We start from the raw sequence: 114,608 nt of genomic DNA on the forward strand, positions 1-114,608 counted from the left end.
AACCTGAGAAAAGAAGAGAAAATTACATTGGACTTTTGGCTCCATGTATTTTAGCTGACAGGGAAAGGCATGACATGAACTTGGCATTCAATGAAAAACAGAACCATTTTGTGTTCGGCAATTCTTGTTTCATTGATAGTCCAAACCCGCTGCCTTAAATTCTTGTTCGTATCTCTCATTTACTGTTATTTTGGTTGTGCCCTTCTTTTTTTGGTGGGATGGTTATGCTAAAGAAAATCTCTTTTTTTTTTTTTCATAATGGGAAAAGCCAACTCTAGATTAGTCAAGACTCGATGATTCGTCGGTAATTCTTGAGATATGCTCTCACATAGTATTATTTGCTCCATTTCTTTGGATATGACCGGCGCCCCTGATCGAGAAAGAAGGAAAAAAAAGAAAATAATTAGAAATATTTTTTTCTTTAAAACAATAAAAAGAAAATGAGGTAAAAAAATTGAAGGGATGAAAGATGAGGAAAAATAAATTTCCCGTCCTTTTAAAGAGGGAAATTTTGGTGGTGTTTTTTTATTGACAAAACTTGTTTTTCTTGACTTATTTATTTTTTGTGAGTTGAATGCTGAAAAATTCAAAAAATATTTTTTTGAAAGTTATTTTTCGTAAAATGAACGGAGCCTAAAAAGAGTTTACATTTTCTTGTTGCAAGTATATTTTGCCGTACTAGGAGCAAATGCTAATTAATGACAAATGAACTTTTGGAAACTAAGAGACAATTCCAAAGAAGGGTCCGAAACCTTCTCATTTTTTTAAATAAGGGCTCCAAGTAAACCTTATTTCAAACAAAGACTTGAAGTGCCTTTATTTTCTCAAACAAGGATCTGAAGTGATCGTTGTTTCAAATAAGGGCCTGAAGTGGCCATGAAATCTCAAAAAAGAGCCCGATTTCAAGTTATGTGATTTTTTTTCTTTTTTAGTAGAGTTTTTCTTTTTTCTATTTCTTTAAAAATAAAAATAAAAAAAGACAAACATACAGAGGCGGGAGGCGTGGCTACCGCCTCACCACCGAGGGGGGAAGGGGGCGGCGAAGGTTGGCGGGGTCACTGGTGCCTCTACGACGGCCGGCGACCCCTCCAACCAAAGGCGAGGGCCAGTAGGCCCCCACCAAAACGGGGAGAGGGTCAACCCCTCTCTTGGATCCGGGCAGGGGCCGGACCCTCCCCGCGACCCCGCCCGGATTTGGAGAGGGCCCGACCCTCTCCCGACTTTAGCGAGGGCCAGAGGCCTTCGCCTTTGGTCGGCGGGGTCGCCTGCCTTCACCAAGGAGCCGACGACCAGCTAGCCTTCGTTGCCGTCGCCGACCCCCCACCAGCGGTGGGTCAGTGGCCCTCGCTTGTGTGGTTGTTTTCCATTTTTTTAAGTTCAAAGAAAAATAAAAAAAAAATCAAAATGAAAAATGACGAAAATGCCCTTCAAGTAAGGCCTTTTTTTTGAAATTTTATGATCACTTCAGGTCTTTATTTAAAATATATTATATCACTTTGGGTTTTTATTTAAAATAATGTTCATTTGGGATTTTTATTTGAGAAAATGAAAAGATTTCCAAGAAACTGATGATGTCTTTGTGTGCTCTGTTTTCCCTCGGTTATCAGTCTTGAACGTTTTTACTGTAGAACCGAAGCGGATAAGACGGACCCTTCAGTCGGCCCTCTGGAGTGCGTGGCTACAACATTACCAGGGAAAATAAGCGGCCTCTCTCCCCTCCACCACCATCCGATTAGTTGCAAGTGCCAACAAAGAACCCAGCTAATTTCCAAACAGTGGTTTCCCTTTCTATGTACTTTTCCTTCTCTCTCTTTCTCATCACCCCTTTCAGTTTCCCTCTTGCTGCATTCCATGGTATAGCCACAAGATTCCTGGAATCCAGATGGTATTGAGATAGCATTTTGCTTTGTGGGTGCGCCTCAAGTTCCTTGTTGCTTTCTCAGTGTCTCTGTTGCTTATGTTGGGCCAAGTATGGAATTCCTGATTGTTCTGGCTTAGAGTGTCCCGAGGGAACCCCTTCTGACTGAATTCCTCAAGGCCCCTCGGTGACTTAAAAGGAGCTCTTTTTCCAAGTGTAGTTCTTGGGGGACGTTAAATTTCCTAACTTTCTGAATTTGGAAAAGGGCAAGAAAAAAGAAAAAAAAGGCTGCAATCTTTGTGCCACTGCTATGTCATCGCCCGTTACTTTCCGGGTGTCGCCTTATTTGGCGTTGAATGCGCAGTTTTGGCCTCGGTGTAGAGTGCAAGCGAGCAGTTCAGTTGGTGGTGACTCAAATGTGTCATCATCTCCTGAATTGGTTGTGTTGAATGGAGCTCCTCCTGTTGAGGAGACCGAGAAAGTTGGTCCTTTGACTGGAGGAAATGGATATGCAGTTTCGAAGATTGAGGTGGTAGAGAAGAAGAAGAAGGTGGAGAAAGAAGCAAAGGTAAGCTTGGAGGTGTTGTGGGATGATGCGTATGGAACTAAGAGTGTGAAGGATTATCTTGACTGCTCGAGGGATATGATTAGGCCTGACGGAGGTCCGCCCCGTTGGTTTTGCCCTGTTGAGTGTGGGCAGCCTTTGAATGATTGTCCGGTTCTTTTGTTTTTGCCTGGTAATGCCTATCTTCTCGCGTGAATGGGTGCAAAACTGGAAATTTTCTCCAGATTATGAGGAAATGACTGAAATTCTAGTTTCAACAATATGATTTTAGCTTTTGAGAAGTGATTATAACGTAATTGTGCATCAATTGGTAACCATGGGCTATATGATATAGGAGCCTCGTTTGTGACTCTCAAGTAAAATAAGACTTGTATCGCCAATTATTGATGCATAAGTACTGTTTTCTGCAGGACTTGATGGCACTGGATTGGGCCTCATCTTGCACCATAAAGCACTGGGGAGGTGAGTTTGCATGTTCCATCAATTTGGGGTCTTGAATTGCATTTCAAGGGAAATTAATGATACACAAGAAGCAATGTTTGTTTCTGAATGCTATTTTGTACTTCTGACCAAGCATTTTAATGCACGAAACTTAAAACTGCAGGGCTTTTGAGGTTCGGTGCTTGCATATCCCTGTTTATGATCGGACTCCATTTGAAGGTATTACCCTTTCAAAGATTTTTAATTGCTGTGCATGAGACAACAACTTATGGTTGAGTGGAATGTTTTTGAGCTGTATCGTAAACATGCAAAGGTCTGCAATGTTTCATGTCATTTTACAATTCTTGCTTTTCACTCCATTTATTCTCATATGCTCGGACATTACCTAATCTGTCGCATCAAGCCATAGACAATAGTCTATCCCTGCCATTCCATCTCAAACTTATGATGTTATTGATGATGCACACTTCTAAATGTGGGTTTACAAGCCTTTTAAATGGTGAAGTATTTCTTCTAAATGCTCTAACGTTATGAGAAATGAAATTTGCATGCAATACTAACTGAGAACGTGACAGAGAGTTATTGTGATCTGTTGTATTATACTTGTTAGGTCTGGTGAAATTCATTGAGAAAACCATCAAAGCAGAGCATGCCGCATCTCCACATAAGCCTATTTATCTTGTTGGGGATTCCTTTGGAGGATGCTTGGCACTTGCTGTGGCTGCTCGTAATCCTACCATCGACCTGGTAGTCTTATTAGTGAATCCAGGTGAGTCTTCAGATGGGAAAGTAAGTCATGAACTTTTGGGTCTATTTTTCTGGATTACAAGCCTTCTTTGAGACTCTGAAGAAGTCTGTTGTTTTCTTTGTCATGCTAGCTACGTCATTTGGCCGTTCACAGCTGCAGCCACTGTTACCTTTACTGGAAGCTATGCCCGATGGACTCCATTTCACGGTCCCCTATCTTCTAAGCTTTGTTATGGGTATGATATGCTACTTTCAATTCTACGTGGAAAATGATGATTTGCCCTACTTCTCTCAAAGTCGTGGAAAATAAGATTTGATTTTTCTTTCTGAATCAGGTGACCCAGTGAAGATGGCAACAATCAATATTGATAATATGCTTCCCCTGAGAGTGGCACTTGAACAATTGTCTGTCAACCTCACTTCTTTGCTGCCTCGTCTGTCAGTAAGTAGCATTTTCTCTGCTGGAGATTTGCTTATTTTCTTTTTCGTTTATCTTTGCTACTCTAAAATTTACAATAGATGTATAGCAGGCTTCTAATAGGCTTATATTTTTATCAGTTTTCTTGGTTTATGTCCTTTGTTGGGCTCTTTCTTGATTATCTTGAGACCCAATAAAATTCCCTGTTTCAGGGTTTGGCTGATATTGTACCCAGGGAAACTCTTCTTTGGAAACTGAAGTTGCTTAAATCGGCTGCCTCTTATGCTAATTCTCGTCTTCATGCTGTCAAAGCCGAAGTGCTACTCCTTGTCAGGTTTTTGCTCCTCCACACTTTGTCAAGATGATGACATGATTTTAAGAATGTGTACCAAATGATTTTTTATTCGCTTTCCGCTTTATTTGGTTGCTCCTCTATATGTGCAACCATTGCAATTATCTTCTTTTCTCTACTCTTACTATAGTATGGGTTTTGATGCTATTGTTATTCTAACTCTTGCTCAACAGCTGGACAAAATAAGCTGCCTAATTCTTATCTCATAGTATGTATTCTCACTGTCATGTAAAGTATTTCTAGTTTAGATAAGCAGGTATATGTTCTTTGGCAATTAGTAGTGGAACAGGCATTCATTTTTGCTTTGTATCTCTTCATTGTAGGGGTAATAGCCATTTTCCTGTTTCTGTCTGCTAATAGTTTTGAAGTTTCTATGAGCACATTAGCAGTGTATGATACCATGCACGAGCATCGCAACTGCATGTCTTTAAACACACATAATTGTAGATAGATGCATGCATGCACGGGCATGGATATGCTAGTATATATAGGGAGTTGTTTTTCCACTGCAGAGACAATAGTGAAGCAGATCTAAGCATACTTACAAATTGTTGTATTTTCTCTAAAGTTTCTATTGATTTAGTGGCAAGGATAACATGCTTCCTAGTCATGATGAAGCCCAAAGGCTTACAAACTCATTGAAGAACTGCAGAGTTTGTTACTTCAAAGACAATGGACATACACTTCTACTGGTAGGTGAAATCTATGTTATTTCAATGCTGTAAAGCTTTAAGAGTAACTTGTTCTGAGAGACTTTAAGCTAAGAGAGGTTTTCATGGAGACACCTCATCAAAAATATCGTTAGGCAATTAAATTGAGATATCCTTGTGATAGGCTTTGATAGTGCTTGGATAGTAAAAATTAACACTATGAACTTGTTTGCTGAGATGGAAATCTCATGTTTAATCAAATTAAGTGTGTATTGTGCATCAGCCCCTCTTATTTCATCTACTAATTTCGAGTTTGTCATGTCACTGAATAAAATGATTGTAATAAATTTACTGACTTTCTAGTACTGCTCAAAATATTATGAGACTCTGAGTCATCACAACGAACCAATTTGACTGCGGCACTTATAAGTCCAAAGCAGGCCATGTCATCATCCTTCATTGGTCTACTTAGCAAATAGAATTGGCAAGCAGAACATCATTGTGTAGTTCGAGTGGCCAGTGACAGCTGTTAAGCTTAGCTCCTTTGGAGATTTGGAAAGGAGGAAATACAATGCGATCTTGCAATTTCATGAGATCTATAATCTTTTTCACGGTGTTAGCTTTTTAATTTGGGTAAGGTTGTGCTCTTTTTGAATACGTATCATGATGAAAGTGTATGGCTCTTCAAAATGTCACTCTCCCTGATCATAAACTTAGCATCGAGTTTCAGGAGATTTTATCTATAAAAGACTGCTTTTTTTCTCTGTATAGTGCTGCCTGTTTGTTGACCAGTAATTAGACTGACATTGCAGGAAGATGGTATTAATTTGCTGACCGTCATCAAAGGTACCCACACATATCGTCGAACAAGGAGGCATGATTACATCTTGGATTTCCTGCCTCCTAGTATGTCAGAATACAAACTAGCATTCCATCAAATAGTTGGGTAATTCTGCGATCAAATGCTTCTTCATGTCTCTTATTGCTCTTTCTTGATGGGAGTAGAATGAGTTGTTTCTATATATGACCTCAACCAGATATTTTTTAAGATAGCCGTGATGGCTTAAAGTTTCTGTGCTTTCTGGATTGAAACTAATATTTTCCTGTTTCTTTTAAGCCTGTTTATGAAGATCAAAGTTATTCAGTAAATGTTTCAAACTAGATAATCGGTTGTCATGTTTTTTGTATCTGATTATTTGGTACTTCACTTTCTATTTTTTTTGCGACATCTCTTTGAAATTGATGTGCAGTATTAGTTCATGATTCTATCACCTGCTGATGCCTAAAATATCAGGGTGAGGCCATTCTCGTCCTGTGATATGCCAAAGAAGCACCAGTTGTTGATACCTAAAGTTCTTAAGTTTGAACATCATTTGTTGCTTGTAAAGCACGGTCTATTATTACCAATTCTAATGCTATCAGTGGCCTGATCGAGCCCAGTACAAAATGGATGGGTCATACCTTTCCACGAGCTCTGATTCATTAATTGCAACCAGTCAATGTTAGTCTGATGCTGTGGTTGGATAAATGCAGACTATTTCGCAATGCATCTAGTTCGGTGTTATTCTCAACTTTGGAAGATGGGAAGATAGTGAGAGGTCTTTCAGGGGTTCCTTCTGAAGGACCGGTTTTGTTAGTCGGTTATCACATGTTGATGGGACTTGAGGTGTTTTCACTTGTTGAAGAATTCTTGAGAGAGAAGAACATCATGGTGCGTGGGATGGCTCATCCGATGTTGTTCTCTGAAAAAATAGAAAATCTATCTTCTGAATTTGATCTAATTAATTGGATAAAAGTATTGGGAGCAGTTCCTGTAACCGGAAGCAACCTCTTTAAATTGTTTTCAACCAAATCTCATGTTCTACTTTATCCTGGCGGTGCACGCGAGGCTTCCCATAATAAGGTAAGTACCTTACATTCAGTTCAATTAGTTCTCATGTGCAGTGTAACTACTGGACCAGATCTTGTTTTTACCCAATTGGGCTTATTATTAACCAGACAAATCTTCTGAAACATAATTTTCCAAAAAAAAATTTCTGTGTCGAGGCTATAAGGTAAGAAGGGTCGTCCACAGAATAAGTTTTATGAGTGAAGATGTAAAGCCATGTTGAGAAGGAGAATTCATTCTGGCTGCCGACCAGTGGTTGTGGTCGCGATGTCAGATACAGTAGCCTAAAAGCTCTTATGGTGGGGGTTGGGGTGGCAATTGCCGTTGGTGGCAGCGACATAGCCGATGGTGGTGATGGGGTGGATAAGAAGCTAAGTGAGCTTTAAGAGATAATCATTTTGCGTGAATAGGAACGCATTTTCTGTTGAAGGGGTTAAACACCAGATGAGAATAATATACAAATATTGCCAGGTTTTCTTCAGAGTCAAATTTTGAATCATATTTATATGAAGTATTGAGAAGCACGAGTAATTTGGTCTTGCCATTGCCTCTTAGAGTGTTCGCTTCCGGAGGTTTCATATGTATTTAATTAAAGAGTTACTCGTATTCACTACTAAGCTTTTGCTTGTGCATCTTTGCAATAAAAATATGCCTTGTGAAGTCCGCCTCAGGTCTGTCATGTTCCATTTGAAGGGTGGAGAATACAAGCTGTTATGGCCAGACCAACCAGAATTTGTGAGAATGGCTGCACGGTTTGGCGCCACAATAGTACCATTTGGAACCGTCGGAGAGGATGACATTGCAGAAGTAAGCACTCTCTATATCTGGATTAAAAGTTTGGTATTCAGCTCTTCACTCTGTGTAAAGGTTTTGGAATTTAAAACTTGCATGGCATTTTATATCTACTTTTGGGGGTTTGTCACTAATTCACATAGCCCTCTATTCCTTCTGCTTTACACCATCTTCGGAGTTCTATTTTAATCTTGAAACTATTTTCAATTATTTAGTTAAATACATGCGTGGTTGTATAAATTTGGCTGAATCATATACAGTTTTGTCGCATCTTTCTTGCAAACTTTTGCAGTGACCATTGCTGTCTATTATTTTTAAATTAATAAAGTCATAAAGCAAGTCCAAAAATGAAATGAGCCTCCCTGTTTAGATGATGTACTTCCGAATTCTTTACTGACAATATGTGATTACTGCTTTGAACGGGCAGTTGGTACTTGACTACAATGATCTGATGAAGATTCCATTTGTCAATGACTACCTCAGAGAAGCTAGTCGCGACGCCATACGAGTGAGGTAGCTCCTAACCCATGACCTTTAAGAGATTATGTGTACAGACTTTGTATGGATGGCCTTTGACATCATAAAATCTCTAAGCATTCTGTCAAATTCTTCTGACATTGACATGGATTACGTCCTGTTTCTTAGGGAGGGTATGAGTGGAGAGGGCGCAAATGAAACACTTTTTATGCCAGGGATTTTGCCAAGGATACCTGGCCGCTTCTACTATCTGTTTGGGAAGCCCATAGAGACAAGGGGGAGATATGAAGCACTGAAGGACAGAGAAAACGCAAACGAGCTGTACTTGCAGGTGAAATCCAGAGTCGAAAGCTGCATCGCGTATTTGCTCAAGAAGCGAGAGGAGGACCCGTATCGAAGTATACTTGATAGATCCGTACATAGAGCATTACATTCTCCTTTACACGAAATTCCGGCATTTGAGCCCTAATAATGGGTGGTGGTTGTCCCAATAGTTTTTGGCCTTATGTTTTTCATTTACAGTTGACATAGACATTTGTAAACACGATATTTGACTTCCAATGTTGGAAAATGAAATATCTTCTTTTGTGGGTATTTAGATAGTTAGCTTTCTTTGGAGCAACCCGAAGAAAACAATCTGTATAGGGGTAATCAGTTTCAAAGTGGATGGGTTCTAAACTTGGAACTTTGGACCTACCCGTTAGAGTCGGTTCCCAGTGTTTTTGAAACTGGAGCTTACTTTGTTTGCCCTAGAATGGATTTTAGAATCTATCATGTTTTTTCAGTTCATTTTCAGGGTCTATTCAAGAACCTGAATTTCTTTTGTTCCTTCTTTTGGTTTCATTTATTTTTACAGCAAATGATATGAGCAACAAAATAATTCAATGTAAAAGATAAATGCGGGCGGGCGAGCGAGCAAAGGCAGGTCAGGAATGAGCAAGGATTGCAAGGCTCAAACAAGCAAGGGCGACTCGTGAGCGAGCGAGGATGAGGGTGAGTTGCGAGTGAGAGGTAGAGTCATGTGAACTGTCTGAGTGAGATCGGGGAGAGAGAGATGCTAAGAGAAAACTAAGGTTTTTAGGTTTTATGAAATCAGTTTCAAATTCAGTCTCGTCGGTCCGGTTTCCAGGTGGTTCTTCACTTGGGATTGGGAAATGGAACTGTCAAGGAACAGGACCGGGTTTTAGGGCAGTCCGTTCGGGTTTTCGAGTAGAATCGATCTAGTTACATAGTCCTAATTTCTATACTCCTAGAGCAACAATCGAGAAAAATATGCAAGCATCTTAGTCTGGGTATTTTGTTTCTTAGAATCATGAAATTGTATTCTTTTCATCGGATTTGGAAAAAGAAATATATAAAAACCAGCTTCCACCTTTCTTAGAAAATTTCGAGATAGCCCCGTCGCACATTCTTCCTTGTTCTTGCTAAGAGTTACTTTGCCCACTTCTTTGTCTTGTCTTGCCGATGAAGCCGGTGGGGAATGAAACAATTCTTTTCATGACCAGGTGGACCATCAAATCCCCTTAATAGTCCAACCGACTCCCAATTTAATAAGCTGTACCAGATTACAAAACAACGTGGGACAAGCAATGGTAAACCAATGTTGAACCATTAGTAGAATTACACTTCATATACAGTCCTCCAAATACGGGTACGTGAACGTTTTGAGAGTCGCAATCATAATATGCGAGTGCTTCAAAACCTAATGCGAGGAAAAATTATCTTAACAGATTTGTAAAATAAAGGGGAGAGTCAGAGCACAATAAATGAAATCTCTCAATCTAAGATAAGACATCATCTTACTACTTGACCCCGGTGACAAATACGACGGCAAAAGATTTGTATGCACTAAATGAATGAGCACATGCACTATCTTTTCTATCATGATATACAAATGAAAATAACTGGACAATGTGACATGAAATTAGTCATTTAAATGCACGCAAATGACATTATTTATTATGGGCAAATTGAGTATATCATGTTCCAAGCCTCGAGCAAATGACATTATTTCGTGCCATTGTATATGGAAGGAAGAAAGATCACATTGAGTACTCTAGTCTTTTTCTTCTCTTATACATGCAGGTTGACTTCCAAAAAGGAAGCCATACAATTAATAAAAAGCGGATAAAATATTCAATTCTCTTCTTCTCAAAGGAAATTATAAGAGAAGTCCTAAATTTATTCCACTTGCCGGACCTTTTTGAATATCACTTCTCTTGCTTTTAAAATTTCTTATTTTTTTTGTCCGACCAAATAAAAAATTCACTTTTTTAAATGTTTCTAGACGGGAGAACATGACAATCTTTTGACAAAATCTAAAAGAAGGTATGGTTGTTTCAAGAGTGATATGGTGGCATCTTCAATGTGCGAGAACCTTAGGTGATAGGGAAATGCATAACATGAAATTGGCATTCAATCAAACACAACTGGTTTGCGTTCGGCATTCTTATGTACTAGATCTTGTTCCTATGTTTATGTACTGTTATTTTTGTTCAGACCATCTTTCAGTAACGATGATGAGAATTTTTTTTGGTTAAGATGGAAAAGTCAACTATCGATTAGTCAATAATTGACGACCCTTCGGCAACTCTTGAGATATCCTCCCACCGATTATTGTCCTTGATCTCATTTCATTTCCTTTACTCGAAAAACTTCACGAGTAAAAAATGGAAATAGTGGCTATTTTGCTTCTAAAAGCTTATTTTAAAAAGAAAATGTCAAATCTTAACTTAGACTTTCTTTATTTCGTGAAAAATGAATTATTTGAAAAGTATTTTCCACATGCATGGCTTGAAACAATTAGCTAATGAATAATATCTTTACTATCGATAACACTTTATGTCTAAATAATTTCGTGAGCGATGAAAATATTTTTAGTTCATTCATTTTTACAAGTGATTCAGATGATTTTTTTTGGGAAAATGTCTTTCAAAAAATTTATTTTTTGCGAAATAAACACACCCTTAATTTATCTTCAGATGTTGATCCAAAACTGAGATCGCATGCATGTGTGCAAACTTGTATGGTGTGTCTCAACCGTATAGATACAATCCTCATTCACTAAGCTAATATTAAAATGCGGCCAGGGATCAATTTCTAGCCGCATAGCTTCATAATAATTTTGTAAAGTTTCCATACAATTTTCTTCGAATTGAACTGACATCCGCTACAGTTGTTGTTCGAAAGCCATAAAATAAGGCCATGTTGGAGAAATTTTTTTTGGCTCCTATATTTGTGCAGGAAATGCTATTCGTAATACCAAATCTTTTGGTTAGAAATATATTTTTCGTATTACGGGTATATGTCAATTAATGACCAGCGAACTTAAATAGTGTGAACATGGACTGATAATCCCAATGGAAATCTTTTGGTTAGAACTTAGATATTGGTCTTTGGGTAAACCGGATATGGAAAATAAATTTTCCAAACTTTGTCATTATCGAATTCTACTTTCTTTCCATTTTCATTATCTCTCGATACTTTGAGTTATATCTTTGGAAAAACGACACTTGTAAATGGCATTTACGAGAACAAAATCAGGGGAAAAAAAAAATAAGGCTGTGCTATTTTCACCCCCTTATTAACTCATGAAGTCCCATATCATATTAGATTGACCACATTATTCCTTATGGGTCCCATTCTTGATATGAAATTATTTCTTACATTTTTTTCTTCTTTCTTTTTCAATTTTACTAAAAGAAACACTTAACCCATGTCCCTTCCCAACAACTGTTTTTATTTTCACCCAAGCCGCTTCTTTCACACACATCATATTTCAACGTTTCGTTCATCCTTGTCTTCTTAACTTATTTTCCATTATTATAATCCAAGAAAGCACTAATCATGTACTAGAGTAAAGAAATGTTAGTTTTATTTGCAAGTTATTTACTTGATTTCCTTAGATAGTTCTCATGATCGCGAATTTTTCGACTTTCATTTTTATATCAAATTTACGAGAATCTACTCAAAAATAAAATATTATAATTGATGTATGCATTATTCATTATGTGCTCATAGATTATCGTCTTACTTGTACTTAAATTATTTTTTCAATAATATTTTTCTAGTACAGAAAATAAAGAAATATACAACTCACTAATAGAATAATTATTTTTTTTGGTAAAAAATGCAATAATTAGTTAGCTATCTACCAAATAAACTATTTTTTGAAAACGAGGTACACAGTTTTTGTTCCAAATGGGGAAAGAAAAGGTAAAAAAAAAAGGCGAAAAAAGAAGGTAAGCATTAGTCATAAATCAAGAGCACGCCCTCACATACATTTAACCTTAATAAATGTTATTTGGGAATAGCATAAGTAGTTTCGTCTATAGTAAAATTGAAATAAATGAAAAGAAGAAAAAATGATAAGGATTAATCTTCAATCAAAAGTGTCATCCGCAAGGGGACAATATAATCAATTTAATGTAAAATAGGGGTGTGAGTAGCCAAATAGGGGATGGACATGGCGCGCCAAAAACAATCTCTCCAGAAAGGCGAGCCGTCTTGCAACTTCATATAAAGTAATCTGTTTTGAACTTCTTACAGTACAACCGAAGAGGATGAGACAGACCCTTTTGTCCGTCAGCACTCTGGACTGTGTGGCCACAGCTTTTCCGGAAAAAATGGAAACGCTCCACCCTCTCTCTCTCCCTTCCACGACCACCCGATCAGTCGCAAGTGCCAACAAAGACCCAGACCCAGCTAACTTCAAAAACAATGGGTTTCCTCTCAAAGTACTTCTCTATCTCTTTCTCATCGCCCCTTTCAGTTTTCTCGTTGATGCATTCTATTCCACAGTAATTTCCACTCACTATTTATTTGCTCCATCTCTCATCCTCCGAATAACCACAAGATGTACAGAATTGCATATTCTAGATAGTATCAAGATACCATTTTGCTTTGAGGGTGCACCTCAAGCTTCTATTTTCTGTTTCCCTTTCCTATGCTTTCTCAGTTACAATGTTGTTTATTTTGAGTCAAGAATGGAATGTGTGTTCTTTCGGTTTAGAGTGTTCCGAGGAACCTTCTGACTGAACTCCCCAAGGCCCCTCAGTGACTTAATAGAAGCTCTTTTACAAATGGAGTTTCTTGGTGGAGTTCAAATTTTCTAAGTTGCTGAGTTTGGAAAAGGGTAGAAAAGGGTGCAATTTTTGTGGGACTGCTATGACATCATTGGGTGCTTTCTGGGTGTCGCCTTATTTGGTGTTCAATTCGGAATTTAGGCCTCGGCGTAGAGTGCAAGTGAGTACTTCTGTTGGTGGTGACTCAACAGTGTCATCATCTCCTGAGTTGGTTGTGTCGAATGGAGTTCCTCCTGTGGAGGAGAGAGAGAAAATTGGTCCGTTGACTGGAGGAAATGAATATGCAGTTTCGAAGATTGAGGTGGTGGAGAAGAAGGTGGAGAAAGAAGCAAAAAGTACCGCTGTTTTGGAAAGCTTGGAGATGTTGTGGGATGATGCGTATGGAACTAAGAATGTGAAGGATTATCTTGACTGCTCGAGGGATATGATTAGGCCTGATGGAGGTCCGCCCCGTTGGTTTTGCCCTGTTGAGTGTGGACAGCCTTTGAATAATTCTCCAGTTCTTTTGTTTTTGCCCGGTAATGCCTAGCTTCTCGCTTCAACGCGTGTAAAACTGGAAATTTTTCTGCAGGTGTGTACAGAGATGACTGGAATTGTGGTTTAGACAATTTGCTTATAGCTTTTAAGAAGTGATTATATAGTACTCGTGCATCAACTGGTACCCATGTGCTATATTATGTAGGAGCCTGTTTTTTGTATATTAAGTAAAATAATACTTGTATTCCCAAATTTTTAGTACATAAGTGCTGTTCCTGCAGGACTTGATGGCACTGGATTGGGCCTCATCTTGCACCATAAAGCACTGGGGAGGTGAGTTTGTATGCCCCATCATTTTGGGGCCATGAATTGCATTACAAGGGAAAGCAATGGCGCACGAGAAGCCATGATGACCCAGCATTTTAATGCAGAAACCTTAAAACTGCAGGGCTTTTGAAGTTCGATGCTTACATATCCCTGTTTTTGATCGGACTCCATTTGAAGGTATCTCCCTTTCAAAGCCTTTAATTGCTGTGCGTGATGATAACAAGTTTGGGCAGAGTGGAATGTTTTTGAGCTGTCGTAACATGGAAAGGGCAGAAATGCATTCATGTCATTCTACAATCCTCCCTTTTCACTCCATTTTGTCCCATATACACATAAATTATCATTATCTGTGGCTTCAAGCTATATTCAATACTCAACCCTGTGCCGTTCCTTCTCAAACTTGTGATGTTATTAATGATGCACACTTCTCAATGTGGGTTTACAAGCCTTATAAATGGTGGAGACTTTCTTCTAAATACTCAGCAAATGTTACAAGAAATAAAATAGCATGCAACAATAACTGACAACTTGACAAAGGGCTTTTGTATTCTGTTGTATCTATACATGCTAGATTTGGTGACATTCGTTGCGAAAACTGTTAAAGCTGAGTATGCCTCATCTCCACATAAGCCCATTTACCTTGTTGGGGATTCCTTTGGAGGATGCCTGGCACTTGCTGTGGCTGCTCATAATTCTACCATCGACCTGGTAGTCATATTAGTGAATCCAGGTGAGTTTTCAGATTGCCAAGCAAGTCATGAATTGAGTATATTCTTCTGGATGACATGTCTTCTTTGAGACTCTGAGGAAGTCCGTTGTTTTCTCCGCCATGTTAGCTACGTCATTTGGCCGTTCACAGCTGCAGCCACTGTTACCTTTATTGGAAGCTATGCCCGACGGACTCCATTTCACAGTCCCCTATCTTCTAAGCTTTGTGATGGGTATGATATGCTCCTTTTGATTCCCTATTAAAATGCTCTCAGAGTTGTCCATAAGATTTGATTGTTCTTTCTAAGTCAGGTGACCCAGTGAAGATGGCAGCGGTCGATATTGATAATACCCTCCCACCAAGAGTGGCACTCGAACAATTGTCTGTCAACCTCACTTCTTTGCTGCCTCGCCTCTCAGTAAGAAGCATTTTCTCTGATGGGGATTTGCTCATTCTCTTTCTTCGTTTATCTTTATTCTCAAAATTTTACAATAGATGTATAGCAGGCTGTCTACTAGGCTTATATTCTGAACATATTCTTGGTTCTTGTCCTTTGTTGGGCTCTTTCTTGATTAACTTGAGACCCAATAATCAATTCCTGGTTTCAGGGTTTGGCTGATATAATACCCAAGGAAACTCTTCTTTGGAAACTGAAGTTGCTTAAATCAGCTGCCTCATATACTTATTCTCGTCTTCATGCCGTCAATGCCGAAGTGCTTCTCCTTGCCAGGTTTTCGCTCCTCCAACTTTGTCAAGATAATGACATGAATATCAGATTGTGTAGCAAATTACTTTAGACTAGGTTTCCACTTTATTTTGTAGCTGCTATATCTATGCAATTATTGCCAATTTCTTCTTTTAACTACTCTTTATGAGTCCTATAGAAGGGATTTTGATGATATTGTCATTCTGACTTTTGTTCAACAGCTGGAAAAGATAAGCTGCCTAATTCTCAGCTTATAGATATGAATACACACAGCCTTGTACATTACTTCTAGTTTATATAAGCAGGCAAATGTCCTTTGGCAATATGTAGTGGCAAAGGCATTAGTTTGGCTTGATATTGCTTCATAGTATGGGTAATAGCCATTTCCTGTTTCTGTGTATGAATAGTTTTGAGCTTCTATCAGCACATTAGTATATTTTTCCATGCATGAGCATCGCAACATGCGTTTTTTAACACTAGCATGCACATAATTACAGATACATGCATCATGCATGCATGCACATGAGTATGTGATTATGAATGGGCAGTTCTTTTTCCACTGGAGAGACAACAGCGGATCAGATTCAAGCATAGTTACAAAATGTCTCATTTTCTCAAATGTTTCTATTGATGCAGTGGCAAGGATAACATGCTTCCTAGTCGAGATGAAGCCCAAAGGCTTTCGAACTCCTTGAAGAACTGCAGAGTTCGTTACTTCAAAGACAATGGACATACACTTCTACTGGTAGGTGAAACTTATGTTATTTGAATGTTGTAAAGCTGGAGGAGTCACTTGTTTTGAGAGACATTAAAGAGCTTTTTGTGAAGATGGCTCATTATTAAAATATCGTGTGGCTCTTATATTGAATTACCCTTATGATAGGCTTTGACAATTCTTGGATAGTAAAAATTTACACTACAGTTTGTTTGCTGAGATGGAAATCGCATGTTAATCAAGTTAAGTATGTGTATTGCGCATCAGACCCTCTTATTTAATCAAGTAATCTCGAGTTTGGCATATCACGGGATGAACTTAGTGTAATAAAATCACTTACTATTTCTAGTGCTGCTCAAGATATTTTGAGACTTTGAATCATCACATGAACCAATTTGACTGCGGCATTTACAAGTCCAAAGGCGTGCAGTGTGACCACCTTTTATCGGTCTACTTAACAAATAGAATGGGAAAGCAGAACATTATTGTGTAATTCTAGTGGCTGATGGCAGATTTTCAGCTTATCTTCTTTGGAGATTTGGAATGGAGGAAAATTAAGTCTCCTGTTGATTTTATGCAAAATATAAACGCGATCTTGAAATTTTATGAAATCTACTATCTCTCTCGCGGGGTTATCTATTTATTTGGGTGAGGCAGTGCTTTCTTTTAATACATTTCATGATGAAACTGCATGGTTCTTCAAAATGTCACTTTCCCTGAAACTTATTATTGAGTTTTAGGAGATTTTATCTATAAAAGACTGCTTTATTTGTCTATATTGTGCTGCCAGTTATTTGAACAGTAACTAGACTGAGATTGCAGGAAGGTGGTATTAATTTGCTGACCGTCATCAAAGGTACCCACACATACCGTCGAACAAGGAGGCATGATTACATCTTGGATTTTTTGCCTCCTAGTATGTCAGAATACAAAGTAGCATCGAATCAAGTTATCGGGTAATTCTGCAAACAAATGCTTCTGCATGTCTATTTTTGCTCTTGCCTGATTGGAATAGAACGAGTTGTTTCTAGATTGTCCTCAACCAGATTCTTGTTAAGCTAGCCGTGACGGCTTAATATTTCTCTTCTTTCTGAATTTAAGCTGATATTTTCCTATGTCTTCTAAGTCTGTTTATGAGATCTAAAATATTCGGCAAAATTTGAAACTAGATAATTGGGTTGTCGTGTTTTTCATATCTGATTATTTGCTTCTTCACTTTCTATTTAGCTAGATCTCTTTCAATATTGATCCGCAGCATTAGTGCATGATTTTTTCACCAGCCGCTGCCTGAAATCTCAGGGTGAACCCATTCTCGTCCTGTGATTTGCAAAAAGAAACACCAGTCATTTGATACCTAAAATTCTTAATTTGAATGTCATTTGTTAATGGAAAGATGTGATCTATTATTACCTATTCTAATGCTGTCAGTGGCCTCGTCAAGCCCAGTACATGGGTCATACCTTTCCACAAATGCTCATTTTACATGCTGATCCCTTAATTGCAACCAGTCAATGTTATTCTGATGCTGTGGTCAGATAAATGCAGCCTATTGCGCAATGGAACTAGTCCAGTACTATTCTTAATCTGAATGTCATTTGTTAGTGGAAAGATGTGATCTATTATTACATATTCTAATGCTATCAGTGGCCTCGTTGAGCCCAGCACATGGGTCATACCTTTCCACAAACGCTCATTTTACATGCTGATCCATTAATTGCAACCAGTCAATGTTAGTCTGATGCTGTGGTCTGATAAGTGCAGCCTATTGCGCAATGCATCTAGTCCAGTACTATTCTCAACTTTAGAAGATGGGAAGCTAGTGAGAGGTCTTTCAGGGGTTCCTTCTGAAGGACCGGTGTTGTTGATCGGTTATCACACGTTGATGGGACTTGAGCAGTTTTCACTTGTTGAAGAATTCTTGAGAGAGAAGAACATTATTGTGCGTGGGCTAGCTCATCAGGTGTTGTTCTCTGGCAAAACGGAAAATCCATCATCTCAATTTGGTCTAATGGATTGGCTAAAAGTGTTTGGAGCAATTCCTGTAACGGGAAGGAACCTCTTCAAATTGTTTTCAACCAAATCTCATGTTCTACTTTATCCTGGTGGTGTGCGTGAGGCTTTCCATAATAAGGTGTGTATGTACCTTACTTTGACTTCAATTAGTTCTCTTGTGCAGTGTTACTACGGTATGTGATATTGTTTTCACCCAATTGGTCTTATTAATAATGTAATCATCAAAGAAATCTTGTGAAAGATAATTCTTCAAATAGAATTTTCTTGTGTCAAGGCTATAAAGTAAGAAGGATCTTCCGCAACATAAGTTTTATGACTGATGATTGAAACCTACATTGAGAAGGAGATTTCAAAATGGCCGCTGGGAAGTGGTTGTGGTAGCAATGTCAGATACCGTGGCCAATTAGCTCAGATGGTGGTGGTAGTGGTGGCAACTGCTGGTGGTGGCGGCAGAGAGGGGTGGATAAGAAGCTAAGTGAGTCTTAAGTACTAATTGTAGTTAAATGTGCATTTTCTGTCAAGGGCGTATTACACCAGATGAGAAGGACAGTTTCCTTTCAGAGAGACAAATTTTACTTGGTCATTGGATAAAGTATTTAGGATCGTGAGTAGTTTGGTCTTGCCATTGCCTCTTAGAATGCTCCTTCCCAGACGATTCAAATATACTGATTAAAGAGTTACTTGTAATCACTACTAAGCTTTTGCCTATACAACTTTTCAATAAAATTACGCCTTGTAAAATTCTCCTCAGCACTATCATGTTCCATCTGTAGGGTGAAGAATACAAGTTATTCTGGCCAGACCAACCAGAATTTGTGAGAATGGCTGCACGCTTTGGCGCCACAATAGTGCCATTTGGAACCGTGGGAGAGGATGATATCATGGAAGTAAGCTCTCGCTTTTTCTGCATGGAAGTTTGTATTTAGCATGAGCACCTGCAAAGATTGGGAAGTCAAAACTTGCCTTTTGGCCTTTTAGTTCTACTTCTGGTGGTTTGTCACTATTGCACAAACCGCTCACCCCACTCTACTCCTGCTTTACACCTTCATCAGAGTTCGAGTTTAATCTTTCAACTATTATCAGCTAATTCGGTTACTACTTCACATGGTCGCATAAATTTGGCAGAATCAAATACAGTTTTGATTAATTTTTTCTTGCGGACTATTGCATTGACATAGTGCTGTCTATCACTTTCAAATTGAACGAGTCATAAAGTAAGTCTAAAAATGAAATGAGCCTCCCTGTTTATATGATGTACTTCAGCATTCCATATTGACAATGATGTGACTATTACTTTGAATGGGCAGTTGGTACTTGATCACAATGATCTGATGAAGATTCCATTTGTCAATGACTACATCAGAGAATCTAGTGCTGTACGAGTGAGGTAGCTCCCTATCCATGACCTTCAAAAGATAGGTGAAAGTTTTTTATGGATGATGCTTGAATCATAAAATCGCTCAGCATACTGTGAAATTTTTTGAGATTGCCATGAACTCTATCCTGTTTGTTAGGGAGGGTATAAACGGAGAGGTCGCAAATGAAGCACTTTCTATTCCAGTGATTTCGCCGAAGATACCTGGTCGCTTGTACTATCTATTTGGGAAGCCAATAGAGACAAGGGGGAGATATGAATCACTGAAGGACGGAGAAAACGCAAACGAGTTGTACTTGCAGGTAAAATCCGAAGTCGAAAGCTGCATCGCCTATTTGCTCAAGAAGCGACAGGAGGACCCATATCGAAGTTTGTTTGAAAGAACCGTACACAGAGCGTTACATTCTCCTCTACATGAAATTCCGGCATTTGAGCCCTGATAAGGGATGGTGGTTGTCCAAATAGTTTTGGCCTTATGTATTATATTTAGAGTGAATGGCCTTTGGAAAATGCAATTTCTTCTTTTGTGGAAACTTAGATAGATAGCACTCTTTGGAGTAACCTGAAGAAGACAACCCATATATCCTTAAAGCAACAAGTGAGAAAAATCTGAAAGCATTTTCGTCGGTGGGAATCGTATTCCTTGAAATCATGGAATTAGAATTTTTGAACTTTTCTCACATCTGGATAAGGATTCCTTTATCGTGCAAAGAAATGTGGGTTGGGTATATTTGCATCTCTGAAGCCAAGCATCTGCTTAAGCAATCTTATTCTTACAGATTTCTTTCTGAGTCATTCAACTTTGTGCTACTTTCTATATTCAAGTCATTTTGAAAATTCTTCATTAGGTTCTGTACATTGTCACAGTTAATTGTTAAAATTATCCATCAGCCGAAGCAGCAAGTCTTGGGGCAAAACAAACGGAGCTTTTACATAAGCTTTCCCTGTGGAACGTTTCATGGATGGATGACCAAGACTTCTTCTGAAAATCCGATTTTTTTTCAGAAAAATTCCTATGCAGACTTGTTGATGATAATCTTCTGATCTTCATGTATTCCACCAAAGAAATTTCAGTTCATTTGGCAGAAATTTCAGGTCCAGAGTTATCCTCTCTGATAGGCATAGGCATTAAAGCTAAAGTTTCATCTGCTTTAGCATCCATTCTTCCGTTCCTTGGGGTCGGATGATTGTTAAAAACATGTCTAGAGTTAGAGCACGAAAATGAAACTTTTCCTTAATTTGAGCAGAATCCCAGTTTGAGTGGATTTCCTAATTTTGGGGCTGCTTATTATGAATCAATTTCTTTTCTATATAAGAAACGAGTCTTCTTCGTGAAGAGCATCCACGAGGTTGGTCCTTTGTGAATTATACTTTGAAGTAATTTGAGGGTGTTGAAGTAAGTTTCGTTAATTATTTCACGATATGAGAGATTACTTGGTGAGAAATTGTAAGGGTTAAATATTGTGCGAGTTATTCAGTGTAACAGGGGCCAAGAAACATTGAGAGTATTTGAGTGTCTAGTTTATTTTTTTTTTTTTTTTATTTTATTGTCCGATCGCTTATTTCCGTAACAGTATGATCAGCACTCACGGTTGAGGACAGTATTAGGATTAATAAAAAGTGTGTCCCAACTTGTAGAAAGTGTGGATGGCTGAATCGTTCAAAGGTGAGTTGTCTATTTACATGTTCTTATCTGGTAGATTTGGCAAGACTATCTGGTCAAGGACTCCTATTTGCCTTCATAGAAAGTGTTTGATGACTGTCAAAAGCTGATGGACTTCACCTTTATAGATTTGCTCGAACAAGATTCCTCAATTATTTCGTCTTTTGGTGAAAATAATTCAAAGAACAGATGAGACAGAAGATTCGGAAAAGTAGCAAGTGACAAGATGCATTTTTAACGAACAAACTTGAATGTTATGCTTCTGCTGAATGCTAGCTGAACTTCTATAAAACGAAAGAACAACATCGCTTGTAAGTGAGAGAGCTTCAGTAGTTTTATCCTAAGTAGGAAATCGTCCAAGACTCTCTGTCTTACTTATGGCGGGTTATGGTTATTACAGAAGCCAGAGCCCCTACGGAGGATTTGATCCGTGGAAAGCTGAATGGAGCTGCAACTCCGAGCAGCTTTGCCGTCCCGCCCTTGATGAATCTGAGGGAAGAAGAGTGATTGCTGGTGACCCTTTTCAAAGCCCAGGGACCTATGTCATGAAAGTCGAAACGACTGTTGAACGCGTCCATCCATCCATGTTCTCTGAATACTACAGACAATGCTCTCCCCCGAGGTACGAGCACCGCCCGCGTTATGGAGGAGTCAATAACAGGCCGCACGGGCCTTTGATCCCGAGCAATGACCGGCCGCCTGTGGTCGAGGAGTTCTTCAACAATATCCAAAATGAAGTGAGCCAACGACCATCTGGGTTTGGTGCTCCACGGGCACCACACCAGCTCAGGATCCCCGTCTCCGCAGGTTCTTATGGCACTACCAATGCTGGGGATAGCGAACATGAGACTGAAAGGCGCAAGCTTATTGCCAATACCATTAAGGATGAAGACCGTAAAGCTGATAAAATTCTGAAACCACCGGTGACAACAGAAGGTGGTAATTGGCCTAGGCCTGGTTATCCAGCAGGGTCCGTGCTACCGAGTCGCCCTATCTCATCTGAGAGAGAGCAAACCGTCCCACCGCCATCAATGATCATGACTGGACATCGGGACAGGCGTGGTCCTTCTATGGAACTCAGCAAACCGATAAATGACATAGGCACGGCCATGGAGTACTTGAAGAAAGTTGCGGTTCCATCCTCTGTCAATACCATCAAGGACGAAGATCCCGATCACGGTTACTTAAAAGGTGATAAAATTCCGAAACCACCAGAAGGTGGTCCTGCAGCTAGGTCAGGCAATCCAACACGGTCCATGCTGCCAAATTATTATACCTCGTCGGAGAGAGGAGAGAGGACCGTTCAACCTCCGTCTAGGACCATAACAGGAGGTTGGGAGAGGCGAAGTCATGATGTGGGGCTTGAACCGATGAATGAAACAGGCAAGACAATGGAGTACTCAAAGGAAGCTGTGAAGCCTCCGCCAGTCAACACGGTTCCCAAAAGAGATTCGAACCCTGAAACAATCGACAGCCAGGAAGCCAGAAGACGATATGAGAATCTCAACCCCGCACCAGAGCAGTATGCGACAGGTTACGCCAGCACTATCGACAGTCGAGAGGCTGCAAGGAGGTACAACGGACGGTTTGTGGAATAGCAAGATTTGGATTGATCAGCTCTCAGCCTTTAGCTAGTAACTAGCATATGTGTGCACTTGATAATGTGCTTACTCTATATCAACTCTGTTTCAATAAGCATTGTCGGAAGCAATGCTCCGACAAGTAGTTTGCATAACTCTAGTTTGTAAGCAGAATATGTCGAACTGTGATAGCCAAGGCTGTTTTTGAGTTCTAGCAAAAAGCAATCAAGTTGGAACAATTAACTACAAACTATTGATACGGCTGATCAGATGAACTTGAAACTCCATGGCATTCTTCCAAAAGGTATGCAAATAGCATTCTTAATGATGTGCAAGAAGTGAACAACATTGTGACCGATTGGCTTCATTTGGGAACAAGCTGTTGCAAGTTTGGAGATGTCAAAACTCTAGCCTCATAATTTGTGGCTCCTGTCTGAGATTTATCTCTTCACATAAGGAATGACCATGTACAAATAAGTCCAAGATCCGTAACTCATCTTAAATGCCTTCCATCTCCACCAGCAAGCGACAAACTTACGGAAACAACTGACCATATATGTGATAACAGAAATTCCAATTCAATACTAGTAACTTTTCTTCACAAGTACTTCAGAGTTTTGCAATTGTTGCAATAACCATCACCTTTTTTTTTTAATCCGAGCAATAACCACCACAACCTCATAGAAAATGGACATTCAATTGGGACAAGTGATATCCAAAAGTTGGACTCCGTTTGTTTTGTGGAAAATGTGATGTTCTTGGAAAATATTTTTCGGAAAATCATTTTGATGAAAAATGACAATATTTTTCAATGTTTTATTGAGACCTAAAAATGAATTGGAAATTGTTTTTCCATTGTTTTGTAAGGAAAATCTAATTTGATTTTTTTGTAAGGAAAATCTAATTTGATTTTTTGCATACTCGGTTGGCCGAAAATTGTCGATGTGGACGTTGGCTGTCCTATGTAGTACGACAAGCGCTAGCGTGGACTTTTTCTTATTTTTTAATAAAATTAAATACTTTATTAAATTTTAATAATTTTTATTTTTTCTTTTATTTTATTTTCTTTTTTCTTCTTCCTTCTTCCACCACCGTGATCGGCTGGCGAAAGCCGTAGCCGAGTTTGAGCCTCAAGCTTGCCCGGATCAAGCTCGAGCCTCAAGCTCGACGGCCTGCGTCCGTGGCTAATCGTCGCGACCGGCAGAGGAACAAGGAAAAGAGATAAAAGATAAAAGGAAAAAAGAAAAGAAAAAGAAAATAAAGAATCGACAAATTAATAAAATTAAAAAGTTTAAATTTTTTCATGAAAAATTTGTGCCTCAATGGATCCGAGCATGGGCAATGACGATCCCAGGCTCGACCTTGATATTAGTGGGCCTGGCATCTCGGGCATGGGTACCAATGTCTCGGGACCTACTTCGTTGGACCTTGGAGCGGCGGCTAGGGTCTTAGGTGCGGCCTAGATGGAACCGGGCTAGGGCGCGGGAGTCTCGGGCCCGGGTGCCAAGGACTCGGCCTAGCCGCCAAGTGTCAGAGAACAAGCGTTGGGATTCCTGTGGCCAAGCACGTAGTTTTTGGTCGAAGCTCGAACAATGATTTGCTGAGTTTTCAAAGATAAAATCATTTTCCCGAACCCACCACGAGCATGGCGCGTTTGGTGAGCTTTGAGCTCTTTGGCCCTAAGGCGCAAGCTGGTCAAAGGTTCAAAACCCTCCCAACGCGTTTCTCGGACTTAAGTGGGGGGCCCTTGCTGGTGGGCTGCGGGGCTAGCCTCCCTCCAGGTATAGTCGCCGTCGGAAAAGGTCTTCGCCGCCCTTCGGGTGGTGGTGAGTTGACCCGATTACGACTAGCGGATCCTGGATTACCAAAAAAAAAAATCATTTTCCTGAGCTTAAGTTTTCATAGGAAAATATTTTTCATAGACTCATTTTCCTAACCGATCCAAGCACCGAAAAATGAGAAAAATAATTCTCGAAAAATGTTTTCCGTGAAACAACATGTAATCTTCCGGTTCATGTACCGATAATGTACTTTGTTTTCTCTGCTTCTAGAGTACATTAATTAGAGGGAAATCGAATACTTCTTTACATGTCTACAAGAGCTGTTGCACTGAGTTTCGTTCAACATGATTTATTATGAGCAACAATGACAAAATCAAGATAGCATAGGATTAGGGGTGATCGGTTTCTAGTCTGTTCCCACCCTAAAATCGGGAACCAGGCCGAATTGTCTTGGAACCGGATCACGGTCCGGTTCGGTTCCCAGCCGGTCCAACTATTAGACCAGTCGCATGTGATGTTTTGTAATGTGCGGTCACAATGATCAAATGAGCATTTATAGCTCTAATCGCATAATTTCTCATATTATTCTTCCTGAAACCGATCTTTTATAAAATCTGCCACGGTCATAAATGAAACGAAATAAAATGTGCCGGAACAGGATAGTGACTATGAGTGCGCGTCCAAAATTCGAAAGAATTGTGTTGATCATTAACTAAAAAAAAAAAGAATTGTTTGCTAGAAAAATTGTGTAGCCATTTAACTTTTAAACAAACTTGAATGCAATCGGTGTATAATATTGCTTTGAAACCTACCAAATATGTACGTTTAATGTCTATGGAGATGACCGAATCAACATACATACATACATACATATGTAGATGTATATTTTGCTTTTCTCACGTGGTAACTAGACATATGCTGACATTGTGTCTCCAAATAATGCTGATGCGTAATGATTCTTATTCTTCTTGGTCTTTGTCATCTTCTGATAGGTTGATGCATCATCTTCACTGGGGTCTTCACAGTGATGGGTTTCTCCAGAGTCGCTTTGTGTTCTAAAATGATATGTTCCAGTGCCAAGACAAATTGTTCTGGTGATTGTATTGCTGCAAGTTGGAATGCAGCCAAAGATTTTTTGTTGAAGGAATAAGGCAATTTTTCGATCCATCGGTGATGGAGCATTATTTCGTCTGTTGAGCCGGTTTAAGACTAACTGTTCAAAAACTTGATCGGTTAATTTGAAATTATCACACCATTTGGGTTTTGTATCTTTTGACAAGATGTGGTACATAAGGGTTGTGGGTAGGTATTGATATATATTATACGCACACATGTATGTCAAACATGGCCGAAATTAGTATTTTTGGGGACCATACCACGAGCACGACCCTCTGAAAAAAAAAAAAAAAAAGAAATCGATTTATTTTTTCTTTAGCCATCAATTCTTTCCGTTGAAATAGCTATTTTTTCCATAATTTAATACTAGAAATAGAGAAATTGATATACCAATAAGGCAAGTATGTTTGTTGGATTTTGAATATAACTCGCATATTTAAGTACATATTACTGTCGGTCCGATCGTTTTGGTTCCCCTTGGAACCAGACCCGATCGACCGAAATAGTCTAGTCCTAGTGATTCCCATTTCGGTCAGTCCATTACACTCAGCCCTACATAGGATAGTATATATAATCCATTTTGAAGTACATTAGCCAAAGCAACTAGAAAACGCAACAAGAATGACAAAATCACATACAAATCTGGCGTGTTTCGTCATTTGTTCTCTCATTGCCACCAAACCCTTTGGAACCTGCCGCTTTAGCATCAAATTCTTCTCGATAGACCAATTCGACAAAATGCTGTTTTCTAATAATCTCAACTTATAGAAGAGACATACCAAAGAATGTATGAGATATCTAGAGTTCGCGTGCGCCGACTTGAGTTATCCATGGCTTCTTCAAGTTCAACAGAGCAGAAGGAGTCAATAGAACATGGCCCCAATGTGCTGAAACCTTCAGTCACTAAGCATCCCGCCATTGGGTATTACATAACCCCCATGATGGTCGGCATGCAGTCATATTCTCCCAATTTGGTGGTGGATACAGGCAGTGATGATACATGGATGCAGTGCGAAGGATGCACTACTTGTTGCTCCTTAGGGCAAGGTAACTTTGACAGAAGTGAATCATCAGATTATCTGCCGTTGCCTCGTGAATATCCCCTGTGTTCCTTACATATGTATAAATGGTAGTTGTGCATATGATACTAGTTATCTCGGAGCCACAAGTCATAGCAAGGGGCGGGTTGGATCAGATACATTTATCTTTCATGATAAATGTCAAAGGGTTCCCCAAAACCGTGTTCGGTTGCGGCCTACCCAACTACAACATGCCATGGCGTAGGCTCGAAGAAAATAACACCATAGCCGGAGCATTATTGGGGAAGAGGTCTATCTTTACACAATATGCCAATGAGACTAAAAGATGCGTTTCATATTGCTTCCCCTCGTGGTACGCCGGTCACGGTACCTACACGTTACTCACTTTTGGGGATGACGTGCGAATAAGCCGCCATCCTAGATCAGTTGTTCAGACAGCAGCTCTCATTTCTAATGTGGCCAGGCACATGGTTAACCTTAGGGGCATTAGCATCAACGGAAAGAGCCTAAGAATACAAGCTATCGCTTTCCAACGGTCTTTTATTGACTTGGGAAGTCCTCACAGTGTTCTTGTTCAAACTGCCCATGATGCCGTAAAAGGACAAATAGCCCAATATTTCAGGAAGAAGTATTTTTGGCATCCTAAGACTCCTCAACCAGGCAATTTGGGCCTATGATACATATCCGACGATGACATATCATTTAGCAGGAGCCAATCTTTTCCTTGCTGCGGAAAATGTGTTCCAAATCTCTGATAATGGATTTTGCTTGATGATCATGCCCATCCGTAACGGAGGAGTGAATCTGCTTGGAACATTTCAACAGGTGAATTACCGGTTCTTGTTTGACATCGGAGCATTGAGAGCTTCTTTTGTGCAAGAAGTGTGTGAATTCCAACGAGAAGAAAAGGCAAAGACAAATGACTAGGAAGATGAAACCTTAAAGTCGTGTGTGCAGTTCCCTTGTGTATTAATGAGTGATTTCATAAAATGAAACTTTCAGCAAGTTTGTGTCTTCGTCAATGCCCTTGACTATGGCAATATGTAGCTGAGCTCACCAATTTCGGTTGATTAATTCTGTATTCGAAACTTGTTAGAAAATGAGGGTGCATGGGAAGGACCGTGGTCCCCCTATGAAGGCTATCACAGCCCTTGACTCATTATAGATAAACGGTCAAAAAGGCAGTTATCTTATTCTGAACGTTAGACGTTGTTTAGACGTTCTTCCAATGAAGAATAGAGAATGTAGAAAAGTGACAAATAACGCCGAACTCCCGATCTTCTCTCCCGATCGTCAAACGGACGAACAATCTCTCGTGGAACCGCATTGTGGACATTTAATATGTGAAAATCCGAGGTATGTCCGTTTTGTGATGCATTTCTCCGATCGGTGATCCAAGACGATCCTAAGACTTGTTAATTCCGTGTAATCCGCTGCGTAGAGAAAATAAGAAATTGGACCGGCCAGCCTCTCAATCTGATTTCTGTCCATCGTCTCACTTTTAAGGCAGAGTGCACTAGAGCTTTCCCTAGTTCTCATGATGCCCGTATCTTTCCTCCTCGTTCCAGTTTATGTAAAAAGAGCTCTATATCTGCAACAATTGTTTTGCATCATGTGTTTTTTGGGTGATATCGTCTTTCATACATTAATTATTATGTAAGTGTGATATGGAAAATTATGGAAAAAGAAATGAAACTCTCATCTCACAGGGAATTGTCCCATGAGGAAATTAAAAGGGTTAATACCACGAAAAACTCTATATCGATACACCTATGACGAATTTACCCTAAATTATTTTTTAACCACAACAAACCTCAAACTGGTATGCATGTGATAAATTGCCTTAAATTTTTTTTTTTTACCACAAAAAACCTATAACTTGTATACCTGTGACAAATTTATCCAACCGGTATACTTGCGATAAATTTACCATCCGTTAGTTTTTCGTTAAATTTTACTATCAAATTATTGAGTTGGATGACACGTGACAATTGACGGGTGTACCAATTTAGGTTACATCCTTTGTTTGTCACAAATGCATTAGTTTAATAGAAGCTAACGAATAGTAAATTTGTCACATGTGTACCAGTTTGGGATTTTTTATGGTCAAAAATTTTAGTTTGGCTTAAATTTGTCACACGTAAATCAATTTGAGATTGTTTGCGGTCAAAAAAATAATTTAGAGTAAATTTATCACAGTGGTACCAGTTTGGGATTAATTGTGATAAAAAAAAAATAGTTTGGGGTAAATTTGACACAAATATATCAGTTTAGAATTTTTCGTGGTATTAACCCAAATTAAAATGAAGCTCAGCTTAACTCTATATTATGATGTATATGGCCATAATTTTAAGGCAAAGTACGCAAATTCCATGTTAAGTATCTGTCGTTCGATAAGGCAACGTGGGAAAGACATTATTCCTGTAATCATAAGATTTGATCTCCCTCGGAGCTACGCAATGTAATTAAAGAAACTTGCATTAATAAACAGCTTTCTGTAACTAAGGCTAGACGAGAGAGACTCACCTAGAATCAATTCAATTTGGGACCTACACATGTACTGTTGGACTCAATTTTTTTGATGAGTCAAATTACCTTTGTGTTCACATATTCACAGATAATACAAGGACAGGGGTGTAGAGACTGGGTTACCTAGAGGCCCATGAATACCTCGCAAATCATACAAACCGGTTAAGTTCAGACTTTTAACTTGCGCAGGTGGCCTTAACCTGAAGCAATTTTCGCATGATTTGTGGGATTCGAACAGATGACCTTTGCTTCGCGAGTTGGAATCTCCAAACGCCTCAATCAACCGCGTCAATTCCGAGAGTTATGAATTAACTCTCAGGATTGACGTGGTGGGAGGCTGAGAATTATATGCTTTGACGTTCATATCCCGATGCCGTGTCTCAGGAGTCGACGTCTTCCTGTTCTTCGTCTGCTCTGCTGGATTCTACAGCTAGTGAAGAACAGGAGCAGGTTATTGTTGCTCGTTTCCTTTCAAGTTTACTCCCATACGATCAGAGTCAGAGCCAAAAGAAGTGCAAAGAAGACGAACAAAATCGCTCGAATCCAATGTACGCAGCCCACATTCAAGAAGCTTGCCTCCTTTGCAGTATCAAAACTGGGCATACCTCAGTCCCATCTTTTTGTTTCTTAAACCAAGTGATTCCTGATTCAGTGAGCAGCAGACCCAGAGTGACCATTCAAGAGAGACACAGGAGGAGCAAGCCGAAGAATCATCAAGCTTTCAGACAACCGCTGCTTCGGATTCACTCGTCCTTAGAAGCAGTGGAAGCGAATTAAGAATATCGGGACAGGATCCTAGGGATATCAAAGAGAATGCTTGGTTACAAACTTGGGATGCGTTTGATTCTTCTCCACCACACCACAGACCTCAGTCAGGATCCTCCAACAGCAAGTGTAGTTAGATGCTTGAGTCCGCCTTCTGCCGCGGAACCCACAATGAATCGATCAAGTGGCAGTGTCCCCGATATGCATGCTCCTCCAAGGATGAAAACATTAACTTACTCATATTCAGCTAGGCCAGAACCCAAAGGAAATAACATTGAAGCTTCGAGCCCTCGTTTCATGGCACAACCTGTTCGAATCCATTCCGTTGTACCAGTGTGTTCCGCTCCACCACCAAGAAGAAGTCCAATTTCCAGGCCGGACGATGGGTCGAGTGTACCCGGGAACAGAGCGGCAGAGCCAGAAGAGGTGTTAAGGCCGGAGCTGGCCAAACTCCGATTATGAGAGGGAGATCAGATTCTAGAGCGAAGGTATAGATTATCGCTTCTAATAGCATTACTGCTAGGAGCATTCATGCTTCTCTGTTGAATATTATCTCCTCTTTGGGAATGCAAAAATCCTATAACTGCAAATGTCTCCAGATCACGAATACCTAAACGCTAAACGGAGCAAAGTCAGACAAAAATGGTGAATTCAAGCCATTTAAATTAGAGGACTCATTTAGGTATCGACGGGAATTTGATAATAGTATTACTCAGTTTCTTATGCCCTAAATTCTTGAAGCAAGGCGGATACCAAGTTTCTCATTGGTACATAACATTGCTGCATTTAGGATTTTTACAAATCGCGATTCTTCGCACTTTGTCACAGATCACACAGTAGTCTTTTGAGCTCAATTTGTGACCTTTTTTAAACCAAAATCGGGTCACCGAGGCTACGTGACGACAATTATTAATGCCGATATCATATGTTTTAGACAGTCATTTTGAACAGAAGAGGGAGGGCGTGGAGAGATAATGACAATGACAAATCAGTACGCAGCATATTGACAAATTTCTTTGTTGAGCTAATCCTTTGATGATTATACTTAAGAATTTGGCTATGAGATGCCCTATGTTAGGAAAAATGACAGATTCGAACGTTTGGTTCAAAAAGAAAAATTAAGTACCATGACCATCTATTCTATGGGCGTGGCATAGAATGTACAAAAAGAACATGCTGATCCATGGGCTTGGTTTCGAACAAAAAGAAAAAAGAAATCTATGGGCTTTGCATAATTACTCCTTTCAATTACCTCTGAAATGTCCTTAATTTTTTTTAATCGGCTGAAATGTCCTAAGTTAACCTTTCATTTCTTTTAAATAAATTTATACCTTTTGGAGAGACGACAAAAAATAGGACCAAGTAGAAATTATGCTTATGAATCTAATGGCATTAGAGTTTCGGACATCATAAAAATCTAAAATCTAGCAATATTAACATGAGAAATTAAGCTTTCAACTACAATCGAGAACGAATATGTTGAATTACAATTAATTTTATTTAGGGGTTGATGAAATTGAAGTAGAAAAATTTCAGTGTTTTAATAGAGTAAGAGTAATTCAATAAATCATTTACTGAGTTTACAGATATATTTGTTTCGCAAAAAATAAATAATATAAAAATATATTTTTATAAATCGGTCGCTTGTGCTACTTACAAAAACATTGAAATAAAAAATATTTAGACATAAATTAGGATCCATAATAAGAAATATTTTGTTGACTAAATATTTCAAACAATACAAATAATACTTTTCATTTTTTTAAAATTATTCCTTTTTGGTGGAAAAAAATTGGAGTTTAGGTTTCCAAGTTATTTGTAAAATAAATCTCAAAATTGTTCCAAACTCACATTTCCCAGACCGGCGAAAACGGTGAGTCGTACGTATATAAATATTTTGTTGAACGCCACGCTTAAACCCTAGACCCTTCTCTTCGTCCTCCTCCTCCTCCACCTCCTCTTGGGCTGCTGCTTCTTCTGGACAACGCAGCTCCGGGTACTCTCCAACTTCTCTGTACTCCGTGAAACCCTAAAAGCTCTCTCTCTCTCTTTTCTCTCGGCACGGTGCTCTTGTCCATTTACGTGGTCAAGCTCGACTCCTGGGCAATACTGTTGGTATATGTTAGGATTCTATGTGGGCAAACTTGTAATGTGCTTTATCTGGCTCTTAAGCTGCAAAGGATCGGTTTTGAGCTTTTCTTGTTGACTGGGCTGCTACTTATGAATTGCTAGCTAGTGTACGCATAGCGATGCGCATGCATGTGTCAGTGAGCAAATATGTTTTGTGATTTGTTTGTGGGTCTGTCGAGTGGTTGCTGTTGAGGTGATTTATTTATCCATTCTGTGGAATCTTGTTTTGGACAAGTTGCCTGAGCAGATTGGTGGCTTTGCTTTCAGGTGGGTTTGGCCTGACATTTGGTTTAAAATGCTCGTGCTGTTCGAGACGCCGGCGGGCTTTGCCCTGTTTAAAGTGTTGGATGAAGGGAAACTCTCGAAGGTCGAGGTGATTTGTTTCTTCATGTTGCTCATTTGCTGTTCTCTACTGATTGTAACGCGTGATTTTTCGGCGTGAGCTTGAATCGAGGATTTGGGCTGTGCAATGATTTCGGAAGTCATGCACAACTCGAGGCCTGTTTTTTTTATTGGTTTATCTAATGGAGACGGTGCGAGTTAATGTCCTTCGATCTTGCTAAGGATCCTGTTTTTACTGTTGCCAGGACTTGTGGAAGGAGTTCTCATCTGCTGAATCTGCAAGACAGGTGCCCTCTTTGTCTCTGTTGTCGCTTCTCTAGGAACATAAATGATACACATAGTTCGTGTGCTTTTTTTTTTAAATTAATAGTCCGTAGATTGCAAATGAGTATTTGATCACTAGGGCATTCAGGGTCTGATTAATTTGATTAGTGGTCTCGCCAAAATTGTTGCCTTGCTTCATTGCGGCCTTTCACAATGGACCTGACAATTGTTTGCTCTGTGGATATCAGGTTGTTAAGCTGAAAGCTTTTTCGAAGTTTGAAAATACGGCAGAAGCTCTATCAGCTGCAACCTGTTTGATTGAGAGCAAACCTTACAAAGGTCTCCGTAAATTCTTGCGCGCTCACTGTGATGGGGAAAGTTTGGCTGTGGCTGATTCAAAGCTTGGAAATGCTATTAAAGAGAAGTTGGTATGCAGATGCTTTTATAGTGTGATTTTGTTGCCGTTGTTAGCTTGTTTCCTTTTGTTTTTCCTAAAACCCAAGCGATTATTTCCTTGCAGCAAATCGAATGTGTTCACAATAATGCTGTTATGGAGTTGATGCGAGGCGTGAGGAGTCAGCTGACTGAACTCATTTCGGGTCTAGCTGTCCAGGATCTGGCTCCAATGAGTCTGGGTTTATCTCATAGCCTGTCTAGATACAAGCTGAAGTTTAGTGCTGATAAGGTGTGTCTTTTACTAATTCGTAAAAATGTGTTGGATTAACTATGGTTCTTGTTGTTTCTTGATCCGTGACAAACTCGTCATTTGACTGTCATTGTCGCATGGTCTTGACTTATGAAAAAAATTGTGAAAGGATAATGAAGATTTCAACTTGTTTGGTATGGCTGGTCTTGATTTATGAAAAAATTCTATAAGGATCTTGAAAATTTCAATTGAATTTTGGTCTGAATTGGATGGTCTTTAATGTAATAGGAATTTGCAGTTTAGTTTAGGTGGTTATATATTGTCGCGTGAGGTCCCATAGATTGGCATTGAATGATCTAAGAAGTGCACTTAATCACCATCTTTCTATACTTAATTGTCTATTCTGCTGTTAGGATTGAAGTGAAAACTCTGATCTATCAGTAGTTCCATTTTTGTACATTTAACTAAAATAGATGTTTATGCTGGAGTTCTCTAATTACATATGTTGTCTTGTTTAGGTGGACACTATGATCATTCAGGCCATTGGTTTACTTGATGATCTTGATAAAGAGCTGAATACTTATGCAATGAGGGTCCGAGAGTGGTATGGATGGCATTTTCCGGAGCTTGGTAAGATTATCCAGGATAACATTCTATATGCCAAGACTGTGAAGCTGATGGGCAGCCGCACTAATGCTTCAAAGCTAGACTTTTCTGGGGTATGACTTCCTATGAAATGGTTATGATGATTTTTGTTGGGCATATAAGTCTGAGGACCATATATCCAAGTATATAGATCCACGGGGCTCTCCTTTGATGTTATAGCCTATAGGGAGTTAGCTCATGGAAATTCCTGACCATTAAAAGCTTGTGGTAGTGATAAATTTTTGTCCTTTAAATGTTTAGCGTCAATTGGGACCCATGTTCCATCAGATATATATGTTGTAGACATGACATTGCAAATAGGAATTACAATGGAGGCTATCATATGAATAAGCTGGAACCATGAGTCATAGTCATGATATTTTGACCTGGGAATGTGCTCATCATTTTGCTTGATATTCTGCAGATATTGCCTGAAGAGGTTGAGACAGAGTTAAAGGCGGCATCTGAGATTTCAATGGGTACTGAAGTGAGCGACCTTGATTTGTTAAATATCAAAGAGCTCTGCGATCAAGTTTTGTCTCTGTCCGAGTATAGAGCGCAACTCTACGATTACCTGAAGTCCCGTATGAACACCATTGCACCCAACTTGACTGCTCTTGTTGGAGAGCTTGTGGGGGCCCGCCTAATTGCGCATGGCGGCAGCTTGTTAAACCTCGCAAAGCAGCCAGGGAGCACTGTACAGATACTGGGTGCTGAAAAGGCTCTCTTCAGAGCATTGAAGACAAAACATGCTACTCCTAAATATGGGCTGATTTACCATGCATCATTGATTGGCCAGGCACCGCCAAAATTGAAGGGAAAAATTTCTCGTTCACTTGCTGCCAAAACTGCCTTGGCGATTAGATATGATGCTCTTGGAGACACTGTAGATAACTCCATGGGACTTGAAAATCGGGCCAAGGTACTTTGTTCAATTTCTACTTGCTACTTTTTGTCACCACCCAGAGATGCTTTTTTTGTTCAATTACTCAACCTCCACACAGACGCATGTACACGCGCTCACGAAGAGTGTAGTGTAGAGAATTTGCTGATGTATGGCTGCTTGTAGCTTGAAGCAAGGCTGAGAAATCTTGAGGGCAGAGAATTGGGTCATTCTGCTGGCTCTGCAAAAGGCAAGCCAAAGATAGAAGTCTATGACAAGGACCGAAAGAAGGGCGCTGGGGCTTTGATAACTGCAGCAAAGGTACACTTTCACCTTATGCCATCTCTTATTTTGGATCTTGAGGGTATATTCATTCGACTCTTGAGTGACTGTCGATGGGGTACGCATCTATAATTTCGAACTGAATGTCAATGTCAGCTTGCCATCAAGTGTAGCCTCGGTTTATCGTAAAGTTGTATTTTCTTTCTGCTCTTCCTTTTGTTGCAAATGGAGAATGATACCTGTTTCTTTTTTTTTTCCTGTGTAGACATACAATCCTTCTGCCGATTCTACTCTTGGGCAAACTTTGAATGATGCCGCAGGGAATGGTGAAGAAATGGAGAAAAAGAAGAGAAAGACCGAAAGTGTACCATCTCAGATGGCAGAAGAGACTGAGGAGCCTCCAACTGGGGAAAGGAAGAAAGAGAAAAAGAAGAAGAAGAAGAAGCAAGCTGATGAAGAAGAGACGACCATGCTAGTGGGCGCAAATGGTTCTGCTGAAGCTGATGGCGATGCCCCTGCGAAGAAGGACAAGAAAAAGAAAAAGAAGATGGAGGAGGCAGCCGAGGATGCCGTGTTGCAGTCTGATGAGAATGCCGGAGAAAAAGAAACCAAGAAGAAGAAGAAGAGAAAGCATGCTAAACAAGACGAAGAAGATAGCGAACAACCTAGCAAGAGGAAAGAGAAGAAGAAGAAAAAGCGAAGTGAGGACTGAGGAGGAATCTGTGCCCGTAGTCGCTGCAGCTACCATGAACGAATTTTGAATTTTATTTGTGCGCTGAGAACGTTTGCTTATTGTAAAATGTGGTTTTGTTAGGCCCCCTTTCAATGTGTTCTATTTATTGCAGTAAAGTTCCTTTTGTTGCTGATGAGAAATGGTCCCCCACCTTTTCTCCTTCATCAATGTTTAGTAGTATTCAGGATTGTCAACTCCATGTCTGGCTATCGATCATCAGTCAGGATTCGTTTGGTTTGGGGCACAGATGCTTCGGAAAAATTATCCAAAATATCTTAAATTTATTACATATTTATCAATTCAATAATAATTTTTTTAATTTTTGTAAATTGAGTTTTAAACATTTTGACGATTGAATCTTTGGTCAATTTTTGTCGAAAATCGTTAAAGTAGTAAAATATTATTTAAATATGTCTACGCCAGCGATTAGCGGCACATGTCTCTCATTTGCATATGCAAGTTATGTTGCGCGGGCAAGCCATGCTCAACAAAGTTCGACGTGATCTTTGGTTACAAGTGGCCAATTGCAGTTCAAGTTGAAATTCATTTCTACTTGCGTCCAGATTTTGACGGGGGGGCATGTATAGAATTGGGTGTCTAAATTCTTGGCAACTGGGGTTCCTGAATTTCGATCGCCATCTTGGACGATTCCACTGATAAAGGGCGGAATAATAAAGAAATGAACACATCAAGAAGTGGTTAAGTGGCGTAAAAGGATTTGCCAGCGGTAATTGGCAAAACGTCCAATTCCTTCCACCGTTGGTCTACCTCCACGTGAAACCATTCGAAAAGGACCTCAAAAAGAACGAATATCTCTGCCTTCCCAACGAAATTTCTACCTGTGTCTCCGTGTGCGTTCTAGATAAGTAGATACTATTTTTCAAAGTTCTCGGAAACACATGTTTGGGACAAAAATGTATTTGGTAACGCAATTTCATCTTTCTATTTTCGAAATAAATTTTTAGCCCATAAATAGAAATGGAATGGGAATGAGAAGCGGAAATTTTCTGCTTATCTATTTCTGGAACACAAACAAAAAATTAAAAACTCTTCTTGTCGTCGGTTCCTATATACTGTTCAACGGTCTTCAATCGCCGGCCGCCACAATCATAAAAATTTTATGCGGCTATTAAACGGATTTATGTTTTTAGAACAGAAAATTTGTGTCGTTACCAAATACGTTTCTTTGTTCGGAAATTCGTTCGTGGAGCAAACTCATTCACACCCTTTAAAAAATCTATAAAAGCAACAAAAAAAAAAAAAAACATCATGCGATTCCAAGGGGAATATGCCAGGTGATCACCGAAGACGCAACAGCAATATATCAGAGAAAAATAGAGAAAGGAAAGAGTTAAAAAAAGATAAAAAGGTAGAAGAAAGAGCCTCCCGTTAATTCAGGAAATAGAAATGTCCCACCTTGTCCTCAACAAAAAGAACATCGGTGAGGTTTGACTTGCGATAACTAAAGACAGCATATAATCGAGAACTGAGAGGTACGATCCGCTGTTGCTGTTCCTGTTCCGTGTTTTGTCCTTTTTTTTATTACCTCGTTTGCTTCGATGTCCCAGAAGTACCGAGTAATCGCGTACCCAGAATTCCTTTTCCTTCCCTTCTTTTTTCCCGGACAAGATTGATCAGAGACGCATTTCAGGCTGCACTGAAGGAGCTGTACCCTCCCCAGAACGAAGCTCGGTAGCTTTCTTGCGCAGACCCAGATTCAGTTCGAGTCAGTCTCTCTCTCCTCCTCTGTGTTTCTGACTTAAAGATCGAGTTTTTCTTTGATGGGTGTGCTGAAATCCCAACCCCCACGATCAATTTGTGTCCTTTTGAGGGATCGCTAGCTTAGGGTTCATGTTTTGCAGAGCATCTGGTATCTTGTAGTGCTTAGTTGAGTGGATTGATCTCGATCAGTTCCGGTTGCTGGTCTCTGAGCTCTGGGGTAACTTTCAGGTGGGTAGATTTGACTTTGCTTATGCAGAGATTGAGCTGCTTGTGCTTGAGAGTTGCCTTGTTCTTGGGGTGAGTGATCCATCAGAGGATATTTGATTGGCGGTGGGCTGGTGGGTAGGAGGCCGTGCGTGAGCTGTATGGGATATGTTCAGAGATGAAAATTAGAAGCGAGAAATGGGGTGCGTGCTTGGTCGAGAGGTGTCCTCCGGCATAGTCACAGAGTCTAAAGGACGGGATACTTCCGAAGTCGAGACCAGCAAGAGGGATGATCCAGTCGTGAAGGTAGAGGGAGAGAGTAAAGTCGAGGAGGTTCAGACCGATGAGACCCAGAAGAAAGAGAAGGTCGAAGATGATCAGCGGTCGCGCGAACAAAGGAGACGGTCGAGGCCAAGCACAAAGCTAGGCAACGTGCCTAAGCATACTCGAGGAGAGCAGGTTGCAGCTGGATGGCCCTCATGGCTCTCAGACATATGCGGGGAGGCTCTCAGCGGTTGGATTCCTCGAAAAGCGAACACATTTGAGAAAATTGACAAGGTTGGAAGCAACTTATAATTTTTTTGGCTGAAAGTTCATCATTGATGTTTCGATTATGGCAGCTTTTGATGGCGGTAATAAAGGACTATTCATTGGTCCCTTGGTTTACACTCACAACTTGTAGCTTTCCTTTCCTCTCGTTTTGTTTTGTTTCTTTTTGGATAATTGCTGTTACATTAAATCCATGCTTTTCCTTTTTCCCCTGTTATTTTCTAATTCCTTAGTGTTATTTTTCCGTCAGATTGGACAAGGGACATACAGTAACGTGTACAAAGCCAAGGATTTGTTGACTGGTAAAATTGTTGCACTAAAAAAGGTCCGGTTTGACAACTTAGAACCTGAAAGTGTGAGGTTTATGGCACGAGAAATTCTCATTCTGCGGCATCTGGATCATCCCAATGTTGTGAAGTTGGAGGGTTTAGTTACTTCACGAATGTCCTGCAGCTTGTACCTGGTATTTGAGTACATGGAGCATGATTTGGCTGGATTAGCAGCAAGTCCAGGAATCAAATTCACTGAGCCACAGGTTCTTAGAAGTTTGTCTCTTAAAATAGATGACTGATTGTATGGCTTCCCTGCCCGTTTTTGTTCTGTGGTACTTGTTTTTTCCTTCTTTCAAACGTAATATCTTTTTATATTGTAGGTCAAGTGTTACATGCATCAGCTGCTTTCCGGACTAGAGCACTGTCACAATCGCCGTGTGCTGCACCGCGATATTAAAGGCTCAAATCTACTGATTGACAATGGAGGAGTTCTTAAGATTGGTGACTTTGGACTGGCTTCGTTCTATGATCCTGACCACAAGCATCGGATGACAAGTCGGGTGGTCACTCTGTGGTATCGTCCACCTGAACTTCTCCTTGGGGCCAATGATTATGGTGTGGGTATAGACTTGTGGAGTGCTGGTTGTATACTAGCCGAGTTGTTGGCGGGGAAGCCCATCATGCCTGGTCGAACAGAGGTATGTTTCGACCTTCTCTCGTGATATTATATTTTTAAATGCAAAAGAAATTTTCTTGGTTTTGTAATTGCAGTTTGTGGCTTAAAGCTTGTCTAGTGGGTAATGAAAGGTATATATATGCCGTATGAATCTGTATACTTAAGATGTATGTGATATTAGACAATCTGAGTTGGTTGGGTAGTCAAGTGCTTGATTGAGAATCAACAAGACGGGTATTCAAGTCATAGCGTCTCCCATGATGAAACTCATCCTCGGTATCGGTGATACGTAACTAATTTGGCATTAGTGGATGTATATGCTGGATCATGTTGGCCTAGATCTAGTTTGATATTTCGATGCTTCATTGCTGTTGACTAGCTTTCAGCATTTTGGATTTATCTCATTGATTGTTCCACCCTTGTCTGTGGAACCATCCTTCTTTTTCAGGAAAATTAGAACTGCCTTCCTCTCGTATCTGAAACTCAAATTGCTGTTATATTTGTGTACATAGGTAGAGCAACTCCATAAGATATACAAATTATGCGGCTCACCTTCTGAAGAGTATTGGAAGAAATATAAGTTGCCAAATGCAACATTGTTCAAGCCTCGAGAACCTTATAGAAGATGCATCAGGGAAACATTTAAAGACTTCCCACCATCATCTTTGCCACTTGTTGGAACTCTTCTGGCAATTGATCCAGCGGAACGCGGGACAGCCACTGATGCGTTGCAAAGCGAAGTCAGTTCAACATTAGTGCCTTATATGTGAAATACTTCCATGTGCTTGTTGCTCTTTTTCCCTTGACAGTAAAGTTTTTAACTGTGATGGCTTCTTTTTCCTGTTGATCTCTCTATAGATCTATTGTCTAAAGTTTGTTTCTCAGAGAGTAAAGTACTCTATAACCTAAATGAAGACTGTAATTTGCAATTGCAACGTTGTTCTTCTTGTTTGTCTTTGATAATTGATTTACTTAAAGAGAGACAACTTCCTCTGGCTAGGTTCAAACCACAAATTTTTTCGATCAAACTCAGCAAACTGCATCAACTTAACCTCGGGTTGCTTAAATTTGGTCAGCTCTGATTGTTCTTGTCTGCTCATAATCTTGTTCTATGATATTATGCTTTCTCAGGACGGTTAGGTTTTACTTCCTTGAAAATTTTCGTGCTTATGTTCTGTATAAGTATTTGAAGACACAATCCATATGGGAATTGTCGGGACCTTGGATGGAGATTTCAAAGTCCATTGACTGCCATCCTCAACTCGGATGAAAATTGATGGATCCTTAGCAGCATTATATTATGATGGCTTGCCAGAAACTATTCTAGGACTAACTAGTAAGGGTATATATTGAGTGAGATCTGGCTGTACACATGCTATCTGAAGATCTGCAACTATGCTTCCTTATTTTTCTTTTTCTTTTTCCTTTTCCTGTTAATTTACTGCTTTGCTTCTGCCTTTGCACACAGTTCTTCAGGACGGAGCCATATGCCTGTGAACCATCTAGCCTCCCACAGTATCCCCCCAGTAAGGAAATGGATGCTAAAAGACGTGACGATGAAGCTCGACGGTTGGTCCCAGAAGCTAGATTTTCTTTTTTCTTTTTCCTTTTTTTCTTTCTTTGGGTTCCATCCATTCCTCATGCTTTTTCCCATGGTTTAATTGCAATGGCTAATAAGGATTCTGGCTCATGGTTTCTTGACTGTTCATTACTATTAAAACTGCTACCTGATTTATCATTCCTTTTCTCTGGTTTGTTATCAATATAGAACTGGCACTTCATGTACTTTTATTGCGAATCTAGTCGGACAAATTATACATTTCTTTTGAAAGCATTTGATATAAAAAATTTGGTTACATACCACACATAGTATTACAAGTACTGAAAATGTTACACGTCAGTTCTAAAAGTAGCAACCTTGGATTCTTCAGTTCGAAAAATAGCATCTTTAGTCCCCAAAATGAAGCATATGGCAGTTCTCATGTCAATGTTTGGTGAACTTTTTCATTTAGCATTTTCTCATCTCTGCAGGTTGAGAGCCGCTAGCAAAGCACAAGCAGATGGTGCAAGGAAAGAGCGGACACGCGATCGACGTGTCAGGGCTGTCCCTGCTCCAGAAGCCAATGCGGAGCTTCAACATAACATTGACGTATGTGAAACTATTTCTCTTTCCTGCTTCCAATGTTCGGTTTCATTATTACGTGGTAGCGAAAGGATTCCAGGGTTCTGTTTCTTTCCTTGGTGACATGCTTAAACCTAATTATCGGAAGCATTACCAACTAGTGACAATTAATTGGGCAGGCAGATTAGGCAAACAGGCACATGCATTCCATTACTAGAGACTCAGTTTAATTTTCTTAAGAATGTTTCTGGTTTTTCTGTATATCAGAGAAGACGACTCATTTCCCATGCGAATGCTAAGAGCAAAAGTGAAAAGTTCCCTCCGCCACATCAGGATGGAGCACTCGGCTTCCCATTGGGAGCTTCTCATCGTTTTGATCCATCTGTCGTTCCTCCCGATGTCCCATTCACCTCTTCTTCATTTACTTCTTCAAAAGAGCAGGATCAAACTTGGTCAGGCCCGCTGGTCGACCCTCCTGGTGCTCCAAGGCGAAAGAAGCACAGTGCAGGTGGACCACGAGAGTCTTCGAAATTATCTATAGGAGCCAATAAAGGGAGAAGACCAGATAATCATCTGAGAGCATATGAAAGCAAAAGCATAGCTTAAACCATCAATTTCGAGGGTAAAGTATCACTCAGTTTTTATTATCCATGTCGATGTTTATTTTTTTGTCCCCATGGAGGATTTAGATTTTTGCCGCTACCGGTTTTTGGTTTGTTGGGATGGTCAGTCGATGTTGGTGCTGTAAATTTTTGCTTCACTGGCTTCTTGGTACCAAGTACTCCATATTTTTTACACTATGAAGAAGTGAAATAAGTATTGACAGCCTGAGTGCTCTACTCTTCTCCACGTTAAAGTGCTGTCATCCTCAAGATAATCGGTTTCCATCACATGATTTCCCAAGCCTTGTACATGAGCTGCTGGCGGGTTTCTCTCATTGCGATCGCTCGGCTAGATGACTTGCACTCAATAGATTCGAGTCGATTTGGCGAGAGTGGAAGTCAATCAAGATGGATTTGCAGGGGGCGGAATGAGGGTGACTTTTGATGCTGTTGAGACCTTGCAATGCAAGAACAGAGTTGATATGCAGGCATCGGGTGCCTACGTTTGTTGACATGTTTGACGAGTGTTTCTGGTTGTCCAAGGTAAACGTAGGCAAAAGTTGTGGCAGAACTATAAGGCTGTGCCTTCGTTTTAGACTTTGAAAAATTCGTATCAAATTACTTCATTCGCATGAGTTTGTCCTTTTTTTCAAGGTTGATATTACCAAAATACCTAAATTATGCACACCATGACGAATAATGATCCAAATTTTTACTATTGTGTCATTAGAAATCTTAAATTATACTCACTGCGATACAAAAATTATTAAAAAAAAATTTTTGTTGTGACTAATTCGGAAATTTAATGACATGAGAACAACATTTGAGTATCGAAATTACAAGTGGCCAAAACTTAGATTTTTTTTTTAAGGCAGGGGGAATTTTTGTCCCGCTAATTTAAGTTTGGGGTTTTGACGAAGTAAAAAAATTAGAATTTGATGTCATAATGATAATACACATGATTTAAGATTTTTCGTGTTATTTTTTTATTATTATTATGAGTTCTGTATTTTCAAGATTGAAAAAAAAAAAAAACCTCCTCTGCTTCCAGATGACTTGACTTGACTTCAATTGGACGCCTTGCGCTCCAATTCTCAGCAAAAGCACGACAGGGCTCACGGTCTCTCTCTCTCTCTCTCTCTCTCTCTCTCCGCACACGCTAGATATAAAGCTCCAGACTTTAGCCGGAGCACCGCCAAAGCAAGCTCTTCTACTGACGACGGAGACGGAGCGCAGAGCAAAGCTCGGATTTTTCCATTCGGGCGGAGCGAAGCGAACCGCAAACTCGTTCGTTCTCTCGACTCTGCCGAACCGATTTCTCCAAGAGAGGCTTCGGGGTAAATAGCAGACTCCGCTGAGCCTGATCGAATTGAGGACTCGGAGCTGAAGACAGGAAAAGGGTCGTCCCTTCTCGCGGCTGATTGTCCTCTGCGGGAGGGAGAGCGTGCTTGATCGGGACTGATGGGGGACGCGAACGCCGTGGCTGGCAATCTGGCTCGCGCGATTGTCACTGCCTTGGACTGGAGCTCCACTCCGGACGCTCGCAGAGCTGCCGTCTCTTTCCTTGAATCCGTATGCGCTCCCTCTCTCTCTCTCTCTCTGCATTTTGAGGTGTTTTCTGGCTTGATGATATGTGGGCTTTCGTTCGAGACTCTGTTCGTTAGCAATGTTAAGTGTTATCAGCTCTTGATTGCATGCACTGGGATTTCCCTGCGCTCGTAGTTGATGAATTTGGGTTGAGGAATGGGTTCTTCAGCTAGAATAAGTCTCCGCAGAGGAAACGTTGAGGTTGGAGAATGTTCCATTTTTATCTTAGAAATAATGTCACTGTCGAGTCCTGGATGGTAATACTGGACCGAGGTTTATAATTCTCGGAAATCAATGAGATGACTCCCAAGTGTCTTAAGCTAAAGCTTCCTTCATGTCAATTATATAAGCCATCTAATGCAAGGGTGGCTATTTTGATTACGTGGGAAAGAATGATCAAATTATATGTTGTCCCTAAATTCTTCTGGCCAAAAGTTGGTAGTGGGAAAAATGAAAAATCAGTGGCTTGCCAGATTTGTAGATGTCATCGCTCGGGGTTTGGCTATACATCTTTCATTTTATGTGGACGTAGTAATAGTTTGTTATTTGAGGGTTCTGGAGGTTTAAGGGCATCGGCTAGCTCATACTTGTCGGTGAGTAAGTAAGGTGAGAGAGTATTTAATGCCTAATGGCTTTCGAGCATTTTTTTCCTTGTAGTTTCTTATAGTAAATCACTGCCTTATTTGGTTGGAACTGGGTTCCGATATAATATGGTGTTAATGTCGGGATATGAATCGCATAATTGGGGTATGGTAATCAACCATTCTTTTCCAGTCCAGAGGATAGGGAATTTTCTTGTGGACTTAAATGGGTAACCTGGGAAATGGCACTCCACAAAACATTTCTGGGAACTTTGTCTGGCCATGATTTCTACCATTGAAGTTGTAATCTGAACTTGTTTGGAGTTATTTTTATTTATCAAATTGTTTCGTTATAAATGCTTTCCCCATTAGAGTGATAAGCCATGGTCCGTTACCCATTCGCATGTTTCCTTGGTTTAATCACGCGTACTTAATACGTAATTGGCAGCATTTCCTAGGAGCTAGAACTATCGGTGTCGATCTTGTGTGGTTTACGCATTAGCGATTTTGAGACTTTCGAATTCGCTTCTGTTACCATTATACAGCATGGACCAAGTTAATATATAGCTCTTCGGGATGCTTGCTGCTTTATGTTCTTCATTTTTGGTTTATTAAGGATTATCGGAGGGGCGTATGTGACTTTGAACTTTCTGTGTTGACGGGATTCTTTGGTACTTAAAAGGGAAGTCTGTTACCCTTTGTTTCTTGACGGTCTTCATGTTTAAGAAGTATGGAAATCTGATACCGAAGGAATGCATGGGCGTTAAATCAAGGTGCTCGACCAACAGAATTAATTGCAACTGCAACTGCTATTTTTTGTTTGGCCAAAAAGTCACAAATGCTATAAACTTAACCTCAAAGTGTACTCGTAGTCAATTTCACGTTCCAATTCAATTTCTACGAGACAAATTTGCTAAATTTAGATTTGAAAATTTGGGTCAGCTCTGGCCATATGGGTGGAAAGAATTTGGTGAGACAAGTAGCTATTTCCAGCCAACAATAAATAGGGCCTTCGGTATAAAGTATACTATGAGACTGTTTTCATAAATTTCGTTTGATTCACGAGGGTGCAAATCAGAATGTTTCTGCTAAAAAAGGTGTCAACCTGTGTAATATGCAGGTTGCTAGTGTCCTAGGAAAACAAATGGTTTAGTGTTTCCCAATAAATGTTTCTTAGTCCAGAAATGTGACTTTGGGTTGATGTTTACTGTCCAGGGATTAAAGGTTAATTTGAAAAATACTGTTATGCCAAGAAGAGTATAATCTCTGGTCAGTGTTTTAAAGAAATATGGATTCTCTCTGATATGGTATTTTCTTGCTGTTGTGTGGAGACACTATCACAATATATGGATTGACATAATTCTTAGTTCCACTCGTTACTTATGATACAACTACTTTCAGCGATAAAGGCCATGGTATTTTTCCATCCTTATGAATTTGGTCAGATCCAACATAACATTCCAGCTTGAGAGCTTTTCAATTGGACTCGAGTGTTTCATCATTGATGATTACTTGCGGAACTATCATGCCACATACAAAGGCAAAGTTAGCAAAACAATGATCTAATTGCTGCGGCTACTAGGGAATGGGAAATAAAGGGTGCTTGCTTAATATTTTGCCGGCCGGTTGGTACATGTGTAACTTATTGTTGTAATTTTCCACGGATATGTAGCTTTTAATTTGCTTGGGAGAAGGTTTTCGGGAATGCAGATGTTTGCGGGAGAATTAGTTTGTGAATGGTTTATTTATTGCGAGTGAGCTTCTCTTGGCCCTAGAAAAATGAGTGAGGTTATCCATTGATAGATCCCAAGATTATAGAATAAATGCTATATGATTTTTTTGCTTCTACTCAATAGGTTGTGCCACTTGCTGTTCTGCTAGTGCTTATTTTTTTTTTTTCTGTTTTCTCTACAGATCAAGACTGGAGATGTACGAGTGTTAGCAAGCTCGTCATTCCTATTGGTAAAGAAGGACTGGTCTGCTGAAATTAGATTGCAAGCCTTCAAAATGCTTCAGGTTCATCCCTTTTTTTGTTGTTTCCAGTTTATGTAATTTGTTTGTGTTGGATGTTCCTGTGCCTTAGTGGATAAGATATGTTGATGCTTTCCATCTCCACTGATGTGCTTGTAGAACTTCGATAAGAAAGCAGAGTTGTCTTTTAAGCTTAAATTTGTGACTGACTGTGAAGTACATGGTTCTTTATGTGGCTGCACATTTAACATTGGCATTCTGTGGCAGCATTTGGTTAGATTGCGATGGGAAGAATTGAACCCCACAGAACGTAGGCATTTTGCGAATGTTGCTGTAGAATTGATGTCTGAGAGTGCATATTGCTCTGAAGAATGGGCTTTGAAGAGTCAAACAGCTGCCCTTGTTGCTGAGGTCTTAACCACATTCTTTTTGAGTTTTGAAGCTTAAAGGGATTTTCTGAGAGGCAATACTAATGTAATTTTGTGCAAATTTAGATAGTTAGAAGAGAAGAACTGAGTTTATGGCAGGAGCTACTTCCCTCTCTAGTTTCCTTCTCCAGCAAGGGACCCATACAAGTAAATCTATATATTTCTTCACCTTGGCTATTTCGACTTTTATATTAAACATCTATTGATCACTATGTCCACCCTTGGTAAATAAGGCGGAGCTGGTTGCGATGACACTGAGGTGGCTTCCGGAAGATATTACTGTGCATAATGAAGACTTAGAAGGTTAGTTTATTCATTTACCTTTCATTGGATGTGACTCGTAGTGCCTGTTCCCCCACCCAGCCTGCAGAGTATCGCAACTCTAATAGGGTAGATGCTTGAGAAAATTAGCAGTAGTATTTGGTTGATTTTCTGAAAATTGAAAGCCAGTGCCAGATATCTTCTAGTACTAGAATATTTTCCGGCTTGTTCCATTCAATTAATCAATATTCCAAAATGCTTTGGTTTCATGGACATTGATCTAATCTTTTTCTAATTTTGCCTCAGCTGACTCCAGTTCTTCTTTCTGCTTCTTAATTCAGGTGATAGGCGAAGGCTGTTGTTACGCGGACTTACACAATCATTGCCTGATATTCTACCTTTACTGTACGCGGTATAATTCTGACCATGCCTTGTGTTTTTGTGTTTATCCAGTACCATTATAACAATTCCATTCCCGGTTCAGTTGCTAGAGAAGCATTTTGGAGCTGCCTTGAGCGAAGCTGGTAGGCAACAATTTGACATTGCAAAACAACATGCAGCCACTGTAATTGCTACCTTAAATGCCATCAATGCATATGCTGAGTGGGCTCCAGTGTCAGACCTTGCTAAATTTGGCATTATTCATGGGTACTTGATCTTTTTCCTACGGAACTTGTCTATTCAAAATTTGGCATGTAGTAATTCCTTCCTTCGTCGCTTCATCTCCTTTTCCCCTTCTCTTTTTCTTATGATAGGTGTGGCATTTTACTCTCCTCTCCCGATTTCCGTCTTCATGCTTGTGAATTTTTCAAACTTGTCTCCCCAAGGTACAGGCAGTTGTCAACAATTGATCTGTGAGTGATTCTTCACACATCTAACCATGACCTGCTCATATGTTCAATTGTGAATGCAGAAAGAGACCAGTTGACTCCTCTGCTCCAGAATTTGATGCTGCGATGAGTAGCATCTTTCAGATCTTAATGAATGTTTCTAGAGAATTTCTGTATAAATCTACGTCAAATCCTGGCATCATCGAGGAAAATGAATTTGAGTTTTCTGAGTATATATGTGAGAGCATGGTCTCTTTGGGTTCTTCAAACTTGCCGTGCATTGCTGGTGATAGCACTGTGCTTTCTCTTTTCTTGCAGCAGGTGATTACTTACACAGATTGTCTCTCCAGTTTTTTAACTCTTAATGACACGATTTAGAGGAATTAGAGATCAAACGAATTTGAAGAAACTCTTGATATACTGGATTCAATCTTATGTTCATGCTGCATGGATGCCGGGAAGAGTCTGCTCTCAATTCCTTCATTCCAGCCTTATGCCCACACTATTTTTGCTTGCTGGAGTAAAATTAGGTGGTTATTATTTTCTGGTCAGGAAAACATGGCTGTCGAGTGACTTGTGGTTTTTTTGCTGCTAATGTGGGAAATATTGCTAATTTATTGATATCTAAGACTCTATTCACCTGGTCTGAGCCAAATGAGTCCTTGAATTGAGTGACTTACCTTTCATGGCTCAAATAATAGGATCTACGTGGTGCAAAGTGGCATCAAAGCAGTTGCTTTCTTTATTTGGCATCTTGAACTTTTTTATCTTGACAACCTCTTTAGTTATTTTGGTTTGTCTTCTTTGTGGCAGTTTTTTCCCCCCACTGATGCTGTTGGGAATTGTGATTTATGAGTTATTGTTTATAGTTTTGACATAAAGCTTTGTTAGTCAGTTGAAGCATGGGCATCTGGAGGATAGCTGGTTTAAGCATTAAAATTGTATCTTTTAAGTCGAGAAGCAGGTACCAACCAACAAAAAAAAAGAGTCAAGAAGCAGTTGTATCTTCACTCTCAATTTCTGAGAGTCTAGAACCGTGCCTGTGACTTTGTGAAATGATTTTCCCAGTCCTGATGATTATAAGATCTATGGTAGTGTGATTACTGGGGTCTGTATGCTAACCATTGTCGTGTTAATGCAGATGCTGGGCTTCTTTCAGCATTACAAATTTGCTCTTCATTTCCAATCTCTGCTCTTTTGGTTGGTAAGCAGTTCTTGATTGATCATTTGATGTCGTGGTCAGATTTCAAATTCTTTGTATTTTATTTGGAGTGTACTTGACAGTTTTTTGCGATTATAGGCGCTGATGAGAGATTTAATGTCAAAGGCTAAGGTGCCTCCAAATGTGGGTGGAGAAACCCCAGCCACTGGTAGTCTAGGTTCTAGCTCTGGACAGGTTGATAAGGAGAAGAAAAGGCTCTTGGATTATGTAAATGATGATGCATGCAGTGCCATTCTGGAGACATCTTTCCTAAGGCTGCTCAAGAAAGAAAAAGCTCTTCCTGAGACAATAGTATCTCTGGGAACTGTAGAGTTGTGGAGTGATGATTTCGAGGGCAAGGGTGAATTTAGCCAGTATCGGTCGAGGCTGGTATGCTGACAAGATACTTTATTTTCCCATTTAGATGTTGCTTCAACTGTTAACTATGATGCTACATGACTTTTTCCTCAATTGCTCAAAGCTGATAGATTAGTTTTTGGCAGTTGGAGTTGGTTAGGTTTGTTGCTGCAAACAAGCCCATAATAGCTGGTAGGATTGTATCTGAAAGAATCATCTCAATCATCAAGAATCCATTGCTTCCTCCAATGCCCGCTCAGGTTCGGTTTTTAGATTCTTCATGGAGTTTCTTTCCTAGCAATTTGGCTATTGGGAAAGGCAATACTGCTTAGAGCCTGTTTCAAGTATATTGATCGTTTAGTATATTGGCTTTTGCTATAGGAGTGTATGGAAGATGTTGGTGTTGTTATCTCTTTTCCTTAGTTTTTCGCAATAATAAAGAGGAAAGATTGGGTGGAGGCTAGTGTTTTGAGAGAGCTTGTGATGCTGAAGTGGGCCTCAAGATAAGTTAATGGTTAATACCCTTGGTTCTACCAATTTCGTACTACCCATCTGTCATATTGCAGGTTATTTCATTGAGGATGTGACATGGTACGCAATAGCTTCCTCCAAAACCCAGCTTACAATTTTAATCTAAAGAATAAAACAAGAGCAATAAATTGTCAAGTTAACTCTTTTAAGTTTAAACTATTGTTCTTAAATGTCTTTCAAAAGCTGCAACATGGAGAGTGGATTTTTGGATTTTTTTGGCGGAAAAACTTTTCATTTGAAACAGCAGATAAGATCTTACATCTCTAACTAAAAGCTAAATTTGTCGTAGGTGGGAGGAGGAAGAGAAATTGGGCTTTTCCCCTTTTCTCGTTTTTTTCATTTGTCCTTGCTTTATACTGTCATCAGATTCTAAAGTTTTTGTCGCCTTGCTCCAGGATTTGGCTTTGATGGAAAGTATGCAATTGGCTCTAGAAAATGTTGTGAACACAGTTTTTGATGGATTAGGCGAATTTGGAGGTGGAAATTCTGAAGTTCAACTCACATTATGTACCATATTTGAAGGTAATCTGCGCCTTTTTCTTCTGTTAGAGATGGGATATTCTACTATCACTAAACAAGGTTTTGCTTCAAAATTGAGATTGTAGGGTTACTTCAGCAACTTCTAGGTTTGAAATGGAGTGAACCAGTTCTTGTGGAAGTTCTTGGGCGCTACTTAGATGCATTCGGTCCTTTTATGAAGTATTTTCCAAATGCTGTCGGCAGTGTCATCACCAAATTGTTTGAGCTTTTAACGTCACTTCCCTTTGCCGTTAAGGTTTCTTTAATCATTTTGAGATGGGATACATTTTAGGAATCTGTACAGGATGGCTCTTTAAGTATGTTTGCTTGGCAGGATCCCTCAGCAAATAGTGCAAGGCATGCAAGACTGCACATATGTTCCTCATTCATTCGGATAGCCAAAGCTGCTGATAAAAGCATTCTGCCACACATGAAGGTGTCTTCCTATACATTTAAACTTGGCCTCTGGGTTTTTGGTTTGGCTGAAATAGTTGTTTTTGTCGTTTTGGTAAATAAGATACTAGCCAATAGTTCTAGTATCAGAAATATACAAGAGCAGGAAGAAGAAAATGAAACGAAAAAATTACAGAGCAATACTAAGACATAGGCAGAATAGAGTTGGTATAGTAAATGAGCACGAGTGTAGCATGGGCTTTAAGTTTATGACGCATTTGGACCTGTTATCTCTGTGCAGCGAGATTTAGTTTTAACATCGGAATTATGCTCACCATTTCCCTTGCTTCAAGAAAGAATGTTCATTTATTCGGTCTCTCAGAATGAATACTCTGGCTTTTGTTGGGAGAAGGGGAGTGACTTAGAGAATATCTACTTGTACAAATCTGGCATTTAGAGGGTTAAATACATAGCCAAATAGGATATTTTTTTCCAAGGAAGAGTTGGAACCGAATTGCTCTTATAACACAGGACACTGCTCAAATGGATGGTTACTTACAGCTACTGCTGCTTGAGATGTCATGTACTAGTATAGTGCCTATTTGCATCTCATAAATCTAGCTCTTCTGACATTAATTGTCTCTGTTTCCTTTCTTTGTTCTTTTTTTTTTTAAGGGGTTTGCTGACACAATGGCCTATCTTCAAAGAGAAGGTCGTCTTCTGCGTGGTGAACATAATATTCTTGGAGAAGCATTTCTTGTAATGGCTTCTGCTGCTGGGTAATCACTTCCGTTTGGTTTCCTGAACTTGTCCCCTTTTCTATGCTAGAAAATGTTTTTCTTGATCCAAACTTCATACAGGATTCAACAGCAGCAAGAAGTTTTACTTTGGTTGTTGGAACCACTGAGCCAACAATGGATCCAGGCAGAATGGCAGAACAATTATTTATCTGAACCTTCAGGCTTGGTTCGCTTATGCAGTGAAACATCCTTTATGTGGTCGATTTTTCATACAGTGACATTTTTTGAGAAGGCGCTCAAGAGAAGTGGATACAGAAAAGGGAATTTGAATTTGCAGAGCTGCTCCATAGAAAATTCAGCTGTTTTGCATCCGATGGCTTCGCATTTGTCATGGATGTTGCCTCCTCTTCTAAAAGTATGCAAGTATTCTTTCTTGTAGATGTGTTTAATCCATGGTATCCTGCCTTTACAATCAATGCTCGAATTTGAGCTCTTCATTGTGTTTGTCATGTAGTTACTTCGCGCCATACACTCCCTTTGGTCTCCTCCTGTTTTCCATGCATTACCCAGTGAGCTGAAGGCTGCGATGACGATAAGTAATGTGGAGCAGACCAGCCTTCTTGGAGAAGGGGTTCCTAAATCTTCAAAGTCCACATTGACTTCGGCAGATGGATCTCAAACTGACTTGAGCAAGGAAGGAAATACAGAGCCAAATGAAAATGATATTCGGAACTGGTTGAAAGGTGTCAGAGACAGTGGGTAAGTGTGAATATTTACTCACCTAGATGAGTATTTCCCCATTTCTTCTCTCTCTCTCTCTCGTTGGAGAACAAAAGTGGGGGATTGGAGCACATGATCTGGATCTGAGGGTCACCAAAAATTGCTAAAAATTTCCTGGACATCAGAAGAAGGTTCTTGTTCTGCTAACATTTCTGTTTTTAAAGAACTTGTACTATTCAGATATTCACGACCAAGAAGTACTATGTTCTCTTTCGGATAGGCCCTGAAAGGAGAAGGGTCGGACCTTAAATCTTTTGGGGGTATGAACAAATTAAAGCAGCATGTAAAATTTTATTGGTAACACTCGAGGCAGGGCGTTGGAAACAATTTTTCATGAAGAGGCATTCTCCAATGGCACTAATGACGTAACTAAATTGTCCTGAAAAGATGCGATTTTATTGAACTGTTCTGTGGTTAGAATAATGTTGGGTGAAAAAATATTAGCATCGGTAATGTGCATCTAGTTAATTGTACTTTGTTTATCTCTTTATAAATATGGGCCATATTTCACCATTATTCGACTTTTCTTGTGGCAAATGTTAGAAGTTTCCGCTCGTTTCCTACTATCTTTTGAAACATAGCCGTCTATATTAGTACATTAGACTAGTATTTCCTCACGAGTTTCTTGGCAGGAAACTCAAGGTAGCTTGCTTCAAGGATGCTTGGTTATGTTTACAAATGGATTGCTTTTACTTTTTACTTCCATGAGAAATTCCTTTTTCGATGTTCAGACCACTGTTTCAATTTTTCAGGTATAATGTGCTAGGCTTATCAACTACTGTAGGTGATGCATTTTTCAAATGTTTGGACATTCATTCTGTCGCTGTAGCACTGATGGAAAATATCCAATCCATGGAATTCCGGCATATAAGGCAGCTTGTTCATTTAGTTGTAGTTCCATTGATTAAAACTTGTCCGGTAGACTTGTGGGAAGCCTGGCTGGAGACTCTTCTCCAACCATTGTTCCGCCACTCTCAACAAGCTCTTAGCAGCTCATGGTCCAGTCTGCTGCATGAAGGTAGAGCAAAGGTTCCGGATACTACAGGCATGGTTGCTAGTTCAGATTTGAAAGTTGAGGTGATGGAAGAGAAGTTACTTCGAGATTTAACTCGTGAAATATGTGCACTCCTCTCTGCGACAGCTTCCCCGGCATTAAATACAGGGCTTCCTTCACTAGAACAATCGGGGCATGCCAACCGCATAGATATATCTTCTTTGCAAGAGTTGGACATCTACTCACAAAGCTCTATGGTTAGGTATTACTGATGAGCAGATTTTTCTTTTTCCTTGTTCTTTGCGCAAATCAGTATACTTGTATTTAATACTTTTTCCCTCTTCTAATCCATTTACAGTTTCCTTATGAAGCGCAAAGGTCTGGCTCTTCCTGTATTACAGATGTGTTTAGAAGTTTTCACATGGACAGATGGCGATGCGGTGACCAAAGTTTCTTCTTTTTGTGCTACTGTGATTCTTCTAGCTATATCAACCAATAATGTGGAACTTCGTCAATGTGTAGCCAGAGATTTATTTTCCGCCGTAATTCACGGTTTGACTTTAGAATCAAATGCCATCATCAGTGCTGATTTGGTTGGCCTCTGTCGTGAAATATTTGTCTATCTTTGTGATAGAGACCCAGCTCCCAGGCAGGTAAGGACAAAATTTAATTTATAATCATACTACTTTTAGCAGTTGATACCAGATGTAACTGAATGGATTGCTAAATACTAGCCCACTTTCTGGAAATACCCCAGGTTCTGCTTTCCCTCCCTGCTATTACACCCCAAGATCTTCAAGCTTTTGAAGAAGCATTGACAAAGACCTCTAGCCCAAAGGAACAGAAGCAGCATATGAAGAGTCTACTTTTGTTGGCTACAGGACATAAGTTAAAAGCACTTGCTGCTCAAAAGAGTGTCAACATTATCACGAACATGTCAGGTGAGAACTTCCATAATTACTTATTAGCAAAAAATCCCGAATTTACTTTTGGAACAATGAATGGTTTGGTATTTCGGTTTCATGGGAAAAATTCTTGATTGGGCTACTGATTTAACTGGGGCAGACCACATGGTTCACTCACTCTGAGCCTGTCGTGAAATTAAAAGTTGAGACTTGTATTGAGAGCAAGTACTCTTTATTACAGATCGTGACTACTAATAACTCCGGCTACTTTTTCTTGTGTGTGTGGTTGTTTTTTTTTTTTTTGGGGGAGCGGCGGTGGGGGGGGGGGTGGTCAAAAACTCTGGCTACTTCAATGCAACTAAATTAAAACTTGTTCTGTAGAAGACCAAGAATACAAGATTAGGATCTTCAGCTTGATCTGTCTTTGTCTAATGTTTATGTAAGAACGATTTCTGTTCTTCCACTGTTTGCAAGATGTTTGCTTTCTTGATGAACCGATGTACCAACATACGGAATCTCTACTGTGCTAAAGCATTCTGTTCTTCTATATTCAGCTAGGCCTCGCAGCTCAGTCAGTGCTTCAGGATCAGGGGTTGAGGAAGGGGATACTCTGGGATTGGCCGCAATTTTGTGAGCTAAACCTTTCTGTCGAGGAAAATTCTTTTGTACAGATATGAAGTTGACTAATGAGAAGCATCCACATCTTACTAGAAGCCGGTGAGAGAAGGCCTTTTCAATCTCTCTCACCAAAATTCTAGACAGTTCGCCGGTCTTGGTCCCCCTCTTCAGGTTTTGCATAAAGCAGATTTGTACAAAACCCCTAAGATATCCGCGAGGAGTTATGTTTACTGATGTATTCTTTGGTCTTGGATCGAAATTAATGGGCTCTCGGGATTCTGGAGTTCGTAGAAGGTTTTCAGTCTCGAGCTTACATTGCAAGCTGTAGCTCTTGCGGCTTTTGCCCAGAAGAGTTATGAACAGTCCTGACACAAGAAATATGATGGGTAATTGACATGAGAGATTAATAGTTACCATACACCTTTGTCCTCTTTTTATTTTCCCTTTTAAATTCGTTGTTTCTTTACTTGAAATTAGAAGATTTTAAGACCAAAAAAGGAACCCAAGTTCCATGGGTATTGATATTTGATTAGGAGACAAACCTTATGAATGCAAGGAACCTAAATACTAGAACTTTTAAAATTTGCAATATCTAGTGCACATTTTGGCTGAAAACCATGAAAGGCCCAGATGATACTTTGGTAAAACTTGGTTGGAATTGGACTCAGTTGATTGTTTTCCTCTTTACTTCCACTACAAGGAACTGGATTTCACATGTCAACAATTCAAATTTCAATTGCTAATATGAACCAAATGGCTTTTCTATGGAGAAAATGGGGGCAGCAGCAAGTCCAACTCTAACTTTGAATCTGGAGCTTCGTTTTCTTCCTTTTTGTCGCCAGGAGACAACCGTTTCCTATTCAGTCTTTATCTATTGTACACCATCGAGAGAGGCATCTAGGGGAGAGCTTCCTTACGGGGTAAGCAAGCAAAGCGCTATTCCCGAGCAACCCTATCATATACGCATAAACAATGCCGTCTCGACTTCAGCGCGACACGTGGCGGTCCTCGACATGCAAGAATCATCGAGGCTGAGGCACGTTTAGCGAGCTGATATGGCAAGAAAAGTGGAAAAAAGAGAGGAAAGTGCTGTGGAAGATGAGGCTCGGATAGGAGCAAAAGGGAAAGCAGTTTGGTCATCGAGTTGGATGATGAATGGCCTAGCTTTTCTGAATGGTAGGTTTGAAGAACAGCAGGTGAGTGTGAAATGGGAATTTTAATAGAGTGGTTTCTCTGTTCATTTGGGTAGCTCTAGCTACAAGAGGCTTCTAGCAAATGCCCAACGACCTCTTTATAAACCCCTCAAGACCTTCTTCCTTGCTTCCCACTACTTCTGCAACATAAAGAGGATTTGAGAGGAGATCAGTCTAAATTTTTTCTGTAGTTAAGAGTTGTGGTTAGGAAGTGTAGAGGGAGAGAGAGAGGAGGGAAGCTTATGGGACCAGGAGGACCAGGAGGACCGGGAGGGCCGGGAGGACCTGGCGGTTGGGGACCTCCCCCACCAGGGGGCCCGCCTGGTTTCTTTGGCGGCTTCGGCAACGTTATAGGTTCTTGGTGAGTGCGTTCCCCGACGTCAGTCAATGTATACGAACCCGCATTGCTTTACCATCTTCGATTTACGTTGTGCTATTATTGCCGGGAGATGAATTTTGTTTAGCTCGTGATTGTCGAAGCACAGTGTTGCTTAATGCATAGGATCAAGAGGGTTAGAAATGCTACCAACTTTTTTCTCATTGTTATGGACGATCCGTTCCGCTAATCTGAAATTGTTTGTCGCTTGACAGCTTGAGTTTTCTATGCTGCTGCTGGTTGCTGCAAGATTGCTTTGGCGGTCCTCCCGGACCGCCCGGGCCGCCGGGACCTCCTGGGTTCGGACCGCCTCCTCCTTAAAAAGTCATCGCCGGCTCATTCGTTAGGATACCATATCTAAATGCGGGTGTTTGGTCTATGTTTCCGTTTCATCTTTATGTTCCTGTAATAAGTTTTTCCATTTTTCTCTCGTGGGAAACCAGCGAGAAAAGACAGATCAGTGTGGCTATTCTTTCTGTGTTATAATGAGATTTCTATACCCGCTACAACATATTCCAGTAACAAGTTTAAAACGCTTGCGGTTGCTGTATGTCGATTCGTAGTCTATGTTTAGACGTCCATTTTTTACTTTTTATTGGCATAATATCGGCTGGCTTCCAAACTTGTTGCGACACGAGGCGGAGGAGTATGCAAATTAACAGTGCCTAACAGCAATTTTAAGAGCCCGTTTCGCGAGTTTGTACGCTGCAGTGTTCGGGTTCCGACGAGTGCACCCGACATGCCCGAGTTTCTTGAGCATCGGATGCTGAGGATCATCATAGACGATACTACGAGATTTCCCACCAGGGAGGTTGTCAATGCACCAAACCAGTTCAATTTGATGCGAAAAAATGCGAACCGACCCGACAATTAAATTCAAATCTAGAAAAATTGACTGAACCGCAGTTGGCCATCAACATCCTATTGTAGTTTAAACTTCATGTAGATTACATTCTTTTAATCAAATTAAACTATTATGAGTTAAAAATCTATGTCACTAGTTAATCGAGTTTACACCCGACGAGATATATCGGAAGTAACATCGTTCATTTCAGTTGGGAATCCTGCAGAACTGAAAATCCAAGCTTGAAAGCTTCACCAGAACTGGACTTGACCTGGTACCAAGTGAAGAACCTGCTCGTTTTGCTATGATCCATAATTTCGGCAGTCTCAATTTATTCGGACGCTCCTGACTTATATATCCGTTCTTCCAGCATAACGCCCCTGTACTTTCTCGTGATTAACTTGCAATTTCTCCCAACCAAAAGAAGCATGACAACATCACAAGTACATGTAGCAATTAGGCTAGTAGAGATCATCAATCTAGTCGTCCGAATTCCAGTTGAAATAAATTAAGCAAAGTGTAATGTCATCATCTGATGATCAGCGACATTGGCATCTTTGCTTTGAGCCAATAATACCGAGGATAACACATAACCAGTCTTTCGGCTTCTAATAGCCATGTCGGAACACATTTACCAGTTTCCTCTAGTACCCGCATGAGCAATAAAGTTTTGCAAAACTTTCATATCATATGAAACCGAATTGTCGTCATGGAATCAGGAACATGCTTTGGAGTAGTAATGAACACTACTCTTCCCCCACACTTCCACCACCACCTTCTTCATTACCACCTGGAAGTTGCTTCAAACACTCCCATCTCCACGGCAACGCATATCGTCCTTCACACAACATGTTTAATCACTTTTAAGGTGAGGTAAATATGAAACATATCAACCATCAATAATTAATCGCAATTATCTACAATCAGATGTATCAGAGAAATAATTTGTGGAGCACAGTAAAGAGTGGGACAGCAAAACTTATCAACAGCAATGTTACAAATTGTGAAAACTGAGGTCAAACGAGGAGCTTACATCATTGGTTATTGTAACTCTAGGAAAATAGATCCACTGCAAACCGAAATTCTGAACTTTACCAGATTGATATTTCCTTTTTGGCCTGTGTGGATCCAAAGGAAAGGAAACGATGACTATTCATCCTCTACCCAGGATTATTCTTGATGAACAGTAGAGTTATCAAAACAAAATGGCAACAATGTAACTCTCATGTCACATGCATCTCCAAGACCACATGCACCAACTAGTGCTTATCCTCCTTGGGGACATCCTCCTTGGGGACATCCTTCTTGGAGACTTTTGATTCCAGTTCCTTGGTTCCCTTCTCAGCCCCCCTGAAAGAAGGAGAAATACCATCAGGACATTATACCAGCATGGTTGGTCGATAACCAACAAACTGCTTCAAGTTAATCCATGCTCTCTGTATCAATTGTTGTAGATTTTCAAACATATGGCAGACAAAGCATGCCAACAGAAGAAGGAAGAAAGAGCTATTCAAAACAGAACAATCAGTCTTCAAAGGGCAAAAATGGAAAAGATGACAATATCAGAATCCTCAATTCAACAAAATCATTCATCAAATAATGCAATTGAAAAAGAAACACTTCCCCAAACACAAGTTCAGTATACAATGTCCGAGTATCCCATCCCATCAGCCTCCCACTCACAAGAAAAAGGTCAATTGATAAACATGTTGACATTAACAATACTCAACAGGGGATGGACAGGATAATCAGAATATAGCACTGTCAAGGGAACTACAACTCTCATCACAAACAAGTGAACGTACATATATGGCACTAAGGAAAATGCAGAGCAAAACGTATAATGACTCCAAGCAGAACGGGTTCTCAAACTTCAAAACTCTAATCTTCAACTCTAATTCTAATACTGAGTGAACATTCAATAACTTATGGCAGTCGAAGTCAACGAAAATGTGGCTGAATGTAAGTGGAGTACTTGGACATGTAAAACCACCGATAATGTTTTGATCAGCATTTCTAATGTGATTTCGTTTGATTAGCGTGAACTCAAATTAATCGATCCTGGACTGCTCTAGGTACTCATGTGCATCTAAGATCAAGATGGGAAAACATATGAATGGTCACGGCCACAATTTCAACAATCGCCATTGCAGACCATACTAAGTGCTAACCACCATGGCTGCTGTGCAACCGATTCGCCTGCCATTACTATGAATTACATCAAGAGCGCAACAGCAGCAGAAGGCGGGAGCACTCACCCACCTTAACTGCGAGAAAGCGGCTATAATCACTTCCACTGTGCGCCGCCGAAACAGAATGTAGCCCCAAGAAACTATCAAGCAGATTCCTTCAAATAAACCAGGACTTTTTGTCTATGGCAAAGACAAACTGCATCGTAATCGCACCATCTCTGGACACCTAAATTTGCTAAAATGATCTCATACCAGTCCAAAAACCCGTCCATCAAAACCAAATCCAAGATATTTTTAGCAAATAACTCAGTCCACACCATTGCAACTTCCTCCAGTTCGACTGTAAAATCACGAATCTCATACGGATTTCCCCACAATCCGAACCCCAAAAAGCGAGAACAAAACGCAAGGCCACGGAGTTTCGAAACGCGGGCGATAAAAACCTAACCTGGAAGCAGCCGCCGATTCTTCTTCCAGCCAGTTTCGAATGTGCTTGACGTTGCGCCGAAAGATCGCCGCCGACTGCTTCACGTCGCTCCTCAACAGCAGAACCACAGCGCTCACGCCCGCCACCGTGATTATAAAGTTGGTCAACCCCATCCTTGGACCTCACGTGTACCTCCGATCATGCGCATCACTGATTTCACTGGTTTTCGAGGGTTTATGGGTCAGCCTCACCGGGGACGACGACGACCGACCGAACCCCCAATATGGGCCTGCGGCATTTCGAGGCCCAAAATGGTGGGCCGGAAGTGGGCCTTGTAGACATTTCAAGAGTCGAGATTATCATTCTAGCCAACTTGTTCGAATTTTTTTTTTTTTTTTTGTTTGGTCGAAAACTTGTTCGAATTTGATTCGATGTCTAAAGATGAGGTTGTTACAAATAGGTCAAGTCTCGTCGGCTAACTGAATTTATGTTCATGTCGTGTCGGACTCGGATTTTATCGTTCTCCTTTTTATCCTCATTTTGCTTTCACTTTCGTTCTCGCTCCAAATTGTAACCTCCTTAATACTCGTAAATAGCTATAAGCATGCAAAATAAAAAGAAAAGCGACGCATGCATTCAATTACAAAGTTTTCAAGCTGGAAGTAGGTGTTGGGCGTTGACTAGATGGCACAAAACTCTTGGATGATTAAGGTGCTTATTACCATTACCTGTTTAGTAATATGATAGGATTGGATACGGTTTACGCTGTTCCGGTTTGGCGTATGCCCTGAATCATAATGAATTGGAAATGTTCGCAAAACGAGAATCATAACCGCGATGCTCTTCGCTTCTTGGGCATGACCTCGGCGATTTTCTTTTCCATCCTCAGCCATGGCATCATGAGAGAGAGAGAGAGAGAGAGAGAGAGAGAGAGAGAGAGAGAGGGTTGTTGATTGAAAGGGTGATGGATCATGTAGTAATTTGATTGGTGAGGGGTCCAAAGAGAGCCTATGTAGATCCTGTGACAGCTTAATGTTTGACAAACTAGTCACGTTAAGTCCATCTTTTGAAGATTAGGTTGGGTTGGTTTAGCAAACATCACATGGTTTCGCAATCAAATTATTATCCATATAACCCCACCGAGCAAGCACATGTCACTCTCTCGCTTGCTGGTTTACGATACTTTCTAGTTTCTAGTGCCGAGTGTAGTGTGATAGCTACTGCTAAAATTAATCATCCACATCTTTGCTTTTTGCCCTACCTTCTCCTCTGCATCCTGACATCCCATTTACAGAGAGGAGCTCCAATTCCACCACCTCTGGTTCAGTTTTGCTTAGCTCGGACTGCGATATCACAAGAGACTCGAACAGATGCCGGGCTGGGGACCGCCGCCGGGAGGGCCTCCCGGGCCGCCGGGGCCGTGTGGTTGCTTGTGCTTCTGCTGCGAAGGGATCTCCCGGGCGATATCTTCGTGGTGAGTTTGCATCTCCGAAGTTGGTGGAAATATCACACACAGACACACACAGAACACTCGCAGTAAATTCTGAAATTCTAGGAACCTCAGTTTAGCGCCCTCCAAATGAAACATTGGAACACAACTTGTTGCATGACATCACACACGTACAGAAATGCCCGATGACATCGAAATCAAAGAGTAAAAAGGGGCTCGTCTTACTGCACAAGTTGCTGCCTTGCTTAGAATTTTGGTATTATACCACTTGGAACTCTTTAACTTGTTTTGTAAGATGGGGTCTTTTTCATTTTTGCTTGCCTTCCGAAGTGTTCTAACATAGACATGGTGCATTTGCCAGCTTTTATCTCCTTTGCTGCTGCTGTATTTTCGAGAGCTGCTGCGGGCCGGTGTTCGGTGGCCGACCAGGGCCTCCAGGCCCTTTTGGTGGTCCGCCAGGTCCTCCAGGTGGTCCACATGGTCCATTTGGAGGCCCTCCCGGTGGACCTCCACGCTTCTGATCAGCCTGCGGTGTAAATCTCGTACTTGGCGCTTCTGATCAGCCTGCGGTATAAATCTCGTACTTGACAGACCGATGGACAGACATGTAATACTAGATGTTTGATGTCGAATTCTTGTTGCTGTGAAACTCCCAATTGCTGACGACCGATGGACAGACATGTATTACTAGATGTTTGATGTCGAATTCTTGTGGCTGTGAAACTCCCAATTGCCATTGCACGTCCTTCCAGTACATTGATTGTGCAATATATCTAGGCTAAATGACCTGCTAACGCAAGGTTGGCAGGAAATGCATTGAACGGTGTCAACTGGTGCCAAACCTGAGTTGAACCTTGTATGGCCACTTGGTATAATTATGTCATCATTCGAGTTCATAGTTAAATCCAAAGTCTCCATAGAGAAAAGGAAAGTACAGTGGCAAGTGAGCATTGATAATTTCTGTTCATAGCATAAGTCGGAGGCATAAATGTTGCCGAAGAACGGGCTGATGTATCACAAGAATGCTCGTTCCCAATATGTATTTGTTGCGCGCAACACCTTAGAATCATGTCTTTGCAGTCCTCAATCCTCTTCTTTCAAAAATCTACTATATAACCTCGGTGAATATATTAGTACATTAAATGTGACGAGTCCAGATGAAACCATTTTCCCCTCCCAAAATTTCTTATCCTGGAATAATTTACATGGTTTAACGTTTCTCGCGCTCAGTGCCTACGCGAGAGGTTAAATCTTCAGTTGATGTTCTGCATCATTCGTCATCCTCTTCATCATCCTCTTCAGGTGCCTCTCTCAACCACTGCACCAGCAAAAAGAAGTTGCAATTATTATGACTGCAGTACCATGAAACAAATGTTCATAAAACGGTTATAACAAAAGCATGCCGCTGAATTTTCTCTCCCAAGGCATACAAGAATTACATTATACTTCCTCGAAAGGAACGTCGAGAAGTACAATGACATGAAAAGTTGAGCCCTGTGGATCACCGCAGTTTCTTCACAATGAATCCTTCACTGGTTTCATTCATTATGCTACAGAATTTGAGATGAAATCTTAAAACTTCTGAAAACAACTCTATTGTTAAACATAACTGCACTGGATTCATTACACTTGGCATAATCAAGTATTGTTCAGGACCCAAATAGTTGGTGGTGCTATAGAATGCCTTACAACCCCATTAAGTGGCGTACTGTCTGTAATCAAATGAAGCCAGCACACAAAGCTATGCAACTTCACACGCACTTGATGGAAAGAATCTTGCCAACTTTTAATTAATAGAATGCCATCGCTTTATGCTTTCTACAGGTTAGTAAGAAATGATTACATCAAGCCAAAGAGCAAATTCCAAGACTCTGATGATGACAGAGGAACTGCAGAAGTTGCTGGCAGTCTAAGGAAGAATCAAGACTTCAGACTCAGCAACATTACCAGTCAATTTTCAAAAGTGAAAACCATTGCCCAAGATTATCTTCCATAAATTCAACACTTACAAGCTTGCTTGTGGTATGGGCAGTTCTAGCTACTACAGCATTAACAACTAAAGCGTTAGAAAAGAAATGCAATTGGAAGAAGCACCACATATATATTGAGTGATAGGTAAATGCAAGTACATACTTGAAGGAATATCTCGGCTTGCTTAACAAAGACTCTGTCGGCTTCATCAGCATCTTTCTTCTCAGATTCCCAATCTTCGATAGCCTCTTCTGTTATGATGTCCTTGTCATATAGAAGGTGCAAAATCTGTAAAACAATGCAGAAGCTGTTAGATCAGCTTAGAACATAACCTCCAATTCACTTAGCTTGAGAAGAAGAGATCAAGCAACAAGAAGATGGATATAACAGATCCAAAATTGAGATGCTGACAAAATCATTTAAAAGCCAGCAATAGCTGGTTCTGTGAAAGTAACGAAAAAGCAAACAATCGCTTTCCAAGCTACAATCCTAGTACAAAAGCTTGAAGAAAGCTCAAGAGAAGGAACTAATCAAACCGGGTAAGGTGAATCGGTGACAAATCACCAGCCAGTCAAGATCATGACCAACACAGCCATTTTCTATAACCTGACGGAAAAGGACTTTCTTTTCCTGCTTATAAACCTACCAGTTCCTTCAAGATGAAAACAATGGGAGATAAAGAAAAATAACCTGTGTAAACAATGGAGATAGCTCCCTCGCCGATTCCAGACATATCTCTTCGAACTTCAGTATCACTTCAATCTGTGGCATCAGGACTTCGTTATGGAGGTCACGTATACACTTTCTTGAAGCACTTACCACAGGCACTCGGAAATGTACATCGCATAATAGTCACCATCATTGAACGTCTAAATCGTAAAAACTACTATCCAGCTCAGAAATCCATTTGCAACTGACAATATGCATATTACGCCTAAAAATCATGGCATGTGAAGCTTTCCTCCTTCGTAGCTTAGTGGGTATGAACACTCGTCAAATTTTAAAAGCACTTGGCACACAAACACCGGATAAACACTGGAGAACTGTGAGCAGCTTTTAAGGGCCTTCATTTCCAAATGTGGAGTAACAATATGAAATTACCAACACCAGAGATATGAAATATTGTAAGAAATAACAATATATACAAACCTCCTCATCTTTGCCTGGCAGATAGGACTTCAAAAGTTTTTGCCAAGTGTTGACTGTATTTTGCACATTACGCAACAACTCATCTGAAGAAAGAAACTTCTATTATTTTTTCTATACAGATGTAAAAAAAAAAGATGCTATCTATATAGGTCCCAAAAAAATCCATGAACGACACCAAAACATGCCTATGGCAAGGTATAGGAGCCTATGAAATGCTTGTTATACCCGTACAATAGATATAGAATACATCCAAAATGCAGAATTGTTGTCGTTAGGAGCGCATGCATGGAGAAACCCATCTTTAAGAAGAAAAGGCCGTGGCATTAAACTGACAAATATGAAAACTTGTGCTCCAAACCATGAAAGATTTTCTGAGAACTTGCGTTCCAGGGGAAAAAGTTCAAAGCTTTCCTCTTCCTTGTAGGTACTAAGTCATTGCCAATGTGAACCTCTAGTGTCCTTAAATCTAACTTCAAACAGACATTCTGCGTTAAGATAGCAGCAATCCTCACATTTCGTGGCAACAAAAACTTCCTTGATTCTGATTTCAAGATTATATTTTTATTTCATTTTGCATGAAGAAGGTTATTAGTGATAAAATCAGGAGGGAAAAAAAAAAAACTCATCATGCCCAAATTTATCTACAAACAATGGAGAAGGTATTATAACTTGTAAAAATAAATCGCAAAAAAAAAAAGATTCGATAAAAAGTAAAGGACTACATCAGTGCAACTTGTACACATGAATCTTTTGAAGTGTACAAACATTAGAACTAAAAAGCTTTCAAGAGGAGATCTTTTGAAGTATCAAATCAAAAGCACTTGCAGCAGCAAATTATGAAGTCCTCCTTTAGGATTTATAGTACTTTGATTTACAAATGAAGAGCATTACTGGAATTTCTGAAGAATCAGAAAGAACTGGTCAATGGAATGACAGCAAATGAGCATATTACTGCTGATGAATGAGAAATAGTGCTAAAAATTTATTGGTCAACAAGAAAGCAGTGGCACTAAAAATGACAGGTAATCAAAAGAACATATCACATTAACAAGTAAAAAATCTGGCCAACTGGACCCATAGAAATTGAGATTACATATTAGCGCATGAGACAGACACCTAATTAAGGTTGACTCATTTGTAACTTATTGACCCTTGGCCCAAAAATATCTTTGCATAAACTAGCATGAGCAATGAGCTATATGCAAGGTAAAAGAACCTCCGATTTTCTTTTCAATTGAGTTCAATCAAAAGCTTCCATAAGACTACAGCTATTCCATTTGCCAGAGATGGGTATTCTGCTTCAAAATCACCAGCATATTTTCTGTTTCAGTTTTCAACCGGCTAAATTAATTCGTTCTTATTTTAGCGCCTTCATGTTTTGTGCCATGCTGAATACCCGAAAATAGACATGGTACCGAACTTTGGTACAAACAAAAAGACAAAAGGCTGTCAAGAGGTAATAGTCACACACAGCCCTATCTTTTATAAATGTCCACTTGAATTGATTTATTGCTACTGCCCCAAAGCTGCATAGACTAAGTAGCAAGAAAATTAAGAGTTTCTGTAGACAACTTACTATGCGTACTATGTGTAGTATCCAAAGCCAATTTCATCATGGAGTGAAATATAGCACCAGCACAATCTGCAGATTGCATATTGTATGACAACCTGATATGACAAACGAGCAAGCAAAACATGAAATACTTTCTAAGAAACTGATCAAATAAGCATCTGCACACAAATGACAACACAGCCTCACAACAATTCCTTGGAACAGGAAGGACCATCAAAAGAAAGAATGGGCAATAGTTTCAATAAATATTTACTATTCTCAGATTCCGAGGGAAAGAGGTATTTTCACAAATAGTTCAAGGAAAAACCACAAAGATGTTATGCTTTGATATGGTCAACTTTGTAGAGCACTAAAAGTTTAAAGCAAAGGCTACAACTAACTAGAAGATATCACATACCGCAGAGAGTTCACTTCTAAGATTACATGGTCTACTTCAACATTTTCATTTACAGCCCTCAGGAAGGTTGCCTCAACCTGCACATACAAATTTTATTTTAAAGAGGATCCACTCAGCCAAAAAGTTGAACATTATCAGTATCTGATCTTGCAACTTCTCTACCTCCTTCTCAAAGTAAACTGCATCGTCTTCGGCATTAATTTGACTGTCAGGTTTCAGTTCTCCAGATGATGCTGGAGCATTGCTATCTTGACTAACAAGCTCCAGATCATCTTCTATCACTTGAGTAATCTCTGCAAGTTTCTCAGCAGGAATAGGAGCAACTGAATGTCTCCATTCTTCTTCATGAGATCCTTCACATATGGACCAAATGTAACCCACACCACCATAGCCAAGCTGATTAACTATAGATGTTAGCACAAACAGCAAACTGAACGGGGTACCATATGTGAATCCTCCAACAACCACCCCACCCCACCCCACACCCCAAAAAAAAGAAAAATAATAATAACACTCTATCTTCTGCCCCAAACTAAAAAAAGTAGAGGATTCCATCATATTTCACACAGAGACAACTTTGCATCAACTTTTCAAGCCAAAAATTGAAGTCTAATAACAAAACTCAAGGTGCAACTTGAAGATTTTAATTGCCAGGAATGCGAAGTGATATGTGGAGAAAATTCGGGGACAGGTATATTTAATTAAAGACTGATGTTATGATCCATGGATGCTGGAAAATAACCCTTCACAACCAATTGCATGGAATATGTGCTTCTCATTCAAGCATTGACTTTTTCCTTCGCTAGATAAAACAAAAAAATCAAAGCTGTGACTGTCTGGCAAACTGTTTCAGGCTTATATTGCACTATGCAATTTCTTTTAAACAAAATGGAGAAGTAACATTATGCACATATAAACGAAACTAACTCTTTTAGTCCGAATTGCCAATACAATACAAGAGTAACAAAATGAAAATCCACAAATCAAGAGAGCATCGTGAGGCCAAAAAAATTTTATTGTGATAAAGATGCTCATAACATTCTCAATTAATTTTTCCATCAGATTTGATGCATGTGAAGTATGTAGATAAGTAGAAAAGCTACACATCTGAAGACATCATTTTGTAACTTTGAGCCTAAATTCATTTCAGTGGCAAAGAGTAAACATGACAATCTGTTAGTTGAATTAAACCATAATTTGCACAGAAGAAGTCTATGCTGAGATGTGGAACACGGTATATCTTTAAGTAATAAACTTCAGCAAGAATCATCAGCTAACCAATATAGCTAACCTCCGACGAAACATGATGTTGCATCTCAGAGAATTCCAACGAGGAATCTCCATTTAGCTTGTCCATCGTACCAGTAGCCGCTGCACTTCAAAATCTCCAAGTTATAAATCGTATGGCAAATAAAATTCAGGAGAAAGAAAACAGATTCAAGGCAGGTAGAAATTTGTAATCACATAGTTCCTGTGAGGAATAGAGTAACAAGAGTCCAAATGAGACCAATCTTAAAATCTCCTACTGGAGTTTCAGATTGTGATCCACTAATTATCCAGAGCTTGTTGGGAAGTTAGAGTCTCTACTACTGAAGCTCTAACTTTGCTTGGCAAATAGCCAGTGAATCCTACTTATCCACTTTTGAAAAGCGCTATAGGTCTTTTAAATTCAGTTTGAGAAATCTTAAGTGTCAAAACCAATAACTCTAGCTCTAACTTTCCTGCTTGGTGGAGAGATATTTACCATTCTTGTTACTTGTAGATGGAAGACAAACACAAGCATTAGCCAAAAGCTTGTATTTTTATAGCAAATAAATGTTTCTTTCTTTGAAGAGTTTCTGCATCTAGTTAATTACACCAAAAAGCACTTCCAAAGGTTTCCGAAGATTCCGCACTTCTACATGGCCAGCTGCCACAAGAACCTCACAGGCCTATAGGCAGCCGTCCTACAAGATAAAACTGCTCCAGCTCAACAGTTCTTTTGAATGACAATAAATATCTAAGAAGCCAGCCAAGATGCACGATGATTGCTACATACACCAAAAGTCAATGAAAGAAATATGTAAGTTAATAGGACGCACCGGAATCCAGAGTGTCACTGTTGTTGTCTGCATATTCCAGTTCTTCATCGCTATCTTGCTTGGTTGGTTGCTGAAGTAAAGATACCTTTGAATATGGTGGAACAACAAAGTTTTGTCCAATGACAACCTGAGAAGTAAGATACATTGATAATCTAAAGGTCCATAAGGATTTTCCAAATGCATAAAATGTGATTAATTAGTATAAAAGTCAGTCATAGCAAGACAGCCTAGGATATTTTGCAAGTAAAATTTATTAGAAATTATTATCTCTCTAGCTGATCTAGTTGTGTTCTCCTCATATAAGAGGACTTTAATCTTCAAATTTGAAAATAATATCTTGAGTCTGATGAAAATCAGTACTATCATTCACTAAAGCCATCTAAAATGATCTAAAGAAACAGCAGAAAAACAATTTAAACAAGGTTCTTAATTGAGATAAGTGATAAGTACCTTAAAAGATAACACGACACCAGGTTTCAAAACTGATCCAGACTTCATTGTTACTCCATCGCACACTATTGCATGCCTTAACTCACATCCATCTTCAATGATGACATTGTCCCATACATAAGAACCTTCTATTAAGACATTTGATCCAATCGCACACCCCTTTCCAACTACCGAATTTGTAATCTTGGTATTGCTTGCAATTGTGGTGCCAGTACCAATAACTGTAAGTGGCCCAATTTGTGCAGACCTGGATTGCCCTATTTCTGAGTAAACAGAATTCATCAGACCAAGTGAGCAATTTAAATTTACAGCCCAAACTAAAAATGAGCAATGGCACCTTGTTTCAAAATCAGGCAATTCATGCATGAACTGCCTACAATGTTCCCATATAAAGGAGAAAACAAAGAATGCAGCAATTTATCAAGTCACCAGAATTCGGCCCTCCCCAGGATGACTTCCACCATGAAGACAAATTTTTTAAAGGAAAAGCAAAGGGTAAAGTAAAATACAACCATAGCAGAAAAGGAATCATATCTAAAATCCTAATTCAGTAAAGAAGCATGTCAATACCAACAACTTATCCAATAATGACCTTATGATTTATCAATCCTAAATATAGCAAGATTTAGCACTTAATTTGCATTATCGTACTTTGCCAAGCAATTTCAGAATTCCTTTGTTCTTTCACAATCTTGAAAGGACAGAGATATAGCCACATGATAGAAAGTACATAAGACAAGGCCTTGTTAAATTAAAAATCAACAGAACTATATTATTCCATGAGGCAATTTTTAAGATGCATTGCCCAAAGTTAAGAGGACAAGCAAAAGTATTTTCAAGTAAGATTTGCCACCAGAAAGGCAAGAGAAGAGAAGAAATTGCAGGAACACCTTCTAAAGCGAAAGTGGTGAAACAAGCAAGGGTCATTGGCATGCAGAGCAAAGTGCTATCTCTTTTTTTTTTTTTTTTTGGGAAAGGAGGGGGGGGGTGTGGAGGAGAGGGATTGAGGGCAAAGAGATGCCAGCTTTCATCTAGTGCATTATCGTCAATTGAAAGTAAAGTACCTACACAAATTAAACAAGACCCATACCAGATGCTCGATACATTCCCCGTCTTTCAAGTTTAGTAGCAGAATTCCCCAAAGACAGCACGTCAGGAACCAGTGGGTATGTCCACCTCTGAATTATATCCTTACTGATGGTGTCATAACCTCGGTAATTGTCAACTCTAGCCGCATAGCTTGAGTGAATTTCATGAGTGAAAATTTTGTAACCCATGATCTGAAACCACAAGCACTTAGCTCTGTGAAAATGCAATTACACCAACAAAGTAAAACTAAAACAGGAATTTCCTTTTGCTAATAAAATGGGGACACACAAGAATACACTAGTATGCCATATCCACCATTGCACGTGACCCCAAATTTCGTGAGACAAAGTCGAGTATATTTGCGTAAGACACAGGTTAAGAGCACAGACTAGAATACATTCTCGTAGGAAGAGAACTTTAATAGCACATTGGTTATGAGAAACATGTACATCATCAACAAGTAGTCCTTTCAGAAAATGGCGACGAAGATGTTGATAGTCAAAATTGTCAGTGAAGAGACTGAGTACTTCAGGAGAGCAGATATCTATATAACAATCCTGCAAAGAAGACCATCACATATTAGTAATATATTAATCAAGTATACAATAAATTCAGAAAAGCAAAGTGTGTGAATGCAAGGGGAACATAGAAGAGGTAATTTTCATTGGAGAAACCTGGATGTCATTATGAAGAGTGATTGAGGTATTATCTACCAGCAGCATCTTGTCAATAGAGAAAGTCCCTTTTAAATGGTTTGTATTCTCCTCATAATGGAGCAGCTGCTTTGTAGTAGGATCTATAGCCACAAACAGCCCATCTGTTCCAAGACGAGATTGTTGAGTGATTGGAGAAGGTTTTGATCGTTGAATGACCATGGTCATTACAGCATTGCTATCCTTTTTCTTTCTCTCCTTATGTTCTTGGAGTGCCCTCATCAATGACATATTGCTTAGTGTATCTCCACTGATAAGGACAAAATCCCCATGTATCTTAAGAGGCAAAAGTGGCATAGATTAGAGTTGCTACATATTAGAAATACGGAAGGAATTTACCAGTGGCAGTAGATTCGAAAAGCTCTGAAAAGCGGATATAATAATGAAAGAAACACAAACAGGGTTATAGATTACAAAGCCATCTTACAAATCCCATCCTTTCTGGGAGAAACACTGCATCCATCTAAATGCAGTCAAAAACACAAAAGCTAGTTTTAAGTTTCCAATTTTACTTTAGATGAGCCTTCATCGACACTCATATAACAACCACACAAATCATGCAGCGTCCTACAAACACACTCGGACATGTTTTAAATCACTGCCAGAAGTTTCAAGGAGAAGCGGACAACCACAAAGTTGCACCTATACAGTCGCACCCTCCATTTACTAACACAATTTAGTTGTTACCCCCCTCACCCCTCTCTCAATACATGAAAGATCTGCTAAGTATCAATATCAATATGGGGACATGCTATACATTTGAAGGTGAAAGAAATAGCACTCTTCAAATAGACAGTAGATGCAGGTGTGAACTGCTGCTTTGACTCTGAGAAGGAAGAATTTTTTTTTTTTTTGGATCAAGCAATGCACCTCTGTATAAAGAACTCCAAGTTAACATGAAAAGGACAAACAGAGTAAAGAAAGTTACCACATTACGCTCGTAAACCAATCGAAGAGCATCTCCTGCACTAACAGAATTGTGTGACTCAATTGTTGTGACCGAAAACTTTGGTTGGGAAAACCACTGGGAATTCTCCAAGTAGTTTGTTACTTGCTTGGCATGAGCACAGCAGAATACAAAAACTTCTTCAACACCAGCAGATTCAAGCCATGCTAGTGTATACTCTATCATCGGTATATTTACCAATGGCAGTAGCACCTTCAATAACAAAAGGCTTACGTTACACCAAGGATTAAAATGCACATAATTGATCTGATAATTTAGGAGGAATTTGAAGGATCTAACAAATAGATTGTTCCAACAAAACAACCAAAAGGTAAATCCAGCAAAACAAAGTAAAAAAAGGCACGGGACATGCATGTCAGAATCGATGTTCAACATTTTCAGATATATCTTTTATTCATGAAAAGAAACAAGAAGAAGCTGGATCGAGCCAGGTACAAGTCTAAAAACTAACACAATCCATAGAATAAACACTGACAGTTCCTAAACAATTCAATCCTAATAAGACCCTGCTAAACTAATTGTTTGGAAATCCCAAGATACCCCAATATCTGCACAACATATATCCTCTCCCTTCCCTAAACAATGCACGGTAAATGCTCTGATGAGTCATTGCTTGTTCTCGGAAAAGCTATCTATCACCTCCATTCCTTAGCAGCTGTAAGGTCGATCAGTTGGTAACTATGTTTCTAAACTCTTTCACAAGTAGCGAAGCAAGGCAGAACGCATTTCTGACAGCCTTACTAACCTGTTGCAACCCAGTGCGCTAGAGTTTGCCAAAAATTTAGCAAGCGAAAACTCCACCCGCTAGCAATGCTAATTAATCACCTCGCAACCCACTGCCACAATCAATTCAACACTATGTAGACGAACTAACTCAGCGGAACAGGAACCAAGCACCTATCTTGCTCATAAATTGCACACGTAGCATCGTCTGCTTCATGCATTACACGAATACACATACAATACACAGCATCTAAAGCGAACCTCCACACGTAAAAAGGAAGCAGGAACAGAAGAAGACGGGGAACAACGAGGCAACACAGTACCTTGGGGCGTTCGAGGGTGATTGGGCGGAACCTGGTGGCGAAGCTGTCGGCCAGGAGCACCGCTTGGAGCGGCACGCGCGCCAGGTCCTCGGGATCATCCGAGACCGCTCTGGTCGGGGCCTTCTTCTGGGCGCCCATACCTTTTGCGCCGCTTCGACGCGGGGGTTCGCTTGCTCGATAAGCGAGCGCGCGCGGCGGAGCCTGGATCGGAGATGGCGAGGCGAGTTCCAGAAGGAGGGAGCTGCCTGGGAATTTGGGATAAACCCTGATTCGCGAATCAAAAACCCCGTGGAGGGAGAGGAAGGGGAAGAGAGAGAGAGAGAGAAGCAGCAAGCTCGGTGAGTGGAGTTTTTCCTGCTCTTATGTTTGGTCCTCCGGCGTACAAAAATAAAATAAAATTGTTCGGGTTCTCCGGTTAGCCCGAATGAAAACGGATCCAAGCAAACTCATTCTAACCCGGTCAACAAATTTTTCCCCATAAAAAAAAAAAAAAACCTGCGCCCCTAGAACTTATAGCAAAAATGTAATTAAATCCTAAAACTTTTTAGAAAGTATAATAAGATCTAAAACTTGTTAAATTGGTGTAATCGATTCATTCGGCTCACTCGTCTAATTCAACAAGTGAAAAATATTGGCATGGCATTTTTTTATTACTTTCTCTCTTCTGACTTGCATTGACGTGGCTAAAACAAAAAAGATAAATACACAATGGCATTTAGGTCCGCTGATCGTTAATATATATTTTTTAAATTTTTTTTTTTAAAGCATCACTAACAACACTAGCAGCAGCAGAGAAACCAGCTTCCAGCGATGGTTGGGGGGTGGGACAGTGGGGTTTTGCATTTTTTTTTCATGTTAGTATACTTTATTAACAATCAAATTTGGACCAAAACAACGTCATTTTGGACTTATCGTTCTTGTTTTAGCCATATCGACTCCACGTAAAAGAAAGAAAGTAATAAAAAAAATTACATCAGCATTTTTCATTAGTCAAATTGAACGGAATCAATGGAAGAACTTGATTACATCAATTTGACAAGTTTTAGGACTTGATTGTGCTTTTTAAAAAATTTCGAATTCAATTGTACTTTCATAATAAGTTTTAGAATTTACAATCAATAAATAATAATAGTAATAATAATAATAATCTCTAACCTACGAGAGATACTATTACTGTTGTTATTTTACGAGTTATGTTGCGATAGAACGGGTTCCGAAATCCAAGTTATCCACTGTCGTGAACAGGCCTGTTTGATTCGGTTCTCGAGTTGAACCGGACCCGATACTCATCCCTAATCACCCCTAATATTCATCAAACATTAAAACTCCTCCTGTCCATCTGGTTAGAGGTACCAGTCGCAGCATTTTGTTGCCTTGAGGATGCGTTCTTCCCCGCCTCGGCATGGCCGTCTATGGTAAAATTGATCGTGCTTTTTTGATTATTTTGCATATTCGCGGTTCGGATTTCTCCGTCTCGCCGCCCTACTCAGTTCTCTAATCCCGGCCCCCCCTTAGATTTCCCCGATGTCGAAAGAGAGTTCTTTGGTCCTGATTCTTCCGGAACCATTCCCCGTTTAGTTATCCATCCAAACTCTGAAGTGCTAGACGACAGCGAGCGCAATGCTATGTTCGACTCGGAAGGCCAAGGTCTTTTGATTTCATGGGATCGAGTCGCGTAGAAACCCAACGAGTCTCTGTCCGTTTACTGCAATTACGGGGAAAATTTTCAAAAGAGGGTTCGAAGTCCTCTCATTTTTATAAATAAGAGCTTCAAATAATCACTATTTTAAATAAGGGTCTCAAATATCTTTATTTAAAGGTATGAAGTAAATGTTATTTCAGGACCAAAAGTAGTCATGAAATTTCAAAAGAGGACATGATTTCAAGGGTTCTATATTTGATTTTTCTTCCTTTTTCATTAAATTTTTCCTTTTTCTATTTCTTTGAAAAAAAAACTTACAATCGCGTGCCGGGGAGATGGGCGGAGGCCGGCAGGTCACAAAAAGAGGGTTGGGCCCTCTCCCAAATATGGGCGAGGGGTCGCTAGCCCCCAAGGGGAGGTGACCCCCGTCGTTGACGACCCCGGCCATGGTCAAGAAGAGGGCTATCGACCCGCACCCGGTCTTGAGTAGGGGTCGTCAAACCTCGCAAAGGCGCCGGCGACCCGCCGGCCTTTATCACCCTTGCCGACCCTCCACCAATGGTGGGCTAGCTGCCACGGGAAGGAGAGCTACCTTCTCGCCGGTGTGGCTATTTTTTTCATTTTTAAAAACCAGAAAAAGGAAAAAGAGAGACAAAATAAATAAAAAATCAAAATGAGAAATGAGGAAAATGCATTTCAAGCCAAGCTCTTATTTAAAACAAGATTCACTTGGGATTCTTATTTGAGAAAATAAGATGACTTCAGGCCATTTTTTGAAATTTTCCCCGCAATTACGGCAAAAGTATAGCATGAGTACCAATATTTGTGTACGGCGCTTATTTTAGTGCCAATATTTTTTTTCGGATCACTTAAGTGTCAATTTTTTTGAAAAACAGCTATTTTAGTGCCAACTCCGCCGAGTTTCGTCGGAAATCCTACGTGGCGTTCATGTTGCTCACCGGAGCTTCCAAGTTAGCAATTAAAAAAAAAAGCAAAGAGTTAAAAACATTAAAAAAAAAGTCAAAAAATCAAATTAAAAAAAAATATAAAGTATGGTGCCGCTGCCTCCACCATCACCGGCGACGAGTGGGGGATGGCCGAGGGGGGTCGCCGAGCCCAAGCGGCAACGGCCGAGCCTTGTTGGGGCTTGGCCGCCGCTGGGAGAGGCCGGCCGCACCTCGCCACTATGAGGCTCGACTTCGCCCCGATCCGGGCGAGGACAGCCTCGCCTTGGGTTTGGGAGGCCGGCAACGGCCTAATCTCGCCGACCCTAGCGCTAGCGACGCCTCGACGGGGGTCGCCGGGGTTCGGCAACCCCCCTTGGCCATCCCTCACCCCTCGTCGCCGCAAACTCACGATTCCCTTTTTTTTCTGTTTAATTTTAATTTTTTATAAAATAATTATTTTTAAGTTGAACAACCCACGTGGATTGATTTTTTTTTTTAAAAAATTGACATGTAACATTAAAAATTTAATAAAAAATGCCACATATATTGTTTGGCCGGAATTAGCACTTAGATAACTATTTTGGGCCGAAATTGGCAATTCGGCGATCATTTTTTCTTCGATTTGACACTTAAGTGATCCGAAAAAAAATATTAACATTAAAATGAACGCAGTATATAAATATTGGTACTTTTGCTGTACTTTTGCCCTGCAATTACTGATCCCAAAAAAGTGTCACCGATTCACGTACCACTTAGAAACCCAAGTTCATACATAGACACACATACATTGGACTTGCTACCAATACGTTCTCAGAAACTATCACAACCGCTAACCGTCGATCAAGCCGCCTCAGAATGAGGTCACTCCCGTTCTCAACAACGAGAAATTCATCCATGATCCTTGTGTCTCCGCTCCACATACATATCAATCCCCTCAGGCGACATTGCACTCGTAAGCTGATGCTTCTTCCACATAGACAGGCATTTACGAATATGCCAGCTAGAAGCCAAAAAACGATGCGCCAAAGCTCGGGACATGAATTTCTAGTCCTATCAAATGCACATAATCATTCTTACGGTCAACGAATAGCTACCTTTAAATCCAGTCTGCCAGAATAAATTTAGCTTCCAAGCAATTCTGTTTGTATAAAATTCACATTTACAACCACAGCGACTAAAGCAAGCAAACTATACCCAGATACGAGATGTTGATGCTACCGCTACCTCTCTATGCACCCCTTACAACCATAGAAGACCAGAGCAAGAGCAATCTGACAAGTGACAACCTACCTTTGCTACCTACTATCACACTAAGTATGAGCCTGCCTCACTTTGTATAAAACAGTTGCTGATTCATGAATGTAGAAGGTATCCGAGAGTGGCACTGATCATAGCCACCATAATGACAAACAGAAGAGGGAATTCTGCTTGCACTCTTTGTCTGCTTTTCCTACTCCTCAAAGTTGCCTGCAAAAAAGTGAGATGGCAACAAAGAGTAGTCATTATGGTGGTGGCAATTTGTGAAAAGTGAGACGAATTGAGAAAGAAGGAAAAAAATGGAAGATTGGGAATCTGCAATCGAGAAACTTACTAGTTCCTCTCTCAAAGATACTCTGTCTTGAGTGTTTAATCTCCTATCTTCCATAAGCTTTGAAATGGTAGCCTGAGCCTACAAAGGATCCACATGATAACTTCATTAATCTGTCCCTAGAATTTAGGCAATGACAGTAAACCAAATGAGGGTGGTTCAATATCGACAACAAGCAACAACATTCTGTTAGATGATTACCAAATTACCGAAATGAAAAAAGCAACAGAACCAGGTCCTATTCAAGAAAACCTAGTCAGCCAACTTAAAAGCTATAACTACTCTATTCCATGCAGTAGTCAAATGGTAGGTACGGGAATTCACAACCATATGCAGACAACTCCTCACGGATGCAGACATGGGTAAACACCGCCATGAGCATATTCATTCAATCATGGAGAAGTAAACTCAAGCAAACAAGACAAATGAAACCAGAATTTGTAGACTAACCTCACTTAGTTTTGATTCAAGTTCATTTAGTTTTGACTTTATCTCCTCAACATCTCTGGATAGACTCACTTCCACCACATTTGTCTTCACAAATTGCCGCGACTCTACATCCTTTGGCTCCTCCATCACAATCTCCTCTGCCAAGTTGTTTTTATCGTCTTTTGTCTTCACAAATTGCCGCGACTCGACATCCTTTGGCTCCTTCATCACAATCTCCTCTGCCAAGTTGTTTTTATCGTCTGATTTTGCATCCTTTGCTGCCTTCATCACGATCTCCTCTGCCAAGTTGTTTTTATCATCTGACTTCACATCCCTAGCTGCTTTCATCACAATCTCATCTGCTAAGTTCTTTTCCTCCTCTAACTTCACATCCTTTGCTGTCTTTATCACAATGACCTCCTCTAAGTCCTTTTTCTCCTCTGACTTCACATCCTTTGCCGCTTTCATCACAATCACCTCTGCTAGGTTCCTTTTCTCCTCAGACTTCACGTCCTTTTCCACATGCAAGTCCCCATTGTTTACTATCTTGATGAAGTCCACAGCCTTGGCCACCTGATGAAAATATAACCTCAATAGCAGGCTCAAATGATTTACCTCAAAAAAGGAGGAGGAAGAGACCCAAACCTAGTAAACCAGCTTCTTCTTGTTTAATTCCCCAGATTACAAATATGATGGAAAAGAAGGTGAAAAATAACGACGACTTTGCCCCCGAATCTTACCATGGGCTCTGAATAGAAGAAGTCAACTCCACTCAATCCTTGCTCTTTTTTAAATGGAGCTTCACTTAGACCCTGCTTAAATGTCCCATTGATTGGTGACAAGTCTGGCGAATGAGGTGGACTGATGAGGGACACCCGGAGTTTGTTCTCTTCTACATATCTGCCTTCATCCTTTGAAAACTGAAAAACACACAAATGAGAAAGCAACAAAATAATTAAATTTGGACTGCACGAAAAGAATGACCCATACCATGCCAGATGTGATGTCCTCGTCTGCTGTACCAGGAGGAACAACAGTTCCTTGGATTAAGAACTTGTCTTTGCATATCATATCCGCAGGAGCAGTACGTTGAGCTTGCATTGTAACTAAAATTGACAGCACATACACGGTAAGAAACTCAACACTACCACCAAAATGCAAAATATCAATCTTAGTGATCTAATAAGGTCTTGGTTTTATTTACTGACCAAAACAACAAGATAATCCTCAAAGAACTGAACATGTCCAATATGCTATATCTCTAACACGTTCCGCTCACTTATGTTCCACAAGAATGCAAAATCTTTGTATCTATGGTCTGAGCTTCAATGTGAAAAGAAACAGGTGAAATGAAAATTAGCATCCATAAAAATCATGTTGATATATCTATAATTTTAATACTCCATCCTCTCTCATGTTCACATTTTCTATAGGAGGAGAGAATTCACACCTTTTAATCATAGATCAAATGTTTAAAATAGTGAACATTTGATCATTCATTCTCTACAATCTTGACATTTTAACAATTATAGTCAAGAATTTAAAAATTCCCAATAACTTCTTATGTGTGCTTTAGTCAGAGGCCAATGTGCCCATCCTTACCTAAGACATGGGCATTTCAACAAGATGAACCAGGCATATATACACCAGTTTGACGATAAATGTTGAAAAGATGGCATACCATTGAAATTGCATGCAGATTTTGGGGCAATAATTCCAGCATTTGGTCGGACACAGTATTTCTTTGGAGATGTAGTTTTAACCTGCCATGGTAGTAATTTCCAATTTCAGATTACTTCACTTTCAGATGTTTGAATCCTCGCAATATTAAGCTACCAAAACACTGTCAAATGATAGGATATTTTGACCTTAAAAGCGACATGTTCGTGAGAATTATTCGCAAGTCGGATGGTACACATGCTTTGCTTCTTCAGCTCAACTAGCAACAAGAGAAATAGATAAGCGGTAATCAGTTCATATTCATCAACTTTGTGCTGGTTAACTTCAAAAAGTACGAGAAGAAAAAGAAGAGACAAAGCAGTGACCAAACAATCTAAGTGCAAGATTAATAATAGAGAGTATCAAACATCAACAACTTCAGAAGCATATGTGTGGAATAAAAGGTTCGCTACTTCTGGCCAAATTCTTCAATATACATGTATCGTTCACTGTATGTTCTCCCTAAGCAAATTTATACGAAGAAGCTAGCATTGTGTATCTCATTCTCAGAGCCTTACATAGAAATTTGAGTTCACGAGGCTGAATGTCCAAAAGCTGCTTCTCCATCTGCTTTCAAAGAATCCAGATTCAAAAAACAACTCTTCTTAGCATCCAGAGCCACCAACGGATTCCCCCAATCTCCTCTGCAACTCAAGAAGTTAAAATCGTAAATAAGATCCTGCCACTGATTAAACAATGAAAAATCCAATAAAGGCCCTCTACAGTCGAAAACATCCAATAGTCACGCATAAGAGCCGAGATCACCATAGACATAACGAAAGCCTATACAATATAAGGGCGCGAGCTCAATAACAAATCAATTCTAACTCGGAACAACCGTCCCAATCACACCATCAACGCTGTCCTCAACCTCAACGGTTAACCATCTACAGTCCAGAAGAATAAAACGTAGCGTCTCCATGCGAATTTGAAAGGCATAATCGACGGATGACGACCATCTGTACCGACAAACTTACAATAGAGCTTGTTCAATTTCAAAACGATTTCAAATAAGGAGCTCAGCAGTCAACGCTCAACCAAGACTCCGCACGACGACGAAAAACGAAGAAACGCGATCATCAGCGAGAAGGATAGCGAGATACCGAAACCAGCAACAGTCGAAATATGAACTCAAACCGCTTCGAAAACCAAACCAAACTCGAAACGAGACATACCGCCACACGAAAGCTCAGATCAAGCTATCTCAACTCGGATTCCGACTCACCTTCCAACACAGCCCGCCGCGCGACAAGCTTCCGATCGCGCGATCACGAACCGAAAAACCAAACGAACTCGGAGACGAAACCGACGGATCACGGAGTCATCAGTCTCGGACTGAGGAAGGCGAAGCGTCCCTAGCGCCGCTGACAACGAACACGTACAGCGTATCGAGGAAAAAGAAAAGAGAACGCGTAAGCAGTGACGAGAGAAAGCCTCAAACCGGCGTTGGAGCGCGCGAAGAGGAAGAAAGAGAGGACGCCGGATTTAAGGCGAGCGAGGATTCGCGTGAGCTCGCCGTTCTCTCTTCTTCGCGGGGGGGGATGACGCCGAGCTTCGGTGGAGTCGCGCTGCGCAGGGACCGAGAAGACGGGGAAGACCGAGAAATTCCACAACCACAGGCACAGTCCAGAGAGAGAGAGAGTTGGTGATCGGTGACGTCGAAGAGGAGAGGAGAGAGAGAGAGAGAGATAGAGACTGAGGGGGAGACTCCGTGCAGATGAAATTGGGAAGTGGAAGCCAAGTAAGGAAGCAGGGCAGAGCAGACAGAGAGATTTTTCCGGTCTGATTTGCTGAGAGCGGTTGTACCGGTCGGTGGGTTTGATCTGATTTGTGCTTGACCGGAAAATATATATATGGTGGGGTTTGATCTGCTTTCACTTCATTAATCTTTAATCTAATATAATATATATATTGGTTCTTTTACTGGTTTAATGAAATTACGGTTTTAGCTTATTGAATTTATTAATAGCAAAGGAAGAAAACGGTTAGTTTACTGTCAATGTTGTGGCAACTAGCAATATTCATCATACGAGTGTGCAGGGTAGGTTCACGTTCAAAAAATTAGAGAAATAGTTTCGACGAGTAGGTTTTCGGTTCCAGATGAAATCTAAAATTTGGAACCCGAAAAAGATTTTATGTGTTTTTCTTGCTCTATATCTTCGCCCGACGTTCGATGATGAGTGTGTAATTTATAACTAATAGTCTAAGTTTTCATTTCCGACCATATCCATGACCGAGATTTTTAGTTTGTTAATGTTTTTTTTTTTCGTGTGTCTAAGTATGGATTGTGGTCAGTGGATTATAGAAACCAATTGTGGTCATTAGAGGTGATGATTCACCGTAATCGTTCGGTTAAGAAATACGAGTGGAATCTAAGTAAACTCTAGAACCGATGATAAAATGGGTTCTAGGTTTCAGGTTATGTATAGATCCCAAGTTCTAAAAATTAGAGAACTGGTTCTGACGGTTTCGAGTGGAACCTATATTGAATTTGAAACCCACACATCCCTACATAAATCTAAGGCTTCCAATCATATATATTTATTTTTATTTTTAGGTTAATACGATGAAAAATTCCAAACTAGCACACATGTAACAAATTTATTTTAAACTATTTTTTTACCACAAAAAATTTGAATTGATACACATGTGATAAATTTACTTCAAATTAATTTTTTTTATCACAAAAAAATCTCAAACTAGTACGCCTATGACAAATGTACCCCAAACTATTTTTCTAACCAACAAAAATCTCAAACTAATACACGTGTGATAAGTTTACCCCAAATTAATGTTTTAACCATCAAAAATCCCAAACCGATATACTTGTGACAAATTTGTCATTCGTTAATTTTCGTTAAATTAAGTTAATACCATGAAAAACTTGGAATTGATATAATCGTGACAAACGGAAGGTAAAACCCCCAAATTGATACACCTGTCAATTGTCATGTATCATCTAACTTAATAATTTGATGGTAAAATTTAACGAAAACTAACAAAGGCTAGATTTGTCACAAGTATATCAGTTTTGAATTTTTTATTATTGAAAAATGAGTTTGTAGTAAATTTATCACAAGTGTACCAATTTAGGATTCTTGATGGTAAAAAAATAATTTTGGGTAAATTCGATACAGATATAATGATTTATAATTTTTTGCGATAAAAAAATTAGTTTAGAATAAATTTATCACACTTGTACTAATTTGAGGTTTTTCGTGATATCAACCCTCTCGTTTTTTGGGGCCATAAGTATGTAGACTTACTTCAAGCGTACCTTCTTGGACTTCTACTTAGGCTTTCAAATGTCATGTGATTTGACAACAACGTCATCGCAACTGAACGTAACAATGTTGATCTCCAATTTAAGTCACGTGGAACTCGAGTTCGCATCGAATATCGACTAGCCAAAAGTATCGATTCTGAATTTTCAAACATAAAATCCACCGCTGGAAGAACCAAAAAATTGCGTGCCGTTTCCGCTCATTTCAGTTATATTTTTTCCTCGTATTAATTCGATGAAGGTGAGACGGCATGTCTTTTATTTTTTTTTTTTTTGGGGGGGGGACAAGATTGAATTGAAGGCGACATTTTGATGAAAGTGCCCCCTTCGCTTCTAGAATTCACAACTTGGGGCTCGCCAAAATTGATTGGGAGGGATTTTTCTTGGCAAATTTTTCAAGACGTCTTCGTTGAAATTAACATGTTTCGACCCCGTCGTGGATGCACGTTCGTATTCCGAAGAAGAGAAGACTTCAGTGGGATGAATGGACTGAACGTGGATGAGACAATCTGAATTTCGTTTTCTTCTGGAAACCATCCGAATTTGACGCCCCCACTCGTTCTTATTTTGTCAAGGCGTGCATTGAATGCTGTGGAGACGTCTTTGATAAGAATAGTCGCGAACGCGTCCCATTGGAGTCTCAATTTTGGTTGATTGTGACTTTTTCCCTTCTCCCCCCCCCAAAAAAAAAGAAAAAATGACGATTTTTTTTAATTTATTATAATTATACCAATCTAGTCCTGAACATTTTGATTTGGCTAATTTAATCCTAATTTTTCTGATAATTTGCCAATTAAGTCAATCTAGCCAATTTTAGCCGTAAGTCGCTAACGTGAATACCGGCTGTCCTACGAAGTACCACCGGCGCTGGCATAAACAATTTTTATAATTTATTAAAAATCTTATGAATTTTCACTATTTTTTTTATTATTTTCTCTTTTTCCCTCTCGCAGGCCATAGTGGAAAACTATAAGATAAAAAAAGGAAAAAAGGAGAAAAAAGGTTAGATTTTTATAAAATTATAAAAATTATCCACGTCGATGCCGATGGCGCTAGGTAAGATGATCAACATCCACTTTAGCAATTTTTAGCCAAAATTAGTAAGATGTACTGAATTGCCAAATTGTTAAAAAATTTATGATTGAATTGGCTAAATAACAAGGTATATAACGAAATTGTCACAATTACAATAGAGTCAGCACTTTTTTGGTAATTTGATTGATATCAATTGCGCGTAGCATATTTGCCAAAAACTAATTTTCACCTCACAAAAATTCTCAAATGTGTAATCCTCGATCAAATCTACCATTCATTAAAATGCATAAGCGTCAACATGCGTGGATTTTCAACCGTCCGATCTATCATTCTCCAGGTCAGATTTGTCTTCTAGTTATCTGCCACGTTCGTTGAAGTGTATGCCAAATGCTAAAGAATGGTAGATTTGGATAAGAGGTATTAATTTTGGTGTTTTTCGTGAGATGAAAATTTGTTAAAGGTAAATGTATCGCGGGCACCAATTTTGGGTTTTTAATGGTGCTAACCCTATAAAAAATTAGTGCACCGGATCTCAAGGTCGATCTAAATTCCATGTTATTTTTAGGGACAAAGCTATGAGGAAGTAACTCTTCGTGGTCTCGGTGACTAGCGACCTTTCTCGAACTAAATTGGAGGTGGAAAAGTTAATGTGGCGCGCGAAAGGCGACATAAGTACTACCTAACTATAATTAAAAATATTTAAACCCGATTGGCAAGTCACTGTATTACTCTATTTCATGCCATTAGGCACAAAATCACCTCTCAATTTAGGTCATTATGCAATAGAGCTCCATATTATTTGCGCTGAATAAACATAATGTGAGGACTTCTTTTATAGACTTCTTGGATTATGATGGCAGATAATTACATATTTACAAAATACCGTCTCAATTCATCCTATTTTATCGGATCCGGGATGTGATATGGAAAGGGTTATACAAACTTTTGGCAGAATTCCTTTTTTTATCTATAATATAAAATGTGCCAATAATAGACATGATTGAGAATAACTAAGGCTCGACTCTTTTTGCTTAAAGCCATTGCAATGAATGGGGACTGATTGGTTTTGGATAGAACCGCAAAGCGGCTGCAGCCAGTTTGCAGGTCAAAAGAGCATTGGGCTATATAGGCTTTTGTTTGGTTTATCATTTATAAAGGACTTTGGGATTTCAAAATGCATCGGGCAAATGCAATCATGTTTGGCAATATTTTTTTAGAGCTTTGGGGGATGCAATCGTATCCCCAAAGCTTTCTAAAGCCCATTGAGGAATGGAGCCTTGAAGGTCCCTTGGGAAGTTGCATTCTCGGCATGCAACTTCCTAGTTTTCTTTTTTTTTTTGGTCTAAAACTTCCTCGTTTAATGAAAATGTGAAAATTAATCATTTTACCCTCATTTATTAACCAAAATTTCAGCTTTGCCCTTTGTTAACCAAAACACTATTTTCTCACTTTTCTCTCCAGTCCTCTCACCTCTCTCGACAGCCACCCTATTTTTTTCTCTTATCTCTCTAGTCCTCTCACCTCTCTCGACGAATGCAAAAAAAACCTCACGGCCGCTCACCTCTCTAGACCGTTCGCTCACGCTTGCCTCTCGTCCCTCGCAGCCGCTCGCCTCTTTGCTGTTGGTTTGTCCATTCAGATTCTGTAATCAGCAGATTCATCATTTATTTCAAGTTCCTTGGATAACGATTTTTGAATAACATTATGTAGCAACCAAATTATCCACCAATTATGATCTCGGGTCTAATGCTTTCGATTTTCCTTTTTCGTTTGTACTTGCAAGAAAACCTCTCGGGCGTGGATAAAAGTCTCTTCCACTATTGAAGTTAGTGATTTTCGGATAACATTCTACAGCAGCCAAAGTTAAAGTTATTGTTTATTTTTCAATTCTCAACAAATTAAAATTAAAAGATTTACATTGGTCACACCAAAGGACTTTGCAAATATATGTTCACCAAACAACATTTTCCCCAAAGTTGCATCCCAAGGCACTTTTCAATTTCAACTTACGAAACAGTATTTGCATTTCACTAAAATCCTTTGGTCTAAGGCCTTTGCATTTCCTTAAATATTTTCTGCAAATGATGAACCAAACGGAGCCATAGGCTCTTTATATGACAATAATAGTTTATGTTTATGCATGAAGGTGCCCGCCTCTATATATAACTAAATGAGGTAATTACCCAATTACGTTGACTAACTTTCATTTGTTTTACGAAAAATAAATAATTTGATAAATATATTTTAATAATGATTGCTTGTATCATTTATCAAAAGGAGTAATACCATAAAAAATCCCAAACTGATTTGCTTATGACCAATTTACCTCAAAATAATTTTTTGACCACAAAATATCCAAACTGGTACATTTATGATAAATTTACTCTCCATTAGTTTTCATTTAATTTTATATCAAATTGCTAAGTTTGATGTCATATGACAGTTATCGGGTGTACCACTTTGGGATTTTTACCATATGTTTTTCGTTTGTGTACCGATTTGAGATTTTTTGTGGAATTAACCCAATTTAACTAAAACTAGCGGAGGGTAAATTTATCATAAGTATACCAGTTTGTAAAATTTTGGTGGCTAGAAAATAGTTTGTGGTAAATTTATCACAAAGGTATCAATTTGGGGTTTTCGTGGTAAAAAAATTAATTTTGCTTAAATTGTCATATATGTACCAGTTTGAGGTTTTGGTGGTAAAAAAAACTAGTTTCCGGTAAATTTGTTAGGGTGTACCAGTTTAGAATTTTTCGTAGTAAAGAAATTTAGTTTTGGATAAATTTATCATAAATATACTAGCCTGAGTTTTTATTTTTTTTGAGGTATTAACCCTTTATAAAAACAAATGAACGATCATCTTTTGAATTAACTAATTCTTTCTAGCGATATAAATAATTACTCCTAAAAAAATATTTTTTTTAATTTATTTATTTTCGTGGAGGCAAATGTAAGATTATTTGTGAGTTTTGAAACCACTTAGGAATGATTAACACTTATTATTGGGAAGATGATTCGAAACACATGCAGAGTGCCATGCTGCTGCTGTAGAGGCTGACATTTATTCTTTTTTTTTTTGTATAATTCTAGATGTGTCCCACTTATTTAAAATCCTTTTTTTTTTTTTTTTAAGAACATTCGACTGTGCGTTGTCCCTTAGAAAATCTCACTTTATATCACCAACTTTTTTGTTTTGTTTTGTTTTGTTTTTTTTGTTCTCTTGCGCTTTTAAAATCACCTTTTTGATATGGCCCCTTTTGAAAAATGCCACGATGATCGACTTTTCTGAGGATGGTGGAGAGACCCCATCGTTTCGATTTCGGAAATTTTGAATCTACGGGGAGTGGGATCCAGCAAAGTATCCGGATTCTAAGCATTTATTCATTTTGGCACTTTATTATTATTATTTTTTTGTCTCGTTTTATCATATCCTATTTACTATACAAGCTATACTATGTGCGCTATTTACCGTGTGCAGGTTGTGAAACCCTGTTTCCTCCTCATGCGACACTTCGAATAGGATAAATTTTGGATGTTTTCTTATTGCATTCAATAATGTGAAAACTCACTCTCTAGAGATACCGTTAAAATACATGATTAACATCACGAAAAACCCTAGATCGGTACGCAAGCGACAAATCTACCCTCTCTTTTTTTTTGTTTCTATTAAATTTTACCATAAAATTACTGAGCTAGATGGCACGTGGCGGTTGACATGCGAATCGATTTGAGAATTTTACTCTCCGTTTGTCACGGATATACCAGCTTAGGATTCTTTGTGATATAAATCCAGTTTAACAGAAATTAACGGATGATAAATTTGTCAGGGATGTATCAATTTGAGGTTTTTTTTTGTGGTAAAAAAATTAATTTGGGATAAGTTTATCACAATCATACAAGTTTAGAATTTTTTGTGATAAAAAAATTAGTTCGAGGTAAATTTATTACATGTATACCAATTTGAGATTTTCCATACTATTAACCATAAAGAATAACGTATGCAGATCAAGATAAAAGACACCGCAATTTCAAGGGATCGATTAAATCTCTCTCTCTCTCGAGAATGTGTGTGTGTCCAATGGATGATATGGGTCGATCATCGCCACGACATCGCACGGTCGTTCGGGTCAATAACTTAGCGCGATGCAATGCCCATTTTGGTGAGTCTGTTGCGTGATGTGGATCGGTCAACGCCACGACATCGGACCGGACGGCCGTTTCAGTTAATAAATTAGTGCGGTGCCGGTTTTGATGCAATGTTAAGGCAAGTCCACAAAAAAAAAAAAGTGCAACCTGTGGAATCACGAAAAGGACATGAAACCAACCCTTTGTTATATTATTTGCCTATGAAAGCAATCGAAGAGAAATGGGTCATCCGTCTAAAAGGAAAACCCACCTCCTTAAGCTATCATCATCATCCATTCAACTGCCGTTCTCGCCTAATCGATCTGCAACATGGTTACAAAGCCTTCTTTAGCCACAAATCTTTCCGAATTGAAAGCGACCTGGTATCCATAAGATCTCCCGATGTCGATCTCGGTCTCGATGCGGCTTGAAAATTGTTGGTCGGGGGCGGATCTTGTTCTCGTGCTGTCGAGGAATAGAGGTCCGATCTTATGCTCGTCCCCTCTTTTCCAGTAACTGTAATGTTAGTCAAAAATTTGATCCGCGTATGCTCACGATGTGGCTACGTACATGCAGGTGCAAGTTAGCACCATACTTGGCTCCTTGTTCGATTCCGACCCAATCATGCTCTTCCCACGCTCAATACCCTTTAGCACGACGACACTATGCGTTCGATTGGACTTGTTTGGGAGGCACGCCAAAATGCACCGATGCAGGCCAACGATCCTGAGCTACGTTGTTCATATACTTATCAATTATTCTCACGGATGAACGGGTCGACACATTTCCTCACGCCCTCGATTGAGAAAGGTTTTTTCCTTGCACGGTTGATTCCCCGATCGGGTTGAAAATGATATGATGGAGTCGACGGTAACCATTCGTTTCGACAACACAATTTCTGCGGGGCCTTTCAATTCCAAAAAAGAGGATAGAGCGAGACCTGATTGACTCGGTGATAGCACGTACCACATGTCGAAATGATGTAGGATGTCCCGAGTGCACTCAAGAGCTTCTCCATTGACCCCCATTTCTTTGCACTGCATATAGAGATAGGCCCGTGACATCGGATTTTAGTTTTCCTTTTATGGGCTTTCCTGGCCCATGATGCTCTTCAATTTTGTGATGCTAAAAAATATGACGTAATATATAGGATAGAAGCCATAAAATAAAAAAAAAATCCCAAACTATGCAATCCGTGACATATTTAACTCAACTTTTTTCGTGACACTAAAAGCCTCAAACTTATATCGGTGTGACGTATTATTTTTGACACAAAAAAACCCGAGACTTGTATTGGTGTGATATATTTACCCATACTTATATTTGATGACACGAAAAATTCCAAATTTAGATTAGCGCCATGCATTTATTCTTTGTCAGGATTTTTTTTTTCCGTTTTTTTTTTCCTTCCTCCTTCGTCTTCATCGCTGCCATCCTCGCCGTCGCCAAATCAAAGAAGAAAATGCAAAAAGAAGTTAACAAAAAAAGGGAAAGAGGAAACAAGAACGAAGAAACATACAATAAGTTGATAGTTGCATGTGAATACACCGTCAGTGGCATTTGCTTTCCGTCGTCCATGTTCGTAGCCACTCTACATAAGATTTTTTAACGGAATTTGGAAGGATAGCGAATGCGTCACATGCGTACAAGTTTAATGTTTATAATGTCAAAAAAAAAAATTAAGGTAAGTGTGTCCGCTTAGGTTTATTTATTTATTTATTTTTTCGCCTTTTCCCTTATATATAAAAATCCTACTCATGCTTTCCTGGAGATTGCTGTTTGCTGATGCGACAGTACGAGTACTTCCGCGAGTTAACTCCGACCATCATCCTCTCTCGATTTCTCCGTCCAGCGAGAGGACTCCTCAGTTGAACCGGCCCTTTCGTTTCGAAGCAGCTTGGTCAACGCATCCTTCGTTTAATGACTCTGCTCAAATCCATGGGAATGATGCATTGCCGTTTCATGTTGCTCTGTCGCAACTCCAGAACAACCTTAAGGAGTGGAATCAACACGTATTTGGCAATATTTTCAGAAGGAAGAAGACATTGTTGACGAGACTTGGAGTTACACAAAAGGCATTGGAGGTACGTCCAAATCCTTTCTTAGTGAATCTCGAAGGCAAAGTTACAAAAAGAGTTACTCGACGTCTCAGTTCAGGAAGAAATCCACTGGTACCAGAAATCAAGGCATAACACCAAGTTTTTCCATGCTACTGCAACCATTCGACGTCGAAGGAATAAAATTGAAGCGCTGCAGAAGTCTAGTGGAGAATGGGTGTCTAACCAAGAGGAGTTGAAAAGTATGGTTGTGGATTTTTACAGAGATCTCTTCACTGAGAATGACCCAACCCCTGTCGTGCTTTCACAACCTCATGGCTTTCAAGTCTTGAATGCTACGCAAGCTTCAGGTCTGGCTAGAACCGTCGACAAGGCAGAAGTCTGCGAAGCAGTATTTGATATGGGTCCTCATAAAGCACCCGGACCAGATGGATTTCAGGCGGTTTTCTTTCAGCATCAATGGAAGCTAGTGAGTAATTCATTAACCAAGTTTATTATTGATGCCTGGTCAGGAAATTGTAATTGGGCTGAGATTAACAAAACATTCCTAGTGCTGATTCCGAAAGTGCAGCAACCAGAGACAATCAACAACTTCCGACCAATTAGTTTGTGTAATGTCACTTGTAAAATTCTCTCAACAGTGATCAACAACTTCCGGCCAATTAGTTGGTGAGCTTACAGAGGCCTTCTAGCCATCCAGGGGAATACGTCAAGGTGACCCTCTCTCTCCCTAGATCTTTGTACTGCGTATGGAGCGATTATCCCATCTTATCCATGCCGCAGTGAAGTCAAAACGGTGGAAGCCTTTTTGTTTTGGTCGGAGGGGACCGCGGATATCTCATTTAATGTTCGCAGATGATTTGTTATTATTGGCAGAAGCCTCAACAGCACAGATGCATGTAATCTTGGAGTTCTTGGATGATTTTTGTCACAGATCAGGCCAGATTGTGAGTAAGCCTAAAATTAAACTTTTCTGCTCAAAGAACACTTCTCTTGGGCTGAAACGAATCTTAAGCGATATGTCCGACTTTTCAATCTGTTCAGATCTAGGCAAATATCTGGGCGTTCCTTTGATTCATGGATGAACATCTTCAAGGCATTTTCAACCATTATTGGAGGAGAAGACATCAAATAGACTTAGTGGCTGGAAGTCTGATAGCCTGTCAATGGCAGGCCGCAGCACGTTAGCTCAATCTGCAATCATGTCTATCCCTACCTATCATATGCAATGTTCTAAAGTCTCATCCCATGTTTGTCAGCAGATTGAGAAAGGTTGACGTGCTTTCATTTGGGGTGATACGAGAGACAAGCGTTGCATACACCTTCTGAATTGGAAGTCTGTTTGTAAGCCTAAAAAATGTGGCGGTCTTGGACTTAGACCTCTTGAAGTTACTAACCAAGGTTTTTTTTTATGAAACTAGCATGGCGCCTCGAGACACAACCCAACTCTTTATGGACACAGGTTTTGCACACCAAGTATTGTTCCCAACAGAGAAGTACTATTCAAGCTAAACCTGGTGATTCGATGTTATGGAAAGCAATTGTTAATGCATGGCCGACTTTAGAGGAAGGAGCGGTATGGAGCTTGGGAAATGGAGAACATGTAAGTTTTTGGAAAGATAGGTGGATTTCAGGGTTAGAGTCACTTTACAACCTAGTTACTTCCCACATACCTCCGTCCGAAATAGACAAAAAAGTTTGTGACCATGTGCTGAATGGGACTTGAAATTTTCCACTTATCAAAGGAATCTTATCAGATGATATAATCCTTAGAATTCGGGCTATCAAACCTCGAAGCAATTATGATGGGAGAACTACTTTAATGTGGGAAGTCAATAGTAATGGGTCTTTCGGTGTTAAGTCAGCATGTGAACTTATCAATGGATCTGACAACCAAGAAATAGGCAAGATATGGCCCCTTATATGGAAGTGGAGGAGACCTCAACGTATTAGAACCTTCCTTTGGCTAGCGGCTCATAAACTGTAACGACCATACCCCAATCCTCTTGCTCTGATACCATTTATGTAACGACCGTACCCCAATCCTTCCGCTTTGACACCAACCAACCCAGAGTCGCCATCACTTACCTAAAAATGTCAACAATAATGGGGTGAGATAAACTCAGTAAGTCAATTCTCTAAATCGCCGACTAATCGGTTTAACAAGAGGAACGAACCACGGTAAAACGGTAACATCAGAGTTCTAAATGGTCAAAGCCTTAGCATGCCTCGAGAATTTCACTACATATAATACATGAGAGGACGTGCTACGTCACGTAATATGAGTATGATCGTATGCATATGAATGGATTGCTTGTCACCGTAGTGACCCGACCATTTAAGTCAAGAAATGCAATGTCGTCTCGTACCGCCTTCGAGACCGGCCCAGTCACACAGCAGGGTCTTCCCATACACTCCATGGGGTAAATTTATTCGAGCACGAAGCTCATTGCCACGAACCATGTTGGTTCGGATTTGAGATATGCAAAACCATGCTCATGCACATGTTTAATGCGTGCTTTAAACGTTGTCATGCCACACCCATTTCTGCCGTATTCAATTTTCTTCTTGGACTCACAACTCGTTGCACATGTACATTTGACCTTTAGACTATTCGATTTAGCCATATTTACACCATTAACATTTCCCGGCAAGGCAAGTCACAACTTAAAATATAGTCAACCATGTGCGACACAATGAACAATCAATGCTAAAGCTCATCGCCTGACTCGGGATTTTATCTACTAGAGTTCCAATTGGGCGCCTAATTCGAGAGTGCTTTTTCTTTCACTCAATGCCCCTTCTCCACCAATGCCTCTTCTCAACCAATTCAGCATGCGAGGACAAAAACACAAAAGAGCTATATGACAACAACTACAACCGGTGGGTTTCCATTCGGGCACCAGTACGCAGCACCACTTCCTCCTCCTCCCCCATCGCCATCTTGCCGAAATCTGTGCCACAAACACGCACACCTGAAATCGTGAGAACTCCATCTACTAGGACCACCACCTTCGAACCAATACAAAATCTCAGCTTTTCTCATTTTCCTCCTGATACCAAATGCCAAACCTACACCCCGACTCCCTACGGCGATAATCCAAGACAGACCCGGTCCTCCACCGTCCCGTAGACACTCGCAGTATCAAAATCGACAACATGCAACACGGGTGAATTCCAGCCAACTATTGCTCACCATCTCACTGGCTCCAACCCTCATTACACTAACTAGTAAGCTGGTTAGAGAAAGGACTTACCTTAATTCCCTACGCAATCCACTACGAGCCGACGTCAACCACTTGAGATTCAATCTCTCCTCTTCGGGTGCTTTGGGTCGAGAGCATTGTGGGCGTGCATAGGGCAGGCGATGGGTTGTGACAAGACGACGGCAACGAAGGGGAAAGTAAGTTGGAAGGCGGCTCATCGGTCTTGGTCCGTGGCATCGCCGCAAGTAGCTCAAGTGGGGGTGAGCTCGGCTTGAGCGAGAAGAAGGGGAACCAAGAGAGGAAGTAAAAATAGCGGAATGCACGAGGTGGAGGGGGTTTCTGTTCGTGTGGGGAAGGAGAGAAAGGAAGAAAGTGGGGAAAAAGAAAAATAAAAGGGAAGGGAGGAGAGAGGAAAAGTTAGTGGACGTTGGGAAAAAAATGTAGGACACGTGGGCTTAAGAGGAGTAACAGTGGCAAGGGAGGTTATTTCCAATAGGCCTCGCGCTCAAAGCGCGAGCCGGAACCACATCGGGATCGATTTTGTATAGCAATGCTAAATATTTTACTAATGGTCCCTTAAAATTGTCGCGCTTAAGATATAGCTTTCAACTAATAATTCATCGTGTCCAATTACATTAATTCCCTAAAATTCGCCCTTTTAACTTTTCGACTCCCAATAAATATTAATTTACTTAATAAATAATCCGACAGAAAATTCGAACCGTCACATAAACGCTTATTAACCAATGAACCGAGGACGTCTTGCAATCTGGGAGATAACCCTTATTGTGCGTGATGTGAGTCTTCACTGGGAACAACTTTGCATGTTTTTTGAGATTGTCCAGTTATTTAGAACATTTGGGTTGATCTTGCCCACAACATCGTCTGGAAGAGTTCTTCTCAATGAACTTATATCATTGGTTGAAATCCAATTTGGCTGACAAGGGGAGTTTCAACTCTCACTGTGATTGGAGTATTACCTTTGGTGTGAGTATATGACTTTTTTGGCAATGGCAAAACAAGTCGATTTTCCAAGAAAGTTTTGTCTTTCCTTCCCACCCTATGCATGTAATTCAATCACATTTGAAGGAAATCACAGCTTCATCAATGATCAACTTGACTAAAAGTGGATCACGTTCTTCGCCCATTATGGTCGCTTGGGATCCTCCACCATCGGGATGGATTAAACCGAATATCGATGGAGCGTTTAAAGGTAATCTTGAACTTGCAAGAGTTGGAGGGTTATTCCGAAATGAAGGGGGTGATTGGCCGGTGGTTTCACCTCATTTCTTGGAATATGTTCGTCTTCCCAAGCTAAATAATGGGCGCTATGGTGGGGACTTATCATAGCAAAAGAACATACTTTCCGTGAACTCATCGTCGAGATAGACTCTCAAATTATCACCGAACTTGTTAATAAAGAGAGTATAGCGGATACCATAGGGCCGGCACTACTTAAAGATATTCGAAGACTCTTGGGATCGCTTTTGGAGTTCAAAATTCTTCATATCTTTTGGGAAGGCAATCAACCCGCGGATATGCTTGTAAATCTTGGTGTGGCGAAACGATTACATACCACGTTCTACTTGCAGCCTCTAAGGGGATTTGTTTTGTTTAGTGATAAAGTTGGGATTGCGGATTTTAGACTATAGTTCTATTTACCAAAATAAAAATAAAAATTCCTACTCATATTTCGGTCGTAGTATAGATCCGCACGGTACATGTCAATAGAATACATCTCGGCCGTCAAAATCATGGAGGTCCCATGTGGGACCCGTGAAAATAAAGGGCCCACATGCATCGGGCTCACCTGGCACCGGATTATTTTATGAATTTCTTCGCAGCACAAATGGCGCCACCAGAGGGAGGGAGGGAGCGAAATCGCTCGGCCGTCATCTTGTGCCCGTTAAAAACAACAGCTCATCGCCATGGCCTTCGTCTCCATTTTAGCTTCCCCTACACTGTCCTCCTTCCGCGCCTTGACGATAGGATCTCCGTGCTTCTGTTTCCGCTTTAACCGGCGAAAGGCGACAGATCCTCAGATGGTCGATCAGCTCCGCCGCGCCCAGTTTCGATGGAGAATGGAAGATGACCTACGAATTCCCCCAAGCGTTCGACGGGATCGACATTGACGCGTGGCTCGTCGCTTCTCTTTCGCCAATTAATTTCCGTCGAGGTGATTAAGAATCTTCGTTCCGTCGATCGTATTCTTGTCAGAAATCGACACTCGCGTGGTGTACCCCGGACTACGTAGATGAAAATGTGGCTTCCGTTGAACATTACGCTGTTCCTGCTGTTTTAGCCTTTGGTTTCGAGCTTCCTGACGATTTCTTCCTATTTCTCAACGTTTACAAGTGAGAACGCGGTGTACGAGATGCTGTTTAAGTCTACTGGAGTCATTTTATACCTACGTGGTTTGAGTCTTCCTTCCGTGTGACCGATTCATGCTCACTGACTTATACATGTGCGTGCTGATGGATAATGTAGATGGATCGGATGAGACCGTCCTACGTCAGGCAACAGAGCAACCCTGGGACGCCGGGGGGGGGAGCGTCCCCGACTGCATCGCCATTTCACAGACATGCACGGTCAGGCTCCACTGGGGGGAATATGAAGAAGGCACAGACAAAAGCCGCCGCCCAGAGGCTGGCCCAGGTGATGGCGCATCAGCTTGGCGACGACGACGACGACGAGGATGATGACCTCTCGTATGAATATAATCCGGTCAGTGGCAGTGGAAGCATCGGGCTGGCCGGCGGACGTGCTATACGGCCTCGCTCACCTCTGGTATTCACTTGGTTGGACTAATTACGTCAATTGGGATTTGATGTTCGTGGTAGTTTTCCAGCCATGTGAGCGCATTCCTTCATTTTTTCCAGATGGTGCTTAGGTCATAAAATTAGTCTTGAAAGAAGTCAACTAAGCATATTAAATGAGTTCATCAGAGAAAATGAAGGTGCATCGAATTTGCATAATTTGGAAATCAAGCATACTAATTGCAGTAATTATATTTGTCACCACAGATAGACCACACCCCATGGTTCCATTTTTCCTTTTTCCGAGTCCCATTGAGTCAAACAAGCGCCCCCGGAATACAAACTAGATGGATGTACTGGCTCGCCTATACGGATTATATGTTTCAACATCTCTAGTGTTTATGTTGCGTATTTCAGTGTCATTGCTCACTTTCGACTATTTGTGATTGGTGCTAGTCAGTTCGTTCCCATCAAGAGCAAGCACATTCAGCACGTTCTTCAGCAATTGGGCGACCTTTGCAACCTATGAACTCTGTCGATCAACCATCATTGGCTTGCATATCCACTCCTACTCGGTCATCTCATTCTGCTGCTGCTGAACAATCTCAACCAAGTCGCACAGTGGGGGTTGGCAGGTCGCCTCAGCAAGTTAACACAGAACAACCATCATTGGCTCGTATATCAACTCCAACTCGATCATTTCCTTCTGCTGCTGCCGAACAATCTCAACCTACTCGTTCCGTGGTGGTGGGCAGGTTGCCTCAGTCAGCTAACACAGAACAACCATTGTCGGCTCGTATATCAACTCCAACTCAATCATTACATTCTGCTGCTGTGGAACAATCTCATCCTACTCGTTCGGTGGTGGTGGGCAGGTCATCTCTGTCAGCTAACCCAGAACAACCTCCATCCGCCCGTTCAACATCAGGTAGCCGTCCATATTTAGGAGTTAAAACAGTGCCTTTGGTGCCTGCTAGTGTCCCGATATCTCTTAAGCCACCCTCCGCTGCCATTCTGACTGAGACTCCAGTTGAACATCGTAGAGACAAAAGGTATTACTCAAATCCTTACTAGCAAATTTAGCCACTTAGAAAGCTTTGTTACCACTTTCTTCCTCATTAATTAGAGATCAAACTCGAGGTCAACATTAACTTTCTCAAATGTTTTACTGACGCAAAAACTGCTATTTGTTGAGGGTACCCTTGATCAAATACTCTTTCTTTCTTTGTTTCTTTCTTTGGCTTTTGGAAGCACAGATATTGCAATGTAAGCAACTGCAAATTGGGAAACTAGAAACAACTGCTCTTTGAGATATTTCTCAACTGAGAACAATTTCTGAAATGCTGGCAAAATGATACCCTAAGCTACATGTTGCCCAATTTGCTGTATTGCTGTAATACTGTTGCTCTGTCTATGTTTGTGCTTTTACTATTTGAAAGGTTCTTGCGGTACATTTATTAGTAGGTTTTTGGGGACTATTAGGAAGATATTTTTTCTTCATTATTTATCTTGTTTGCATAGGTTATAAGCTAGATGGCTGATTTCTTTTAGTTTCATCCTATCAGCAGAATGTCTTTGGATTGGGATAATGTGAGCACAAAAGAGACTAGCAGTCAGCGATCTGCTTCTGCTTTACAAGATGAGGTATGGATGTTTTATGGGTTGCACATAAGTCAAGGCAGAATGCAATTGTTTAACACATCTGGGCTATACTAGAACATCAATATGCTTCTCTGGTTTCTTTCTCCAGCTTGATATGCTACAAGAAGAGAATGACAGCTTACTTGAAAAGGTAATGCTGCTTCGTCCCTTTCAACCTATCAACTTATGTTTCCAGGATCGAGTCAGTTAAGGTAATTCAGAGAATAAAGTTAATGAAGATATCACTAGTTAGCAGGCATAATTTCAAGATGATGCAATGCCATTAAGTTCGAAATAACAAAATGGTAGATCTATTCATGCAGTATCTTTAACTATAATTTCAGTCATCATCAAGTTTTGTGTTTTAGGACTACGATAAATATCCAGGAGGTTGTAGTTCTGTTCTTTTATTTTTTATTTTTTATTTCTACTAGCTCCATCTTGATAGTTGATACTTGCTCTTGCCAGCTTCAACTTGCAGAAGAGAGGTGTGACGAAGCAGAGGCTAAAGCTCAGCAGCTTGAGAAGCAGGTGTGATACTTGCCCACTCTGTTGTGTGTATTGTCAATGACCTCTTGCAGTATCTTATGGCATCTCTCTTCTCAGATTTCTTCTCTAGGCGAAGGTGTTACTTTGGAAGCTCGTCTTTTGAGCAGGCAAGCTTGTCATTGTCTTCAGAGTTGTTTCTCAATGATGCCAAGCTTTATGCTTTCTAACAATTTATTCTTGATAGCTCTTCAGAAAGGAAGCAGCCTTGCGGCAAAGGGAGGTCTGTTTTCTACCTTGCATAGCTTTTCAAGCACTTATATTTGGTACCTTTTCTTTGTTTTAGGGGGCGCCGCTCCTGAAGATAGATAATATTGCATATTTCCTCATGGATCAATATAGATTTTCCAAGACATGATTATGCTTCCTAAAGCACAGAGTTTGTGCCGTCTCAGTGTTATAAAGAGACTCTTTGTCTGTGGGGAAGACATGTAAGGACATAAACATGGATAATGTCAATGCAGAACATAAACGAAGCAAGTGAAAGGAAATTAAGAAGATGGAGACAAATTCTGGACCAAAGAGTACTGAGATAATTGAATCTTCAATTTTGCTTGATTTTTACCAAGTGTCACTTTGTCATGAAGAAATACAGGCCAGGAGACAGGGGTGCAAGAACAAAAAGATCTACTTAAGGAACATTAAGAGTAACTCTGAAGATATGTAGGGTAACCCTGTGTAGCATGTTCTAAAAGTCCTTCTGACTCTGCTGTGTGTACTCTCCGCCAGATAAACGGAGGAAGAGTAATTGTGGGGAGTCGATCATAATGGTCAGATGTAGGCATATGTTTACTTAATGCTAGAAATAGAAACTACGTGCCGATCCTTTGCATGATCAACAACATCCAGAATGAGGAAGCAGCACTCGTGATTATGTTCAGTTCCCAAAATCTTGCGGGATATAGTTCTAATCTTGCAAGATATAATGAAGCATTCAGTTTGTACATGAGGGGGCTTCTTATTTTTCTATTTATTTTTTTTTGGAGGGGGACAGTGAGGAACAGAGCCTTCATTAACCAGTATTGAAATTTTTCTAGGCTGCTCTAAGAGTTGCGGGACAAACTCATGGAGAGAATACAGAAGAGGTCGCTGCTCTTCAAATTGAAGCTGAGGTATTCTCAACTTCCAATATACATGCTACATGTTAGTTATTTCTAGTTCTTTGAGTAAAGTGATGAACTTATTGATGTTGTAATGTGCTGAATCTTTTGTAGATAGCAAGGGATGAGGCAACATCTGCATGGGAAAAGCTTCATGAAGTTCACACAATGACTCAGAGGACCATACTGACCCAAGAAGAAATGGTTGTTAAATTAAGCATTTTTCTTGTGTTTTACATTATTCATCCGACTAACATTTCCTGCTAATTGTCATCTTAGGAGGAGGTGGTCCTAAAGAGATCTTGGCTTGCTCGGTACTGGGGTCTATGTATTAAATACGGTGAAGTCATCTTCGTAACTTGAGAACATACCACTTTTTCCATTATAGATTGGATAATTTGAATCAGTTATACTTATTTGTAGCAGAGGTGCAACTACTCATCTTTATCAAGTCATGTACAACACTCTGTTAAATGGAACTTCTGGACTCCTTGCACATGTATGTATATATATAAACCGCTTGATCCTGCTTGGGTGATTGATGAAGCTACGAGTCTACGACACTCTCTGTGAGCGTCCCAGAGGCAACTTTGCTAAAAGGGAACACAAATACTACTCGTAAAACAAAAGAGAGCTTATCAGTGACTGTCTCATTGCTTTCATGGACAAGCCATATAGAAACAACAAAAATTTGATGCAATGCAAGTACATGAGGAGAGGATACTGCTTTTGCATTCCTCATAGGTGTGCCAAGTACGTTACTATCTATATAGTTGAACCAGGAGCTATCATTATACGTCGGTTAGTGCCTACATATGATGGAAGCCATTGCTTCCATTGTTCTTTTTGGTAGAAATTGTGATCTTATTATCTGATTAAAGTCCCTTCATGTCCAGCTGTGAGAATTTGAGAATAAATTTGTTATGGACTGTGTATGTCCTGTGCAGATAGAATTATTCTCTGATGATACTATTAATGACTAAAGAAAGATTAACATTGGAAAAGTCTGATCGTTTGGTAATATATGTCGATAATATAATCACAGTTGCCTTTGCATGGCTTTCACAGACCTGCCCTAGAAAGACAGGGCAGAAATTCCTCAGAGCTTCAATGCCTCCTTAAAATCTTATCGCAGGTATTCATGCAGAAATCGCTGAAGCAAAGTATGAACACTGGTCATCCTTTGCCCCTTGTCCCGTGGAAGTTGTGCTAGCTGCGGGGCAAAAAGCTAAAGAAGAGAATTCGTACAGTAAACCCTATTTTGTCTCAGCATTAGTTCTTTTTACCCGTCACTTTATTTAGGAAGTCATAATGGATTGACTTTGTTGTTGACATGGTATCAACTTGTGCTTTTAATTGAGCAGTGTACGACGATATGAATGAAAGAGACAGATTTCTTCGAGATAAAAACGAGCACTCTGGAGAGCTGAATATTGAGAGCTTGCTTTTAGTTGAGAAAGGTTTGCGGGAACTAGCTTCATTGAAGGTTTCTATTATATCCTCTTAAAGTTATCCAATTGTCTTTTAAATGAACAGTGAAGTCATGATTTCAACTGGATGGCATGAGTTGTTCTATCCGTCGGAAAATTTCTTTGTGCATATCCACATGCATATGTTGGAATAGTGTTGCTGCAGTTCTGTCCAATAACTTCACTTAAGGTGAATACACTATATTTGAACAATGAACAAAAAAATCAAAGGCGATTCACTTTCTTACTTGTGAGAAGTATCAAGAAAAATGTGAATACCCGCGGGCTCAAACTTTTTCATGGGTTACTGCTGTTTTAAGGGACACAATTTAAGCTTCAACCATGGTTAGATGATGCTAATGGGATTTTACATGTAGCACCTGAGACAAAGGACACTAAAAGTCCGACTATATTATTTTTTGATCTAAAGAAAAGGTGAATGAGTTGGAACTGCTGCTAATGATTTCTTGGCTTGTAAGATGCACGTAGAGGTAGTCGAGGTCCCTACATTAAAAAAACAAAGCAGTTTCATTCAATGCATCTTCTATTTGTTTCCATAGAGGTGGTAGATAAGGGTGTAGGCTGAGTTCCTTTTCAACATTGTTGGGAATTAATATGGATATGCTGTTAGTTATGGATTAAACTTTTTAGTTATTAACAAGCTAGTTAATGATGACTAAGCAAAATTCCTGTTAAAATTTCTCCTTAGTTCCTTCATATCAGTGTTAAGATTTAATATAAATGAAAGACATGCAGCTACATGTGGACATTTTCAAAGGAAAATGAAGGAAGTATCCTAATTATGACAACCGGAATTTTTGTTAAAAATTGTTGAAGGATAAGACTTTGTTTCTTGTATAGTGACTCTAAATGGAAAATCGGTATCTGGAGAAAAGAAGGAAAAGAAAAAGATTTTTCCAACTTTTCAACTAGCTTTATAGGTTGGTTATTGTGCATATTGCCCATGTTTTATGTCTTGCAATAGGCAATTGATCCTTCATTGAACCTTCCAGAAGACAACATAGAGTTGTTCCTCAAGGTTCACAAGTAAATAGCAACAGAGCTTCCCTGACAAGTAAAAGTTTGTCAATGTTAATTAAGAGATGGCACTTTATCTTTGATCTATATACTCAAGGAACATTGAAGTGAGTTTCTTCGTTCTTGATAGTATACAAGTATAATGATCCATAATCAGTGGACATCTCAATTGTTATTTTTCATGATGGCTGTGTGCAAGATACATCAGTTTGGATTTGCTCTTTTGTTAGGTTTCAAAAGGAATGTATACCTCATGTTGATATGTTTCTGCGAGGACCATAACCTTTCAGATCTGTGGTTCATACTATAAGTTCCTGTAAAATGTAATACTTCCACTATGCATTGAATGTAACGCCATCCTTTCAAAAGGTAGAGGACGCGATATTGCTTGCAATGGCACAGCACCGACGTAAAAACATTCTCAAAGCTAGCGATCCAGGTATGAGGTTACTGTTTGATTACCCAGATTTCCATCTTGCTTGTAGACTTTCGTGTATTTACCGATGCACTTAGTTCCCGAGTTAGTTCCAATAAGCTGGGCTCATATTCTTGGACTGAAATCATTCCTTTTCAGCTATGAAAGCAATTTTTGTTTCTTCTTGTCTTCCCATGTTGCTAGATGTTTAGGATTATGGCTAATCATATCTCTTTTCTTTCTCTAATTTGGTGCAGATGACTTGAAGTTGCCAATTGAGGGACAGACAGAAGTATTTGGTAAGCATTGTACACTACAAAATATTAATACGACGGTTCTTCTAGCATACTAACGGCCCTGTGAATGTGGAAGGATTTTAATCTGTTATGAGCTTTGCCCCTGTGTTATATGCTTGGTTCCTGAGGTTAGATGGATGATAACAATGGTAGGTGTCTTGAGTAAAAGTTAAAACGCAAGTGAAAGGTGGAGCTTTTGCGTTGACTTGAAATAAATGCTTAAACAACTAAGTAATCCAGTAAACATATATGTCTTTTCTTTTTTTTTGTTTGTGATTGAATAAATTCAGTACAACTTTTGGTAATACTTCACGCAATTCCTGTCCCTCCTTACGGAAAAGCAATTGACCATCTGAAAGTTGGCTAGACCATCTTTATCTTAGATGGTTTATATCTTGTTCATAAATGTTTGATCATGACAGAGATTAATTCCAGTAGAGAAAAACATCAAGGCACAGTGCTTTGAAATGATTTGAAAGGCCTTTGGAGTTTCATGCTCACTTGGCATGAAATTTGTTCCAATGCTCAATATGTTGTTTCAATCTTAATCCTTAAAACTTTTTGGATATTAGGTGTTTGCTAAAGTTCAAATCCTCAAGATCTTCCCCTTAAGTTTTTGTGCCTCTCTCTCTCCTTCGCTTGCCTCTATTCCAGTAAATTTGTATCCCAATCACAGAAGATTCATTGAGCCAACTTCACTTTGTGGGAATAGGTTGTTTGTCATCCTTTTTCGCAGGATAAAAATGTCTATGGAAATGAATTGGTAACTTTAGGTTTGACAGAATATGCTTGAACGAAATATAAAAACCATATTAGCTTGTCCATGAAACAGGAATCATTGATAATACCTATTTCCATTATCATCAGTTCCATTTTTCCATAACCAGTTCATCTTCTTTTCCTAATTTCTCTTTGTTTTGGATGATATGTTCTGTTCGTAAGTTCTTGGATTTATAGCACACTGACATGTTGGCAAATTTCTAAAGAAGCAACTATACATGCAGAATTGAGCAAAGAGGAATCTGAAGATGTGCTTTTCAAGCAGGTAGGTTTGGCTTTCTGTGGTAAGCTTAGAAGCTAATAGATAAACAGGTGTTCACTTCTCAGATGGATGAAGATAATTGACAGCGTTCATTTCTATTTCTTTCTCTGGCTGTTTGATCGTCTATGTCTTTATATTGGAAGAAACAATCGGCATTTCTTGAGGGCTATCCAAGTGCTTTGCATTTGCGTGTCTGCTGATGGAAAGGAATGAACTGTCGCGACGAAATATGCTTGTAGAATAATATGATCATTAATTGTTAAAAATCAATTTTTACTACTTGTTCGAACAAATGAATAGTAGAACTGTAGTTCAAGATAGTTTATGTGGTCATATGGATGCTCAAACATCATCAGATGAAAATTACTAAGAAGTTGCAATAATAGGTGGATACATGTCACCATCCAAACTTTGTACGAACTTCGAAAGCAAAAGTTGGATCATTCGTCACCATTTTGAGCATTACTATCTGAGTTCATGTGCATTTAACATTGCTTTACCAAAGTTGCACCGGACCACTTCTTAGATGTCTGATTATGCAGTGGGTCTGTGACAGGCATGGCTGACATACTTCTGGAGAAGAGCAAAAAACCATGGGCTGGAGATAGATGTAGCAGATGAGCGCCTGCAAGTCCTTATCAACCAAAGCACTCGGTCACCTACTTCGCATGACGCAGTTGATGGTAATTCCTCACTCCCTCTCTCTATAAGAATCCCACCAAAAGAAGGTCAAGAAAAGGAAATAAAGCCTGGTTTTAGCTTAGTAAATTTCATCATGGAAATTCCTTTTAAAAGGTTTCGCATTAGCTGCTTCTTGATAGTCTTGCACAAATGAATTGCCGTTGTCTGTGATCCACCTTGAATGTTAAGTTGCATTTTAACCTTTCGACAACAATATCCTTCAGTTTCTTCACTGCTTCTCCTTTTTGCTGCTACGATGACATTAATCTTCATGCTCCAGATTGGGGAATGCATTCATTAAATTGGAAAATTATCTTGTGGATGAGCTTTACTTTCAATTTCTACTAGCCCTCCTCTCGAAGCTGTGAAATAGAAATTGCCGCCTTGGTAGTGAGTCGGGCTAGCTTGCGCTGGTGAGGGTACTTGTGAACAGCACCGGTTGCACATTTGAAGTTTGTGAAACATCTGTTACTGTTGTTTTGGACATGATTTGCTGCTTGTGTTTGCTTGTTCTCTCATTTCTTCATGTTCTACAATGATTCATTTACTTTTGCTTTAATACTCAGTCGAGCGAGCTCTCGTTGAGCTAAGGAAGCTCGGCATCGAGGACCAGCTGTGGGAAGATTCGCGCAAAGGATTCGCGCCAGACAACAGCAATGTCAGGCAAGAAAATGACTTCTGACGTTCTACTGCCTACGAATCCTCTCTTCTACGCACGTCCCCCATCAAAAGACATCAAGAAGTCATCGATCAAATCTAGTTTGATCTTTGAGAAAGAGTCAGTATCTCTTCCATTTTCCTTGTATAGATCCCCATTTTGTATCTCGGACAATTCCAAGTGAACTTACTATAAATTTATTGAACATCACACAAGATGTTAGACATATCACGTTCTCAGGTTCGTGTCGATTTATCGTGCGAGTTGGACACGCTTTTTTGGACATTTAACCTTGCTACCTAGTCGGAGCATAACAAACCAGACATGCATTTCCACTTTTCATTTTCAATCCCTCCTCCCCCATGTATTCTGCGTTCGGTTGAGCCATCTTGAAAGCTTGCACGATCATGTCCGAGTCGGAGTTTTCAGTCTCACTATCACGAAATTGGAAGGTCGAACAAACTATACATCGGCATTCGGCCCCTATTAGAGGAACGAGAAGAATTTGCAATGTCGGTCCACATGCCTCCGATAAAGATCCCGTCGAGGTTTCATCGTCCGTCATATGATCTCGAGGAGGTACGATACCTTCCGAGCCTTTTATCATGGGATCGAAAAGCGAAAAATGCAATAGTTCTTAAAGTCTGTCCAAGTGGCTGAAATCTGTTACATTTAAATGCAACGATGGGAAATTATAATTGCGATTTTTCTGTCGTAAAATCACGCAATACAGTCAACTAGTTGTACAGGCTTTTTCTAAACTTGGGCCAATCGAACGGTTGAAATCGGGTTTTAACTTTTCCACCCCACGGGATAAAATGTTTTCCCTGGCGGATAATCATGTGACAAGTGGAAGTGTGCGGTTCGATGGGGAGTAAGCTCTAGAAACTTCTCTAGCTCTCTCTCTTTTGCTCCGCTCTGAGAATATACGCTACAGAATCGAACCGAAACAGCTCCCAGCTCACACTCATCGCCTCTCTGTCTACCTGCTGCGTACGCTGCGCACGCTGCGCCAAGCTCGCGCGCTCTCTCTCTCTCTCTCTCTCTCTCCCCGAAGGGGTGCTCTGAGGTAGGCTGATTCTCTTGCTCTTCTCGATGTTCATACTACGAAAGAGTCTATGTTCGTGATGCAAGACTAATAGGAATAGCACCGTACGAGTTGCTTCGTGTTCTTTCTGCGGCAGGGTTTCTCTGATGCATTCTCGTCAGCTTCTTGCGTTGTTGATTATGCTTTTCTATGCTTGGATCCCGCCGGAGCTGGTTTACCGATGGGAGCGTGATTGTTCCGTCGTTTGGTTTTTCGGCCTTTTCTTTTTTGTGCGATCGTCTTTCTTTTGATGTTCAATCGCTTTATCTACTGAGCATGAGAGAGAGAGAGAGGTTGCCTGTTAGCTGAGTTGTGCTGCCGATTTTATGTAGCTTTTGTTGTCCAGCTTTTTGTGATTCTAGTATTTTTCAATCAAATGCGGTAAAGTAGATGAAAGAAATCATCATCGCAAGAAGTGGTCGAGGCTCTGCTTGTTACACGGAAGATGAATGATTTATAAAATATTTTTCAAAATACAATCTCTTGTTTCACTCGCGAAAATGAATTGGATGGACAAAAAATATTTTCATCTTCGAAAATGTACAGATATGAGACGTTGTCAATGAAAATATTTTTCATTAACTAATTATTTTAAGCGATTATTTTTAGGAAAATATTTTTCAAACCATCCATTTTCCATGAAATAAACGGAGCCTAAGTTACTTGTATTCGATATATTTTTACTAGATCAATTGTGTCGGCATTTTCCAAGTTTGACTCGCCAAACACCTACTGCGGTGTTAGTCACAATACGAAGGACTCTGACAAATCACTATAGCGAGAGTATCAAAAGTTACACTGATGCTGACTGCAGACTTTGTTTCTCATTCGTTGCCCTTTGGCCGGGTCCATGCAAAGTCTTGTCGTGGCAGATTTGAAAAATTTATCATCGATTTGATGCGATTGTATCGATCTCTTGCCCATATTGTGTTCTGTGATGTGATTAATGATCCGAAGCACTACTGGTTTTAGATCACAAAGGATAAAATGGTGAAGGCTGTTGCTGTTCTCGGAAGTAGCGAGGGTGTCAGTGGCACTATCTACTTCACCCAAGAAGGAGATGGTAAGCTTAGTGCGATCTGCTAAGTGGTCTCGGTCCTTGCTTATTCACTCGGTTAACCGTAACCATCTAGTTTTATCTGTTGCGAATGATGTGCAGCCCCGACCACGGTGACTGGAAGTCTTTCTGGCCTCAAGCCTGGGCTTCATGGTTTCCATGTTCATGCTCTTGGGGACACGACCAATGGTTGCATGTCAACTGGTACTGATTGGAAGAAAATTCTCATGTTGATTTTTGGAACAACAGAAAAGTACTATTTACATATTTCTGATGTTTGTTCACGTTTTGAACATTCTTTTTCTCATGGGTAGTGCGGGATACAGGATGTGTTCTTACTATGATTCTCTTTAATTACTTTGTTTCAGGACCACATTTTAATCCTGCTGGTAAGGAGCATGGTGCCCCTGAAGATGAGAATCGTCATGCTGGTGATTTGGGAAATGTGACTGTTGGTGATGATGGTATGTCTGTTATTGTCTAGTTACTCTATTGGTTGTGGCAATAAGTGTTGCAGCACTATTGGTTTTTTAGACTGTATTCATTGCATCCCTTTATCGTGTCAGTGTTGTCTCTTGGTTGGTTTAATTATTGCTGCATGTCTTGCATGTTAATAAAAGGCTTTTGAGAATCTGGATTGACCTACAACTGATTACTGTTTAGTATCTGGTGCTATGTATGGGTTGATATATTTTTGCTTTCCTTTCCAGGTGCTGCTACTTTCACCATTATCGACAAGCAGGTCAGTTTTTGCCCCTGAATCATTTCCTTCTCTTCCTTCTCTGTTTTCGTCTTCTTATTCTTCATTTCAGGTGCATCTGGCTTGAGCATTGGATAATGCCCTAATAGACATGTCTACTTTTACAGATTCCTCTCGCTGGACCTAATTCAATTGTTGGAAGGGCTGTGGTTGTCCATACAGATCCTGATGATCTTGGCAAGGGTAATTTTCTAATTTTCCTCTGCAAAAACTTTATGCTGACTTCGTAATCTGCTTACAGGAGAAATATGACTTTACGTATGTTATCTGATCTACTTTGAAAGCCTGGTGGGAGATCTAGGTGGAATCTGAGGGAAGTTAAGTAGAGGATTAATTTGTGTTTGTGGCAAACTGATTGGTTGTTCATTTACATAACACATTTTTTTGCTTCTGTTGGGTTAATTTGAACTTATGCTTGTTTTACTGATATCTCAAGCTCAAATATTTTAAACAGGTGGTAATTTGGAAATCGGAAGTATAGAACAATTGACTGTGTGTTTGATGCTTTAATAAGCTTTGTTTTGTTTTTGCAGGGGGGCACGAGCTTAGCAAAACAACTGGAAATGCTGGCGGCAGAGTTGCTTGCGGTGAGTAGATTTGTTTGATTATGCGACATAATGATAATTGTTGATGCATGTATTGCGGATAAGTGTCCCTGTTTCTCCATTAGTGTATGTATTCGGGTTTTCTTTTTTTCCCTTTTTTTTTTGGGTTTGTTGTGGTTGGTTTTTTTGGGGGGGGGAGGTTGGTGGTGGTGGTTTGTGTGTGGGGGTGGTGTGTGTTGGGTATTTAGGAATCTTACCTTCTTCAAGAAGTTTACTTAGGTGTATGCTTATTTAAACCTCCTCTGCTCTCTCTCTCTCTCTCTCACACGCGCGTGCGCGCGCACACAAAATTCTGTGTGATGTACAGTATGTTTTCAGGGAGGCATGCTCTATAAATTAGTTGATGTGTTGAATGGATTATTGCTCTCAAATGCAGGTATCATTGGTCTTCAGGGATGAGCTGCCTCAATCGACCACATAAGTAAGACCTAATGTATGCTACAAATGAGGAGCCTGTTGGGGCTCGGAATCTCTCGAGTAAAAGCATATTTTCAGTGTGTTTTGGTTAAAACTCTTTTAGTTGATGTGCTTTTTGGTATTGTCTGTCATCTCCCGCACTGAGAACGCATAGAGGCTGTTATCAAATGCAGGTATCATTGGTCTTCTGGGATGAGCTGCCTCAATCGACCACATAAGTAAGACCTAATGTATGCTACAAATGAGGAGCCTGTTGGGGCTCGGAATCTCTCGAGTAAAAGCATATTTTCAGTGTGTTTTGGTTAAAACTCTTTTAGTTGATGTGCTTTTTGGTATTGTCTGTCATCTCCCGCACTGAGAACGCATAGAGGCTGTTAACTAAAATGTCACCTGGATTTGGATATGTCTATGTTTCTGTCATCTGCCATTCTAACATGGCTTCTCTGGCGAGTTTTCAGTCTCTAGCTAATCTACATTATGTGCCGATGGCTTCGCTGTTGATGTTCTATAAAGCTGGGCACATAGCACTTGATTTTTTCTGTAGGAAACCGAAAAGCAGCTCCCATTTGGTGCCCTAGTGCCGTGAACTGATGAGAGCCAAGCTCCCAGTCCCAGCAAAGAAGGCGAGTTTCCATCTATGCTAGGCGTGGGTGCTTGCATCTAATAAGTTATTTAGTACGCGGTCGACTGGATAATTTTCCTGAGTTCACAGCACAATCTCAGGTTCTTTTTCCCAGCAGACAGGTGAAAAAGTGCTCGGAAAATTTAACATCCGCGATTTTGAAAGCGATGTCGCGAGCATGCGACTTTACTCATATATAGACCAAGCTTATGCTCATACTATCGGGTGTCTTGTCAAGCGCCCATGTGTATGCAGACCGCGTTTTAGAAATTTCAATTCACGTGCAGGAGATCATTAAGAAGAAAACCCAAGTTGAGCTTAATTCACGAGCAAGCTTCCGAGCATTCATCCCCCACTTACCGTCGGTGGATATGAATTCGAAGGGTATCAGGGAAGAAAGCTTCTGGGAGGAGCTTAGCGGGAGGGGGGGCGGCTAATTTGTCACTGATGGTAAAGCAATTGAGTCCAACTGGAACATGATGCAAGCGTCCATTTCTAGGAGCTAAACAGGATAATTTGGCAGGATAGTTTTAAGGTATCATAGCACATCCCAGGACAAAAGTTAAAACTTCGAAACTCTCCTTCCCAAGTGCGAAAATCCCACTCGAAAACTCTCAATCTTCGGACTGCCTTCATACGCATGAGGACTCATGGCGCGCATGATAATATTTCTGAAAATGGATTTCTGTTTCGGAAGCGCTTATAGAGCAGAAATCTGTTTGGTAATGTAACTTTTAAAGCATAAATCTGTTGAGTAAAAATTTTTACTTTTGAAAGGAATTTTCATTTCTGAAGTTATTTTTTTCCTAATTTGAAAAGTTAAAAAAAATAGCTTCTTCAACTCAAGAAGTACTTCTCTCCTCACCCTCTTTTTATTATGCCATCACCCTCTTTTTGATCATACCCATATCCGTCAATCTCTACTACCGCGAACCGTCGCCGGTCGCCGTCCATCGCCGACCATCGCTTGCCCTCACCCACGGCAAACCTCCACCGTCCGCCATTCGCCAACCGTCCCCGGTAGTCAACCATCGCCGATCTCCGCTGGCCGCCGCCCATCACCGACAACCGACCTCCGATTGCGATGGCCGCCAATTGCCGATCTTCACCAACCGCCGCCCCTTGCCGCCAACCATCGACCACCACACCGGCCGCCGCTGTCGAGTCGTTGTCTCCGACTGTCAGAGTAAAAAATAAATAATAATTTTTTTAAAAAAATTAAATAATATTTTAATAATAAAAATTATTTTTATAGAAATTTAAAATTTTAAAAAATGAAGTGAAAATTTTTCGGCTGCCAATAATAATTTTTCATAGAATATTTTTTGTTAATAATATTTCAGAAGTAGAAAGTTTCAACCGGTACCAAACGAATTTTTCTAATAAAAAATAACTTCTGGAGTAGAAGTAGAAAAATCAACTTCTGACCAAAAGTTGATTTACGAAGCAGAAATGTTACTACGCGTGCCCTAAGATATCACGACGAGAACGGAATCCAAGAACTCTGCTTCTAGATAATCTCCTAGCTAGCCCTTCCCGCCTACACCGACAAGAAGGGCTAGCAACAAGTCTCTGGTTCCGGGATAGTGACTTTTCACCTTATCCATGTCAATACCTTCAATTCGGGAGAATCTTCAAAAAAGTCATAAGCCTATTATAATTGTGACAGTTTAGTCTTAAACCTTTTTTTTGGGCAATTCAACCCATTTAGCTAGCTGGTGCTGACGTGGATTTTTTAAATAATATTTCAATAATTTTTTGAATTTTTATGAATTTTTTCCTTTTTTTAAAAAGCTTTTTTCCCTAAACCCTTAGGGCCGGTGAGGGTCGTCGGCCCTAGGCAAGGGCGTCGCGGCCCTTGCCGGGGCTGGATGATGGCCGTCGATGGTCTCGCCTGGGCTAGGTGAGGGTAGGGGTGGGCCGACGTTAAGGGTTTAGAAAAAAAAAAAAGCTAAAGAAAAAAGGAAAAAGAAGAAAAAAATCATGAAAATTCAAAAAGATATTAAAATATTATTTAAAAAAGTACACGTTAGCATCGATAGTGTCACGTAAGCACGGGCCGTCCAAATAGACAGAATTGGCACAAATACAAAAGGTTTATGATTGAATTGACAAAAAAAAAAGTTTAGAACTGAATTGGTATAATTGTAATATGTTTAGGATTTTTTTTTATAGTAATTTCCCTCTACAATCCAGGGATAAATCCATTAAAGAACATACCCATATAAACCCACCACCTGAGGATCATGCACCCCAAAAAGCATTTCAATACCAGCCAAATCATCCTGAAGCGGCAACAAATCTTGCTGAGTTTCCATCGTTGCCTCGACCGAATCTAACAAGGCAAGCAAAGAGAAGCATACCCTTTTATGAAACTTGCCATTTCATTGCATTACAAGGCATATAAATCACACCCTCCATAGAGGAGAAAGACCACCGAAACACCGCCTCACGCTTCAACACTCGACGCCACAGGAACGAGGAAAGAAGGGCAAAAAAAAAAAAAAAAATGAGAGGATCCCATCTCAAGTTGGCCTTCTTGGTGACTTTGCTGCTCATCGTATCATCTTGTATGTCCCTCTCATCCCTCTCCACATTGCATCTCTTATAACTGTACCAATTCTTTCTTTCGTTCTTTCTTTCTTTCGGGGTCGAATCGGGGTGTCGGGATAATTTGTAATCGCGTCGTTGTCCTCTTGCGAGCAGGTCTGATGCGTGGAATCGAGGCGAGGGTGGAACCGACGGAGCAGAAGCCGGTGCAATGCCAGCGTCCTAGCGACTGCGTCATCAGGTGCCACGGTTGCACCGTCAACCAGTGCACGGCCGGCCTCTGTGTGTGTGGATGCGCCGCGGCGGCGCACAAAGTCCCCGATACTGTATTTTAATTGAACACCCCCGGTTCGGACGCCGGATCGGCGCGACCGGATTTTGGAGGAATGTAGCGAGTACAAGAAGGTTGTGTACAAGTTTCTGGGAATAAAAGACGGTCGATGAACGTTTCATGGGCTTAGTACAGCAATTCAATTACCACGTGACCGGTACAGCCCAATGGTAACCATGGAGTGACGGATTTATATCACTCCTGGTCCTTGGCAAGACTACTTAGCGGTGAATTTCATCGCGGGACCATTATTTGCCATCGCAATAATTTGACGCTATGCGAAAACTCGTTCTTCAACTCGTACATACCGAAAACATTAGTTGTCGTTCGAAGTATTTTAATCGAAGGCATGAATTTTCTTCATCACACCGAAAAATCCGATTTTTATGGCAAAATTCAAACATCGGGACCGGAGATAAATACTCATATAAATTTGGAAAATATTCAAATAAGAGCTTAAAGTGATTATTATTTCAAAGAAAGGCATGAAGCGGCTATGATAATCTCAAATAAAGGCTTGATCTTCCGGCTGGTAAAAGCATTTTCGTCCTTTATTTTTTTTTTCTCTCTTTTTTTTGTTCTTTTTTTCTTTCACCGGTGACCGGTCTTGAGCCATGCCTGGAGAGAGCTGGGTGAGAGTCACCACCCTTGCCGGACGGCCTCGCTTGGATAAGGCTGCCCTAGAAGCCACAGGCAAGGAGTAAGGGCAACCGTCGCCCGATCTGGAGAGGGCCGCCCTCGTTGGCCACAAGCAAGGCTTTCCTTTGCCATTTTTAGGTGAGGGTTGCCTCATCAGGCGCAGTTGGCGAGGGCTTGGGTGAGAGCCGCTACCCTCGCCAACTCCCGGGGAGCGTTGTCGGGTCCTCGTCTGCTGCAATAAAGACAAAAAAGGAAATGAGAAGAAAAATTAGAATTAAAATTATTTTTGGACAAAAATACCCTTGATTGGTGGGCATATTAGCCAACCGATGAGGAAGGCCCTTATTTGAAACTATCATGGTTACTTTAGGCCCTTATTTGAGACCGATATGACTACTTTATGCACTTATTTTAAAAAATAAGAGCATTTCGGACTCTTATTTAGAATTTTTCATATAAATTTAGTCAGAGTTCTACGAGTGATGACATTGATCGTCTTTATATTCATAGGGTAAAATGACAAAATTTTGGGGTTCAACGAGCAAATAATCAATGAAGAGATTTCATGAAAGATTCGAACATCAGACTCTATCGTCATTTACCAAGTCAAACGTGTGGATAGAAGCCCAACAATAAATTTACCACTTTCTTTCCTACACTCCATTAATCAAGTCAAAAGTTGCTTTTCCCTTCAATTTGTAACGTGGAAACCTAGAAAGTACAATTTGACCAAAAAAAAAAAAAAACCCTAGAAAGTACAAATCAATTGAAAGAGTGGAAGATAAAAATAAAGAAAAATGAAAATTTTTGGCCCATTGAATAGTTGTCAAATTTTGTGATTATCTTTATGAGCATTAACCGAATGTTTTTTTTTTTAATCTATACTTCATTTACATCATAGATGGATAGGAATTTTAGGACAAACATTCCCCCGATCGTCCAGGCTTGCCTATCGATCGAGTCTATCAAACAAGCCGAGCAAGTCCGTTTGTTTCACGAAAAATGAGCGATTTGGAAAATATTTTCCAAAACGTAATCGCTTATGTCGCTTAAAAAAATAAATGAATGAAATTTTTTTCATCACCCACGAAAATAATTAGGCATAGATTATTATTGATGATGAAAACATTTTTCGTTGACTAATTTTCTAAACGATATAAGCAATCACTTTTCGGAAAATGTTTTTCAAATGGTTCATTTTCCGTGAAACAAACGGGGCCAGGAAAATAAATTTTGGGAATACTAACTTCGGGACGATGCCAAAATTAATGCTTTCTAATCAGGAAACAAATTCATTATTTACCCAAGTTCAACCGGCGTAACATACCATAAACGGCACGTAAAAATTCTATTTTTCCAAACCCGTCTAAAATTTAATTAAAATTAGCCTGATACGGCAAGAAATCTCTGCTTGATTGCCAATGGCTAATCCTAATTAGGGCAAGTTCAAGGGGCATTGTAATCATGGAGTTGCCATTTCAGAGGGATTAGGGCATTGGAGGTTGCATGACCATATCAAGTTATCAACCCCCTCTACAAAGAAGCCAGAAACACATTCTCATTGTGAATTGGACCCAAACACCCTGAATTTTCTTGTGGCAACTTGTGACCAAGGAAAGGGGCAAGCAAAATTGCGTAGCCCACGTGTTTCCCACGTGTTCGGCAACCGCTCGTGGGCCCCCACTTAACAAATAATCTGGACATCATCAGCCGCTTCTGGCTGCTGCCTTAAGGAAAATTTGTGGGGCTCATGGGTTTGAGTTTTCTTTTTCGGAGACAAATGTGATTTTTTTTTTTTTTTTGCGTACGAAGTTAATACCATGAAAAAATCTTAGAAACTGTGCCCACCGTGTCGGTAATAGCCCAATTTTTTTTTTTTTTGCATTACCAAAAATCCTAAATTATGCTCGCTTCGATCTCATGTCCGAATTATTATTTTTTAATCGCCAGAATCACCTAAAGTATTCCCGACGTGACACCGACGCCCCCAAATCTTTATCAATCGGGTCCGATGGTCGAAAAAATACACAATTAAAAGTTCCTCACGGTATTTTCACTTTTGTTATAATTATACGATCCGTGGGATATTCGTTTCATCGGCGATTAATTG

The 114,608-nt window shown here is 40.0% G+C and overlaps 11 protein-coding genes, 1 long non-coding RNA gene and 1 pseudogene across 25 annotated transcripts; 10 read left to right on the forward strand and 3 right to left on the reverse strand.

Moving 5' to 3' along the window:
* The first annotated feature begins 1,630 nt into the window (after nucleotides 1–1,630).
* On the forward strand, nucleotides 1,631–20,127 carry LOC115744015 (phytyl ester synthase 1, chloroplastic). Of its 2 annotated transcripts, none has more exons than XM_048277858.1 (13): nucleotides 1,631–2,595; nucleotides 2,834–2,885; nucleotides 3,028–3,083; nucleotides 14,648–14,806; nucleotides 14,913–15,017; nucleotides 15,097–15,203; nucleotides 15,394–15,515; nucleotides 16,128–16,236; nucleotides 17,029–17,162; nucleotides 17,968–18,337; nucleotides 18,993–19,106; nucleotides 19,527–19,606; nucleotides 19,734–20,127. In XM_048277858.1, the coding sequence occupies exons 1-13, from the start codon at nucleotides 2,169–2,171 to the stop codon at nucleotides 20,032–20,034; spliced, it is 2,136 nt and encodes a 711-aa protein (XP_048133815.1). In that variant the 5' UTR covers nucleotides 1,631–2,168; the 3' UTR covers nucleotides 20,035–20,127. The 2 variants fall into 2 exon arrangements, with proteins under 2 accessions (XP_048133815.1, XP_030534950.1); XM_030679090.2 differs by lacking the exons at nucleotides 14,648–14,806; nucleotides 14,913–15,017; nucleotides 15,097–15,203; ... (5 more) ...; nucleotides 19,527–19,606; nucleotides 19,734–20,127 and adding exons at nucleotides 3,475–3,633; nucleotides 3,743–3,847; nucleotides 3,947–4,053; ... (5 more) ...; nucleotides 8,139–8,224; nucleotides 8,357–8,782 and having other exon boundaries at nucleotides 1,643–2,595.
* Nucleotides 20,128–21,563: 1,436 nt separating this feature from the next.
* Nucleotides 21,564–23,045, forward strand: LOC115744016. Of its 3 annotated transcripts, none has more exons than XM_030679094.2 (2): nucleotides 21,564–22,731; nucleotides 22,813–23,045. In XM_030679094.2, exons 1-2 carry the CDS (start codon nucleotides 21,635–21,637, stop codon nucleotides 22,853–22,855), a joined length of 1,140 nt encoding a protein of 379 aa, XP_030534954.1. In that variant the 5' UTR covers nucleotides 21,564–21,634; the 3' UTR covers nucleotides 22,856–23,045. The 3 variants fall into 3 exon arrangements, with proteins under 3 accessions (XP_030534954.1, XP_030534952.1, XP_030534951.1); XM_030679092.2 differs by having other exon boundaries at nucleotides 21,564–22,723; nucleotides 22,805–23,045; XM_030679091.2 differs by having other exon boundaries at nucleotides 21,564–21,948; nucleotides 21,985–23,045.
* A 3,519-nt stretch (nucleotides 23,046–26,564) lies between these two features.
* Nucleotides 26,565–30,530, forward strand: LOC125314899 (annotated as a pseudogene).
* Nucleotides 30,531–31,933: 1,403 nt separating this feature from the next.
* On the forward strand, nucleotides 31,934–36,133 carry LOC115743892 (probable nucleolar protein 5-2). 2 transcript variants are annotated; one of them, XM_048282964.1, is made up of 9 exons: nucleotides 31,934–32,064; nucleotides 32,467–32,571; nucleotides 32,786–32,827; nucleotides 33,053–33,232; nucleotides 33,325–33,489; nucleotides 33,969–34,169; nucleotides 34,520–35,017; nucleotides 35,165–35,299; nucleotides 35,526–36,133. In XM_048282964.1, the coding sequence occupies exons 2-9, from the start codon at nucleotides 32,494–32,496 to the stop codon at nucleotides 35,970–35,972; spliced, it is 1,746 nt and encodes a 581-aa protein (XP_048138921.1). In that variant the 5' UTR covers nucleotides 31,934–32,064; nucleotides 32,467–32,493; the 3' UTR covers nucleotides 35,973–36,133. The 2 variants fall into 2 exon arrangements, with proteins under 2 accessions (XP_048138921.1, XP_048138926.1); XM_048282969.1 differs by lacking the exon at nucleotides 31,934–32,064 and adding an exon at nucleotides 32,084–32,183 and having other exon boundaries at nucleotides 32,466–32,571.
* Nucleotides 36,134–37,522: 1,389 nt separating this feature from the next.
* Nucleotides 37,523–42,385, forward strand: LOC115743891 (probable serine/threonine-protein kinase At1g54610). Of its 3 annotated transcripts, none has more exons than XM_030678880.2 (8): nucleotides 37,523–37,719; nucleotides 37,858–38,477; nucleotides 38,719–39,003; nucleotides 39,121–39,438; nucleotides 39,929–40,156; nucleotides 40,885–40,985; nucleotides 41,448–41,565; nucleotides 41,806–42,385. In XM_030678880.2, exons 2-8 carry the CDS (start codon nucleotides 38,118–38,120, stop codon nucleotides 42,142–42,144), a joined length of 1,749 nt encoding a protein of 582 aa, XP_030534740.1. In that variant the 5' UTR covers nucleotides 37,523–37,719; nucleotides 37,858–38,117; the 3' UTR covers nucleotides 42,145–42,385. The 3 variants fall into 3 exon arrangements, with proteins under 3 accessions (XP_030534740.1, XP_030534742.1, XP_030534741.1); XM_030678882.2 differs by having other exon boundaries at nucleotides 37,875–38,477; XM_030678881.2 differs by having other exon boundaries at nucleotides 37,944–38,477.
* Nucleotides 42,386–43,217: 832 nt separating this feature from the next.
* LOC115743974 (protein HASTY 1) lies at nucleotides 43,218–55,254 on the forward strand. Of its 2 annotated transcripts, none has more exons than XM_030679018.2 (22): nucleotides 43,218–43,712; nucleotides 46,223–46,324; nucleotides 46,547–46,690; nucleotides 46,774–46,854; nucleotides 46,941–47,010; nucleotides 47,310–47,380; nucleotides 47,453–47,616; nucleotides 47,724–47,795; nucleotides 47,882–48,119; nucleotides 48,940–49,002; nucleotides 49,099–49,389; nucleotides 49,503–49,616; nucleotides 50,283–50,409; nucleotides 50,493–50,662; nucleotides 50,741–50,842; nucleotides 51,475–51,578; nucleotides 51,660–51,954; nucleotides 52,054–52,298; nucleotides 53,072–53,575; nucleotides 53,672–53,966; nucleotides 54,071–54,254; nucleotides 54,777–55,254. In XM_030679018.2, exons 1-22 carry the CDS (start codon nucleotides 43,602–43,604, stop codon nucleotides 54,893–54,895), a joined length of 3,666 nt encoding a protein of 1,221 aa, XP_030534878.1. In that variant the 5' UTR covers nucleotides 43,218–43,601; the 3' UTR covers nucleotides 54,896–55,254. The 2 variants fall into 2 exon arrangements, with proteins under 2 accessions (XP_030534878.1, XP_030534879.1); XM_030679019.2 differs by having other exon boundaries at nucleotides 43,219–43,712; nucleotides 54,773–55,254.
* A 174-nt stretch (nucleotides 55,255–55,428) lies between these two features.
* LOC115743978 lies at nucleotides 55,429–56,959 on the forward strand. The gene is made up of 2 exons (XR_004015762.2): nucleotides 55,429–56,390; nucleotides 56,621–56,959. It is a non-coding gene; the product is annotated as an uncharacterized LOC115743978 (long non-coding RNA).
* A 1,170-nt stretch (nucleotides 56,960–58,129) lies between these two features.
* Nucleotides 58,130–60,135, reverse strand: LOC115743977. Its single transcript, XM_030679029.2, has 2 exons — nucleotides 59,890–60,135; nucleotides 58,130–58,599 (listed from the first exon to the last, which is right to left on the reverse strand). The coding sequence occupies exons 1-2, from the start codon at nucleotides 60,039–60,041 to the stop codon at nucleotides 58,509–58,511; spliced, it is 243 nt and encodes an 80-aa protein (XP_030534889.1). The 5' UTR covers nucleotides 60,042–60,135; the 3' UTR covers nucleotides 58,130–58,508.
* Nucleotides 60,136–60,955: 820 nt separating this feature from the next.
* Nucleotides 60,956–61,944, forward strand: LOC125312689. The gene is made up of 3 exons (XM_048271862.1): nucleotides 60,956–61,342; nucleotides 61,680–61,859; nucleotides 61,897–61,944. Exons 1-3 carry the CDS (start codon nucleotides 60,971–60,973, stop codon nucleotides 61,927–61,929), a joined length of 585 nt encoding a protein of 194 aa, XP_048127819.1. The 5' UTR covers nucleotides 60,956–60,970; the 3' UTR covers nucleotides 61,930–61,944.
* A 313-nt stretch (nucleotides 61,945–62,257) lies between these two features.
* Nucleotides 62,258–80,766, reverse strand: LOC115743975 (translation initiation factor eIF-2B subunit epsilon). 4 transcript variants are annotated; one of them, XM_048285976.1, is made up of 16 exons: nucleotides 80,751–80,766; nucleotides 72,755–73,079; nucleotides 71,670–71,900; nucleotides 70,703–71,017; nucleotides 70,478–70,585; nucleotides 70,030–70,219; nucleotides 68,940–69,202; nucleotides 68,490–68,616; nucleotides 67,700–67,779; nucleotides 66,571–66,804; nucleotides 66,409–66,485; nucleotides 66,015–66,106; nucleotides 64,439–64,521; nucleotides 63,980–64,051; nucleotides 63,452–63,577; nucleotides 62,258–62,636 (listed from the first exon to the last, which is right to left on the reverse strand). In XM_048285976.1, exons 2-16 carry the CDS (start codon nucleotides 72,890–72,892, stop codon nucleotides 62,589–62,591), a joined length of 2,184 nt encoding a protein of 727 aa, XP_048141933.1. In that variant the 5' UTR covers nucleotides 72,893–73,079; nucleotides 80,751–80,766; the 3' UTR covers nucleotides 62,258–62,588. The 4 variants fall into 4 exon arrangements, with proteins under 4 accessions (XP_048141933.1, XP_030534882.1, XP_030534881.1 ...); XM_030679022.2 differs by lacking the exon at nucleotides 80,751–80,766 and having other exon boundaries at nucleotides 67,700–67,776; nucleotides 72,755–73,113; XM_030679021.2 differs by lacking the exon at nucleotides 80,751–80,766 and having other exon boundaries at nucleotides 72,755–73,113.
* Nucleotides 76,438–80,798, reverse strand: LOC115743976 (vesicle-associated protein 2-2-like). Of its 2 annotated transcripts, none has more exons than XM_048271483.1 (11): nucleotides 80,305–80,798; nucleotides 79,796–79,798; nucleotides 79,598–79,723; nucleotides 79,229–79,299; nucleotides 79,042–79,123; nucleotides 78,351–78,466; nucleotides 78,082–78,280; nucleotides 77,632–77,935; nucleotides 77,382–77,553; nucleotides 76,935–77,012; nucleotides 76,438–76,810 (listed from the first exon to the last, which is right to left on the reverse strand). In XM_048271483.1, the coding sequence occupies exons 3-11, from the start codon at nucleotides 79,644–79,646 to the stop codon at nucleotides 76,697–76,699; spliced, it is 1,185 nt and encodes a 394-aa protein (XP_048127440.1). In that variant the 5' UTR covers nucleotides 79,647–79,723; nucleotides 79,796–79,798; nucleotides 80,305–80,798; the 3' UTR covers nucleotides 76,438–76,696. The 2 variants fall into 2 exon arrangements, with proteins under 2 accessions (XP_048127440.1, XP_048127184.1); XM_048271227.1 differs by having other exon boundaries at nucleotides 77,632–77,933; nucleotides 78,101–78,280; nucleotides 79,229–79,362.
* Nucleotides 80,799–94,851: 14,053 nt separating this feature from the next.
* On the forward strand, nucleotides 94,852–104,779 carry LOC115743887 (coiled-coil domain-containing protein SCD2). 3 transcript variants are annotated; one of them, XM_048273383.1, is made up of 18 exons: nucleotides 94,852–94,964; nucleotides 95,276–95,575; nucleotides 96,001–96,596; nucleotides 97,110–97,188; nucleotides 97,295–97,336; nucleotides 97,654–97,716; nucleotides 97,792–97,841; nucleotides 97,927–97,954; nucleotides 98,769–98,843; nucleotides 98,946–99,035; nucleotides 99,111–99,171; nucleotides 99,967–100,080; nucleotides 100,196–100,317; nucleotides 101,708–101,777; nucleotides 102,011–102,052; nucleotides 103,036–103,094; nucleotides 103,648–103,774; nucleotides 104,339–104,779. In XM_048273383.1, the coding sequence occupies exons 2-18, from the start codon at nucleotides 95,276–95,278 to the stop codon at nucleotides 104,452–104,454; spliced, it is 2,034 nt and encodes a 677-aa protein (XP_048129340.1). In that variant the 5' UTR covers nucleotides 94,852–94,964; the 3' UTR covers nucleotides 104,455–104,779. The 3 variants fall into 3 exon arrangements, with proteins under 3 accessions (XP_048129340.1, XP_048129339.1, XP_048129341.1); XM_048273382.1 differs by having other exon boundaries at nucleotides 94,852–94,947; nucleotides 95,274–95,575; XM_048273384.1 differs by lacking the exon at nucleotides 94,852–94,964 and having other exon boundaries at nucleotides 95,444–95,575; nucleotides 96,005–96,596.
* A 638-nt stretch (nucleotides 104,780–105,417) lies between these two features.
* On the forward strand, nucleotides 105,418–108,512 carry LOC115743890 (superoxide dismutase [Cu-Zn]). The gene is made up of 9 exons (XM_048273385.1): nucleotides 105,418–105,434; nucleotides 105,466–105,499; nucleotides 106,490–106,580; nucleotides 106,677–106,778; nucleotides 106,943–107,038; nucleotides 107,285–107,316; nucleotides 107,442–107,517; nucleotides 107,868–107,921; nucleotides 108,316–108,512. Exons 3-9 carry the CDS (start codon nucleotides 106,505–106,507, stop codon nucleotides 108,336–108,338), a joined length of 459 nt encoding a protein of 152 aa, XP_048129342.1. The 5' UTR covers nucleotides 105,418–105,434; nucleotides 105,466–105,499; nucleotides 106,490–106,504; the 3' UTR covers nucleotides 108,339–108,512.
* The last annotated feature ends 6,096 nt before the right edge of the window (nucleotides 108,513–114,608 follow it).

Source organism: Rhodamnia argentea, chromosome 1 (assembly GCF_020921035.1).
Source record: "Rhodamnia argentea isolate NSW1041297 chromosome 1, ASM2092103v1, whole genome shotgun sequence".
NCBI classification, from domain to species: Eukaryota; Viridiplantae; Streptophyta; class Magnoliopsida; order Myrtales; family Myrtaceae; genus Rhodamnia; species Rhodamnia argentea.

What these genes read in the sequence shown, in the direction of transcription:
- LOC115744015 (XM_030679090.2), top strand. Translation starts at nt 2,169, where the DNA reads ATGTCATCGCCCGTTACTTTCCGGGTGTCGCCTTATTTGGCGTTGAAT. An exon ending in TCTTCTAAGCTTTGTTATGG is followed by an intron (nt 3,848 to 3,946) that starts GTATGATATGCT and finishes TTTCTGAATCAG; the next exon opens with GTGACCCAGTGAAGATGGCA. An exon ending in GCATTCCATCAAATAGTTGG is followed by an intron (nt 5,978 to 6,564) that starts GTAATTCTGCGA and finishes GGATAAATGCAG; the next exon opens with ACTATTTCGCAATGCATCTA.
- LOC115744016 (XM_030679091.2), top strand. Translation starts at nt 21,635, where the DNA reads ATGGCGGGTTATGGTTATTACAGAAGCCAGAGCCCCTACGGAGGATTT. An exon ending in CCTTTGATCCCGAGCAATGA is followed by an intron (nt 21,949 to 21,984) that starts CCGGCCGCCTGT and finishes CTTCAACAATAT; the next exon opens with CCAAAATGAAGTGAGCCAAC.
- LOC115743892 (XM_048282964.1), top strand. Translation starts at nt 32,494, where the DNA reads ATGCTCGTGCTGTTCGAGACGCCGGCGGGCTTTGCCCTGTTTAAAGTG. An exon ending in GGAAACTCTCGAAGGTCGAG is followed by an intron (nt 32,572 to 32,785) that starts GTGATTTGTTTC and finishes TACTGTTGCCAG; the next exon opens with GACTTGTGGAAGGAGTTCTC. An exon ending in CTGCTGAATCTGCAAGACAG is followed by an intron (nt 32,828 to 33,052) that starts GTGCCCTCTTTG and finishes TGTGGATATCAG; the next exon opens with GTTGTTAAGCTGAAAGCTTT.
- LOC115743891 (XM_030678880.2), top strand. Translation starts at nt 38,118, where the DNA reads ATGGGGTGCGTGCTTGGTCGAGAGGTGTCCTCCGGCATAGTCACAGAG. An exon ending in TCAAATTCACTGAGCCACAG is followed by an intron (nt 39,004 to 39,120) that starts GTTCTTAGAAGT and finishes TTTATATTGTAG; the next exon opens with GTCAAGTGTTACATGCATCA. An exon ending in TCATGCCTGGTCGAACAGAG is followed by an intron (nt 39,439 to 39,928) that starts GTATGTTTCGAC and finishes TTGTGTACATAG; the next exon opens with GTAGAGCAACTCCATAAGAT.
- LOC115743974 (XM_030679018.2), top strand. Translation starts at nt 43,602, where the DNA reads ATGGGGGACGCGAACGCCGTGGCTGGCAATCTGGCTCGCGCGATTGTC. An exon ending in TTCCTCCAATGCCCGCTCAG is followed by an intron (nt 49,617 to 50,282) that starts GTTCGGTTTTTA and finishes GCCTTGCTCCAG; the next exon opens with GATTTGGCTTTGATGGAAAG. An exon ending in GTAATGGCTTCTGCTGCTGG is followed by an intron (nt 51,579 to 51,659) that starts GTAATCACTTCC and finishes AACTTCATACAG; the next exon opens with GATTCAACAGCAGCAAGAAG.
- LOC115743977 (XM_030679029.2), bottom strand. Translation starts at nt 60,041, where the DNA reads ATGGGGTTGACCAACTTTATAATCACGGTGGCGGGCGTGAGCGCTGTG. An exon ending in GAATCGGCGGCTGCTTCCAG is followed by an intron (nt 58,600 to 59,889) that starts GTTAGGTTTTTA and finishes TCCTTCTTTCAG; the next exon opens with GGGGGCTGAGAAGGGAACCA.
- LOC125312689 (XM_048271862.1), top strand. Translation starts at nt 60,971, where the DNA reads ATGGTTTCGCAATCAAATTATTATCCATATAACCCCACCGAGCAAGCA. An exon ending in TCCCGGGCGATATCTTCGTG is followed by an intron (nt 61,343 to 61,679) that starts GTGAGTTTGCAT and finishes TGCATTTGCCAG; the next exon opens with CTTTTATCTCCTTTGCTGCT. An exon ending in TCAGCCTGCGGTGTAAATCT is followed by an intron (nt 61,860 to 61,896) that starts CGTACTTGGCGC and finishes GCGGTATAAATC; the next exon opens with TCGTACTTGACAGACCGATG.
- LOC115743975 (XM_048285976.1), bottom strand. Translation starts at nt 72,892, where the DNA reads ATGGGCGCCCAGAAGAAGGCCCCGACCAGAGCGGTCTCGGATGATCCC. An exon ending in TCACCCTCGAACGCCCCAAG is followed by an intron (nt 71,901 to 72,754) that starts GTACTGTGTTGC and finishes TTGTTATTGAAG; the next exon opens with GTGCTACTGCCATTGGTAAA. An exon ending in TACTACACATAGTACGCATA is followed by an intron (nt 64,522 to 66,014) that starts GTAAGTTGTCTA and finishes TTCTTTCTTCAG; the next exon opens with ATGAGTTGTTGCGTAATGTG.
- LOC115743976 (XM_048271227.1), bottom strand. Translation starts at nt 79,646, where the DNA reads ATGGAGAAGCAGCTTTTGGACATTCAGCCTCGTGAACTCAAATTTCTA. An exon ending in ACGAACATGTCGCTTTTAAG is followed by an intron (nt 79,124 to 79,228) that starts GTCAAAATATCC and finishes CTACCATGGCAG; the next exon opens with GTTAAAACTACATCTCCAAA. An exon ending in TTGAATCAAAACTAAGTGAG is followed by an intron (nt 77,013 to 77,381) that starts GTTAGTCTACAA and finishes GATCCTTTGTAG; the next exon opens with GCTCAGGCTACCATTTCAAA.
- LOC115743887 (XM_048273383.1), top strand. Translation starts at nt 95,276, where the DNA reads ATGGATCGGATGAGACCGTCCTACGTCAGGCAACAGAGCAACCCTGGG. An exon ending in GAACATCGTAGAGACAAAAG is followed by an intron (nt 96,597 to 97,109) that starts GTATTACTCAAA and finishes TCATCCTATCAG; the next exon opens with CAGAATGTCTTTGGATTGGG. An exon ending in GGGAACTAGCTTCATTGAAG is followed by an intron (nt 100,318 to 101,707) that starts GTTTCTATTATA and finishes TCCTTTCAAAAG; the next exon opens with GTAGAGGACGCGATATTGCT.
- LOC115743890 (XM_048273385.1), top strand. Translation starts at nt 106,505, where the DNA reads ATGGTGAAGGCTGTTGCTGTTCTCGGAAGTAGCGAGGGTGTCAGTGGC. An exon ending in TCACCATTATCGACAAGCAG is followed by an intron (nt 107,317 to 107,441) that starts GTCAGTTTTTGC and finishes CTACTTTTACAG; the next exon opens with ATTCCTCTCGCTGGACCTAA. An exon ending in TGGCGGCAGAGTTGCTTGCG is followed by an intron (nt 107,922 to 108,315) that starts GTGAGTAGATTT and finishes TCTCAAATGCAG; the next exon opens with GTATCATTGGTCTTCAGGGA.